Here is a 119180-nt window from a genome sequence, read left to right as displayed (position 1 = left end):
TGCTGTACTTTACTCCTTCCATGCCCAGAATTCTAAACCAGACTTGAAATCTCACTTCATATACCATTTTTAAACAGGAGTTACCCATTTCACAATGTTTATCTTGAACAGTTTTCATTCTTCCCATCATGATGTTCATGGTGATGTAATTTCTTTTACAATAAATATGGCCTCATGTAGTTCCTCCCCTCCCTGCTTTAAGGCACTTTGGTTGTTTACAGAGTTTTAATTTTACCATTGAGATGATACAAGACTGAAGAACAGGGTCCCCCAACTTCTCCACAAACCGATTCCCAGAAGCACAATTACTAGGTCCATGGGGATAACCCTCAAGGTCTGTGGCGGGATCAAATGACAGAGTCCCAAAATGATGACACGCATTTGTGTCCCAGATGCCTGTTTTCATATGCGTCAATCTTTTCATCACTTCAAAACAAACACAGCACCTTCCAGTCACATTTAGAATTTCCTAACTGGCCTGCTGCCCTGTATCTTCTTCAACCCATGGTTGCCATGGGAAGGGCCTGGGAATCAAGATAGAACATTGACACTTGCGTTTATGTTTCCTCACTTCCTGTCAGGGGCAACCTGGATGAATCACTTCGGCTGGAACCACATTTATTTTAATTTAATTTTTTAAACTTTTTAAAGAGCAGTTTAAATTCTCAGCAAAACTGAGCAGAATGCACAAAGGATTCCTGTGTTCCTCTGCTTCCCATGCCCCCAGCCTCTGCCACTATCAGCATCCCCACAGAATGGCTCATTTGTTACAATTGATGAGCCGACGTGGACACATCACCACCCAGCACATTAGGCTTCACTCTTGCTGTTGTACGTTCTGCGGGTTTGGGTGAATGTATAATTTCATGTATCTGCCATTTTAGTATGATCTAGAACAGTTTCACTACCCTAAAATTCTCTTGTGCTCTGCCTAGTCATTCCTCCCTGCCCCCAGCCCCAGCCCCTGGCAACCACTGATGTTTTTACTCTCACTGTAGTTTTACCTTTTCCAGAATGTTGCAGAATTGGGAATCAGACAACCCTGGTAGCCTTTTCAATTTGGCTTTTTTATTTTAGTAACATGGATTTAAATTTTCTCTGTGTCTTTTCATGGCTTGATAGCTTATTTCATGTGACAGTGAATAATACTCCATTGGCTGAATGTCTATTTTATCTATTCACCTACTGAAAGACATCTTGGTTGCTCCCAAGTTTTAGCAATTATGAACAAAGCTGCCATAAATATCGGTGTGCAGAATTTTGTGCAGACATGTTTTCAACTTATTTGAGTAAATACCTAAGACTGCAATTGCCATATCACATGATAAGAGTGTCTTAGTTGTGTAAGAAACTGTCAAACTGTCATCCAAAGTACCTGCACCATCTTGCATTTCCACTAGCAATAAATGAGTTTCTGTTGTTCCATATTCTTGCCAACATTTGGTACCATTAGGGTTCTGGATTTTAGCCATTCTAATGGGTGTGCAGAGGTATCTCACTGCTGTTTTAATTTGCATTTTCCTGATGGCATATGATGTGGAACAACTTTTCATATGCTTATTTGCCATTTGAATATATTCTTTATGAGGTATCTGTTTTGGTCTCTGGCCCATTTTTTAAAAATTGGGCTGTTTTCTTATTGTTGAGTTTTAAGAGCTCTTTGTTAAGTTCATTTTTCTCATCTCTTTAATAGGATTATGTTCCCTATCTTCCACACACAGTTTTTGTTTAGGTCAAATCATACAATTAACACTGAGTGCAGGTTACATATTGCTGGATTGTGACATAAATATGAGGACTTATCAATATTTTTTTCTACCATTTATATCCAAAACACATGTGCTGTGGTGCATTTTCAGATTAAACATTGTTGTATTTTAATCTGTCTATCTGTATTTTAATGTTACAGTATACATTGCATTGTAGCACAACTTCTGAATACTCTTTTTATGTTATGTGTTAGTCCATTCTCACATTGCTGTAAAGAAATACCTGAGGCTGGGTAATTTATAAAGAAAAGAGGTTTAATCGGCTCACGGTTCTGCAGGCTGTACAGGAAGCATAGCAGTATCTTCCTCTGGGAAGGCCTTGGGGGGAAGGTGGAAGGCAAAGAGGGAGCAGACATCTTACGTGCAGAAGCAGGAGTGAGAGAGAGCGGGGAGGTGTCACACACTGTTGAACAACCAGATCTCACAAGAACTCACTCACTCGCTCTTCAGTACCAAGGGAGGGTGGTGCTAAACTATTCATGAGAACTCCACCTCCATGGTCCAGTCACCTCCCACCAGGCCCTACCTTCGACATTGGGGATTACAATTTGACATGAGATTTGGGTGATGACACAGTTCCAGTCACCTTTTACAAAATATTTGTATTTGTGCTTTGCCCTTTCATATTCCTTTTGGAAATTTCTCAATTTTCCTTCCTCCTCTTTGCCCTCTTTTCTTAAAAAATATATATTTATTACTTTATATGTAAAATTTCTACAGTGAAATCCACTATGAGTTTGACAAATGTGTAGAATTGTGGAACTACCACCCCAATCAAAGTACAGAGGAGTTTCATCCCCACTACCTTCTGAAAAGAATAATTCCTCCATGTAACACGCCTCTGCAATTTTTTAAATCCAAGATTCATGTTCTTGCTCTTAGTCACCCGGAACAGCAAGAAATCCTCATTAGTCAGTGAGGAGCAACAGAGCAAGCTGTTCAATTACTTTGGACATGTAGTACGTGTTTCTTCCATTTCTTACAGTAATTTCTACTTTCTACATTTACTAAGTGCTTTGCACATAATAGGTCTTATATAAATATTCATTTACTAGATTTTACACATCTCTCTTTTTCACATCTCTCTCATACACAGATACTAAAAAAGAAATCATCTCTCCAAGGGCAACGATGGGCAAAGAATCTGGAATATATACAACGTATGAGATCTAACAAAATATAAACAGTGTATTTAGAGCTGTTTGAGAAAGGTATCTTAAATTGGAAAAAGATCAGGGGCTTTTGAAGAACCTTCTTTTGTTTGGTAGAAGCTATAAAATGTCTGTCTCAACCAATTTTGTCTCTTCACACTTGGCGAGCATTGACTTGCTTTCTTATGTCTGTTATTGATCCATAGTTAGCATGGCTGCTGTAGCACTGAGCGTGCTTTTCCCTTCCTTCATCTGCATTTTGCCTAATGACTTTACAGGAGTGAGGGGGACCTGCCAATTAACTCTCCAGCATAGCTCTTTACCTAAAAAGCATATTTCATTTCTAAACTGCAATTCATTTACTCTAAATTTTGATCTCCAACTTTACCTACAAGCTAGTGAAATTGAGATTTAAAATGGAATCGCGATAGTCACCAGTTTCATTAAGGCATTTGTATTTCTACTCTGTTGCTTGGATCTAAGGACCGTGCTGGCAAGTCACAATGTTTACTCTGTGTGGGATGGACCACGGAGAGCTAGAAGGCTTGGCTGTGCATATGGAATATATTTGCAGCAATCTCTGAAGCCAAGACAAAACTTTCTGGCATAATGCAAACAGTAAATTTTAGCAGTGCATTTTTAAATAATTTTGAAGTGTTTAGTGATGTTTTAGAAAGGTTGGAGAGCCTGCATGAGATGGGAAGTTTCTTTTCTCACGGCTTTGCTAGATACTGATTAGTGGGTTCCCTTTGTACCTTTGCTAAGGAGGTTCTGGAGGCTAGTTCCTTGGGTGCGTGAACTCAGCTGCCCCATCCTACACAGCATTAAGAGGTAAAGCCTGGGCCTCAGATGTAGGGCTTGATTTCTTTCTTTCTTTTTTTTTTCTTGACTTTTTTAAGAACAATTTTTGAGGAAAAAGAATTCTTGTATAATCTTTGCCCATTTAAGTTTCAGTCGTGCCCCTCGTGTACCTGAGAGCAGAAGGATCTGGTCCAGGGTCACAAGCTGCACTCAGTTGGATGTCTCTTTAGTCACTGTCGATCTGCAAGAATTCCTCAGTTTCCTTGACTTTCATGACCTCAGTATGAAGATTCCAGAGCATGTACTTTGCACAGTACGCCTCAATATGGGTTTGCCCTATTTTGCTGTGATTGGTCAGGTTACGCATTTTTAGCTGGCATATTCCAGGAGTGATGCTGTGTTCCACTGCTCCTACCAGCCTGCTATGAGAGGCTGATCTGTCCCATGGTTAGTGGGGAGATCTTTTATCCCAGGTAAAGTGGAAAGTGGTGTCTGCCAGGCTTAAGATTAACTTAATCTTAAATTAATTTCCTTTTCTCTGTTTTTTTTGAGGACATTTTGAGACTCTCTAAATTCCACTTTCCTCACCCACCTGTGTCAGCATCTTCTGATATTCCTTGCCAGAATTAAAAATTATTCCTATGGCATTTGCCAAGTGGTTTTTCTAATTCCATCATTCATTGTGTGTGTTTTAGTTGGCAATTGTCCAGACAGTAAAGAAGAACTGTCTCTTTGCCCCATTGACCTATTTATAGCAGAGCCACTCATAGCCTCCTCTTCTACTCAATGAGTTACAATTAATAGGGTCACTATTTACTTTGAGGCTCAAATCATACCAGGTTGAGTCAGTGGGAAGTTTGTCACAGTGATTTCTGTGCCTTTTAACTCATGCCTCCGTTCTTTGGGCATTTTCCTGCTTTCTGACAAACAAGATGTTCCAGGATTGCCATTCTTTCTCAGGCTTAGCTCCAGAATCAGCCATTTCTCCAAGAAGTCCTGGCTGCTCAATATGTTCATGGTGACCAGGATATTGCTGCTCTGAGGTTCCCTCATAGATAAGGCAAAAGATTCACCTCAACTTTTGCTTCTCTTTCTGCCCATAAATAGAAAACTAGGAGTTCAACTCCACATGGCATCTCTAATTCCAATCCAATGACACAGCATTCATTTAGTGTTTCCTCTTGCCTTATTTGCCCTCTTGTGGGAACCTGTCTCACGCCAGCTGCCACTTTGTGCTGGCCCCATACCCTAATCTGATATCTTCCTTACAAAAAAAAAAAAAAGAGAGAGAGGAAAGAAGGAAGAAAGAGAGAGAGGAAAAAAGAAACAGGTACTTGATTTGAGAACCCGTTTTCTTTTCCTTTCATGTGACATCCTGCTTTTTTTTCCCCTAAAGAACAATACATTCAATATTTTGAGGATTCTCCATTTGGGGGCTAAGGTCTTCGTAACTTAGAACAGCCTCAGGGTCTAAGCACTTATGCAGCCTGGTGTCTTCTAAACACTGAGTGTTCTATCAGTCCTTCAGCTGGAGTGCTGTGACCCATTCTTTGCATTCTGTTTATAACAAGGTGTTGTAGGATGTCACAGAGCCTGAGTGTGAACTAGAATTGACCTTTTATAACTTATATCTTTTAATCTTCCCCTTGTAGGAATAAGCAAACTGAGAGACCAAAAAGATAATGAGTTGACCAAAATCAGAAACTGGAATTTTTTTTCATTTTGTGTTGAGCTCCAAAATTTTCTACTCCACTTTCTGACTTTTACTGTTCTGTAGTGTCCAGGGACACCTCAGATCAACAGCCCTTGTTTCAAAGGTGTGCTGATGGTGGGATAGTTCTAGGATAGGCTGGATAATGGTCCCCCAATGATGTCCACTTCCTTATCTCTGAAGCCTGTAAATGTTACCCACATGGGACTGTGGCAGGAAGATACCCCAAATTACCTGGGTGGACTTGATATAATCAAAAGGATCCATCCATGAGGGATCCAGGAAGGTCAGAGGGGAAGAAGGTGATGTGATGATGAGGCAGCAGTTGGAGAGACAAACTTTGAAGATCGAGGCTGGGGTCACTAGCCAAACAATACTGGCAGCCACTAGAAGCTGGGAAAGTCTGGGGCATGTATTCTGCCTTAATTTTATCCCAGTAAGGCCCATGTTAGGCTTCTGACCTCCAGAATTGTAAGATACTAAATGCATTGTCTTAAGCTACAACATTTGTGGTAATTTGTTACAGCAGTGATAGGAAATTCATACAAGCTCCTGTAAAATAACAAATCTTGCTGCATGCATTGTGTTAGCATGTTAGGGGACAACCTTGCCCAAAGTCCCATATTTAGAGAGGAATTTCTAGTACCTCTAGTGTTTCTTATTATCTAAGTTGTTCATGTGTTTTCATCTGCTTCTTTAAAAAAAATCATGGCCAGGCATGGTGGCTCATGCCTGTAATCCCAGCACTTTGGGAGGCCAAGGCGGGAGGATCACAAGGTCAAGAGATTGAGACCATTCTGGGCAAGATGGTGAAACCCCGTCTCTACTAAAAATACAAAAATTAGCTGGGCATGGTGGCGCGCACTTGTATTCCTAGCTACTTGGGAGGCTGAGACAGGAGAAGCACTTAAACCTGGCAGGCAGAGTTTGCAGCAAGCTGAGATCATGCCACTGCACTCCAGCCTGGTGACCCAGTGAGACTCCATCTTAAAAAAAAATAATAATCATTTTTGGGAAACTGAAAGAATACATCTTATATTACATGTAGGTCAAGTTTAGAAATTCATCCTCTGTTCATGTCATCACTCAGCTGGATTCCATTGTCCTTGTCTTATAGAAATTTGGTCAGCTTCATAAATTTCTCTGCCTCTAAGCAAAAAGTACCTTGCACTGACCATCTCCAGAACACAGTCCATCAAACTGACAGTTTAAGTGTTGATCACATCTGGGGTCTCATGCTGCTTGATCCCTTTAAACAGAGAACTCAACAGCATGGACCATACGACACCAGGCTGAGGGACTGATAGTACAATCAGTGTAGAGATGACACTAAGCTGTCATAAATGCTTAGACCTTGAAGCTCTTTTGAATTAAGGAGACGTAGACCCCCAAATGAAGAATCCCAAAACTTTTGAATTTACTGTCCCTTGAAAAGAAAGGTTAGATACACCATAGGCATTGGTTTTAAAGCAATAATTTTGTTACATTTTAAATGACTTTCATGCTAGTTAGTGTCCTTGAGATTTAATTTCATCGTTTCTTATTTTCTTCTTATTTATTTTGTGTAATGAATTTACCTAAAAATTAATGAGTAGTTTGACCAACTTGATTGTCCTTTGACTTGAGAAGCTTGTCATTTCAGTGGGATTCAAAACATTAGATAAGATCAAAAAGCAATATTCTAGTCCTTTTGTCTGAAAGTGGGAAAGTGTAGGCCTTATTTGGTCCATTTGAATTGGCTTATGGCCTATATTCAGTTACAATGATAGAAATTACCACCAAAAAGAGGAGGAAGACCTATGTATAAATGCCATTCCATACCAATGCACAAACGCAGCATTCTTCTTAAACTGGAAAGTGTAGCCGGGACATTAGATGTTTAACCTGCATTCAGATAACTTCCTGTGCAGCTGCTTAACCCTTATTTCTGTCTCTTGAAGGATTGTTTACATGTTTTGATCAGGACTTTTATAATATTAATGAAAATCTTTTTGCAGTATTTTTTTAATCTCCTCATAATCGTTGAAATGAAACAGAGCTTACATTCCTTTATTTGAGTTACTTTTAAAAACCTGAAGAATGCCTTTCAGTACAAATATTGATTTAAATATTGCTGGAAAGCACATATCAGATTAAGAAGGAATACAGGGAGACCTCAGTTAACATTGTTGATGGGTTCTTGGAAAGCGAGACTTTAAGCAAAACAATTTTTTTCCCAATCAATGTTATAGCAAAATGGCATTGAATGAGACGACATTATTTGAGGACCTGCTGTATATCTTTTTGCTTAACATTTTGGTTGTGACCAAGAACTTACTGATGACACTAAGTGAGGACTTACTATAAAATGATATAATGTGGAAATTCTATTTCCAGAATTCAGTGAAATGTTAGGAGCCTTCTCATAAGTTTTCTTTCATTAAAGCACTGGGTAATGTTCCATTCTGGATGTTAGGGTTACTTGAGATACTTGCCCAGCAGAGTTTTACAATTGCTATCTGAGTGATTCAGTGTGAGAATTATAGTGCAAAATCACAAAGGCAAAGTCTGCCATCAATACTCTAAATCTTTGATCAATATCATATTGCTTTTGAAAACAGTAACCTTTTTTGGTCCTCTCTCTTACTGGGGCAACTTCAACATTTTCTCAAATTCTCAGAGCCTCCTGGACTGTGCCTGCAGTTAAGATGAGCTGCCACTTGATGGCGCTCATAACATTCTGATTGTCTTAGACTTGCCTTTCACCATTCACAGGCAAAGTTCCAGAATTCTCAGAGGCATTGTACCCAGATACCTAGTGCTGTAGCATAATTGAGTGTATCTCCTGCTGATCTGTGAGATTACTGGGGGCAAAAACTCTGTCCTTATTCTGTTTTCCCCTCCAACACACATATGCACACAAATGTGTGCATTCACACATGTACATACACATTCACACATGTTCACACACACCTACTCACACACACAGCCACTCACCCTGCCCCCCACCCCCACATATAACTACGGTCTTTTGTGAGGGAGGTTAGAAAAGGACAATTTAAAACGAGAGATGAATTTATTGTTATCAATAATGCCTTAGTGATTAAGATATGCTTTATATAGTCATAGTTAAGTGTGACCATTAAATGAAAATTCCATTTAGAATAAGATGCAAAGGAAAATCTTTAGTCAATGAACAATTCTCAATTCTCACTCTTTCTATGGTTTTCAATTTAATTCCCTATAAAGGCACTAAGTGAAGACTTACTGCACTAAGCCTCAGTGTTCACATCTTAAGCAGGGATAATAGTACTTATCACAGTGATCTGAGAATTACATGATAAAACAGCACACACACCCTATTACACTTATTCATCCTTATCTAGCTATTGTTAAGCCTAGACATTGCCAGTGTGCTGCATGCCAGGCATCGTTTTCATAACTTTATATATAAATGTCTTTGCTGCTTGCAACAATCCGATAATATGTCTTATTTATTACCATTTATCATGTGAGGAAACTAAGTTACAGAGTGGTAAAATAATTTTTCCGAGGTCACATGGCTGGCACACACTCAGAAATGTTATTAATCATTATTATTATTTGAAATACTAGTAAGGTTTGCAGCTTTTCCTTGGAGTCCTACTGAGAATCAGCAAAGGGTTATCTTTCACATGAAGGTAGCTGCATCTGACCCTTCACTAGCACTAAGCATGCAGATTTTGCTCAGTAGGATTCCATGCAAACTAATTAACCATGTGCAGAGAGATTGCATGCCTCTCCTGAAGGCTCGCTTGCTCATGGCTTCCTCTTTCTGGTGCCTTCCCCCATGTTTCCCTATGGCTGGAGGCTCCCCAGGAACATCTAGAGACAGTCAATACCTTTTTGTTTATTTAGAAAAATCAGAATGGTGAGATTGTGTTTACAGAAATCAGAAGTGAGGCAGGGTGCTCAGGGTGGGCTGAGCTCTGTACATGCAGGTATAGGACTTCACCACCCAGAGCATTGGGTAGGAGGTACCAGCTGGATGGACAGTGACACTGGCCCAGCAGGAGTCACTTGGAGAGGGGCCAGGGAAACATATCTCTACGGATGTGTGCAGAGGAAGGGGTGATGAATGCACATGCACGGATGATGTTAAGCAGAGAGAGTGGCAGTGCACAGTGCCTAGCTTGGTGCATGGCCTACAGAGGATGTTCAGAAAATCTCGGCTAACCACATGAATAATAGAAGACTTACTGTGTGCTTCCAGAGTCTGTGCCTGGCACTTTGCAGCCATCATCTGCTCAACTTTAGATACTGTGATCATCATCCCTGTTTTATTAATACAACGAGGCAGCCAGCACTCTGGGTGGTGCAGTCTTGTGCCTGCAGATACAGAGCCAGCCCACGTGTTGCCAAGAGTGGAGCTCCAGCAGTTAGGACCAGGCTGCTGCAGGGCTCTGTCTCCTTGACTTTTATGCTTCTTGTGCACTGCCCAATGTTTATTTTAGAGATTCTCTTTCCATCACTCCATAAATCCCTGCTAGCAATCCAGGTGCAGCTCAAGGGCCTGGAAGTCTCCGGCCCACCTCATTTCCTTTCATCTCTGCTTGCACTTCTGCTTTCTCATCTTATTTTTGCTACTTTGGTCATAGTCTTTTGCTTTGAATAAATTGAGGTTGGACTTCTGCCTCCACTGTTAACCAAGAAGTGACTTCAAGCAAGTTACTTAATTAACTGCCTTAGTGACATGATACATCATAACCCATGGAAAGCACACATTTAATGGGGATTTTCATGTTTGAGATCCCATCTACTGTAACGAAACTGAACTGAGCATTGCAATTTTATTGTCTGATTCACCTCTGAATTTCTAGGATGCTGATAGAGTGAGTCACAAACTTGAGTTGCATTGGATACACTGTGTTATTGTCTGTCCCCTCCCCGCCTACGGCTCCACTGTAGGCAGCCTCCACCAACCTGTAAGGGTCTGGGAGCTCACAATCAAGTTTCATTCATCTTTGCATCCTATGGGTAGCCTATCAACTGTTTTGCTGAGACTTAGATAACCTTGGAGTTATGCCAATTAATTAGATGGCTAAATGAAATATATGGGGTGTGTTTGGTGTATGTTGTCACAACTGGATTAGGCGATTGAGGCAGAAGAAAAAAATGCAGTGTGTATAGAAACATAAAATAATACATGGCTGATTTTTTTCCCTGAAAGGTGTTTTTGATGCTTTTGCAAGATTCCAACAAGAAATCTGACACTGCCTTGGGGACTGAGTCAGAGCTGCAGAACCACAGGCCTGCAGGACATCTGCCTGGCAACTGTAAGTACAGAGTGGCTTCCTGCATTTCTGCTGGAGGAACAATAACACCAGCCCTATTCAACATCCCTTGTTTTAAAAGTTGAATAGCAAGATTCTGAAGTTAGTGAGGAGATGTGAGTATATAGGGAGGGGGTGTAAGTAAACACAGGTCAGAAGCAGAACACTTTTGAGTTTTAGTCTGGCTTGAAGAAAACAACTGTTTGTTTATGAGACACATTTATCCTTTCTTCAGGACTTGACTTAGTATTAAAATTTCTCAGTGTATATAGTTAGAATAATGACCACCATTCATTTTGTTTTAACTTCATCAAACAAACTGATCCGGTCTACCTGTGTCGTTTGCATCTTATGTGCAGGCACCTGCCTGGTAATGGGTTTGCATGGCTGAACAAAGCCCTAGATGTGGGCTTTGCCTTCATGCAACCTCTGTCCATTTGGGACCAAATCATGGCTTCAGCCTTTGTATGCAGCCTCCTTTATAGGTTTTAATGATTAAATAGAATCCAGATTTGGTTTCTAGGTGTGTGACTGAAGCTCCAGTTCAATCCAATTCCTGGCATATTTATTAGCAGCAACTCAGCAAGGATCCCTGAGCTGAGCTCTAGGGAAGTGGAGGTAATAAATCTCAGAGCCTTCCTTTGGAGATTTCAGTCCGCCAGGCACATGAATAAGTAACTAGAATTAAAGATGTTATAACCTTTCGTGATGTTTGCCAAATTGCATCCTCACCAGCAACTGTAGAAATTGCTATTGCTCTACTTCCCTTTAGCTCTTAGCAGTATCAGATTTGAAAAACATGTAATTTAGCTATTAAAATAGATGTGTTGTTTCTCATTGTAGTTTTAATATGCATTTTCCTAATAATTATGTTAAGCATATCATTTTCTTTCCCACAGCTTTATTGAGATATAATTCACCTAACACACAATTCACTCATGTAAATGGGACCATTCCATGGCTTTTAGTTTCTTCAGAGTTCTGCATTCATCACCACAATCAACCTTAAACCATTTTCATTACTCTGAAAACTGGTGTCACTTAGCAGTCACTCCTCAAAATCCCCACGCCTTCAGTGGTAGGCAACTCCTGATGTACCTTCAATCTCTTATAGATGCGCCTATTTTGGACATTTTATTTACATGAAATCATAACACATGTGGCCCTCTGTGACTGGCTTCTTTCATTCAGCACAGCGTTTTTGAGATTCATCCATGTCACAGCAGGCCAGTACTCAATTTATTTTGATTACCAAATAGTCCATTGTATAAATACACCACATTTTTGTTTGTCCATTTACCAGTTGGTAGGAATTTGGTATTGTTTCCAGTTTTTTTGCTATTGCAAATATACTATTATGAACACTTATGCACACATTTTTTTGTGAATATGTTTTCTCTTACATATATACCTAGGAATGAAATTGCTGAATCATATGTTTCAATCATTTGAGAAATTGCTAGACTGTCATCTAAAGTGACCACACCTTACATTCCCACCAGTAGTATGTGAAGGTTCTAATTTCTCCACATTCTCAACACCAGTTATTATCTGCTGTTTTGATTACACCTTAGTGGATGTGACACACACCTTAGTATATATCTCATTGTAGGTTTTATTTGCATTTCACTGGTGGTTAATGATACTGAATATCTTTTCATAGGCTTAATGGCCATTTGTATATTTTTTTGGAGAAATCCATATTCAGATTTTATGTTCATTATTAAAATTGGGCGGATTTTATTTCTAGAGCTGGAAGAATTTCTAATTATGGAATTGTGGGAGTTAAAAGTGTAATGGTAACTAGGTTTTCATAAATGCCCTTCATGAAGTTGAAGAAGTTCTTATCTATTTCTAATTGTGGCATGTTTTTAATCATGAAAGGTGTTGGATATTGCCAAATGCTTTCTCTGCGTCTATTGAGATGATCATATGTTATTTATTTATTTACATGGCATATTATATTTTTGATTTTTGGAAGTTAAAACAACATTGCATTCCTGGAATAAATTCTACCTGTCATGTCATATATCGCTGGATTTTATCATGCTAGTATCCTATTGAGGATTTTTGGATCTTTGTAACAGGTATTGGTCTGCAGTTTTCCTTTCTTGCAATGTCTGTCTGGTGTTGGCATCATGGTACTCTTTACCTTATAGAATGTGTTGGGAGGTGTTCCCTTTTCTTCTTTTTTCTGAAAATGTTTGTGAATACTTGGTATTAGCTGTTCTTTCAATGTTTTATAGAATTCACCAGTGAAGGCATCTGGGCCTGGGCTTTTCTTTGTGGGTAGGTTTTTTATTGTTATTATTAATTCACTTATTTATTTGATGTAGGCTTATTAGATTGTCTATATTTTTCTCAAATCAGTTTCAGTGTTTTGTGTCTTTCTAAGAATCAGTCCATTTCATTTCATTCGTTATGCTATTTTATATTACGGGCATACAATTGTTCATCATAATCAGTTTTAATTCCTTTTATTTTTTAAAAGTCTGTAGTGATGTTTCACCTTTCATTTCCAGTTCTAACAATTTGAGTCTTCTCTGTTTTCTTGGTTAATCTAGCTGAAATGTTGTCAATTGTGGTAATGTTTTCACAGAATCAGCTTTTGGTTTTATTGATTTTCTGTTTTCAGTTTCATGAAATTCAGCTCTAATTTTTATTATTATTTATTTATTTTTTGCTTCCTTTAGATTTAATTTCCTTTGTTTTTCCAGTGTCTTCAGGTGGATGTTTACATCACTAATTTAAGATCTCTCATTATTTATAGTAATAAGCATTTACTGCTAAGTTTTTCTCTAAGCATTGCTTCAGCTGTATCCTGTATGTTTTGGTATGTTGTATCTTCATTTTTCACTCATCTTTAAGTATTTTTTAGCTTCTCTTTTATTTCTTTCATTGGTTATTTAGGTTGTGTTGTTTTGATTTCCACTTATTTGTGAGTTTCTAAATTCCTTTTTGCTATTAAAATCCCATTTCATTTCATTGTGACCTGAGAAAAAACAGAATGGGTTTGTATTTTTAGTAGAGGTGGGGTTTCACCATGTTGGCAAGGCTGGGCTCAAACTCCTGAACCTGGGAGGTGGAGGTTGCAGAGAGCTGAGATCGTGCCACCGCACTCCAGCCTGGGCAACAGAGGGAGACTCTGTCTCAAACAACAGCAACAACAACAAAAAACAGAATGGGTTTATGTCTTTTCAATTTATTTAGGCTTGTTTTATGGTCTAGGCTGGAGAAGGTTCCATGTACCCTTAGAAAGAATGTTCACCTGTTATGATAGGTGGTGTGTTCTGTAGATGTCTGTAATGTTTAGTTTGTGTGTAGTGGTTATTAAGTCTTTTGTTTTCTTGTTGATATTCTTGTAAATTATTTTATCTGTTAATAAAATTTGGGTATTGATATTTCTGATTATTATTGTAGAATTGCCTATTTCTCCCTTTAATTCTGTTGACTTCTGTTTTTATGTCTTTGAGTGTCTTGTTAGGTACATAAATCATCATAATTTCTTCCAGATGTAAGGCTTATTTCATATCTTTTACAGTCTTCTTTTCTTTTTGCATTTTTCCTGGTCTTTTTAGACAGCGCTGGCACTACACCTGATGAAGCAATTTTCTCAAGAACTTTGTGAACCTTTTTTGGATTTCAGTAATAGTCATCCATGAGACAAAAACCAAGGGTTTTTGAAATAACCTCTTCTCTATTTTTTGGCTTCTGCATAGATAGCAGAGGGAACCACCCCACAAATCTTCCTAGACGTCCTCTGATTTGGTTGAGTAGACCTCTGAGACACACTTGATCTTTAAAAAAATTTTTTTCATCTAGGAAATTTATTAGTAATATAAAATATCAAATGGAAAATTAATTAGCGAATGTGTTTATAATATATACAATAAATGTGTACTATATAGTACATATATTTATGTAAATATATAATATGTATTTATGTATTATATTTAAGATGTATATTTTTACCATGGTAAAATATACGTAATACAGATTTTACCATTTTAACCGTGTTTAAGTATACAGCTCATTGGCATTACACACATTCACATTGTTATGTAACCATCACCCTCATCCATCTCCAGAAATTTTTATCTTCTCAGATTGAAACTCTGTACCAATTAGACAACAGCTCCTCATTTCTCCCTCCCCTAGCTCCTGGAAACCGCCATTCTACCTCCCATCTCTATGAATTTAACTACCTCACATAAATGGTATCATACAGTATTTGTCCTTCTGTGACTGGCTTATTTCACTTGGAGTAAGAGTTTCAGGGTTTATCCATGTTGTAGCAAGTGACAGAACTTCATTCTTTTATAGGGCTGAATAATATTCTGTTACATATATGTATCACATTTTGTTTGTTAATTTCTCTGTTGATGGACATTTATGTTGCTTTCATCTTTAAGCTACGGTAATAACGCTGCTATGAAAATTGATGTACAAATATCTATTCAAGCACCCAGGTTTTGCTTCTTTTGAGCATATAAAAAGAAATGGAATTACTGGATCCTATGGGATGTTTAATTTTTTGAGAAATTGCTGAATCATTTTCCACAGTGGTTGCACCATTTTACATTTCCACCAGCCATGAACTAGGGCTCCAATTCCTCCGCATCTTTACCAATACTCATTATTCCACTTTTTAAATAATAATTATCTAATGGGCGTGAAGTGGTATCTCATTGTGGTTTTGATTTGCATTTCCCTAATGATTAGTAATGTTAACTTTTTTTTTTCTGACTTTACTATATCTTCTTTGGAGAATCCTCTAGTAAGGACTTTGTCCATTTTTGAATGGGGTTGGTTTTGGTTTGTTTTCGTTGTTGTGGTGAGTTGTAGAAGTTCTTATGTTTTCTGGATGTTAATTTCATGTTAGAGATATAATTTGCAATTTTTTCTCATTCCATTCATTCTCATTACCTTTTTACTCCATTAATTGTCCTTTTTCATGTACCAAAGTCTCACCTTTTTATCCCACTGCCTCAAACATTCCATTCTGGTGTGCTTGCTGAATCAGGTGAGACAGATACCAGTCCCTTAGGCACTCTACAGCCAGGCAAGGCAAGTATTTTGATTAGGAATTGGGCCATTTCTTTTTTTTTTTCTTTTTTTTTTTGAGACAGAGTCTCACTCCATCACCAGGTGCCAGGCTGGAGTGCAGTGATGCGACCTCAGCTCACTGCAACCTCCGCCTCCCGGGTTCAAGCAATTCTGCTGCCTCAGCCTCCCAAGTAGCTGGGACTACAGGCACGCACCACCATGCCCAGCCAATTTTTTTTTTTGTATTTTTAATAGAGATGGGGTTTCACCATGTTGGCCAGGATGGTCTCGATCTCTTGACCTCGTGATCCACCCGCCTCGGCCTCCCAAAGTGCTGGGATTACAGGCGTGAGCCACCGCGCCCGGCAGGCCATTTCTTTTACCCCACCAATATGGGAAGAGGTGAGCAAAGTCGAGTAAAACACCACAGAATTTATCCTACCATTTGAATGTGTTTTGTTTGTTTCTGACTGGGAGTTTGCTTGGTTGCTATAGATCTTAGACTAATTTCCAGAGCTCTTGTAAAGCTCTTGGTTTTAGTCAGTCTGTAGTTGTTTATTTAGTGTCTCCATGGGGGCAGAGGAGTTGTGGACTTCCTAATCTGCCATCTTGCTGATGTCATTCTATCCTCTTAATCCTTTTAGAGGGCCAATTTTGTGACTAAATACTGGCACCTTGTGAGTCTTTTGAAGTTTTAGCAGAAGGTTCTATAGTTACATATTCAGCCTTTTCTTTCTGCCATGTTATCAATAGCTTTCTTAACTTTTACTACCTTTCCTTTTTTTTAGTCTGCTGAGGCTGAGAGTTATCAAAATTATCAGTTTATTTACTTATTTTTTGATTGCTTGTTTAACAATCTTTCCTCATTTTATCTCTCTCCTCTCTCATTTTACTAGAAACCAGGCAGTACCCTCAATTTTTCTTTAGAAATCTCCTTAGCTAAATATCCAACTTTATTGCTAACAAATTCTGCTTTTCATGTAACTGCACAATTGCAGGAGACCATTTTGTTAAGTTTTTTTTTATTGTTGTTTTTTAAGTAATGATCTGACCAAGGAAATTTAGGTTTTTCTCTAACATTCTTCTGAAAACTCTTTTACTTGCTACCTATTCCATGATTTCAAGTTACTCTGACATTTTAAAGTATTTGTTATGCCACTTCTCCATTTCCAGTTCCCAAAATTTGTTTTAGTTTTCTATTACTATTAATAAATTACTATCAGCCAAACAGATTAAAACAATGCCTATTTATTATCTCACAGTTTCTTTTGGTCAGGGGGCTGGACACAGCCCAACATCCAATCTGTGCTTGGAATCTCACAAAGCTGAATAAAGGTGTTATTAGGACTGCATTTTTATCTAGAGCTTGGCGTTCTCTTCCAAGATTGTTTAGGTCCTTGGCAGAATCAGTTTCTTGAGGTGCTCGTTTTTTTTGGCAGGCTGTCAGCTGTGGACTGCTCTCAGCTCCTAGAAGTCACCCTCAGGTCTTAGATAAAATGTTTATGAGAATCTAATAATCACATTTCCTTTAAATTCTCTCTTACATGTAAAATTATTCAGAAATGTATCTTAAAGGAACTGAATGCTCAGAAATTAAACCTTTAGGCAAAATGCTAATAACTAAAAGAGAAAATAATGCATATGTCCGGTAAATTTTGACATAAACAGTATAATGTAGAGACCAATTATGATACTTGCAGGAGACTATTACTACATAGAAATTACATGTGAATTGTAAAGTAATTAACATTATTTTAAATTATTTCACCAATATTATTTGTGCATATACTTATATACACTACAGGTGTGAAACTATGACGATAATGTGTCAAAACAAAAAGGGAATCAATTCTAGACAACTTAGCTTCCAATGAGATGCCTAGAACACAGAGATAAGACTAATCAGTGAGATGCCTTTAAAGAAAAAGATGCAAAAACACAAGGAATTGGTCAAGAGGAAAATAAGGAACAAAGGAACAAATACTTGGCACATTTTTAAAGAAAATTAGGAATTCAAATCCATCTGCTCAATTTCCAATAATTTTATTTTTAATTCAACAGAAGGCTTGGTCACTCCAATAGCTGGATAAGAAGGAAATACAAACTGGAAATACCATTTGGCATTATATAGCAGGCTGCAGTGTCACCAAAGAAATCAACATGTCCCCGAAGAATGAGGGTAACTTGAGACAAATCCCAAGGAAATGCTGGATCGGGGGAACAATCTAGGCTATGGGAATGGGCTTTGCTATTTTCTTTTTAATACTGGACCCTACTTTTATAAAATGTTGAATGAGGACTGGACTCTACTCCATTCTGCCCTTTGATTTCCATATGCCTACTCACATGTCAGTTGCTTTAACTGCCAAGAACATAAGCCATCAATTGCCAGGGAGAAAAGTCACAGAAGAGCCTTTTTCCTCCTGTATCTTTCAGTTAAAGTTGGCATAAAGGAACTGACTGCTACAATTCACTTTTTTGTCTGACAGAGAAGAAGAATGCTTCTTTTCTCAATGCCTCTTAATCTTTCCTAGCTAGTAGAGAAAGAGTGGTGTACCATTCCTCAATAACATGTCAGAAAAAGTAGTTCCCCAGATTAAAAAAACCCCATTCTTCAATGTCTTGATGATTGACAGAGTTTTTAAAAAAATTAATACACAATTTTTAGGGCAGTTTTAGGTTTATGGAAAAATTGAGCAAAGTATAGAGTTACCATACACTCCATATATTCCCCCCTTCTCCCTGCCATAGTTTTCCTACTGTTCACATATTGCAGTAGTGTAACACACTTGTTCCAGTTGAACTGACAGATTACTAACTAAAGTCCGTAATTTACATTAAAGTTCACTCTCTGAATTTTATAGTTCTATGGGTTTGGACAAATATATATTGTCATGTCTCTACCATTACTGATTCAGACAGAATAATGTCACTGCCCTAAAACTTCTCTGTGCTCCACCTATTTACCCCCTTTCCCCCTCAATCCAATTCTCTTCAACCATCGCTGCAGTTTGCCTTTTCCAGAACATCATATATTTGAAATCATACAGTATGTAGCCATTTCAGATTGGCTTCTTTCACTTAGAAATACACATTTAATGTTTAATTTCATGCCTTTTCCAGAACATCAAACCCTGTCTCTACTAAAAATACGAAAAATTAGCTGGGCACGGTGGCGCATGTCTGTGATCCCAGCTACTCAGGAGGCTGCGGCAAGAGAATTGCCTGAACCCGGGAAGCGGAGGTTGCGGTGAGCCGAGATCGCGTCATTGCACTCCAGCCTGGGTAGCAACAGCGAAACAGGGTCTCAAAAAAAAAAAAAAAAAAAAAAAATTAGCTGGCCATGGTGCTGCAGGCCTGTGTTTCCAGCTACTCAGGAGGCCAAGGCAGGAGAATCGCTTGAAACTGGGAGGCGGGGGTTGCGGTGGGCCGAGATCGCGCCTTTGCACTCCAGCCTGGGTAACAAGAGCAAAACTCCGTCTCAAAAAAAAAAAAATTAGCTGGCCGTGGTGGTGCATGCCTGTGATTCCAGCTACTCAGGCGGCCAAGGCAGGAGAATTGCTTGAACCTGGCAGGCTGGGGTTGCAATGAGGTGATATCGCACCACAGCACTCCAGCCTGGGAGACAGAGAAAGACTCTGTCTAAAAAAAAAAAAAAGGCTGCGCGTGGTGGCTGACGCCTGTAATCCCAGCACCTTGGGAGGCCAAGGCGGGTGGATCACGAGGTCAAGAGATCGAGACCATCCTGGTCAACGTGGTGAAACCCCGTCTCTACAAAAAATTCAAAAAATTAGCTGGGCACGGTGGCACGTGCCTGTAATCCCAGCTACTAAGGAGGCTGAGGCAGGAGAATTGCCTGAACCCGGGAGGCGGAGGTTGCGGTGGGCCGAGATCGCGCCTTTGCACTCCAGCCTGGGTAACAAGAGCCAAACTCCGTCTCAAAAAAAAAAAAAAAATTAGCTGGCCGTGGTGGTGCATGCCTGTGGTTCCAGCTACTCAGGAGGCTAAGGCAGGAGAATGGCTTGACCTGGGAGGCGGGGGTGGCAATGAACTGAGATCGCATCACTGCACTCCAGCCTGAAAAAAAAAAAGAAAGAAGAAGAGCGGTGTTTTGCTCTTGTTACCCAGGGACGAGTCCAATGGCGCGATCTCGGCTCATCGCAACCTCCGCCTCCCGGGGTGAGGCAATTCTCCTGCCTCAGCCTCCTGAGTAGCTGGGATTACAGGCACTCGCCACCGTGCCCAGGTAATTTTTTGTATTTTTAGTAGAGACGGGGTTTCACCATGTTGACCAGGATGGTCTCGATCTCTTGACCTCGTGATCCACTGGACTCCGCTTCTCAAAGTGCTGGGATTCCAGGCGTGAGCGACGACCCTCGGCCTTTTTTTTTTTGAGACAGAGTCTTACTCTGTTCCCCAGGCTGGAGTGCAGTGGTGCGATCTCAGCTGAGTGCAACCGCCGCCTCCCAGGTTCAAGCGATTCTCCTGCCTTGGCCTCCTGAGTAGCTGGAACCACAGGCATGCAACACCATGGCCAGCCAATTTTTTTTTTTGTTTTCTTTTTGAGACGGAGTTTCGCTCTTGTTACCCAGGCTGCAGTGCAATGACGCGATCTGGGCCCACCGCAACCTCTGCCACCCGGGTTCACGCAATTGTCCTGCCTCAGCCTCCTGAGTAGCTGGGATTACAGGCACGTGCCACCGTACCTAGCCAATTTTTTGTAGTTTTAGTAGAGACGGGGTTTCACCATGTTGATCAGGATGGTCTCGATCTGTTGACCTCGTGATCCACCCGCCTCGGCCTTCGAAAGTGCTGGGATTACAGGCGTAAGCCAGCACGACTGGCCTTTTTTTTTTTTGTTTTTTGAGACAGTCTTACTCTGTCTCCCAGGCTGGAGTGCAGTGGTTCCATCTCAGCCCATTGCAACCCCGCCTCCCAGGTTCAAGCGATTCTCCCTCCTTGGTCTCCTGAGCAGCGGAACCACGGGCATGCACCACCACGGCCAGCAATTTTTTTTTTTTTTTTTTTTTTTTGAGACGGAGTCTTAAACTGTCTCCCAGGCTGGAGTGCAGTGGTGCGATCTAAGCTCATTGCAACCCTCGCCTCCCAGGTACAAGCGATTCTCCTGCCTTGGTCACCTGAGTAGCTGCAACCACAGGCATGCACCACCATGGCCACCTAATTTTTTTTTTGTTTTTTGAGACGGAGTTTTGCTCTTGTTACCCAGACTGGAGTGCAATGGCGCCATTTCGGCTCACGGCAAGCTCCGTCACCCGGGTTGAGGCAATTCTCCTGCCTCAGCCTCCTGAGGAGCTGGGATTACAGGCACGCGCCACCGTGCCCGGCTAATTTTTTGTATTTTTACTAGAGACAGGGTTTCATCATGTTGACCAGGATGGTCTCGATCTCTTCACCTCGTGATCCACCCGCCTCGGCCTACCAAAGTGCTGGGATTACAGGCGTGAGCCACCACGCCCGGCTTTTTTTTTTTTTTTTTTTTTAATTAGCTGGCCATGGCGGTGTATTCCTGTGTTTCCAGCTACTCGGGAGGCCAAGGCAGGAGAATCGCTTGTACCTGGGAGGCAGTGGTGGCAATGAGCTGAGATTGCACCACTGCACTCCAGCCTGAAAAAGAAAAAAAAAAAAAATTAGCTGGTCATGTTGGTGCATGCCTGTGGTTCCAGCTACTCGGGAGGCCAAGGCAGGAGAACCGCTTGAACCTGGGAGGCGGGGGTTGCAATGAGCTGAGATCGCAGCACTGCACTCTAGCCTGGGGAACAGAAGGCCGAGGGTCATGGCTCACGTCTGTGATCCCAGCACTTTGGGAGGCCGAGGTGGGTGGATAACGAGGTCAAGGGATTGAGACCAACCTGTTCAACGTGGTCAAACCGCGTCTCTACTGAAAATACAAAAAATTAGGTGGGCACGGTGGTGTGTGCCTGTAATCCCAGCTACTCAGGAGGCTGAGGCAGGACAATTGCCAGAACCCGGGAGGCGGAGGTTTCGGTGAGCCGACATCGCGCCATAGCAGTCCAGCCTAGGTAACAAGAGCGAAACTCCGTCTCGAAAAAAAAAAAAAACAAAAAATTAGCTGGCCGTGGTGGTGCATGCCTGTGGTTCCAGCTACTCAGGAGGCCAAGGCAGGAGAATCGCTTGAACCTGGGAGGCGGGGGTTGCAATGAGCTGAGATGGCACCATTGCACTCCAGCCTGGGAGACAGAGTAAGACTCTGTCTCAAAGAAAAAAAAGAAAAAGGCCGGGTGTGGTGGATTACGCCTGTAATCCCAGCACTTTGGGAGGCCGAGGCGGGTGGAGCACGAGGTGAAGAGATTGAGACCATCCTGGTCAACATGGTGAAACCCTGTCTCTACTAAAAATACGAAAAATTAGCTGGGCACGGTGGCGCATGCCTGTGATCCCAGCTACTCAGGAGGCTGCGGCAAGAGAATTGCCTGAACCCGGGAGGCGGAGGTTGCAGTGAGCCGAGATCGCGTCATTGCACTCCAGCCTGGGTAGCAACAGCGAAACAGGGTCTCAAAAAAAAAAAAAAAAATTAGCTGGCCATGGTGCTGCATGCCTGTGGTTCCAGCTACTCAGGCGGCCAAGGCAGGAGAATCGCTTGAAACTGGGAGGCGGGGGTTGCGGTGGGCCGAGATCGCGCCTTTGCACTCCAGCCTGGGTAACAAGAGCCAAACTCCGTCTCAAAAAAAAAAAAAATTAGCTGGCCGTGGTGGTGCATGCCTGTGTTTCCAGCTACTCAGGCGGCCAAGGCAGGAGAATCGCTTGACCCTGGCAGGCTGGGGTTGCAATGAGGTGATATCGCACCACGGCACTCCAGCCTGGGAGACAGAGAAAGACTCTGTCTAAAAAAAAAAAAAGGCTGCGCGTGGTGGCTGACGCCTGTAATCCCAGCACCTTGGGAGGCCAAGGCGGGTGGATCACGAGGTCAAGAGATCGAGACCATCCTGGTCAACGTGGTGAAACCCCGTCTCTACAAAAAATTCAAAAAATTAGCTGGGCACGGTGGCGCGTGCCTATAATCCCAGCTACTAAGGAGGCTGAGGCAGGAGAATTGCCTGAACCCGGGAGGCGGAGGTTGCGGTGGGCCGAGATCGCGCCTTTGCACTCCAGCCTGGGTAACAAGAGCCAAACTCCGTCTCAAAAAAAAAAAAAAAATTAGCTGGCCGTGGTGGTGCATGCCTGTGGTTCCAGCTACTCAGGAGGCTAAGGCAGGAGAATGGCTTGACCTGGGAGGCGGGGGTGGCAATGAACTGAGATCGCATCACTGCACTCCAGCCTGAAAAAAAAAAAAAAAGAAAAAGAGCGGTGTTTTGCTCTTGTTACCCAGGGACGAGTCCAATGGCGCGATCTCGGCTCATCGCAACCTCTGCCTCCCGGGGTGAGGCAATTCTCCTGCCTCAGCCTCCTGAGTAGCTGGGATTACAGGCACTCGCCACCGTGCCCAGGTAATTTTTTGTATTTTTAGTAGAGACGGGGTTTCACCATGTTGACCAGGATGGTCTCGATCTCTTGACCTCGTGATCCACCGGACTCCGCTTCTCAAAGTGCTGGGATTCCAGGTGTGAGCGACGACCCTCGGCCTTTTTTTTTTTTGAGACAGAGTCTTACTCTGTTCCCCAGGCTGGAGTGCAGTGGTGCGATCTCAGCTGAGTGCAACCGCCGCCTCCCAGGTTCAAGCGATTCTCCTGCCTTGGCCTCCTGAGTAGCTGGAACCACAGGCATGCAACACCATGGCCAGCCAATTTTTTTTTTTGTTTTCCTTTTGAGACGGAGATTCGCTCTTGTTACCCAGGCTGCAGTGCAATGACGCGATCTGGGCCCACCGCAACCTCTGCCACCCGGGTTCACGCAATTGTCCTGCCTCAGCCTCCTGAGTAGCTGGGATTACAGGCACGCGCCACCGTACCTAGCCAATTTTTTGTAGTTTTAGTAGAGACGGGGTTTCACCATGTTGATCAGGATGGTCTCGATCTGTTCACCTCGTGATCCACCCGCCTCGGCCTTCGAAAGTGCTGGGATTACAGGCGTAAGCCAGCAGGACTGGCCTTTTTTTTTTTGTTTTTTGAGACAGTCTTACTCTGTCTCCCAGGCTGGAGTGCAGTGGTTCCATCTCAGCCCATTGCAACCCCCGCCTCCCAGGTTCAAGCGATTCTCCCTCCTTGGTCTCCTGAGCAGCGGAACCACGGGCATGCACCACCACGGCCAGCAATTTTTTTTTTTTTTTTTGAGACGGAGTCTTAAACTGTCTCCCAGGCTGGAGTGCAGTGGTGCGATCTAAGCTCATTGCAACCCTCGCCTCCCAGGTACAAGCGATTCTCCTGCCTTGGTCACCTGAGTCGCTGCAACCACAGGCATGCACCACCATGGCCACCTAATTTTTTTTTTTTTTTTGAGACGGAGTTTTGCTCTTGTTGCCCAGACTGGAGTGCAATGGCGCCATTTCGGCTCACGGCAAGCTCCGTCTCCCGGGTTGAGGCAATTCTCCTGCCTCAGCCTCCTGAGGAGCTGCGATTACAGGCACGCGCCACCGTGCACGGCTAATTTTTTGTATTTTAACTAGAGACAGGGTTTCATCATGTTGACCAGGATCGTCTCGATCTCTTCACCTCGTGATCCACCCGCCTCGGTCTACCAAAGTGCTGGGATTAGAGGCGTGAGCCACCACGCCCGGCGTTTTTTGTTTTTGTTTTTTTTTAATCAGCTGGCCATGGTGGTGCATTCCTATGTTTCCAGCTACTCGGGAGGCCAAGGCAGGAGAACCGCTTGAACCTGGGAGGCGGGGGTTGCAATGAGCTGAGATCGCAGCACTGCACTCCAGCCTGGGGAACAGAAGGCCGAGGGTCATGGTTCACGCTTGTAATCCCAGCACTTTGGGAGGCCGAGGTGGGTGGATAACGAGGTCAAGAGATTGAGACCAACCTGTTCAACGTGGTCAAACCGCGTCTCTACTGAAAATACAAAAAATTAGCTGGGCACGGTGGTGCGTGCCTGTAATCCAAGCTACTCAGGAGGCTGAGGCAGGACAATTGCTAGAACCCGGGAGGCGGAGGTTTCGGTGAGCCGACATCGCGCCATAGCAGTCCAGCCTAGGTAACAAGAGCGAAACTCCGTCTCGAAAAAAAAAAAAAAAAAAAAAATTAGCTGGCCGTGGTGGTGCATGCCTGTGGTTCCAGCTACTCAGGAGGCCAAGGCAGGAGAATCGCTTGAACCTGGGAGGCGGGGGTTGCAATGAGCTGAGATGGCACCATTGCACTCCAGCCTGGGAGACAGAGTAAGAATCTGTCTCAAAGAAAAAAAAGAAAAAGGCCGGGTGTGGTGGATTACGCCTGTAATCCCAGCACTTTGGGAGGCCGAGGCGGGTGGAGCACAAGGTGAAGAGATTGAGACCATCCTGGTCAACATGGTGAAACCCTGTCTCTACTAAAAATACGAAAAATTAGCTGGGCACGGTGGCGCATGCCTGTGATCCCAGCTACTCAGGAGGCTGCGGAAAGAGAATTGCCTGAACCCGGGAAGCGGAGGTTGCGGTGACCCGAGATCGCGTCATTGCACTCCAGCCTGGGTAGCAACAGAGAAACAGGGTCTCACAAAAAAAAAAAAAAAAAAAAATTAGCTGACCATGGTGCTGCATGCCTGTGGTTCCAGCTACTCAGGCGGCCAAGGCAGGAGAATCGCTTGAAACTGGGAGGCGGGGGTTGCGGTGGGCCGAGATCGCGCCTTTGCACTCCAGCCTGGGTAACAAGAGCGAAACTCCGTCTCAAAAAAAAAAAAAAATTAGCTGGCCGTGGTGGTGCATGCCTGTGGTTCCAGCTACTCAGGCGGGCAAGGCAGGAGAATCGCTTGAACCTGGCAGGCTGGGGTTGCAATGAAGTGATATCGCACCACGGCACTCCAGCCTGGGAGACAGAGAAAGACTCTGTCTAAAAAAAAAAAAAGGCTGCGCGTGGTGGCTGACGCCTGTAATCCCAGCACCTTGGGAGGCCAAGGCGGGTGGATCACGAGGTCAAGAGATCGAGACCATCCTGGTCAACGTGGTGAAACCCCGTCTCTACAAAAAATTCAAAAAATTAGCTGGGCACGGTGGCGCGTGCCTGTAATCCCAGCTGCTAAGGAGGCTGAGGCAGGAGAATTGCCTGAACCCTGGAGGCGGAGTTTGCGGTGGGCCGAGATCGCGCCTTTGCACTCCAGCCTGGGTAACAAGAGTCAAACTCCGTCTCAAAAAAAAAAAAAAAATTAGCTGGCCGTGGTGGTGCATGCCTGTGGTTCCAGCTACTCAGGAGGCTAAGGCAGGAGAATGGCTTGATCTGGGAGGCGGGGGTGGCAATGAACTGAGATCGCATCACTGCACTCCAGCCTGAAAAAAAAAAAAAAAAGAAAAAGAGCGGTGTTTTGCTCTTGTTACCCAGGGACGAGTCCAATGGCGCGATCTCGGCTCATCGCAACCTCCGCCTCCCGGGGTGAGGCAATTCTCCTGCCTCAGCCTCCTGAGTAGCTGGGATTACAGGCACTCGCCACCGTGCCCAGGTAATTTTTTGTATTTTTAGTAGAGACGGGGTTTCACCATGTTGACCAGGATGGTCTCGATCTCTTGACCTCGTGATCCACCGGACTGCGCTTCTCAAAGTGCTGGGATTCCAGGCGTGAGCGACGACCCTCGGCCTTTTTTTTTTGAGACAGAGTCTTACTCTGTTCCCCAGGCTGGAGTGCAGTGGTGCGATCTCAGCTCAGTGCATCCGCCGCCTCCCAGGTTCAAGCGATTCTCCTGCCTTGGCCTCCTGAGTAGCTGGAAACACAGGCATGCAACACCATGGCCAGCCAATTTTTTTTTTTGTTTTCTTTTTGAGATGGAGTTTCGCTCTCGTTACCCAGGCTGCAGTGCAATGACGCGATCTGGGCCCACCGCAACCTCTGCCACCCGGGTTCACGCAATTGTCCTGCCTCAGCCTCCTGAGTAGCTGGGATTACAGGCACGCGCCACCGTACCTAGCCAATTTTTTGTAGTTTTAGTAGAGATGGGGTTTCACCATGTTGATCAGGATGGTCTTGATCTGTTGACCTCGTGATCCACCCGCCTCGGCCTTCGAAAGTGCTGGGATTACAGGCGTAAGCCAGCACGACTGGCCTTTTTTTTTGTTTGTTTTTTGAGACAGTCTTACTCTGTCTCCCAGGCTGGAGTGCAGTGGTTCCATCTCAGCCCATTGCAACCCCCGCCTCCCAGGTTCAGGCGATTCTCCCTCCTTGGTCTCCTGAGCAGCGGAACCACGGGCATGCACCACCACGGCCAGCAATTTTTTTTTTTTTTTTTTTTTTTTTGAGACGGAGTCTTAAACTGTCTCCCAGGCTGGAGTGCAGTGGTGCGATCTAAGCTCATTGCAACCCTCGCCTCCCAGGTACAAGCGATTCTCCTGTCTTGGCCACCTGAGTAGCTGCAACCACAGGCATGCACCACCATGGCCACCTAATTTTTTTTTTTTTTTTGAGACGGAGTTTTGCTCTTGTTGCCCAGACTGGAGTGCAATGGCGCCATTTCGGCTCACGGCAAGCTCCGTCTCCCGGGTTGAGGCAATTCTCCGGCCTCAGCCTCCTTAGTAGCTGGGATTACAGGCACGCGCCACCGTGCCCGGCTAATTTTTTGTATTTTTACTAGAGACAGGGTTTCATCATGTTGACCAGGATGGTCTCAATCTCTTCACCTCGTGATCCACCCGCCTCGGCCTACCAAAGTGCTGGGATTACAGGCGTGAGCCACCACGCCCGGCGTTTTTTGTTTTTGTTTTTTTTTTTAATTAGCTGGCCATGGCGGTGTATTCCTGTGTTTCCAGCTACTCGGGAGGCCAAGGCAGGAGAATCGCTTGTACCTGGGAGGCAGGGGTGGCAATGAGCTGAGATTGCACCACTGCACTCCAGCCTCAAAAAGAAAAAAAAAAAAAAATTAGCTGGCCATGTTGGTGCATGCCTGTGGTTCCAGCTACTCAGGAGGCCAAGGCAGGAGAACAGCTTGAACCTGGGAGGCGGGGGTTGCAATGAGCTGAGATCGCAGCACTGCACTCCAGCCTGGGGAACAGAAGGCCGAGGGTCATGGCTCACGCCTGTAATCCCAGCACTTTGGGAGGCCGAGGCGGGTGGAGCACGAGGTGAAGAGATTGAGACCATCCTGGTCAACATGGTGAAACCCTGTCTCTACTAAAAATACGAAAAATTAGCTGGGCACGGTGGCGCATGCCTGTAATCCCAGCTACTCAGGGGGCTGAGGCAAGAGAATTGCCTGAACCCGGGAGGCGGAGGTTGCGGTGAGCCGAGATCGCGTCATTGCACTCCAGCCTGGGTAGCAACAGCGAAACAGGGTCTCAAAAAAAAAAAAAAAAAAAAATTAGCTGACCATGGTGCTGCATGCCTGTGGTTCCAGCTACTCAGGCGGCCAAGGCAGGAGAATCGCTTGAAACTGGGAGGCGGGGGTTGCGGTGGGCCGAGATCGCGCCTTTGCACTCCAGCCTGGGTAACAAGAGCGAAACTCCGTCTCAAAAAAAAAAAAAAATTAGCTGGCCGTGGTGGTGCATGCCTGTGGTTCCAGCTACTCAGGCGGGCAAGGCAGGAGAATCGCTTGAACCTGGCAGGCTGGGGTTGCAATGAAGTGATATCGCACCACGGCACTCCAGCCTGGGAGACAGAGAAAGACTCTGTCTAAAAAAAAAAAAAGGCTGCGCGTGGTGGCTGACGCCTGTAATCCCAGCACCTTGGGAGGCCAAGGCGGGTGGATCACGAGGTCAAGAGATCGAGACCATCCTGGTCAACGTGGTGAAACCCCGTCTCTACAAAAAATTCAAAAAATTAGCTGGGCACGGTGGCGTGTGTCTGTAATCCCAGCTACTAAGGAGGCTGAGGCAGGAGAATTGCCTGAACCCGGGAGGCGGAGGTTGCGGTGGGCCGAGATCGCGCCTTTGCACTCCAGCCTGGGTAACAAGAGCCAAACTCCGTCTCAAAAAAAAAAAAAAAAATTAGCTGGCCGTGGTGGTGCATGCCTGTGGTTCCAGCTACTCAGGAGGCTAAGGCAGGAGAATGGCTTGACCTGGGAGGCGGGGGTGGCAATGAACTGAGATCGCATTACTGCACTCCAGCCTGAAAAAAAAAAAAAAGAAAAAGAGCGGTGTTTTGCTCTTGTTACCCAGGGACGAGTCCAATGGCGCGATCTCGGCTCATCGCAACCTCCGCCTCCCGGGGTGAGGCAATTCTCCTGCCTCAGCCTCCTGAGTAGCTGGGATTACAGGCACTCGCCACCGTGCCCAGGTAATTTTTTGTATTTTTAGTAGAGACGGGGTTTCACCATGTTGACCAGGATGGTCTCGATCTCTTGAACTTGTGATCCACCGGACTCCGCTTCTCAAAGTGCTGGGATTCCAGGCGTGAGCGACGACCCTCGGCCTTTTTTTTTTTGAGACAGAGTCTTACTCTGTTCCCCAGGCTGGAGTGCAGTGGTGCGATCTCAGCTCAGTGCAACCGCCGCCTCCCAGGTTCAAGTGATTCTCCTGCCTTGGCCTCCTGAGTAGCTGGAAACACAGGCATGCAACACCATGGCCAGCCAATTTTTTTTTTTTTGTTTTCCTTTTGAGACGGAGTTTCGCTCTCGTTACCCAGGCTGCAGTGCAATGACGCGATCTGGGCCCACCGCAACCTCTGCCACCCGGGTTCACGCAATTGTCCTGCCTCAGCCTCCTGAGTAGCTGGGATTACAGGCACGCGCCACCGTACCTAGCCAATTTTTTGTAGTTTTAGTAGAGACGGGGTTTCACCATGTTGATCAGGATGGTCTCGATCTGTTGACCTCGTGATCCACCCGCCTCGGCCTTCGAAAGTGCTGGGATTACAGGCGTAAGCCAGCAGGACTGGCCTTTTTTTTTTTGTTTTTTGAGACAGTCTTACTCTGTCTCCCAGGCTGGAGTGCAGTGGTTCCATCTCAGCCCATTGCAACCCTCGCCTCCCAGGTACAAGCGATTCTCCTGCCTTGGCCACCTGAGTAGCTGCAACCACAGGCATGCACCACCATGGCCACCTAACCCAGGCTGGAGTGCAATAGCGAGGTCTCGGCTCACCGCAACCTCCGCTTCCCGGGTTCAGGCAATTCTCCTGCCTCAGCCTCCTGAGTAGCTAGGATTACAGGTACGGGCCACCGTGCCCATCTAATTTTTTGTCTTTTTACTAGAGGCAGGGTATCACCATGTTGACCAGGAAGGTCTTGATCTCTTGACCTCGTGATTCACCTGCCTCGGACTCCCAAAGCGCTGGGATTACAGGCGTGAGTTACCAAGCCCGGCCTTTTTTTTTTTTTTTTTTTTTTAAATTAGATGGCCATGATGGTGTTCGCCTGTGTTTTCAGCTACTCGGGAGTTCAAGGCAAGAGAATTGCTTGAACCTGGGAGGCCGGGGTTTCAATGAGCTGAGATCGCACCACTGCACTCTTGCCTGTGAGACAGAGTACAACTCTGTCTCAAAAAAAAAAAAAATGCCGAGGGTCGTGGCTCACGCCTTTAATCCCAGCACTTTGGGGGGCCGAGGCGGGTGGATCACAAGGTCAAGATATCGAGACCATCCTGGTCAACGCGGTGAAACCGCGTGTCTACTAAAAATACAAAAAATTAGCTGGGCACGGTGGCACGTGCCTGTAATCCCAGCTACTCAGGAGGCTGAGGCAGGAGAATTGCCTGAACCCGGGAGGCGGAGGTTGCGGTGAGCCGAGATCGCGCCATTGCACTCCCGCGTGAGTAACAAGAGCGAAATTCCGTCTCCAAAAAAAAAAAAAAAGAAAAGAAAAGAAAGTCCTACTGCGTAAAAACGAAGCCCTTCTCTGGCTGCCTGCCGTCGGAGAAAAGCTGCGCTCCCCCAAGCTCCAGGGCTCCGGGGGCCTGCCGCCGCCGTTTCCGGGCGCGCACCTGGAAGTCCCGAGCTGGGGCCCCCGCCTTAGTCGCCTACTCCAAAGCCCCGCCCCGCCGCGCTTCACCGCGCCTGCGCCCCACTCCATCGCCCGCTCCCGCTCCACCGCGCCTGCGCGTCGCTCCACAGCCCCGCCCCGCTGCGCGGCGCCTGCGTCCTGCTCCACTGCGTCTGCGTAGCGAGCGCCAGTGTTGCAGTTGCAGTCCGTCGGGGGCAGTGAGCGGGTCGTCTGGCGGTTGCGGAGTCGTTGGCGTCCGCCGCGAGGGAGCGTCGGTGTGGAGGCGCCTTCTGGCTCGGGCTGGGACCGGCTGGAGCGCGAACGAGTAACGGCGGCAACTGCGGGCATGTGGACGGCGGCCTCAGCGGCCAGCAGGTAAGGTCCGCGCGGGGGAGGGTGGGTCTTGCAGGCCCCTGACGGGGTGCGGGTTGCGGGCGTGCCAGGGTTGCGGCGGCCTGGCCGAGGGTGTAGGCGAGCGCGGCCCGCGCGGATTCCGTTCGGGAATTGTCCTTCCGGCGGCGCCCGCACCGCGCCCACTGCCGGCCGGCCCTCGACGGGGACCCGGGCGGGGCGGGCCTCGGTCTCGGGGCGGGCGCGCGCTCCTTCTTCGCCGGCCCGTACTCCTCCGTCTTCCCATTTCTTCCGCACCCAGCCAACGTGGCCGCCACTCTCCTGTCTCCACTTACTGGCCGTTGCCGGCCTCTTTGCGCGCGCTTTGTTTGAAGCAGGCCGGCGGGCTCGGGGGTGGCGGCGCTGTGCAGGCGGACGGGGGGACCGGGTAGGGGCGGGTTGGGTCACCCCGCGGACGCGGACCTGCCCTCGGGCCACCCTTCCTAGGCCCGGGGGATGGCCGTGGTCCTTGCAAGCTGTAGGTTGCCGGAACGCCCATCGGCCAGTCCTCGCGCCGGCGCAGCCCCCTTCCTGATGCGCGCGGCGAAACTTGCGTGCTCTGGAGAGCCACGCACTTTTCTTCTCCTTAGTGAGTGGCCTTGGATGTATTCGTGTAGGAGTGAGTGTGTTGAAATTTGCAATGCGGTACCGCGCAGCCCCTCTGGTTTGGCTTTCTCCGGCGTCGATTGTGCGTTCTTGGTTTTACAGAGGTTTCTTTTGAGTAATGGCTTCAGTATTGTCAACCCCATACGCATTTGGAAGTTTGTGTATGCAATTGTTTTTACATTTCTCTTGTTATTTATAATGTTTGAATTAGATTTTGTGTTTTTGGAGAGATTTTCCTTACGTGGTGGAAGCGTTTTTAATCTTGGCAAATATGGATTGTCTATTTTATCATGTTGATCGGAAAGCAATACCAGGAACGTTGAAACGTTTTAAAGGCTTTCACTCTCCACTGACTTGTGCGAAAGACGACGTACATACTAAAACGGAAACACCTGTCTTTTTTTCTATTGGAGTTTTCTGGAAGAAATTCTGTGCAATCTGAAAAGATTGATGGAGGATACAGTAATTGCTGTCTACATCGCCAGGGTCTCTGGACAGGGTAGGTGCCAGGGGCCTGGGTCTCTGGACAGGCGTAGGTGTCAAGAGTCCTGGGTCTCTGTACGGGAGTAGGTGCCAGGGGGCCTGGGCCTGGGTAGGTGCCGGGCTCCAGGGTGTCTGGACAGGGTCAGGTGCCGGTGGGCCTTGATCTCTGGACGGGGCCAGGTGCCGGGGTCCTGGGCCTCTGAACGGGGGTATCTGCCGGAGTCCAGGGCCTCTAGACGTGGTAGGTCCCGGGGAACTGGGTTTCTGGACAGGGGTAGGTGCCAGGGGTCTTGGTCCTCTAGACGGGGTAGGTGCCGGGGGCCTGGGTCTCTCGACAAGGGTAAGTGCCTGGGGGCCTGGGCCTCTGGACAGGGGTAGGTGCCGGGGGGCCTGGGCCTGGGTAGGTGCCGGGGTCCAGGGCCTCTGGACAGGGGCAGGGGCCGGGGGCCCTGGGTCTCCGGACAGGGGCAGGTGCGGGGGGCCTGGGTTTCTGAACGGCGGGGGTAGGTGCCGGGGTGCCTGGGTCTCTGGACAGGGATAGGTGCCGGGCTCCATGGCCTCTGGATGGGGTAGGTGCAGGGGGCCTGGGTGTCTGTACAGGTGTAGGTGCCGGGGGGCCTTGGCCTGGGTAATTGCTGGGGTCCAGGGTGTCTGGACGGGGCAGCTGTCGGGGGCCAGGGTCTCTGAACGCGGGTAGCTGCCGGGGTCCAGGGCCTCTGCACAGGGGTAGGTGCCTGGGGGCCTGGGTCTCTGGACAGGGGTATGTGCCGGGGTCCAGGGCCTCTGGGCAGGGGTAGGTGCCCTCGGGGGCCTGGGTCCCTGGACGGGGTAGGTGCTGGGGGCCTGGTTCTCTGGACAGGGGTAGGTGCTGGGGGGCCTTGGTCTCTGGACAGGGATAGGTGCGCGGTCCTGGAAAGGGGTAGGTGTTGGGGGTCCTCGGCCTCTGGACAGGGGCAGGTGCAGGGGTCCAGGGCCTCTGGACAGGGGCAGGTGCCGAGGGTCTGGGCCTCTGGACAGGCGCAGGTGCCGGGGCGCATGGGTCTTTGGACAGGGGTAGGTGCCGGGGGGCCTGAGTCTCTAGAAACTGGTAGGTGCCGGGGTCTGGGTCTCTGAACAGGGGTAGGTGCCAGGGGCCTGGGTCTCTGGACAGGGGCTGGTGCCGAGGAGCCTGGGTCTCTGGACAGGGGCAGGTGCCGAGGTCCAGGGCCTCTGGACAGGGCTAGGTGCCGGAGGCCCTGGGTCTCTGACCCGGGGTAGGTGCCGAGGGGCCTGGGACTTAGTAGGTGCTGGGCTCTAGGGCCTCTGGACAGAGGCAGTTGCCGGGGGGCCTGTGTCTCTAGACAGGGGTAGGTGCTGGGGTCCTGGGTCTCTGGACAGGGGTAGCTGCCAGGGTCCTGGGTCTCTGGACATGGGTAGGTGCCAGGGGCCTGGGTGTCTGGACAGGGTTAGGTGCCGGGGTCCTGCGTCTCTGGACGGGATAGGTGCCGGGGGCCTGTGTCTGTGGACAGGGTTAGGTGCCGGGGGTTCTGGGTTTCTTGACAGGGGTAGGTCCCGGGGGGCCTGCGTCTCTGGACAGGGGTAGGTACCGGGGGCCTGTGTCTCTGGAAAGGGGGAGGTGCCGGGGTCCAGGGCCTCTGGACAGGGCTAGGTGCCGGGGGACCTGATGTCTCTGGACAGGGCTTGGTGCCGGGGGGCCTGGATCTCTGGATAGTTGTCGGTGCCAAGGGGCCTGGGACTGGGTAGGTGCCGGGGTCCAGTGCCTCTGGACAGGGGTATGTGCCGGGGTCCAGGGCCTCTGGGCAGGGGTAGGTGCCCTCGGGGGCCTGGGTCCCTGGACGGGGTAGGTGCTGGGGGCCTGGTTCTCTGGACAGGGGTAGGTGCTGGGGGGCCTTGGTCTCTGGACAGGGATAGGTGCGTGGTCCTGGAAGGGGGTAGGTGTTAGGGGTCCTCGGCCTCTGGACAGGGGCAGGTGCAGGGGTCCAGGGCCTCTGGACAGGGGCAGGTGCCGAGGGTCTGGGTCTCTGGACAGGCGCAGGTGCCGGGGCGCATGGGTCTTTGGACAGGGGTAGGTGCCGGGGGGCCTGAGTCTCTAGAAACTGGTAGGTGCCGGGGTCTGTGTCTCTGAACAGGGCTAGGTGCCAGGGGCCTGGGTCTCTGGACAGGGGCTGGTGCCGAGGAGCCTGGGTCTCTGGACAGGGGCAGGTGCCGAGGTCCAGGGCCTCTGGACAGGGCTAGGTGCCGGAGGCCCTGGGTCTCTGAACCGGGGTAGGTGCCGAGGGGCCTGGGACTTAGTAGGTGCTGGGCTCTAGGGCCTCCGGACAGAGGCAGTTGCCGGGGGGCCTGGGTCTCTAGACAGGGGTAGGTGCCGGGGTCCTGGGTCTCTGGACAGGGGTAGCTGCCAGGGTCCTGGGTCTCTGGACATGGGTAGGTGCCGGGGGCCTGGGTGTCTGGACAGGGTTAGGTGCCGGGGTCCTGCGTCTCTGGACGGGATAGGTGCCGGGGGCCTGTGTCTGTGGATAGGGTTAGGTGCCGGGGGTTCTGGGTTTCTTGACAGGGGTAGGTCCCGGGGGCCCTGCGTATCTGGACAGGGGTTGGTACCGGGGGCCTGTGTCTCTGGATAGGGGTAGGTGCCGGGGTCCAGGGCCTCTGGACAGGGCTAGGTGCCGGGGGACCTGATGTCTCTGGACAGGGCTTGGTGCCGGGGGGCCTGGATCTCTGGATAGTTGTCGGTGCCGAGGGGCCTGGGACTGGGTAGGTGCCGGGGTCCAGTGCCTCTGGACAGGGGTATGTGCCGGGGTCCAGGGCCTCTGGGCAGGGGTAGGTGCCCAGGGGCCTGGGTCCCTGGACAGGGTAGGTGCTGGGGGCCTGGTTCTCTGGACAGGGGTAGGTGCTAGGGGGCCTTGGTGTCTGGACAGGGATAGGTGCGTGGTCCTGGAAAGGGGTAGGTGTTAGGGGTCCTCGGCCTCTGGACAGGGGCAGGTGCAGGGGTCCAGGGCCTCTGGAAAGGGGCAGGTGCCGAGGGTCTGGGCCTCTGCACAGGCGCAGGTGCCGGGGCGCATGGGTCTTTAGACAGGGGTAGGTGCCGGGGTCCTGAGTCTCTAGAAACTGGTAGGTGTCGAGGTCTGGGTCTCTGAACAGGGGTAGGTGCCAGGGGCCTGGGTCTCTGGACAGGGGCTGGTGCCGAGGAGCCTGGGTCTCTGGACAGGGGCAGGTGCCGAGGTCCGGGGCCTCTGGACAGGGCTAGGTGCCGGGGGCCCTGGGTCTCTGACCCGGGGTAGGTGCCGAGGGCCCTGGGACTTAGTAGGTGCTGGGCTCTAGGGCCTCTGGACAGAGGCAGTTGCCGGGGGGGCCTGTGTCTCTAGACAGGGGTAGGTGCCGGGGTCCTGGGTCTCTGGACAGGGGTAGCTGCCAGGGTCCTGGGTCTCTGGACAGGGGTAGGTGCCGGGGCCTGGGTGTCTGGACAGGGTTAGGTGCCGGGGTCCTGCGTCTCTGGACGGGATAGGTGCCGGGGGCCTGTGTCTGTGGACAGGGTTAGGTGCCGGGGGTTCTGGGTTTCTTGACAGGGGTAGGTCCCGGGGGGCCTGCGTCTCTGGACAGGGGTAGGTACCGGGGGCCTGTGTCTCTGGACAGGGGTAGGTGCCGGGGTACAGGGCCTCTGGACAGGGCTAGGTGCCGGGGGACCTGATGTCTCTGGACAGGGCTTGGTGCCGGGGGGCCTGGATCTCTGGATAGTTGTCGGTGCCGAGGGGCCTGGGACTGGGTAGGTGCCGGGGTCCAGTGCCTCTGGACAGGGGTATGTGCCGGGGTCCAGAGCCTCTGGGCAGGGGTAGGTGCCCAGGGGCCTGGGTCCCTGGACGGGGTAGGTGCTGGGGGCCTGGTTCTCTGGACAGGGGTAGGTGCTGGGGGGCCTTGGTGTCTGGACAGGGATAGGTGCGTGGTCCTGGAAAGGGGTAGGTGTTAGGGGTCCTCGGCCTCTGGACAGGGGCAGGTGCAGGGGTCCAGGGCCTCTGGACAGGGGCAGGTGCCGAGGGTCTGGGCCTCTGGACAGGCGCAGGTGCCGGGGCGCATGGGTCTTTGGACAGGGGTAGGTGCCGGGGGGCCTGAGTCTCTAGAAACTGGTAGGTGCCGGGGTCTGGGTCTCTGAACAGGGGTAGGTGCCAGGGGCCTGGGTCTCTGGACAGGGGCTGGTGCCGAGGAGCCTGGGTCTCTGGACAGGGGCAGGTGCCGAGGTCCAGGGCCTCTGGACAGGGCTAGGTGCCGGAGGCCCTGGGTCTCTGACCCGGGGTAGGTGCCGAGGGGCCTGGGACTTAGTAGGTGCTGGGCTCTAGGGCCTCTGGACAGAGGCAGTTGCCGGGGGGCCTGGGTCTCTAGACAGGGGTACGTGCCGGGGTCCTGGGTCTCTGGACAGGGGTAGGCGCCGGTATCCTGGGTCTCTGGATAGGGTAGGTGCTGGGGGTTGGGTCTCTGGACAGGGGTAGGTGTTTGGGGATTTTGGTCTCTGGACAGGGGAAGGTGCGGGGTCCTGGGTCTCTCGAAAGAGGCAGGTGCCAGGTGTTTGGGTCTCTGGACAGGGTCAGGTGCCGAGGGGCCTTGGCCTGGGTAGGTGCCGGGGTCCAGGGCCTCCGAACAGGGGCAGGTGCCGGGGGTTTAGGTCTCTGGAGAGGGGCAGGTGCCAGGGGCCTGGGTCTCCGGACAGGGGTAGGTGCTGGGGGGCCTGGGTCGCTACACAGGGGTAGGTGCCTAGGTGCTTGGGTCTCTGGACAGGTGCAGGGACCGGGGGGCCTGGGTATCTGGACAGGGGCAGGTGCCGGGCTTCAGGGCATCTGGACATGTTCAGGTGCTGGGGTCCTGAGTCTCTGGACAGCTGTAGGTGCCGGGGGGCCTTGGTCTCTGGACAGGGTCAGGTGCCGAGGGGCCTTGGCCTGGGTAGGTGCCCGGGTCCAGGGCCTCTGAACAGGGGCAGGTGCCGGGGGTTTAGGTCTCTGGAGAGGGGCAGGTGCCAGGGGCCTGGGTCTCCGGACAGGGGTAGGTGCTGGGGGGCCTGGGTCGCTACACAGGGGTAGGTGCCTAGGTGCTTGGGTCTCTGGGCAGGTGCAGGGACCGGGGGGCGTGGGTATCTCGACATGTTCAGGTGCCAGGGTCCTGAGTCTCTGGACAGCTGTAGGTGCCGGGGGGCCTTGGTCTCTGGACAGGGGTACGTGCCGGGGAGCCTGGGTCCCTTGACAGGGGCAGGTGCCGGGGTCCAGGGCCTCTGGACAGGGCTAGGTGCCGGGGTGCCTGAGTCTCTGGACAGGGGTAGGTGCCGGGGGGCATGGGTCTCTGGACAGGGGTAGGTGCCGGGGGGCCTGGGTCTCTGGACAGGGGTAGGTGCCGGGGGTCTTCGGTCTCTGGACGTGGTAAGTGCCATGGGCCTGGGTCTCTGGACAGGGGTAGGTGTCAGGAGTCTTCGGTCTCTGGACGGGCTAAGTGTCGTGGGCCTGGGTCCCTGTATAGGGGTAGGTGCCAGGGAGCCTGGTTCTCTGGACAGGGATAGGTGCCGGGGGGCCTGGTCCTGTGTAGGTGCCGGCGTCCAGGGCCTCTGGATAGGGGCAGGTGCCAGGGGGCCTTGGTCTCTGGACAGCGGTAGGTGCCGGGGGGCCTGGGCCTGGGTACCTGTCGCGGTCCAGGGTCTCTGGACAGGGGCATGTGCTGGGGGGCCTGGGTCTGTGGACAGGGGTAGGTTCCGGGGGACCTGGGTCTCTGGACAGAGGCAGGTGCCGGGGGGCCTGAGTCTCTTGACACGGGTACGTGCCGGGGGTCTTTGGTCTCTGGACATGGGTAGGTGCCGGGGGGCCTGGGTCTCCGTACAGGGGTAGGTGCCGGGGGGGCCTGGGTCTGTGGACAGGGGAAGGTGCCGGGGGGGCTGGGTGTCTGGACAGTAGTAGGTGTCGGAGGGGCTGGGTGTCTGGATAGTGGTAGGTGCCGGGGGGCCCGGGTCTCTGGACAGGGGTAGGTGCCGGGGGGCCCGGGTCTCTGCACAGGGTTAGGTGCCGGGGGGCCCGGGTCTCTGCACAGGGGTAGGTGCCGGGGGGCCCGGGTCTCTGCACAGGGGTAGGTGCCGGGGCACCCGGGTCTCTTGACAGGTACAGGGGCCGGGGGGCCTGGGTATCCGGACAGGGGTACCCTGGCCAGGGTCCAGGGCATCTGGACATGTTCAGGTGCCGCGGGCATGGGTCTTTTCACACGGGCAGATGCGGGGGCGCCTATGTCTCTGGACAGAGGTAGGTGCCCGAGGGCCTGGGTCTCTGGACAGGGGTAGATGCCGGCGGGCCTGGGTCTCTGGACAGGTGTAGGTGCCGGGGGTCCTGAATCTCTGGACAGGGGTAGGTGCCCGGAGCCTGGGTCTCTGGACAGGGGTAGGTGCCGGGGGGCCTGGGTCTGTGGACAGGGGTAGATGCCGGGGTCCAGGGCCTCTGGACAGGGCTAGGTGCCGGGGTGCCTGAGTCTCTGGACAGGGGTAGCTGCTGGGGGCGGGTGTCTCTGGGCAGGTGTAGGTGCCAGGGGTCCTGAGTCTCTGGACAGGGGAGGTGCCGGGGGCCCGGGTCTCAGGACAGGGGTAGGTGCCGGGATCCAGGGCCTCTGGACAGAGGTAGGTGACGGGGGCCTGGGTCTCCGGACAGGGTAGGGGCTGGGGGCCTGGTTCTCTGGAATGGGTTAGGTGTCGGGGTCCTGGGTCGCTGAACAGGGGTAGGTGTTGCGGTCCTGTGCCTCTGGACAGGGGTAGGTATTGGGGGACCTGGGTCATTAGACAAGGGTAGGTGTGGGGTCCTGGGCCTCTGGACAGGGGCAGGTGCCGGGGTCCAGGGCCTCTCGACAGGGGCACGTGCCGTGGGCCCTGGGTCTCTGAACAGGGGTAGGTGCCGGGGGCCTGGGTCTCTGGACAGGGGCTGGTGCCGGGGGCCTGGGTCTCTCAACGGGGGTAGGTGCCTGGGGCCTGGGTCTCTGGACAGGGACAGGTGCCTGGGGGCCTGGGACTCGACATGGGTAGGTCCCGGGATCCAGGGCCTCTGGATACGGGCAGGTTCCGGGGGGCCTGGGTCTCTTGACAGGGGCAAATGCAGGGGCGCCTGGGTCTCTGGACAGGGATAAGTGCTGGCTGGCCTGGGTCTGGGGACAGGGGTAGGTTCCCGGGGGGCCCGGGTCTCTGGACAGGGGTACGTGCCGGGGTCCAGGGCCTCTGCACAGGGCTAGGTGCCGGGGGCCCTGGGTCTCTGGACAGGGGTAGGTGCCTGGGGGCCTGGGTCTCTGGACATGGGTAGGTGCGGGGTGCTGGACAGGGGTTGGTGTTGGGGAACCTCGGCCTCTGTACAGGGGTAGGTGTTGGGGGACCTTGGTCTCTGGACAGGGGTAGGTGCGTGGTCCTGGGTTTCTGGAAAGAGGCAGCTTCCGGGGGTTGGGGTTTTTGGACAGGGGCAGATGCCGAGGGGCCTAGGCCTTGGTAGGTGCCGGAGTCCAGGGCCTCTGAACAGGGGCAGGTGCCGGGGCTTAGGTCTCTGTACAGGGGCAGGTGCCGGGGGGGCCTGGGTCTGTGGACAGGGGAAGGTGCCGGGGGGGCTGGGTGTCTGGACAGTGGTAGGTGTCGGAGGGGCTGGGTGTCTGGATAGTGGTAGGTGCCGGGGGGCCTGGGTCTCTGGACAGGGGTAGGTGCCGGGGGGCCCGGGTCTCTGCACAGGGGTAGGTGCCGGGGGGCCCGGGTCTCTGCACAGGGGTAGGTGCCGGGGGGCCCGGGTCTCTTGACAGGTACAGGGGCCGGGGGGCCTGGGTATCCGGACAGGGGTACCCTGGCCAGGGTCCAGGGCATCTGCACATGTTCAGGTGCCGCGGGCATGGGTCTTTTCACAAGGGCAGATGCGGGGGCGCCTGTGTCTCTGGACAGAGGTAGGTGCCGGAGGGCCTGGGTCTCTGGACAGGGGTAGATGCCGGCGGGCCTCGGTCTCTGGACAGGTGTAGGTGCCGGGGGTCCTGAATCTCTGGACAGGGGTAGGTGCCCGGAGCCTGGGTCTCTGGACAGGGGTAGGTGCCGGGGGCCCTGGGTCTGTGGACAGGGTAGATGCCGGGGTCCAGGGCCTCTGGACAGGGCTAGGTGCCGGTGTGCCTGAGTCTCTGGACAGGGGTAGCTGCTGGGGGCGGGTGTCTCTGGGCAGGTGTAGGTGCCAGGGGTCCTGAGTCTCTGGATAGGGGAGGTGCCGGGGACCCGGGTCTCAGGACAGGGGTAGGTGCCGGGGTCCTGAGTCTCTGGACAGGGGTTAGTGCCGGAGGCCTGGGTCTCTGGACAGGTGTAGGTGCCGGGACGCCTTGGTCTTTGGATAGGGGTAGGTGCTGCGGGGCCTGGGTCTCTGGAAGGGGCAGGTGCCTTGGTCTCTGTATAGGGGTAGGTGCTGGGGGGCCTGGGTCTCTGGAAGGGGCAGGTGCCGGGGGCCTAGGTCTCTGAACGGTGGTTGGTGCCAGGGGGCCTGGGTCTCTGGACGGGTAGGTGCCAGGGGTCCTTGGTCTCTGGACGGGGGCAGGTGCCAGGGGGCCTGGGCCTCGGTAGGTGCCGGGTTCCAGGGCCTCTGGACAGGGAAAGGTGCTGGGGGGACTGGGTCTCTGGACAGGGGCTGGTGCCGGGGGCCTGGGTCTCTGAACGGGGATAGGTGCCGGGATCCAGGGCCTCTGGACAGAGGTAGGTGACGGGGGCCTGGGTCTCCGGACAGGGTAGGGGCTGGGGGCCTGGTTCTCTGGAAAGGGTTAGGTGTCGGGGTCCTGGGTCGCTGAACAGGGGTAGGTGTTGCGGTCCTGTGCCTCTGGACAGGGGTAGGTATTGGGGGACCTGGGTCTTTAGACAAGGGTAGGTGTGGGGTCCTGGGCCTCTGGACGGGGCAGGTGCCGGGGTCCAGGGCCTTTCGACAGGGGCACGTGCCGTGGGGCCTGGGTCTCTGAACAGGGGTAGGTGCCGGGGGCCTGGGTCTCTGGACAGGGGCTGGTGCCGGGGGCCTGGGTCTCTCAACGGGGGTAGGTGCCTGGGGCCTGGGTCTCTGGACAGGGACAGGTGCCTGGGGGCCTGGGACTCGACATGGGTAGGTCCCGGGATCCAGGGCCTCTGGATACGGGCAGGTTCCGGGGGGCCTGGGTCTCTTGACAGGGGCAAATGCAGGGGCGCCTGGGTCTCTGGACAGGGATAAGTGCTGGCTGGCCTGGGTCTGGGGACAGGGGTAGGTTCCCGGGGGGCCCGGGTCTCTGGACAGGGGTACGTGCCGGGGTCCAGGGCCTCTGCACAGGGCTAGGTGCCGGGGGCCCTGGGTCTCTGGACAGGGGTAGGTGCCGGGGTCCTGGGTCTCTGGACAGGGGTAGGTGCCTGGGGGCCTGGGTCTCTGGACATGGGTAGGTGCGGGGTGCTGGACAGGGGTTGGTGTTGGGGGACCTCGGCCTCTGTACAGGGGTAGGTGTTGGGGGACCTTGGTCTCTGGACAGGGGTAGGTGCGGGGTTCTGGGCTTCTGGACAGAGGCAGCTGCCGGGGGTTGGGGCCTTTCGACAGGGGCAGATGCCGAGGGGCCTAGGCCTTGGTAGGTGCCGGAGTCCAGGGCCTCTGAACAGGGGCAGGTGCCGGGGCTTAGGTCTCTGTACAGGGGCAGGTGCCGGGGGGGCCTGGGTCTGTGGACAGGGGAAGGTGCCGGGGGGGCTGGGTGTCTGGACAGTGGTAGGTGTCGGAGGGGCTGGGTGTCTGGATAGTGGTAGGTGCCGGGGGGCCCGGGTCTCTGGACAGGGGTAGGTGCCGGGGGGCCCGGGTCTCTGCACAGGGGTAGGTGCCGGGGGGCCCGGGTCTCTGCACAGGGGTAGGTGCCGGGGGGCCCGGGTCTCTGCACAGGGGTAAGTGCCGGGGGGCCCGGGTCTCTTGACAGGTACAGGGGCCGGGGGGCCTGGGTATCCGGACAGGGGTACCCTGGCCAGGGTCCAGGGCATCTGGACATGTTCAGGTGCCGCGGGCATGGGTCTTTTCACACGGGCAGATGCGGGGGCGCCTATGTCTCTGGACAGAGGTAGGTGCCCGAGGGCCTGGGTCTCTGGACAGGGGTAGATGCCGGCGGGCCTGGGTCTCTGGACAGGTGTAGGTGCCGGGGGTCCTGAATCTCTGGACAGGGGTAGGTGCCCGGAGCCTGGGTCTCTGGACAGGGGCAGGTGCCGGGGGGCCTGGGTCTGTGGACAGGGGTAGATGCCGGGTTCCAGGGCCTCTGGACAGGGCTAGGTGCCGGGGTGCCTGAGTCTCTGGACAGGGGTAACTGCTGGGGGCGGGTGTCTCTGGGCAGGTATAGGTGCCAGGGGTCCTGAGTCTCTGGACAGGGGAGGTGCCGGGGGCCCGGGTCTCAGGACAGGGGTAGGTGCCGGCGTCCTGAGTCTCTGGACAGGGGTAAGTGCCGGAGGCCTGGGTCTCTGGACAGGTGTAGGTGCTGGGACGCCTTGGTCTTTGGATAGGGGTAGGTGCTGCGGGGCCTGGGTCTCTGGAAGGGGCAGGTGCCTTGGTCTCTGTATAGGGGTAGGTGCTGGGGGGCCTGGGTCTCTGGAAGGGGCAGGTCCCGGGGGCCTAGGTCTCTGAACGGTGGTTGGTGCCAGGGGGCCTTTGTCTCTGGATGGGTAGGTGCCAGGGGTTCTTGGTCTCTGGACGGGGGCAGGTGCCAGGGGGCCTGGGCCTCGGTAGGTGCCGGGTTCCAGGGCCTCTGGACAGGGAAAGGTGCTGGGGGGACTGGGTCTCTGGACAGGGGCTGGTGCCGGGGGCCTGGGTCTCTGAACGGGGATAGGTGCCGGGATCCAGGGCCTCTGGACAGAGGTAGGTGACGGGGGCCTGGGTCTCCGGACAGGGTAGGGGCTGGGGGCCTGGTTCTCTGGAAAGGGTTAGGTGTCGGGGTCCTGGGTCGCTGAACAGGGGTAGGTGTTGCGGTCCTGTGCCTCTGGACAGGGGTAGGTATTGGGGGACCTGGGTCTTTAGACAAGGGTAGGTGTGGGGTCCTGGGCCTCTGGACAGGGGCAGGTGCCGGGTTCCAGGGCCTCTCGACAGGGGCACGTGCCGTGGGGCCTGGGTCTCTGAACAGGGGTAGGTGCCGGGGGCCTGGGTCTCTGGACAGGGGCTGGTGCCGGGGGCTTGGGTCTCTCAACGGGGTAGGTGCCTGGGGCCTGGGTCTCTGGACAGGGACAGGTGCCTGGGGGCCTGGGACTCGACATGGGTAGGTCCCGGGATCCAGGGCCTCTGGATACGGGCAGGTTCCGGGGGGCCTGGGTCTCTTGACAGGGGCAATTACAGGGGCGCCTGGGTCTCTGGACAGGGATAAGTGCTGGCTGGCCTGGGTCTGGGGACAGGGGTAGGTTCCCGGGGGGCCCGGGTCTCTGGACAGGGGTACGTGCCGGGGTCCAGGGCCTCTGCACAGGGCTAGGTGCCGGGGGCCCTGGGTCTCTGGACAGGGGTAGGTGCCGGGGTCCTGGGTCTCTGGACAGGGGTAGGTGCCTGGGGGCCTGGGTCTCTGGACATGGGTAGGTGCGGGGTGCTGGACAGGGGTTGGTGTTGGGGGACCTCGGCCTCTGTACAGGGGTAGGTGTTGGGGGACCTTGGTCTCTGGACAGGGGTAGGTGCGGGTTCCTGGGCTTCTGGACAGAGGCAGCTGCCGGGGGTTGGGGTTTTTGGACAGGGGCAGATGCCGAGGGGCCTAGGCCTTGGTAGGTGCCGGAGTCCAGGGCCTCTGAACAGGGGCAGGTGCCGGGGCTTAGGTCTCTGTACAGGGGCAGGTGCCGGGGGGGCCTGGGTCTGTGGACAGGGGAAGGTGCCGGGGGTCTGGGTGTCTGGACAGTGGTAGGTGTCAGAGGGGCTGGGTGTTTGGATAGTGGTAGGTGCCGGGGGGCCTGGGTCCCTGGACAGGAGTAGGTGTCGGGGGGCCGGGGTCTCTGCACAGGGGTAGGTGCCGGGGGGCCCGGGTCTCTGCACAGGGGTAGGTGCCGGGGGGCCCGGGTCTCTGCACAGGGGTAGGTGCCGGGGGGCCCAGGTCTCTTGACAGGTACAGGGGCCGGGGGGCCTGGGTATCCGGACAGGGGTACCCTGGCCAGGGTCCAGGGCATCTGGACATGTTCAGGTGCCGCGGGTATGGGTCTTTTCACACGGGCAGATGCGGGGGCGCCTATGTCTCTGGACAGAGGTAGGTGCCAGGGGCCCTCGGTCTGTGGACAGGGGTTGATGCCGGTGTCCAGGGCCTCTGGACAGGGCTAGGTGCCGGGGTGCCTGAGTCTCTGGACACAGTATGTGCCGGGAGCCTGGGTCTCTGGACAGGGTTAGGTGCCGGGGGGCCTGGGTTTCCGGACAGGGTTATGTGCTCGGGGGCCTGGGTCTCTTGACAGGGGCAGATGCGGGGGGCGCCTAGGTCTCTGGACAGGGATAGGTGCCGAGGGCCTGGGTCTCTGGACAGGGGTAGGTGCCAGGGGTCCTGAGTCTCTGGACATGAGTAAGTGTCGGGGGTCTGGGTGCCGGGGTGTCTTGAGTCTCTAGAAGGGGCAGGTGCCAGGGCATGGTTCTCTGAACGGGGGTAGGTGCCATGGGTCTTGGGTCTCTGGATGGGGTAGGTGTCGAGGGGCCTGTGTCCCTGGACAGGGTAACTGCCGGGGGCCTGTGTCTATGGAGAGGGGTAGGTGCCGGGGGTGCTGTGTCTATGGAGAGGGGTAGGTGCCGGGGGCCTGGGTCTGTGGACAGGGGTAGGTGCCGGGGGGCCTGGGTCTCTGGAAAGGGACAGGTGCTCGGGGGCCTGGGTCTCTTGACAGGGGCAGATGCGGGGGGCGCCTAGGTCTCTGGACAGGGATAGGTGCCGAGGGCCTGGGTCTCTGGACAGGGGTAGGTGCCAGGGGTCCTGAGTCTCTGGACATGAGTAAGTGTCGGGGGTCTGGGTCTCTGTACAGGGGTAGGTGCCAGGGGGCCTGGGTCTGTGGACCGGGCTAGGTGCCGGGGGGCCTGGGTGTCTGAACAGGGGTAGGTGCCGGGGGCCTGGGTCTGTGGTCAGGGGTAGGTGCCAGGGTCCAGGGCCTTTGGACAGGGCTAGGTGCCGGGGGGCCTGGGTCTCTGGACAGAGGTAGGTTCCAGGGGCCTGTGCCTGGGTAGGTGCTGGGGTCCAGGGCCTCTGGACAGGGTAGGTGCCAGTGGCCTGGGTCTCTGGACAGGGGTAGGTGCCACGGGTCTTGGGTCTCTGGACAGGGTAGGTTCCGGGGGGACCTGGGTCTCTGGAAGATGCAGGTGCCGTGGGTCTGAGTGCCTGGACAGGGGTAGGTGCCAGGGGTCCTGGGTCTCTGGACGGGGTAGGTGCTGGGGGCCTGGGTCTCGACAGCGGTAGGTATTGGCGGACCTGGGTCTCTGGACAGGGGTAGGTGCGAGGTCTTCGGCCTCTGGACAGGGGCAGGTCCTGGGGGGCCTGGGTTTATTGATAGGGGCGGATGCGGGGGCGCCTAGGTCTCTGCACAGGATTAGGTGCCCGGGGGCCTGGGTCTCTGGACAAGGGTAGGTCCCGGGGGGGCTGGGTCTCTGGAAGGGGCAGGTGCCGGTACATGGGTCTCTGAACGGGGGTAGATGCCACGGGTCTTGGGTCTCTAGACGGGGTAGGTGCTGGGGGCCTGGGTCTCTGGACGGGGTAGGTGCCGGGGACCTCTGTCTCTGGACAGAGGTAGGTGCCAGTGGGCTGTGTCTCTGGACAGGGGTAGGTGCCGGGGGGCCTGGTTCTCTGGATCGGGGTAGCTGTCGGGGGGCCTGGGTGTCTGGACAGGGGCAGGTGTCAGGGGGCCTGGGTCTCTGGACAGGGACAGGTCACGGGGGCTTGGGTCTCTGAATGGGCGTAGGTGCCGGGTGGCCTGGGTCTCTGGACGGGTCTGTGCCGGGGGCCTGGGTCTCTGGACAGGTTAGGTGCCGGGGACCTGGGTCTCTGGACAGGGCTAGGCAAAAACCCAGGCCCCCGGGACCTACCCTGTCCAGAGGCCCTGGACCCCATCAGCTACCCCCGTTCAGAGACCCATGCCCCCGGCACCTGGCCCTGTCCAGAGATCCAGGCCCCCCGGCACCTCACCCTGTCCAGACACCCTGGACCCCGCCACCTACCCAGGCCCAGGCCCCCCAGCACCTACCCGCGTCAGAGACCCAGGACCCTTCACACCTACGCCTGTCCAGAGACCGAGGCCCCCGGCACCAACCCCTGTCCAGATACCCAGGCTCCCGGGCACCTACCCCTGTCCAGAGACCCAGGGCCCCCGGCACCTAGTCCTGTCCAGAGGCCCCGGACCCCAGCACCTACCCCTGTTCTGAGACCCAGGCCAGCCGGCACCTACCCCTGTCCAGAGACCCTGGACCCTGGCACCTACCCCTGTCCAGAGACCAAGGCCCCCCGGCACCTACCCCTGTCCAGAGACCCAGGCCTTCCGGCACCTACCCCTGTCCAGAGACACTGGACCCCGGCACCTACCCCTGTGCAGAGACCCAGGCCAGCCGGCACCTACCCCTGTCCAGAGACACTGGACCCCGGCACCTACCCCTATCCAGAGACCCAGGCGCCCCGGCACCTACCCCTGACCAGAGACTCAGGCGGCCCCCCGGCACCTACCCCTGTGCAGAGACCCAGGCCAGCCGGCACCTACCCCTGTCCAGAGACACTGGACCCCGGCACCTACCCCTATCCAGAGACCCAGGCGCCCCGGCACCTACCCCTGACCAGAGACTCAGGCGGCCCCCCGGCACCTACCCCTGTCCAGAGACCCAGGCCCCCCGGCACCTACCCTGTCCAGAGACCCAGGCGCCCCGGCACCTACCCCTGTCCAGAGACTCAGGCCCCCCAGCACCTACCCCTGTCCAGACACCCAGGCCCCCCGGCACCTACCCTGTCCAGAGACCCAGGCCCCCCGGCACCAGCAGAGCAGTCAGTGGAAACCTGGAGCATGGCAGCATCGCACTCCAGGGAGCCTGCTTACTCGCCCGAGGGCCTTCCCGGCCTCCAGGCGGCGCTCGCAAGAGCGGGGCTCAGAGCCCTTTCTCCGCGGTGCGGGTAGGGGTACGGTGGGGGGGGAGGGGGTTCTCTCCGTCATTGGCTGTCAGCGCGCGCATGCGCCAGCCGGCTGGCTGTTAACGGGCGCGCGCGCGCATGCGCCAGCCGGCTGGCTGTTAACGGGCGCATGCGCGCGCAGGTGCCTACCGGCTCTGCTCGGCTAGACGCTGCTTTCAGAGGCTGGAGACTCGAGTGTCCCTGGCGGCGTTTGTGGCTGGAGCTGATTACCTCCGGGTGCTTTGGTCCAGAGCGGCGGAAAGCCAGTAGAAATTGAATTATCTTGAAGCCAGTCCCTTAGCCTGGGAGATCTTTGGCTTCAGGATGAGCGTCGGGGAGTGGTTCCTGAGGGCCTGGAGGAGACACGTGGCTAGATGGAGGAAGAATCATCACAAGGATGGCGATGGTTTCTCGAACACCCGGTACCGCATCCGGCCGAAGGATCTAGGCATGATCCACAGAGCTGCCATCGCAGGTGATGTCAACAAGGTGGACCAGATCCTCTTACTCCGGGTCAATGAGATAAACGACGGAGACAAGAAGAAGAGGTAATGGCCGGGGTCGGGGGCTGCTAAGGGAGGCCTGGGGAGAGGGGAGAAGCCCCCATTCCTGGTTTTGGGGTAGAGGAGATATGGTGCGGGGTGAAGGCATGGGTGGGGTGGAAGTCAGGCTGGGGGTGGAGTTGGGTGGGCGATGGGGGGACTGTGGTGGGGGTAGAGTTGGGTGAGGGACTGTGGTAGGAAGTGGAGTTGGGTGGCGTTGGATGTGGGGGACTATGGGTCTCTTAACGGGGGTAGGTGCTGGGGGGCCTGGGTCTCTTGACTGGGATAGGTGCCAGGGTCCAGGGCGTCTGGACAGGGGTGGGTACCGGGGTCCTGGGTGTCTGGACAGGTGTAGGTGCCAGAGGTCCTGGGTCTCTGGACGAGGTAGGTGTCGGGTGCCTGCATCTCTGGACAGGGGTAGGTGCCGGGGGGGCTGGGTCTCTGGATGGGGGTAGGTGCCGGGGGGCCTGGGCCTGGGTAGGTGCCGGCGTCCAGGACCTCTGGACAGGGGCAGGTGCCGGTAGGCCTGAGTCACTGGACAGCGGCAGGTGCCGGGGGCCTGGGTCTGTGAACGGGGTAGGTGCCGGGGTCCAGGGCCTCTGCACGGGGTAGGTGCCAGAGTCCTGAGTCTCTGGACAGGGGTAGGTGCTGGGGGGCCTGAGCCAGGGTAGGTGCCGGTGTCCTGGGTCTCTGGACAGGGGTAGGTGCTGGGGGGCCTGGGTCTCTGGACAGGGGTAGGTGCCGGGGGTCTGCGTCTCTGGACAGGAATAGATGCCGGGGGGCTGAGCCTGGGTAGGTGCCGTGGTCCAGGGCCTCCGGACAGGGACAGGTGCCAGGGTGCCTGGGTCTCCGAATAGGGGTAGGCGTCGGGGGTACTGTGTCTCTGGACAGGCGTAGGTGTTGGGCTCCAGGGCGCATGTACGGGATAGGTGCCTGGGGCCTGGATGTCTGGACAGGGGGGAGGTGCCAGTGGTCCTGGGTCGCTGGACAGAGTAGGTGCCGGGGGCCTGCGTCTCTGGATAGGGGTATGTGGTGGGGGACCTGAGCCTGGGTAGGTGCCAGGGTCCAGGACCTCTGGACAGGGGCATGTGCACGGGGTCCTGGGTCTCTGGATACGGGCAGGTGCCGGGGGCCTTGTTCTCTGAACGGAGGTAGGTGCCGGGGGAACTGGGTCTCTGGACAGGGGTAGGTGCCGGGGTCCAGTGCCACTGGACAGGGGCAGGTGCCGGGGGCCTGGGTCTCTGGATATGGGCAGGTGCCGGGGGCCTTGTTCTCTGAACGGAGTTAGGTGCTGGGGGGCCTGGGTTTCTGGACGGGTCTAGATGCCGGGTTCCATGGCCTCTGGACGGGCGTAAGTGCCGGGGTCCTGGGTCTTTTGACGGGAGTAGGTGACAGGGGTTCTTGGTCTCTGGACGAGGGTAGGTGCGGGGGGCCTGGGTCTCTGGACGGTGGTAGGTGCCGGGGTCCACGGCCTCTGGATGGGCGCAAGGTGCCGGGGGGCCTGCATCTCTGGACAGGGGTAGGTGCTGGGGGGCTGGGCCTGGGTAGGTGCCGGTGTCCAGGACCTCTGGACAGGGGCAGGTGTCGGGGGGCCTGGGTCTCTGGACAGGGGTAGCTGCTGCGTGCATGGGTCTCTGGACAGGAGTAGGTGCCGGAGTCCTGAGTCTCTGGACAGGGGTAGGTGCCGGGGGCCTGGGTCTCTTGACAGGTGTAGGTGTCAGGGGGCCTTGGTCTATGGACATTGGTAGATGCCAAGGGGCCTGGGTCTCTGGACAGGGGTAGGTGCCGGGGGTCCTGGGTCTCTGGAGACGGGTAGGTGCCGGGGTCCAGGGCCTCTGGACAGGGCTAGGTGCCGGGGGCCCTGGGTCCCTGGACAGAGGTAGGTGCTGGGGAGCTTGTGGCTGTGTAGGTGTTAGGGTCCAGGGCCTCTCGACAGGGGCAGGTGCCGGGAGGCCTGGGTCTCTGGACAGGGATAGGTGCCGGGGGGCCTGTGGCTGTGTAGGTGTTAGGGTCCAGGGCCTCTCGACAGGGGCAGGTGCTGGGAGGCCTGGGTCTCTGAACAAGGGTAGGAGCCGAGGGGCCTGGGTCTCTGGACAGGGGTGGGTGCTGGAGTCCAGTGTCTCTGGACAGGGTAGGTGCCAGGGGCCTGGGTCTCTGGACAGGCGTAGGTGATAGGGTTCCTGGGTCTCTGGATGGGAGTAGGTGCCGGGAGGCCTGGGCCTGGGTACGTACCGGGGTTCAGGGCGTCTGGACAGAGGCAGGTGCCTGGGGGCCTGGATCTCTGGACATGGGCATATGCCGGGGGCCTGGGTCTCTGAACGTTGCTAGGTGCCGGGGTCCAGAGCCTCTGAACAGTGGTAGGTGCCAGGGGCCTGAGACTCTGGACAGCGGTAGGAGCCGGGGTCATGGGTCTCTGGAAAGTGTAGGTGCCGGGGGCTTGGGTCTCTGGACAGGGGTAGGTTCCGGGGGGCCTGAGTCTCTGGACAGGAGTAGGTGCCGGGGCCCGTGGGTCTCTGGACAGGGGTCGGTGCTGGGGGGCCTGGGCCTGGGTAGGTGGCAGGGTTGAGGGCCTCTGGACAGGGGCAGGTGCCGGGGTCCACGGCCTCTGGACAGGGGCAGTTGCCAGGGGGCCTGGTTCTCTGGGCAGGAGCAGGTGCCGGGGGCTTGGGTCTCGGAATGGGGGTAAGTGCCGGTATCCAGAGACTCTGGACGGGGTAGGTGCTGGGGACCTGGGTCTCTGGACAGGGTTAGGTGCCGGGAGTCCTGGGTCTCTGGACAGGGACAGGTGCCGGGGGGCCTGGGTCTTTGGACAGGGGCAGTTGACGGGGGCCTGGGTCTCTGAACAGGGGTAGGTGCCAGGTGGCCTGGGTTTCTGGACAGGGGTAGGTGCCGGGGTCCAGGGCCTCTGGAAAGCGGCAGGTGCCGGGGGGCCTGGGTGTGTGGACAGGGGTAGGGGCCGAGGGGCCTGGGTCTCTAGAGAGGGTAGGTGCTGGGGGCCTGGGCCTGGGTAGGTGCCGGGGTCCAGGGCCTCTGGACAGGGGTAGGTGCCGGTGGCCTGGGTCTCTGGACAAGGTTAGGTGCCAGGGGTCTTGGATCTCTGGACAAGGTAGGTACCAGGGCCCTGGGTCTCTGGACAGGGGTAGGTGCCAGGGTCTAGGGCCTCTGGAAAGCGGCAGGTGCCGGGGGGCCTGGGTGTTTGGACAGGGGTAGGGGCCGAGGGGCCTGGGTCTCTAGAAAGGGGTAGGTGCTGGGGGGCCTGGGCCTGGGTACGTGCCGGGGTCCAGGGCCTCTGGACAGGGGCAGATGCTGGGGGCCTGAGTCTCTGGATGGGGGTCGGTGCCGGTGTCCAGGGCCTCTGGACAGAGTAGCCGCCGGGGGCCTGGGTCTCTGGACAGGGGTAGGTGCCGGGGGACCCGGGTCTCTGGAAGGGGCAGGTGCCGAGGGCCTGGGCCTCTGAACGGGGGTACGTGCTGGGGGCCTGAGTCTCTCGACGGGGGTCGGTGCCGGGGTCCAGGGCCTCTGGACAGAGTAGCCGCCGGGGGCTTGGGTCTCTGGACAGGGTTAGGTGCCAGGGGTCCTGGGTCTCTGGACGGGGTAGGTGATGGTGTACTGGGTCTCTGGACAGGGGTAGGTGGCGGGGGTCCTGGGTCTCTGGACGGGGTAGGTGATGGTGTACTGGGTCTCTGGACAGGGGTAGGTGCCGGGGGGCCTGAGTCTCTTGACAGGTGTAGGTGCCGGGGGGCCTGGGTCTCTAGACAGGGGTAGGTGCCAGGGGGCCTGGGTCTGTGGACAGGGGTAGGTGCAGGGATCCTGGGTCTCTGGACAGGACTAGGTGCCGGGGGTCCTGAGTCTGTGGACAGGGGTAGGTGCCGGGGTCCTGGGTCTCTGGACAGGGGTAGGTGCTGGGGGGCCTGGGCCTGGGTAGTTGCCGGGGTCCAGGGCCTCTGGACAAGGGCAGGTGCCGAGGGGCCTGGGTCTCTGGACAAGGTTAGGTGCCGGGGGCCTGGGCCTGGGTAGGTGCCGGGGGGCCTGGGTTTCTGGACAGTGATACGTGCCGGCGTCCAGGGCCTCTGGACAGGGGTAGGTGCCTAGGACCTGGGTCTCCGGACAGGGATAGGTACAAGGGGTCCTGGGTCTCTGGATGGGGTAAGTGCCGGGGGCCTGTGTCTCTGGACAGGGGTAGGTGCCGGGGGGCCTGGGTCTGTGGACAGGGGTAGGTACTGGGGTCCAGGGTTTCTGGACAGGGCTAGTTGCTGGGCGGCCTGGGTCTCTGGACAGGGGTAGGTCCCGGGGAGATTGTGCCTGGGTAGGTGCTGGGGTCCAGGGCCTCTGGACAGAGGCAGGTGGCGGGGCACCTAGGTCTCTTGACAGGAGTAGGTGCCCGGGGGCCTGGGTCTCTGGACAGGGGTAGGTGCCGGTGTCCTGGGTCTCTGGACAGGGGAAGGTGCCGGCGGGGCTGGGTGTCTGGACAGGGGTAGGTGCCGGGGGGCCTAGGTCTCTGGACAGGGGTAGGTGCCGAGGGGCCTGGGTCTCTGGACAGGTGCAGGGACCGGGGGGCCTGGGTATCTGGACAGGGGCAGGTGCCAGGGTCCAGGGCATCTGAACATGTTCAGGTGCCGAGGGCATGTGTCTCTTGACAGGGGCAGATGCGGGAGCACCTATATCTCTGGACAGATGTAGGTGCCTTGGGCCTGGGTCTCTGGACTACTGTAGGTGCCGGGGGGCCTTGGTCTCTGGACAGGGGTAGGTGCTGGGGGGCCTGGGTCTCTGGACAGGGGTAGGTGCCGGAGTCCAGGGCCTCTGGACAGGGGTAGGTGCCGGGGGGCCTGGGTCTCTTGTCAGGGGCAGATCCCAGGTCCAGGGCCCCTGGACAGGGGTAGGTGCCGGGGTCCAGGACAGGGCTAGGTGCCGGGGGGCCTGGGTCTCTGGACAAGGGTAGATGCCAGGGGGCCTGGGTCTCTGGACAAGGGTCGGTGCTGGGGTCCAGGGCCCCTGAACAGGGCTAAGTACCGGGGGTCCTGGGTCTCTGGACAGGGGTAGGTGCCGGGTGTCCTGGGTCTCTGGACGGGCGTAGGTGCCAGGGTTACTGGGCCTGGGTAGGTGCCGAGGTCCAGGGCCTCTGGACAGGGGCAGGTGCGGGGGAGGCTGAGTCTCTGGACAAGGGCAGGTGCCGGTGTCCTGGGTCTCTGAACAGGTGTAGGTGCCGGAGTCCTGGGTCTCTGGACAGGGGTAGGTGCTGGGGGGCCTGCATCTCTGGACAGGGATAGGTGCTGGGGGGCTCAGCCTGGGTAGATGCCGGGATCTGGGGCCTCCGGACAGGGGCAGGTGCCGGGGGTCCTGGGTCTCCGGACATGGGTAGGTGCCGGGGGGCTTTGGTCTCTGGATGGTGTAGGTGCCAGGGGGCCTGGGTCTCTCGACAGGGGCAGGTGCCGGGGGGCCTGGGTCTCTGGACAGGGGCAGGTGCCGGGGGGCCTTGGTCTCTGGACAGGGGAAGGTTCCGGGGTCCAGGGCCTCCTCACAGGGGCAGGTGCCGGAGGGCCTGGGTCTCTGGACAGGGATAGGTGCCGGGGTCCAGGGCCTCTGGACAGGGCAAGGTGCCAGAGGGCCTGTGTCTCTGGACAAGGGTACGTGCGAGGGAGCCTGGGTCTCTGGACAGGGGCAGGTGCCGGGGTCCTGGGTCTCTCGACAGGTGTAGGTGCCGGGGTCCTGGGTCTCTGGACAGGGGTAGGTGCCGGGGGTCTGCGTCTCTGGACAGGAATAGATGCCGGGGGGCTGAGCCTGGGTAGGTGCCGTGGTCCAGGGCCTCCGGACAGGGACAGGTGCCAGGGTGCCTGGGTCTCCGGATAGGGGTAGGCGTCGGGGGTACTGTGTCTCTGGACAGGCGTAGGTGTTGGGCTCCAGGGCGCATGTACGGGATAGGTGCCTGGGGCCTGGATGTCTGGACAGGGGGGAGGTGCCAGTGGTCCTGGGTCGCTGGACAGAGTAGGTGCCGGGGGCCTGCGTCTCTGGATAGGGGTATGTGGTGGGGGACCTGAGCCTGGGTAGGTGCCAGGGTCCAGGACCTCTGGACAGGGGCATGTGCACGGGGTCCTGGGTCTCTGGATACGGGCAGGTGCCGGGGGCCTTGTTCTCTGAACGGAGGTAGGTGCCGGGGGAACTGGGTCTCTGGACAGGGGTAGGTGCCGGGGTCCAGTGCCACTGGACAGGGGCAGGTGCCGGGGGCCTGGGTCTCTGGATATGGGCAGGTGCCGGGGGCCTTGTTCTCTGAACGGAGTTAGGTGCTGGGGGGCCTGGGTTTCTGGACGGGTCTAGATGCCGGGTTCCATGGCCTCTGGACGGGCGTAAGTGCCGGGGTCCTGGGTCTTTTGACGGGAGTAGGTGACAGGGGTTCTTGGTCTCTGGACGAGGGTAGGTGCGGGGGGCCTGGGTCTCTGGACGGTGGTAGGTGCCGGGGTCCACGGCCTCTGGATGGGCGCAAGGTGCCGGGGGGCCTGCATCTCTGGACAGGGGTAGGTGCTGGGGGGCTGGGCCTGGGTAGGTGCCGGTGTCCAGGACCTCTGGACAGGGGCAGGTGTCGGGGGGCCTGGGTCTCTGGACAGGGGTAGCTGCTGCGTGCATGGGTCTCTGGACAGGAGTAGGTGCCGGAGTCCTGAGTCTCTGGACAGGGGTAGGTGCCGGGGGCCTGGGTCTCTTGACAGGTGTAGGTGTCAGGGGGCCTTGGTCTATGGACATTGGTAGATGCCAAGGGGCCTGGGTCTCTGGACAGGGGTAGGTGCCGGGGGTCCTGGGTCTCTGGAGACGGGTAGGTGCCGGGGTCCAGGGCCTCTGGACAGGGCTAGGTGCCGGGGGCCCTGGGTCCCTGGACAGAGGTAGGTGCTGGGGAGCTTGTGGCTGTGTAGGTGTTAGGGTCCAGGGCCTCTCGACAGGGGCAGGTGCCGGGAGGCCTGGGTCTCTGGACAGGGATAGGTGCCGGGGGGCCTGTGGCTGTGTAGGTGTTAGGGTCCAGGGCCTCTCGACAGGGGCAGGTGCTGGGAGGCCTGGGTCTCTGAACAAGGGTAGGAGCAGAGGGGCCTGGGTCTCTGGACAGGGGTGGGTGCTGGAGTCCAGTGTCTCTGGACAGGGTAGGTGCCAGGGGCCTGGGTCTCTGGACAGGCGTAGGTGATAGGGTTCCTGGGTCTCTGGATGGGAGTAGGTGCCGGGAGGCCTGGGCCTGGGTACGTACCGGGGTTCAGGGCGTCTGGACAGAGGCAGGTGCCTGGGGGCCTGGATCTCTGGACATGGGCATATGCCGGGGGCCTGGGTCTCTGAACGTTGCTAGGTGCCGGGGTCCAGAGCCTCTGAACAGTGGTAGGTGCCAGGGGCCTGAGACTCTGGACAGCGGTAGGAGCCGGGGTCATGGGTCTCTGGAAAGTGTAGGTGCCGGGGGCTTGGGTCTCTGGACAGGGGTAGGTTCCGGGGGGCCTGAGTCTCTGGACAGGAGTAGGTGCCGGGGCCCGTGGGTCTCTGGACAGGGGTCGGTGCTGGGGGGCCTGGGCCTGGGTAGGTGGCAGGGTTGAGGGCCTCTGGACAGGGGCAGGTGCCGGGGTCCACGGCCTCTGGACAGGGGCAGTTGCCAGGGGGCCTGGTTCTCTGGGCAGGAGCAGGTGCCGGGGGCTTGGGTCTCGGAATGGGGGTAAGTGCCGGTATCCAGAGACTCTGGACGGGGTAGGTGCTGGGGACCTGGGTCTCTGGACAGGGTTAGGTGCCGGGAGTCCTGGGTCTCTGGACAGGGACAGGTGCCGGGGGGCCTGGGTCTTTGGACAGGGGCAGTTGACGGGGGCCTGGGTCTCTGAACAGGGGTAGGTGCCAGGTGGCCTGGGTTTCTGGACAGGGGTAGGTGCCGGGGTCCAGGGCCTCTGGAAAGCGGCAGGTGCCGGGGGGCCTGGGTGTGTGGACAGGGGTAGGGGCCGAGGGGCCTGGGTCTCTAGAGAGGGTAGGTGCTGGGGGCCTGGGCCTGGGTAGGTGCCGGGGTCCAGGGCCTCTGGACAGGGGTAGGTGCCGGTGGCCTGGGTCTCTGGACAAGGTTAGGTGCCAGGGGTCTTGGATCTCTGGACAAGGTAGGTACCAGGGCCCTGGGTCTCTGGACAGGGGTAGGTGCCAGGGTCTAGGGCCTCTGGAAAGCGGCAGGTGCCGGGGGGCCTGGGTGTTTGGACAGGGGTAGGGGCCGAGGGGCCTGGGTCTCTAGAAAGGGGTAGGTGCTGGGGGGCCTGGGCCTGGGTACGTGCCGGGGTCCAGGGCCTCTGGACAGGGGCAGATGCTGGGGGCCTGAGTCTCTGGATGGGGGTCGGTGCCGGTGTCCAGGGCCTCTGGACAGAGTAGCCGCCGGGGGCCTGGGTCTCTGGACAGGGGTAGGTGCCGGGGGACCCGGGTCTCTGGAAGGGGCAGGTGCCGAGGGCCTGGGCCTCTGAACGGGGGTACGTGCTGGGGGCCTGAGTCTCTCGACGGGGGTCGGTGCCGGGGTCCAGGGCCTCTGGACAGAGTAGCCGCCGGGGGCTTGGGTCTCTGGACAGGGTTAGGTGCCAGGGGTCCTGGGTCTCTGGACGGGGTAGGTGATGGTGTACTGGGTCTCTGGACAGGGGTAGGTGGCGGGGGTCCTGGGTCTCTGGACGGGGTAGGTGATGGTGTACTGGGTCTCTGGACAGGGGTAGGTGCCGGGGGGCCTGAGTCTCTTGACAGGTGTAGGTGCCGGGGGGCCTGGGTCTCTAGACAGGGGTAGGTGCCAGGGGGCCTGGGTCTGTGGACAGGGGTAGGTGCAGGGATCCTGGGTCTCTGGACAGGACTAGGTGCCGGGGGTCCTGAGTCTGTGGACAGGGGTAGGTGCCGGGGTCCTGGGTCTCTGGACAGGGGTAGGTGCTGGGGGGCCTGGGCCTGGGTAGTTGCCGGGGTCCAGGGCCTCTGGACAAGGGCAGGTGCCGAGGGGCCTGGGTCTCTGGACAAGGTTAGGTGCCGGGGGCCTGGGCCTGGGTAGGTGCCGGGGGGCCTGGGTTTCTGGACAGTGATACGTGCCGGCGTCCAGGGCCTCTGGACAGGGGTAGGTGCCTAGGACCTGGGTCTCCGGACAGGGATAGGTACAAGGGGTCCTGGGTCTCTGGATGGGGTAAGTGCCGGGGGCCTGTGTCTCTGGACAGGGGTAGGTGCCGGGGGGCCTGGGTCTGTGGACAGGGGTAGGTACTGGGGTCCAGGGTTTCTGGACAGGGCTAGTTGCTGGGCGGCCTGGGTCTCTGGACAGGGGTAGGTCCCGGGGAGATTGTGCCTGGGTAGGTGCTGGGGTCCAGGGCCTCTGGACAGAGGCAGGTGGCGGGGCACCTAGGTCTCTTGACAGGAGTAGGTGCCCGGGGGCCTGGGTCTCTGGACAGGGGTAGGTGCCGGTGTCCTGGGTCTCTGGACAGGGGAAGGTGCCGGCGGGGCTGGGTGTCTGGACAGGGGTAGGTGCCGGGGGGGCCTAGGTCTCTGGACAGGGGTAGGTGCCGAGGGGCCTGGGTCTCTGGACAGGTGCAGGGACCGGGGGGCCTGGGTATCTGGACAGGGGCAGGTGCCAGGGTCCAGGGCATCTGAACATGTTCAGGTGCCGAGGGCATGTGTCTCTTGACAGGGGCAGATGCGGGAGCACCTATATCTCTGGACAGATGTAGGTGCCTTGGGCCTGGGTCTCTGGACTACTGTAGGTGCCGGGGGGCCTTGGTCTCTGGACAGGGGTAGGTGCTGGGGGGCCTGGGTCTCTGGACAGGGGTAGGTGCCGGAGTCCAGGGCCTCTGGACAGGGGTAGGTGCCGGGGGGCCTGGGTCTCTTGTCAGGGGCAGATCCCAGGTCCAGGGCCCCTGGACAGGGGTAGGTGCCGGGGTCCAGGACAGGGCTAGGTGCCGGGGGGCCTGGGTCTCTGGACAAGGGTAGATGCCAGGGGGCCTGGGTCTCTGGACAAGGGTCGGTGCTGGGGTCCAGGGCCCCTGAACAGGGCTAAGTACCGGGGGTCCTGGGTCTCTGGACAGGGGTAGGTGCCGGGTGTCCTGGGTCTCTGGACGGGCGTAGGTGCCAGGGTTACTGGGCCTGGGTAGGTGCCGAGGTCCAGGGCCTCTGGACAGGGGCAGGTGCGGGGGAGGCTGAGTCTCTGGACAAGGGCAGGTGCCGGTGTCCTGGGTCTCTGAACAGGTGTAGGTGCCGGAGTCCTGGGTCTCTGGACAGGGGTAGGTGCTGGGGGGCCTGCATCTCTGGACAGGGATAGGTGCTGGGGGGCTCAGCCTGGGTAGATGCCGGGATCTGGGGCCTCCGGACAGGGGCAGGTGCCGGGGGTCCTGGGTCTCCGGACATGGGTAGGTGCCGGGGGGCTTTGGTCTCTGGATGGTGTAGGTGCCAGGGGGCCTGGGTCTCTCGACAGGGGCAGGTGCCGGGGGGCCTGGGTCTCTGGACAGGGGCAGGTGCCGGGGGGCCTTGGTCTCTGGACAGGGGAAGGTTCCGGGGTCCAGGGCCTCCTCACAGGGGCAGGTGCCGGAGGGCCTGGGTCTCTGGACAGGGATAGGTGCCGGGGTCCAGGGCCTCTGGACAGGGCAAGGTGCCAGAGGGCCTGTGTCTCTGGACAAGGGTACGTGCGAGGGAGCCTGGGTCTCTGGACAGGGGCAGGTGCCGGGGTCCTGGGTCTCTCGACAGGTGTAGGTGCCGGGGTCCTGGGTCTCTGGACAGGGGTAGGTGCCGGGGGTCTGCGTCTCTGGACAGGAATAGATGCCGGGGGGCTGAGCCTGGGTAGGTGCCGTGGTCCAGGGCCTCCGGACAGGGACAGGTGCCAGGGTGCCTGGGTCTCCGGATAGGGGTAGGCGTCGGGGGTACTGTGTCTCTGGACAGGCGTAGGTGTTGGGCTCCAGGGCGCATGTACGGGATAGGTGCCTGGGGCCTGGATGTCTGGACAGGGGGGAGGTGCCAGTGGTCCTGGGTCGCTGGACAGAGTAGGTGCCGGGGGCCTGCGTCTCTGGATAGGGGTATGTGGTGGGGGACCTGAGCCTGGGTAGGTGCCAGGGTCCAGGACCTCTGGACAGGGGCATGTGCACGGGGTCCTGGGTCTCTGGATACGGGCAGGTGCCGGGGGCCTTGTTCTCTGAACGGAGGTAGGTGCCGGGGGAACTGGGTCTCTGGACAGGGGTAGGTGCCGGGGTCCAGTGCCACTGGACAGGGGCAGGTGCCGGGGGCCTGGGTCTCTGGATATGGGCAGGTGCCGGGGGCCTTGTTCTCTGAACGGAGTTAGGTGCTGGGGGGCCTGGGTTTCTGGACGGGTCTAGATGCCGGGTTCCATGGCCTCTGGACGGGCGTAAGTGCCGGGGTCCTGGGTCTTTTGACGGGAGTAGGTGACAGGGGTTCTTGGTCTCTGGACGAGGGTAGGTGCGGGGGGCCTGGGTCTCTGGACGGTGGTAGGTGCCGGGGTCCACGGCCTCTGGATGGGCGCAAGGTGCCGGGGGGCCTGCATCTCTGGACAGGGGTAGGTGCTGGGGGGCTGGGCCTGGGTAGGTGCCGGTGTCCAGGACCTCTGGACAGGGGCAGGTGTCGGGGGGCCTGGGTCTCTGGACAGGGGTAGCTGCTGCGTGCATGGGTCTCTGGACAGGAGTAGGGTGCCGGAGTCCTGAGTCTCTGGACAGGGGTAGGTGCCGGGGGCCTGGGTCTCTTGACAGGTGTAGGTGTCAGGGGGCCTTGGTCTATGGACATTGGTAGATGCCAAGGGGCCTGGGTCTCTGGACAGGGGTAGGTGCTGGGGGTCCTGGGTCTCTGGAGACGGGTAGGTGCCGGGGTCCAGGGCCTCTGGACAGGGCTAGGTGCCGGGGGCCCTGGGTCCCTGGACAGAGGTAGGTGCTGGGGAGCTTGTGGCTGTGTAGGTGTTAGGGTCCAGGGCCTCTCGACAGGGGCAGGTGCCGGGAGGCCTGGGTCTCTGGACAGGGATAGGTGCCGGGGGGCCTGTGGCTGTGTAGGTGTTAGGGTCCAGGGCCTCTCGACAGGGGCAGGTGCTGGGAGGCCTGGGTCTCTGAACAAGGGTAGGAGCCGAGGGGCCTGGGTCTCTGGACAGGGGTGGGTGCTGGAGTCCAGTGTCTCTGGACAGGGTAGGTGCCAGGGGCCTGGGTCTCTGGACAGGCGTAGGTGATAGGGTTCCTGGGTCTCTGGATGGGAGTAGGTGCCGGGAGGCCTGGGCCTGGGTACGTACCGGGGTTCAGGGCGTCTGGACAGAGGCAGGTGCCTGGGGGCCTGGATCTCTGGACATGGGCATATGCCGGGGGCCTGGGTCTCTGAACGTTGCTAGGTGCCGGGGTCCAGAGCCTCTGAACAGTGGTAGGTGCCAGGGGCCTGAGACTCTGGACAGCGGTAGGAGCCGGGGTCATGGGTCTCTGGAAAGTGTAGGTGCCGGGGGCTTGGGTCTCTGGACAGGGGTAGGTTCCGGGGGGCCTGAGTCTCTGGACAGGAGTAGGTGCCGGGGCCCGTGGGTCTCTGGACAGGGGTCGGTGCTGGGGGGCCTGGGCCTGGGTAGGTGGCAGGGTTGAGGGCCTCTGGACAGGGGCAGGTGCCGGGGTCCACGGCCTCTGGACAGGGGCAGTTGCCAGGGGGCCTGGTTCTCTGGGCAGGAGCAGGTGCCGGGGCTTGGGTCTCGGAATGGGGGGTAAGTGCCGGTATCCAGAGACTCTGGACGGGGTAGGTGCTGGGGACCTGGGTCTCTGGACAGGGTTAGGTGCCGGGAGTCCTGGGTCTCTGGACAGGGACAGGTGCCGGGGGGCCTGGGTCTTTGGACAGGGGCAGTTGACGGGGGCCTGGGTCTCTGAACAGGGGTAGGTGCCAGGTGGCCTGGGTTTCTGGACAGGGGTAGGTGCCGGGGTCCAGGGCCTCTGGAAAGCGGCAGGTGCCGGGGGGCCTGGGTGTGTGGACAGGGGTAGGGGCCGAGGGGCCTGGGTCTCTAGAGAGGGTAGGTGCTGGGGGCCTGGGCCTGGGTAGGTGCCGGGGTCCAGGGCCTCTGGACAGGGGTAGGTGCCGGTGGCCTGGGTCTCTGGACAAGGTTAGGTGCCAGGGGTCTTGGATCTCTGGACAAGGTAGGTACCAGGGCCCTGGGTCTCTGGACAGGGGTAGGTGCCAGGGTCTAGGGCCTCTGGAAAGCGGCAGGTGCCGGGGGGCCTGGGTGTTTGGACAGGGGTAGGGGCCGAGGGGCCTGGGTCTCTAGAAAGGGGTAGGTGCTGGGGGGCCTGGGCCTGGGTACGTGCCGGGGTCCAGGGCCTCTGGACAGGGGCAGATGCTGGGGGCCTGAGTCTCTGGATGGGGGTCGGTGCCGGTGTCCAGGGCCTCTGGACAGAGTAGCCGCCGGGGGCCTGGGTCTCTGGACAGGGGTAGGTGCCGGGGGACCCGGGTCTCTGGAAGGGGCAGGTGCCGAGGGCCTGGGCCTCTGAACGGGGGTACGTGCTGGGGGCCTGAGTCTCTCGACGGGGGTCGGTGCCGGGGTCCAGGGCCTCTGGACAGAGTAGCCGCCGGGGGCTTGGGTCTCTGGACAGGGTTAGGTGCCAGGGGTCCTGGGTCTCTGGACGGGGTAGGTGATGGTGTACTGGGTCTCTGGACAGGGGTAGGTGGCGGGGGTCCTGGGTCTCTGGACGGGGTAGGTGATGGTGTACTGGGTCTCTGGACAGGGGTAGGTGCCGGGGGGCCTGAGTCTCTTGACAGGTGTAGGTGCCGGGGGGCCTGGGTCTCTAGACAGGGGTAGGTGCCAGGGGGCCTGGGTCTGTGGACAGGGGTAGGTGCAGGGATCCTGGGTCTCTGGACAGGACTAGGTGCCGGGGGTCCTGAGTCTGTGGACAGGGGTAGGTGCCGGGGTCCTGGGTCTCTGGACAGGGGTAGGTGCTGGGGGGCCTGGGCCTGGGTAGTTGCCGGGGTCCAGGGCCTCTGGACAAGGGCAGGTGCCGAGGGGCCTGGGTCTCTGGACAAGGTTAGGTGCCGGGGGCCTGGGCCTGGGTAGGTGCCGGGGGGCCTGGGTTTCTGGACAGTGATACGTGCCGGCGTCCAGGGCCTCTGGACAGGGGTAGGTGCCTAGGACCTGGGTCTCCGGACAGGGATAGGTACAAGGGGTCCTGGGTCTCTGGATGTGTCGGGGGCCTGTGTCTCTGGACAGGGGTAGGTGCCGGGGGGCCTGGGTCTGTGGACAGGGGTAGGTACTGGGGTCCAGGGTTTCTGGACAGGGCTAGTTGCTGGGCGGCCTGGGTCTCTGGACAGGGGTAGGTCCCGGGGAGATTGTGCCTGGGTAGGTGCTGGGGTCCAGGGCCTCTGGACAGAGGCAGGTGGCGGGGCACCTAGGTCTCTTGACAGGAGTAGGTGCCCGGGGGCCTGGGTCTCTGGACAGGGGTAGGTGCCGGTGTCCTGGGTCTCTGGACAGGGGAAGGTGCCGGCGGGGCTGGGTGTCTGGACAGGGGTAGGTGCCGGGGGGCCTAGGTCTCTGGACAGGGGTAGGTGCCGAGGGGCCTGGGTCTCTGGACAGGTGCAGGGACCGGGGGGCCTGGGTATCTGGACAGGGGCAGGTGCCAGGGTCCAGGGCATCTGAACATGTTCAGGTGCCGAGGGCATGTGTCTCTTGACAGGGGCAGATGCGGGAGCACCTATATCTCTGGACAGATGTAGGTGCCTTGGGCCTGGGTCTCTGGACTACTGTAGGTGCCGGGGGGCCTTGGTCTCTGGACAGGGGTAGGTGCTGGGGGGCCTGGGTCTCTGGACAGGGGTAGGTGCCGGAGTCCAGGGCCTCTGGACAGGGGTAGGTGCCGGGGGGCCTGGGTCTCTTGTCAGGGGCAGATCCCAGGTCCAGGGCCCCTGGACAGGGGTAGGTGCCGGGGTCCAGGACAGGGCTAGGTGCCGGGGGGCCTGGGTCTCTGGACAAGGGTAGATGCCAGGGGGCCTGGGTCTCTGGACAAGGGTCGGTGCTGGGGTCCAGGGCCCCTGAACAGGGCTAAGTACCGGGGGTCCTGGGTCTCTGGACAGGGGTAGGTGCCGGGTGTCCTGGGTCTCTGGACGGGCGTAGGTGCCAGGGTTACTGGGCCTGGGTAGGTGCCGAGGTCCAGGGCCTCTGGACAGGGGCAGGTGCGGGGGAGGCTGAGTCTCTGGACAAGGGCAGGTGCCGGTGTCCTGGGTCTCTGAACAGGTGTAGGTGCCGGAGTCCTGGGTCTCTGGACAGGGGTAGGTGCTGGGGGGCCTGCATCTCTGGACAGGGATAGGTGCTGGGGGGCTCAGCCTGGGTAGATGCCGGGATCTGGGGCCTCCGGACAGGGGCAGGTGCCGGGGGTCCTGGGTCTCCGGACATGGGTAGGTGCCGGGGGGCTTTGGTCTCTGGATGGTGTAGGTGCCAGGGGGCCTGGGTCTCTCGACAGGGGCAGGTGCCGGGGGGCCTGGGTCTCTGGACAGGGGCAGGTGCCGGGGGGCCTTGGTCTCTGGACAGGGGAAGGTTCCGGGGTCCAGGGCCTCCTCACAGGGGCAGGTGCCGGAGGGCCTGGGTCTCTGGACAGGGATAGGTGCCGGGGTCCAGGGCCTCTGGACAGGGCAAGGTGCCAGAGGGCCTGTGTCTCTGGACAAGGGTACGTGCGAGGGAGCCTGGGTCTCTGGACAGGGGCAGGTGCCGGGGTCCTGGGTCTCTCGACAGGTGTAGGTGCCGGGGTCCTGGGTCTCTGGACAGGGGTAGGTGCCGGGGGTCTGCGTCTCTGGACAGGAATAGATGCCGGGGGGCTGAGCCTGGGTAGGTGCCGTGGTCCAGGGCCTCCGGACAGGGACAGGTGCCAGGGTGCCTGGGTCTCCGGATAGGGGTAGGCGTCGGGGGTACTGTGTCTCTGGACAGGCGTAGGTGTTGGGCTCCAGGGCGCATGTACGGGATAGGTGCCTGGGGCCTGGATGTCTGGACAGGGGGGAGGTGCCAGTGGTCCTGGGTCGCTGGACAGAGTAGGTGCCGGGGGCCTGCGTCTCTGGATAGGGGTATGTGGTGGGGGACCTGAGCCTGGGTAGGTGCCAGGGTCCAGGACCTCTGGACAGGGGCATGTGCACGGGGTCCTGGGTCTCTGGATACGGGCAGGTGCCGGGGGCCTTGTTCTCTGAACGGAGGTAGGTGCCGGGGGAACTGGGTCTCTGGACAGGGGTAGGTGCCGGGGTCCAGTGCCACTGGACAGGGGCAGGTGCCGGGGGCCTGGGTCTCTGGATATGGGCAGGTGCCGGGGGCCTTGTTCTCTGAACGGAGTTAGGTGCTGGGGGGCCTGGGTTTCTGGACGGGTCTAGATGCCGGGTTCCATGGCCTCTGGACGGGCGTAAGTGCCGGGGTCCTGGGTCTTTTGACGGGAGTAGGTGACAGGGGTTCTTGGTCTCTGGACGAGGGTAGGTGCGGGGGGCCTGGGTCTCTGGACGGTGGTAGGTGCCGGGGTCCACGGCCTCTGGATGGGCGCAAGGTGCCGGGGGGCCTGCATCTCTGGACAGGGGTAGGTGCTGGGGGGCTGGGCCTGGGTAGGTGCCGGTGTCCAGGACCTCTGGACAGGGGCAGGTGTCGGGGGGCCTGGGTCTCTGGACAGGGGTAGCTGCTGCGTGCATGGGTCTCTGGACAGGAGTAGGTGCCGGAGTCCTGAGTCTCTGGACAGGGGTAGGTGCCGGGGGCCTGGGTCTCTTGACAGGTGTAGGTGTCAGGGGGCCTTGGTCTATGGACATTGGTAGATGCCAAGGGGCCTGGGTCTCTGGACAGGGGTAGGTGCCGGGGGTCCTGGGTCTCTGGAGACGGGTAGGTGCCGGGGTCCAGGGCCTCTGGACAGGGCTAGGTGCCGGGGGCCCTGGGTCCCTGGACAGAGGTAGGTGCTGGGGAGCTTGTGGCTGTGTAGGTGTTAGGGTCCAGGGCCTCTCGACAGGGGCAGGTGCCGGGAGGCCTGGGTCTCTGGACAGGGATAGGTGCCGGGGGGCCTGTGGCTGTGTAGGTGTTAGGGTCCAGGGCCTCTCGACAGGGGCAGGTGCTGGGAGGCCTGGGTCTCTGAACAAGGGTAGGAGCCGAGGGGCCTGGGTCTCTGGACAGGGGTGGGTGCTGGAGTCCAGTGTCTCTGGACAGGGTAGGTGCCAGGGGCCTGGGTCTCTGGACAGGCGTAGGTGATAGGGTTCCTGGGTCTCTGGATGGGAGTAGGTGCCGGGAGGCCTGGGCCTGGGTACGTACCGGGGTTCAGGGCGTCTGGACAGAGGCAGGTGCCTGGGGGCCTGGATCTCTGGACATGGGCATATGCCGGGGGCCTGGGTCTCTGAACGTTGCTAGGTGCCGGGGTCCAGAGCCTCTGAACAGTGGTAGGTGCCAGGGGCCTGAGACTCTGGACAGCGGTAGGAGCCGGGGTCATGGGTCTCTGGAAAGTGTAGGTGCCGGGGGCTTGGGTCTCTGGACAGGGGTAGGTTCCGGGGGGCCTGAGTCTCTGGACAGGAGTAGGTGCCGGGGCCCGTGGGTCTCTGGACAGGGGTCGGTGCTGGGGGGCCTGGGCCTGGGTAGGTGGCAGGGTTGAGGGCCTCTGGACAGGGGCAGGTGCCGGGGTCCACGGCCTCTGGACAGGGGCAGTTGCCAGGGGGCCTGGTTCTCTGGGCAGGAGCAGGTGCCGGGGGCTTGGGTCTCGGAATGGGGGTAAGTGCCGGTATCCAGAGACTCTGGACGGGGTAGGTGCTGGGGACCTGGGTCTCTGGACAGGGTTAGGTGCCGGGAGTCCTGGGTCTCTGGACAGGGACAGGTGCCGGGGGGCCTGGGTCTTTGGACAGGGGCAGTTGACGGGGGCCTGGGTCTCTGAACAGGGGTAGGTGCCAGGTGGCCTGGGTTTCTGGACAGGGGTAGGTGCCGGGGTCCAGGGCCTCTGGAAAGCGGCAGGTGCCGGGGGGCCTGGGTGTGTGGACAGGGGTAGGGGCCGAGGGGCCTGGGTCTCTAGAGAGGGTAGGTGCTGGGGGCCTGGGCCTGGGTAGGTGCCGGGGTCCAGGGCCTCTGGACAGGGGTAGGTGCCGGTGGCCTGGGTCTCTGGACAAGGTTAGGTGCCAGGGGTCTTGGATCTCTGGACAAGGTAGGTACCAGGGCCCTGGGTCTCTGGACAGGGGTAGGTGCCAGGGTCTAGGGCCTCTGGAAAGCGGCAGGTGCCGGGGGGCCTGGGTGTTTGGACAGGGGTAGGGGCCGAGGGGCCTGGGTCTCTAGAAAGGGGTAGGTGCTGGGGGGCCTGGGCCTGGGTACGTGCCGGGGTCCAGGGCCTCTGGACAGGGGCAGATGCTGGGGGCCTGAGTCTCTGGATGGGGGTCGGTGCCGGTGTCCAGGGCCTCTGGACAGAGTAGCCGCCGGGGGCCTGGGTCTCTGGACAGGGGTAGGTGCCGGGGGACCCGGGTCTCTGGAAGGGGCAGGTGCCGAGGGCCTGGGCCTCTGAACGGGGGTACGTGCTGGGGGCCTGAGTCTCTCGACGGGGGTCGGTGCCGGGGTCCAGGGCCTCTGGACAGAGTAGCCGCCGGGGGCTTGGGTCTCTGGACAGGGTTAGGTGCCAGGGGTCCTGGGTCTCTGGACAGGGTAGGTGATGGTGTACTGGGTCTCTGGACAGGGGTAGGTGGCGGGGGTCCTGGGTCTCTGGACGGGGTAGGTGATGGTGTACTGGGTCTCTGGACAGGGGTAGGTGCCGGGGGGCCTGAGTCTCTTGACAGGTGTAGGTGCCGGGGGGCCTGGGTCTCTAGACAGGGGTAGGTGCCAGGGGGCCTGGGTCTGTGGACAGGGGTAGGTGCAGGGATCCTGGGTCTCTGGACAGGACTAGGTGCCGGGGGTCCTGAGTCTGTGGACAGGGGTAGGTGCCGGGGTCCTGGGTCTCTGGACAGGGGTAGGTGCTGGGGGGCCTGGGCCTGGGTAGTTGCCGGGGTCCAGGGCCTCTGGACAAGGGCAGGTGCCGAGGCGCCTGGGTCTCTGGACAAGGTTAGGTGCCGGGGGCCTGGGCCTGGGTAGGTGCCGGGGGGCCTGGGTTTCTGGACAGTGATACGTGCCGGCGTCCAGGGCCTCTGGACAGGGGTAGGTGCCTAGGACCTGGGTCTCCGGACAGGGATAGGTACAAGGGGTCCTGGGTCTCTGGATGGGGTAAGTGCCGGGGGCCTGTGTCTCTGGACAGGGGTAGGTGCCGGGGGGCCTGGGTCTGTGGACAGGGGTAGGTACTGGGGTCCAGGGTTTCTGGACAGGGCTAGTTGCTGGGCGGCCTGGGTCTCTGGACAGGGGTAGGTCCCGGGGAGATTGTGCCTGGGTAGGTGCTGGGGTCCAGGGCCTCTGGACAGAGGCAGGTGGCGGGGCACCTAGGTCTCTTGACAGGAGTAGGTGCCCGGGGGCCTGGGTCTCTGGACAGGGGTAGGTGCCGGTGTCCTGGGTCTCTGGACAGGGGAAGGTGCCGGCGGGGCTGGGTGTCTGGACAGGGGTAGGTGCCGGGGGGCCTAGGTCTCTGGACAGGGGTAGGTGCCGAGGGGCCTGGGTCTCTGGACAGGTGCAGGGACCGGGGGGCCTGGGTATCTGGACAGGGGCAGGTGCCAGGGTCCAGGGCATCTGAACATGTTCAGGTGCCGAGGGCATGTGTCTCTTGACAGGGGCAGATGCGGGAGCACCTATATCTCTGGACAGATGTAGGTGCCTTGGGCCTGGGTCTCTGGACTACTGTAGGTGCCGGGGGGCCTTGGTCTCTGGACAGGGGTAGGTGCTGGGGGGCCTGGGTCTCTGGACAGGGGTAGGTGCCGGAGTCCAGGGCCTCTGGACAGGGGTAGGTGCCGGGGGGCCTGGGTCTCTTGTCAGGGGCAGATCCCAGGTCCAGGGCCCCTGGACAGGGGTAGGTGCCGGGGTCCAGGACAGGGCTAGGTGCCGGGGGGCCTGGGTCTCTGGACAAGGGTAGATGCCAGGGGGCCTGGGTCTCTGGACAAGGGTCGGTGCTGGGGTCCAGGGCCCCTGAACAGGGCTAAGTACCGGGGGTCCTGGGTCTCTGGACAGGGGTAGGTGCCGGGTGTCCTGGGTCTCTGGACGGGCGTAGGTGCCAGGGTTACTGGGCCTGGGTAGGTGCCGAGGTCCAGGGCCTCTGGACAGGGGCAGGTGCGGGGGAGGCTGAGTCTCTGGACAAGGGCAGGTGCCGGTGTCCTGGGTCTCTGAACAGGTGTAGGTGCCGGAGTCCTGGGTCTCTGGACAGGGGTAGGTGCTGGGGGGCCTGCATCTCTGGACAGGGATAGGTGCTGGGGGGCTCAGCCTGGGTAGATGCCGGGATCTGGGGCCTCCGGACAGGGGCAGGTGCTGGGGGTCCTGGGTCTCCGGACATGGGTAGGTGCCGGGGGGCTTTGGTCTCTGGATGGTGTAGGTGCCAGGGGGCCTGGGTCTCTCGACAGGGGCAGGTGCCGGGGGGCCTGGGTCTCTGGACAGGGGCAGGTGCCGGGGGGCCTTGGTCTCTGGACAGGGGAAGGTTCCGGGGTCCAGGGCCTCCTCACAGGGGCAGGTGCCGGAGGGCCTGGGTCTCTGGACAGGGATAGGTGCCGGGGTCCAGGGCCTCTGGACAGGGCAAGGTGCCAGAGGGCCTGTGTCTCTGGACAAGGGTACGTGCGAGGGAGCCTGGGTCTCTGGACAGGGGCAGGTGCCGGGGTCCTGGGTCTCTCGACAGGTGTAGGTGCCGGGGTCCTGGGTCTCTGGACAGGGGTAGGTGCCGGGGGTCTGCGTCTCTGGACAGGAATAGATGCCGGGGGGCTGAGCCTGGGTAGGTGCCGTGGTCCAGGGCCTCCGGACAGGGACAGGTGCCAGGGTGCCTGGGTCTCCGGATAGGGGTAGGCGTCGGGGGTACTGTGTCTCTGGACAGGCGTAGGTGTTGGGCTCCAGGGCGCATGTACGGGATAGGTGCCTGGGGCCTGGATGTCTGGACAGGGGGGAGGTGCCAGTGGTCCTGGGTCGCTGGACAGAGTAGGTGCCGGGGGCCTGCGTCTCTGGATAGGGGTATGTGGTGGGGGACCTGAGCCTGGGTAGGTGCCAGGGTCCAGGACCTCTGGACAGGGGCATGTGCACGGGGTCCTGGGTCTCTGGATACGGGCAGGTGCCGGGGGCCTTGTTCTCTGAACGGAGGTAGGTGCCGGGGGAACTGGGTCTCTGGACAGGGGTAGGTGCCGGGGTCCAGTGCCACTGGACAGGGGCAGGTGCCGGGGGCCTGGGTCTCTGGATATGGGCAGGTGCCGGGGGCCTTGTTCTCTGAACGGAGTTAGGTGCTGGGGGGCCTGGGTTTCTGGACGGGTCTAGATGCCGGGTTCCATGGCCTCTGGACGGGCGTAAGTGCCGGGGTCCTGGGTCTTTTGACGGGAGTAGGTGACAGGGGTTCTTGGTCTCTGGACGAGGGTAGGTGCGGGGGGCCTGGGTCTCTGGACAGGGGAAGTGCCGGGGTCCAGGGTCTGTGGACAGGGATATGTGCCAGGGGTCCTGTGTCTCTGGACGGGGGTAGGATTATAAGCAGGATTCCAGAGTCAGAAATGTTAAAATGTGACAAAATGAGCTTCTTAGTTGAAATACAGTGATACCTCTAATCCTTAAAACATATTTCAAAGTAGGTATAATTGTAATATTTTACTTAATTAAAATGGTTTTGTAAGTAGTAATGCTTTACGATTATTGAGCGGTTATTTGTGCTGAGAACTGTTGTAAATGCTTTGTATAGATTCTCATGTAAGCATCACACTGGGAGATAGCTACTATTCTCATCTGTATTTTACTAATGAGAAAATTGAGGCTCATAAGGGCTCACTAGCAGTGAATGAGTGACAGAGCTTAAAGTAGGAATCAAGCCCAAATTGAACTGAATCCAAAGGCTAAGCCCTTTCTATGAAGCAACCTGCTCTTTCATTAATGTGGTGGGTAATAATTGCTAACAAAGATTGAACTTTCTTCACAGCAAAGTAACTATTAGTTTTTAAGGCAGAGGGATAACATACTATTTGATGTTTACAGTTAAATGCATCATTGTTTGTTTTGGGATAGTGCACTACAATTGCCTAAAATGTCCTCTCACTCTAATAGGACTGCTCTACATTGGGCATGTGCCCATGGCCATCCAGGAGTGGTAACTCACTTGGTGGCCAGAAAATGCCAGCTTGACCTCACTGACAGTGAAAACAGGACAGCTCTGATCAAGGTATATGGTGTCAACTTTTTCAGCATGGAATGGATTTAATTTAAAATCACAGAATAAAATGAATTAATCTCATTGGAATATAACTAGTTGTTGAATCAGGTGGAAAATTTCCTAGAATTTACAATCTATTTCTTGGTCTAATACTGACAGGCTGTACAATGTCAGAAAGAGGTTTGTGCATCCATCCTCCTGGAACATGGCGCCAATCCAAATATTACAGATATGTACGGCAACACTGCCCTGCACTATGCCATTGACAATGAGAATATATCAATGGCAGGAAAACTGCTTGCATATGGTGCAGATATCGAAGCAAGAAGCCAGGTATAGATCAACCGGTGTTCTTTTCAAAGTATTTCAAGTGTATTTGTTTTACCATTGACGTATGTAAGGGTCAGTTTTCTATATTTGGAAGCTCAAGTACTCCCTAAGTGAAGATATTTTTAAATAATGTAATTATCTAAGATTTTCCTATAAATATGGAAGCTTTTAAAGCACTAGAGGATGCAGCATATGCACTTACAAATATTTGTGAAAACAGAATTTGTGAAAGGTAATACTTTAAAACATTTTTCCACCCAAGTTTTTTTTCCCCTCTGATTAGCATAAGGTGACCCAGAAAAGCAAAATTTGCCCTTAAATCTCAAAGAAAATTAAAGTATTTTACAATCAATATAATCCTTGCTGCTGTTGACAGTTTTTCCCCCAAAAAATAATTTATGTGAGAGCAATTGATTGCTCTTGGTCAAGGGCACAAGAAGGAAAGGTTGGACAGGGTAAAGAACAGCCATCAGAAATATGCATGCTGATTTGGACATTAGGCAATGAGGACAAATACTGAGAAGAGGGTTTTGTCTTTTTTGTTTGTTTCCAGTGTATGTGTCTAGACAAGGTTCTCTTCAGTTTGGGGAATAATAAGTCTTAGTTTGGGAGAGTGAGTTGTAAAATTGCCTCAAGATCAATTTTGGTAGGACTCTGAGGAAACCAGATTGGCATGAATGGGTGCTGATGAAGTAGGAAGCAGTTCAGCAGAGGGAAGAACACATAATTAATGGATATTATTCTATTCTGGCCGAAAGAGTCACTTAGATAAGCATCTAAATTGCCCTCTCAAATCTAGAATATCTTGATGGAAGATGGGAGATGAGGAGTTACAAATAGCAAAATCAAGTTGGATTTTGAGTTTACTAGTCCGTTTCACCCTAGACAGGAAAATTGAATGGTGTGTATAGTGAATGACTCTGTCTCTTACTCTTTCTTCTTTTTGGCCAAATCCCTAAATGATAAAGGGAATTAGTCATTTGGGTGAGAGATGAGACTGAAGTGATTGTCTACTGCACTGGTTCTCAGCTAGAATTGTGCATCACTGTAACCTGGGGACAGTAAAACGAAATCTACAAGTCTCAGCTCTCTCCTGAAGATTTTGATATAGTAAATCTATTAAAGCCTGGAAATGGATGTTTAAGAATATTTCCTTGAAGCTAGGCCTTGTGGTGCATGGCTGTAGTCCCACCTACTTGGGAGGCTGAAGTGGGAGGATTGCTTAAGCCCAGAAGTTGGAGTCTAGCCAGGTTAATAGAGTGAGACTCTGTCTTTAGCAACAGCAGCAGCAGCGGCTACAACCACAAAATTCCTTGATGTTCTGATACACTTCTGGGTAAGAACCAACTGAACAGATAAGTGTAATAGAAATTTCCCTATCTCAAAAACCTAAGAAATTTCTAAAGAGTTCGGAGTTTCATAGGCACTGTAAATACTTCCTTTAAATTCCTTCTTTGAATATTAGCTTGACTTTTATCTTTCTCTACCTCTGTGGGTGGGAAGTTCAAACGAATATTATTTGCAACATCTTAATAGCTTACGGAATAATACCTTTTCCTTGACACCATTGAATGTTCACCGCCATTCAGAAGGTCTTTAGAAATTGCTTTGAGATAGTTTTTAATAAGCAGAGGCTGACCCTTTCAGGGTTTTTTGTCTCTTAGTTGTCATTCAGGCGAGTGGGTCAAGAAATCATTGTTATAAGCAGGTTCTCCCATTAGAATAGTAGGAAATTTTTCACCTTTTTTAAAAGTTGAAGCTGTATTATGGACTATCTCAGTAAGTAATTAGATTTGTAGAGTTTTGGCATGGTTAGGATGGCAGTTTTAAACACTGAAAACCATGAAGTTAGTAAGAATACAGATAGGTATTCTTTCAGTAACTTAGTTACAGCAGTCCTGTGAACTAATTATCTATTTTTTAAATGAGTTGGGAAAGTTAAATACAAATAGAATGTAAATGAATGAATGCTGGAAAAGTTCTTGAAGTGGCAATTATGAATCTTAATGGCAATTTTTATTGCATTTTTGGGCTTGAGGTTTTTGGTAAAACATCTGAAACTAAAAGGAAATATTTTACATGCAAGTATTTGCTTTACATACAACTATTTAAAAATACATTCATAGCAAAGATGAAAACACAAGGTCTGAAGTCTAAATGTGCCCCATAGATTTAGTTTAGTTTACTTCCATAAGATGTGTCAGCATGTAAAATTCAGATGACTCATACACAGATCTGGATTTCAGGCTTCTCTTAAAGGATCACATCTGAATTCCCTTGAGCTCATATCACTGTTCAGTATGCTGTGCAGAGGTTACCCCTTTATGTGAGGCATATGTGCTCCAGTCTGCTACTGTGCCTTCCAGGCACCCTAGGAGGGGTATCTGAGAGGGAAGGAACAGCATGTGGGGAAGCACAGTGGAGTGAGAAGGAAGTGATTGCTTTTTATTTACTTTCTACTTCAGACATTTAAGTTCATAGGATCTTACATAAGGTTTTCAGTTCAGTTGAGAAATATGTAATTTTGTGAATTATAAATTGTTTTTGCTGCTTTACAGGGTGAACTTACGTCACTTTTACTTGCCATAAATAGGAAAAAAGAGCGAATGGTGGCATTTTTGTTGAAGAAAAAACCAGATTTAACTGCAATAGATAATTTTCAAAGGTACGATAGTTTTTTTTGTTGTTCATTTTTAAACCTGAGTGTTGTTCTAGAGTGGTAACAGTCACTCATCAGAAATATTAAATTGATAAGATTAACTTATTATTATTGATATAGAGAGAGAAATATCAACACAAATCATCAGGTAAACAATTATTTACACTGGGCAACATAAAAAGTCTGTATTGTAGGATTCATCTTCTCTTATTATGTTGACTGTTGACAGATGAGCTGATATTTTGAGTCATATGATCTTACATTAACTAAAGGGATTTCATATTGGTTTTATTTGTTTTAAAAGTGTGGACTTCAACTTGTAGTTTACTTTGACTCAATATTGAAATTTCTTAACTCTCTTATAGTAGTTTTAACCTCTGCTTCTTACATACTTTTCCTTTAAAAATACTATGTTAAAGATAAATTAGAGTTGAAAATCATTTTGTCTTTTGCATGACTTCGCTTTAGCTTGCTTTCTCTCAAGAATCTTAATGTTAGATTATTCCTGAGTGACTGTTAATTGCTGTTGCAAGATACTGTGGGTTCATTGGGTTTTTTTCTTCTTTTTACTTCTAGCGTATTTTTATGTTATTTTTAATTAGTATGGGCAGAGGGAAAAAAGATAGCTTTAAATGGATAAACTTTTATTTTCATGAATACAAGCCATGGGTGGCTGACAATGAGAAAAAAAAAGGATAAGCTTTAGATTCACCCAAGACTGGGTTTAATTTGTCGCTTTTCTACTTGCTAGATGTGTGACCTTGGGAACATTGCTTATCACTAAGTATGTTTTTCTATGTGAAAAAGAGAAAATAATATCTCTTTCAATGGTGGTTGTTTATGAGTAATGTGTATATTTAATTTAGTGCCTCGCACATGATTATGAGTAGTATTAACTGAAACTATTGTGGCTATTATTAGCATTATTTTTATTGTTTTAAACCTACAGATAGCTCTTACTTACCCCAAGCTGATTTTGAATTACTATATATCAGACTAGGGAAGAAATGGATAATTCATCACTTAAATGTTTAGCTACTTTAGATAAGTGACCTGAGCATAGTATCCTGCTCATCAAAGGACTTTATTTTAGCAACTTCTTCTGTGTCATATCCCAGTGGGACAAGAGGCTTTCTTGTCCCTTCCTTTTGGCTTTGGTTGCAATTTACAAACATGAACCCTTGAGCACCCAAGATGCTTCTGTTTATTAGTATATATAATTGGTTAATTCTACATGGTCAGACAAGATATTAAATTGGTAAAGTATATAAATATAGTTTTTAATGTAACTTTGCTAAAGTTCCTAAACATGAAATTATCTCTCTGTTATTTTAGAACAGCCCTCATACTTGCTGCTCGTAATGGATCAACAAGTATAGTCAACCAGCTTCTTCAGCACAATATTGATGTCGTTTTCCAAGATATATCTGGATGGGCAGCGGAAGACTATGCTGTTGCTTATAACTTTCAAGAGTAAGTGTTTAAAAGGCCACTGAACAGTAAATTGAGGCTTAAAATAATTGTAACCATTACATCTTATCCATCAGGTGAGATTTCATAGTTTGGTTCAGATAGGTTTGGAGTGGCCGTGAGTTAGTCCACTTCATCAGCCGGAAATCAAGCATAAGACTAGACTAGTTAGAAGTAGCAATGAGTGCAGGATTCCTTAACTCAAGACTCTTAAAGACTTTTATGCTTAAGGATCCTAATGTTTTCCATTTCATTCCAAGTATAACCCCTGTGCATGGGATAAAATAGTTTCACATCTTTGATTTTTATAATTAGTTATTTGAGTCTTGAAATGTCCAGTTTATCAGAAAATGTTGGACTATCTCCTGGGAGCTGTCTTCTATACCCTCTACCTTGAATTTTTCAAGAACCTAAGAGGTCCCCTAAGTTCAAAGAAGACAATCATGTTTTACAAGTCAGTAGGAGTGGAAAGGGGAGGATATTCTAATTATTCTGTTGTTCCCATGGATTCTGTTAACTGGTTTTTGTCATTGAAACTACTCCTGCAGTCCAGTAAAGATTGACCTTTGCCACAAGAATGCCCCTTCTGATTTAGATCCCTCATTCTTTATAGTAATCTATACATAGGCTTCCAAGTCACAACTTGTAGTTCACATAAATATGCTTATATGCTCGGCCATTGTTTCCAAAGCACCAGTACCCTGCTCTGGCTTCTAGACATCCTAGCTTTACCCACACACATAGTGAGCAAATTGACCCTTCCTCCCATACTCAAAATCTCATGTGGAGCCCACATCCTAGCCTGGAATCCTAGATATTGATGGTAAGTTATTCTTTGAGTCCCTTGTTTGTCTTCTTTCCAGCAAATATTAGTTGGGATAGTTCTAAGCTATTAGAGATGTTCAGATAGTGTTGCAGAAAGATATCAAAGTTTTTTCTTCTTTGCTACCAGATTTTTACCCCAAGCCCCTTTATATCTTATGTAGCAGCTTTTCTTAGATAGCGGAAGGTCCCATGTTATCCTTTCCCAGAGCAGTGGGCACCAACTTGTGGCTGGCCCCTCAAAGAATCTGTTTTCGATAATAAAAATCTCCCAAGCTACTTGCTTCTCTACCTCAAGTTTTTAAAATATCTTCAAATTCTACCTCATAGGAAGCCATTATCAGAATGACTTGAGTCTTAGGTAGGTGAGTTGGACTGAACAGAGCCAAGCTTCATCCATGATTCATCAGCACCCATTTATAAAAGTAGGGCTTTGTGCTTGCTTCAGCAGCACATATACTAAATCTGGAACAATACAGAGAAAGTTAGCATGGCCCCTACATAAGCATGTCACACTAATCTGTGAAACATTCCATATTTCACACAGTTACAAAAAAGGTAATCTGACTAGTTTTCTGGCAAGTTCCCAGAAAACAGTGTGAGTCAGAGCAAAACAGGTGCTAGCCAATAGTGAAATTATGCATTTTCATTACAAAAACATTGTTATAAGGTAATTTATGAAATGAGAATGGAGCTGAGTAACCCATGGTGTGTTGTGTGCGAATATATTGGTAGTATGTATCTCAGAAATGAGAAAATACTCACTTACATTTCCTTCATGAAACTTGAAAAAATTAGAGTTTTTGTCTTCCATGTCAGTTTTAGATGACCATGGAGAGAAAGCATCATCCTAACAAAGATCTGCTGGCTCAGAGTTAAAGTCATGTTATCTATTCTAATGAGACAATCTATTTATTAATAAATTTAGTTACAAACACAAACTATGAAATAATTGAGATGTCCTGAATCATAAGCCACAGATAATAGAACAACTAATAAGCAAAATTAAGGCTTAACAACATTTTCAGAAGATCACAACATTTTAATGTTAAGACATATGGGAAACTACACATTGGGTTTCATTTGTAATTCCAAAATAATTTCAACAATAAAGTTCAAGAATAAATTATTCCTTTGCTTTACTATTTCTCTGAGCACATTAAAATGTTATTTTATTAAACATTTATAACAACCTAGTGAATAAGGTAGCAAAACCTTCATTCTTTAGAAGAAGACATTGAGCCTAAGAGAAGGAACTTGTCCAAGAACAAATACATGTTGGTTACAGAGCTAGGACTTACAAGTCAGATCGTTTTCCATTATGTCAACCTTACATGTTAATTTACTGAGTTTTACTGTCCTCACTTCATGAGTACTTTACTTTTTTCTTCGTTAATTAGAAACTTAATAAGAATTTTGTAGAGCTTAAAAACTAAAAGTATGTGGGATAAAGTTCTGATATTGTTTGATATACTCTAAGAATTTAATGTATTTGGTAAATGTTTTTCATATCAGCATTAAAATACTAATTGTATTTACTACATTTTTATACATAGCATTCGCAGACTAATTTCTGAATATAAAGCAAACAAGAAATGGAAAAGTCTTCAAAATAGCAATCCAGGTAAGACTTCTGACAGTGCATTCCTCTCGATGGTCCTATCATAGATAAAAATGTAAGAGGAAGGAAGTGATCACAAAACAGCAGTTTAAAAAAACCACTGTGTAAATTGAATGTATGTTTTTAAATTACTTTCTTGGTAATCTAGATTTCAGAATTATTTAAAAGGTTACTTGTAGGCGATTTTATAATCTCAAGCCATATTATCTGAAAAAACAATTCATTATCTTATTTTCTAAAATTCTAGATGATATTTTTGTGTAAATAAGAAAAAAGATTTTTAAGTTAGTATGTAGTATGTTTTCTTTATAGTCACTTTGATGAATTGGACTTGTAAAATTGGATATTCTAATCTGTAAAATAAATGCTTTGTATTTAGTAAATACATATTACAGCTGATCTTTGAGCAGTGTGGGATTTAGGGGTGTCAGTCACCTATTCACTTTGAAATCTGTGTATAACTTTAAACTCCCCCGTAACTTAATTACTAATGGCTTATCGTTGACTGGAAGCCTTATTGATTATAAAGTCAATTAAGACATATTTGTTGTATCTTAATTATTGTTATATGTGTTATATGCTGTATTGTTAATACAATAAACTAGAGCAAAAGAAACATAAAGAAAATCATAATGAAGAAAGAATATATTTTCATTCAGTGGAAAGTGGATCATCATAAAGCTTTTCATCCTGAGAGTCTTCAAGTTGGCTAGACTGAGGAGGAGGGGGAAGTAGATGGAGATTGATCTTGCTGTCTTAGGTGGCAGAGGCAGAAGGAAATCTGCAGATAATTGGCCCCTGCAGTTCAAACCTTTGTTGTTCAGAGGTCAACTCTGACAGAGTGATTTGTGTCACTGAAAAGGTAACTCTCTTCAAAACCAGAATTTCAATGAGACTTTTCTGGTACCATGAAGAAACATCCATAAGAACTGTACCAATACCAATAGGATATTATTTTTTAAAGATACCTACTATGTGAAGTCAGAAAATAAATTCCTTATTGTGAAGCACAGGTCATGTTACATATTCTTATACCAACAAGGTCTCGCTAGTATTGACTTAATTCCCCGCAAGTGGAAATCAAATGAGATATATATACTTTGTTACCATGAGATTTGTTCCATCTGCTAGTTAATTGTCATAACATCAATTTTGTTAGAAGAAGACACTCTGTTACCATTAGCTAAAATGTTATTATAATAAAACATGGGTAGGATTAAGGTAAGCATGCAGAGTGAGTAGACATTTGCCAGGTAAAGAAGCCGAAGAATGATGGTTGACAAAAGGAATATCTAACAAGATTGTATTTTTGGCAGAAGGAACAGCTAACAAGATTGCACATTTCCCAAAAGGAAAAGCAAGTGCAAAAGGTAAGATGCTTGAGGGAACTTCACAGAGTTTATGAGCAGTTAGTACAGTTTTGCTAGTGCAAAAAAAAGTATAATATGAGAGTGGTTGGGATTGATTTGAATATCTAGCTAAGTTAAGCTTAGGAAAGACTTTTTAAACATATTGAAATGAATAGATCTTATCCGTAGGCCATGGAAAAATTCTTAGAGTGCTTGTGACTGCAAACATTAGATGATCTAACTAACAATAGCTGAAACAATGGGAGCCAAAGCTGTTTTGGTGGTTCAGCAATACCATCCTATCTCACTTGTCCCTCTTTCAGCTGTGCTGTTGGCAGTGTTTTGTTGATATCTCCTTTCATGGTTGGCTACTTAGCAACAGCTTCAAACATCACGTTCTCACAAGAGAGTATTAAAGGCTGGAAGGGTTACTTTTTTTCAAGTGTTCCTTTTAGAAAAGGAAGAAAAGTCAGAAACTTGCATTGGACTTCCTGTGACATTTTATTGGCTTGATTACACCAGCTGCTCATTCCTAAACCTGGCACTGGAAAAGCAAATGTAATTACTGTGATTCGCTTAGAATAATTATTTCTCTTTTTGGAGCTTGGAGGGATATTGGATAATGAATATCCAGGTAAACTTGCATTTCTCCAGCAAGAAAGAATAAGGAATGACTACTTGATAGGGAACCAGCAATGTTTGCTGCAGGGATTCACTAGAAATTTTTCAGAAGGGAAGTCACAAGATTTGAGGATTAGGGCATTCTGGTTATTGTATAAAGCAAGGATTGATAAGCTTTTTCTGTAAAGGGCCAGATAGGTAATATTTTAGGCCGTTTAGTCTCTGTCATAGCTACTAAACACTGCCACTGAAGTGTGAAAGCAGGCATAGATAGACTGTGCTCCAAAAAACGTTTATGTACAAAAGCATATGGCAGGCTGGATTTGGCCTATGACCTGTAGTTTGCTGACCCCTCACTTAGAAGGTAGATGAAAGGTAACCACATAGACTGGGAGACAAAGAAAACTTTGGCCATGGTCAAAACTATAGTTTCCTTATCACCAGTCGTTGCACTAGTCTTAATCTACTATGAGATTTTCACCCACCCCAGGTGAAATAATTATAAGAAGCTCAGTTTATTCACTTTAAAATATCTATTTTTTTCTTGCCCTTATTCTCTTTTCATTTTTTTCTTAGTTTTTATTTAGAAAATATTAATAATTGGTAGGGGTTTTTTTCCCTTGTGAAAGACATCAATTTAGAGGCCATGTTTAACTAGAAAATATAAACATTTCTGTTGTGGCAATGAAAATATAAATTCAAGGCAGAAAAGAGGCGGAGTTAATATGGTTTAGTGATTGTTGAAAGTAAAATGTTAGATGGCAGAGAGAAATCTTAGATTATAAGTTTTGAAGTTGTGCACTAACATTTATACTATACTAGAGGAACAGGGAATTTCAGGTAAATAGAGAAGTGTAGGGAAGAAGGAAGACAAATGTGAGTTTAATGGAACAATCATAGAGGATACTTTTTGTAGGTAATTGTATAATAGGTATTTCTAGCTGGAGATGAAATTCTGAGGTAGGAGTTGCCAACATCGAATGATCCTGTTATAATTATTAAGCAAACTCATAGATCTCAATGAGCTGAAGTTGTATAATGACAAGAAAGCCAGTGACAGGACCCTAGGCATAGCAACATTTTCCAAAGGAAAAGGGCGTGGGTAAGGGAGAATGAGCAGTAGCTAGAGAAATGTAGGAGAGGAGTCAGAGGAAGTGGTGTTGCAGAAATTTAAAACGTGAGAATTTCAAGAAGGTAATATCAATTCTAACAATTAAGATTACTAAAAAATAAAATGGATGTAACTTTGAAAAGCTTTTTGGTGGTATCCTTTCCAAAAGAATCATTTTAGAGTTGTAAGGTTTATTATTGATGTGATTCATACTTCTGGTGTTCAAATATGAAAGAACAAATCTACCAAGATCCTACCTAACTTTTTGGTAACTACAGCAGCTATGTACAAGGGGTCAGGGAAAATAATCTAGACTGATGAGTACACGTGCCAACATTTTTCCACAGTTGTCAAAACCTAAAGATCATGTGTGAGGAAAAGTATTGTCTTTCTTATCTGCTTGTGGAAAAACTTGATTTATATTCAAGTCCTTGATAAGTTCCTCTGGATATGTTTTGAAGCTTAAATATAGTAGCAGCAACTAAAACCTGCTGTCAGACACATACCCTCTCTTTGTCGTGGAATTATAACACAGCCATGTGTTGACAGTTTCAAGTTTTGAACACAAGTGTAGTTTGCAGACCAGGAATTTGGAGAAACTGACATCTTTTGTATAATATCATGGAGAAAAATATAAGGTGATATGCTGAATATACTATTTCTCAGCATTCTGGTGACATCGGTAAAAAAGCCAGTATTTGGTTCTTTTTCTTAGTGCAATTCCCTCTTCATTTGCGTCTTCTGGTATCTGCACTTCTACTGCTTCCTTTTGAATTTCATCTGTAAAGAAAACACTTTTAGAATACATTTCTAGTGACCATTGATTATGAGCATTTTTTCATGTGTTTGTTGGCCTCATATATGTATTCTTTTGAAAAGTGTTTGTTTATATCCTTTGCCCACTTTTGAATGGGTTTGTTTTTTACTTCTAAATCTGTTTTAGTTCTCTGTGGATTTTGGATATAAGTCCTTTGTCAGATGGGTAGATTGCAAAAATTTTTTCCCATTCTGTTGGTTGCCAGTTCACTCTAATGATTGTTGCTTTTGCTGTGCAGAAGCTCTGGAGTTTACTTAGATACCATTTGTCAATTTTGGCTTTTGTTGCCAATGATTTTGGTGTTTTGGTCATGAAGTCATTGCCTACGCCTATGTCCTGAATGGTTTTGCCTAGGTTTTCTTCTAAGGTTTTTATGGTGTTAGGTCTTATGTTTAAGTATTTAATCCATCTGGAGTTAATTTTAGTGTAAGGTGTCAGAAAGGGGTCCAGTTTCTGCTTTCTGCACATGGCTAGCCAGTTTTCCGAACACCATTTATTAAATAGAGAATCCTTTCCCCATTGCTTGTTTTTCCCCAACAAGCTACCACTGACTTTTTTCACTGAATTGGAAAAAAACCACCTTAAATCAAAGCAGCATGGTACTGCTACCAGGACAGAGATGTAGACCAATGGAACAAAACAGAGGCCTCAGAAATAAAGCCACACATCTATAGCCATCTGATTTTTGACAAGCCTGACAAAAACAATGGGGAAACGATTCCCCATTTAATAAATAGTGTTGGGAAAACTGACTACCCATAGACAGAGAGCTGAAAGTAGATCTGTTCCATACAACTTATACAAAAATTAGGTCCAGATGGGTTAAAAATGTAAACATAGGACCTAACACCATAAAATCCCTCAAAAAAACCTAAGCAATACCATTCAGGACATAGGCATGGGCAAGGGCTTCATTACTAAAACACCAAAAGCAAGGGCAACTAAAGCCAAAATTGACAAATGGGATCTAATTAAACTTAAGAGCTTCTGCACAGCAAAACAACAACAACAACAAAAAAAAAACTATGATTAGCGTGAACTCGCAACCAACAGAATGGGAAAAAATTTTTGCAATCTACCAATCTGACAAAGGGCTAATATCCAGAATCTACAAAGAACTTAAACCAATTTACAAGGAAAAAAAAAAAAATCAAAAAGTGGGCAAAGGATATGAACAGACAGTTTTCAAAAGAAGACATTTATGCAGCCAACAAACATGAAAAAAGGCTCATCATCACTGGTCAGTAGAGAAATACAAATCAAAACCATAATGAGATACCATCTCACACCAGTTAGAATGGCAATCATTAAAAAGTCAGGAGACAACAGATGCTGGAGAGGAAGTGAAGAAATAGGAATGCTTTTACACTGCTGTTGGGAGTGTAAATTAGTTCAACCATTGTGGAAGACAGTGTGGTGATTCCTCAAGGATCTAGAAATAGAAATTCCATTTGACCCAGCAATCCCATTACTGGGTACATACCCAAAGGATTATAAATCGTAGTATTATAAAGACAAATGCACGCTATATTCATTGCAGCACTGTTTACAATAGCAACAACTTGGAACCAACCGAAATGCGCATCTATGATAGACTGAGTAAAGAAAATGTGGCACATATACACCATGAAATACTATGCAGCCATAAAAAATGATGAGTTCATGTCCTTTGCAGGGACATGGATGAAGCTGGAAACTATCATTCTTAGCAAACTTACACAAGAACTAAACAACACTGCATGTTCTCCTAAGTGGCTGTTGAACAATGAGAACACATGGACACAGGGAGGGGAACATCACACACTGGGGCCTGTTGGGGGGTTGGGGGCTAGGGGAGGGATAGCAGGGGGTGGAGAAATTGGGGAGGGATAGCATTGGGAGAAATAACTGTAGATGACAGGGTGATGGATGCAGCAAACCACCATGGCACATGTACACCTATGTAACAAACCTGCAGGTTCTGCACATGTACCCCACAACTTAAAGTATAATAAATAAAAAAAGAAGCAAATATTCCACCACAGATTAAGCTTTATTTAAACTCTGATTTTATAAAAGAAAAATAAATGTTTAAGTTTATGTTTATAAAGACTATAGCTTTTATCCAGCTATTCTAAGTAGTTCATTTTAATGAAATACATGGATTTTTTTTGACCAGAACAAGACTTAAAAATGACATCAGAGGGAGAACAAGAAAAGCTTCAAGGATGTGAAAATAACCAGCAACAGGTATGTAAAACTTTAATTTCAAATTTCTGGTTTTCTTTGCTTTCATAACATAGCATATTTCAAATGAAATTACCTTTGAACTGTCCTTTTAGAATCAGTTGATTATAATATTTAATTTTAAACCATTTTACCTGGTTATAAATCTTAAAATATTCTCAGAATGCATAGTGATTTACAGCTAATCTTTTCCCTTCAAAGTAAAGCCCAAAGTTCCTGAATATTGTTTACTTTTCCTTTTTTATAACCTCCTAACTAATAAAGAAACATCAAATATTGAATTATAATTTCAAGCAATCAAAATTATGAACAATAGGGATGGCTGCCAACTTGGGTTCATGTTAAATGAGTAATCTTTGCTGATGGTTCAAAATTTGCAACTTTATATTACTAGTCACTAATACCATGATTAAAAATGTATTCTCCATTGTGATTTTTTTTTTTTTTTTTTTTTTTTTTTTCTTTCTGAGACGGAGTTTTGCTCTTGTTACCCAGGCTGGAGCGCAATGGTGCGATCTCAGCTCACCGCAACCTCCGCCTCCTGGGTTCAGGCAATTCTCCTGCCTCAGCCTCCTGAGTAGCTGGGATTACAGGCACGCGCCATCATGCCCAGCTAATTTTTTTTTTTTGTATTTTTAGTAGAGACGGGGTTTCACCATGTTGACCAGGATGGTCTCGATCTCTTGACCTCGTGCTCCACCCGCCTCGGCCTCCCAAAGTGCTGGGATTACAGGCGTGAGCCACCGCGCCCGGCCGGGCATGACTTTAATGTGCATTCTTTTTAAACAACGAATTACTCCATCATAAAACTGAACTGTAAATGTTCCTTCTTTGTTAATTGCTTCGATCTTGGCAGGGTAATAGTTACAGTCTGTCCAAGGAGTCAGAACTTCTCCTGCTTTAAAATCAAAGAAATCTTCCTCATCTTTTAGCCCTTCTTTTCTTAGTGCCGGTCTCTCAAGGGGTCGTAATCTATTGCTATCCCAGTAAATCCACTCATCATAATGATGACTCCAGCGCTTAAAATAGACCAACATCTTGCCCTCCTCATAGTCGATTTTTTCAATTCGTGATGGATACTGAGTGCTGACTGTTTTTCTCTATGTTTTCTCATTTGATTTTGGTAATCGTCAAAGGCATAGAAGACATAGTGTACATTTAACAGATGAAAACCATTTTTTTTAAGTAGTGCAGTGCCTCCAAATGAGCACCAATCTCAAAAGTGATTCCAGGGTGATTTGGGGGCTTTTTACTCATCTTGAGATCCTGTTCTTCAGTATTTTCTTTTCACGACTCGCCTTCTCTCTGCACAGCAGCAAGCATCTCATTTTCCAGAACTCTATCCAGCATCTCAGTGGTTTCACTCTGCTTCTTCTGTTGTTTCAAATTTTGGTTCCTGTTTTTCAGCAAGCACCTTCACATTTTTGATATCCTAGCATCCAAATGAAAAAAGAAAAATGAAAGACAGTGGGGAAAGCTTATTGCAGAAAGGGGAAATTTTCCTTTCTGTTCCTGAAGCCCCACAATGCCACATTCTCTAAATCTGGCCATTAAGTGTAAACTCCAGGAGGTAAAGATAGAAAGGGACAGATTTCATGGCTTTGTCCTTTTATTTCTCTATTTCTGCTCATCACAAGGGGGTGAAAATTTATATTAGACAGCAAAGAGTGGAGGGAATAAAAGCACAAATTTCAAATGAGACCTTTTTTAAAGTGTGGAAATTTTTGTTTTATTCACTCAGACAGAAATGATTCAGACTTTATATGAATATTGATGAAAAAATCATAACGTAATTTATGCTAATAATTATATAGTGATAAAATTAAATACAAAATATTTTAATGACCATTATCATGACAGAGTCAAGTGATAAAATGAATGAAAACAAAAAAGTTCTTTCTATTAGATAAAATAATGGCAATTGTTATCAGTGTTAAACTTTCATTGAAGGTTGCAGAAAAAATGAAAACATGCAGAAATAAGAAAATGGAAGTGTCAAGAAACCTACATGCCGATTACAGTGACAGTGATGATGATGAATTAATCCAAGAAAGAAGGAGCAGAAAACCTGATAATCATCAATTTCCCAGGCAGAAGAGTGAAGAGTATAATAGGTAAGCCTATAGCAATATTTAATAGTAGCAATATTTAATAATATAAAACATCTTAAGTATAATAAATCTGTGTTAAGGATTTTATATATGTTACATGCTTATATATGTTAAGAATTTTCATTATAGCATCATCATATCACAAAGCTGGAGATAGTCTAAAATCCCATTAATAAGGAAATAGGTAAATCGTCATACCCATTAAATAACGTAGTATGCAACCCTGTTTTTAAAATTAGTTTGGATCTATAGTATACTGATTACTTCATCAGTAATGTATATTTAAAACATTTAGTTTGATAACACATCTTAAGTAAATTTTGTCAGAATATGATATTGTAGTATCTTGATACTTGTAATATCTACTGAGTTGCAAAAGGAAACTACATACTACCTTGGCACTTTGCATTACCAACAAAATTGCTAGTTATGGCATTTGTTTCTTGTTCTCAATGCATGAGTGCTCAAATATTGATTCTCACGATAATCTGAATATTGTCAAGGGATTTCACATGGGGATCTATATTCCATGTAAATATTCAGTGTATTGGTAAAACTTGTTAAAATATATCAAAGGATCTTTGATCTACCAAGTCAGTAGTTCACCCAATTTTTTCCTGTAAAGAGTAACTACTTTAGGCTTCGTGAACCAGAAGGTCTCTGACATCTTTCATAGACAATAGATAAATAGGTAGCACTGTGTTCCAAGAAAACTTTACTTACAAAAACAGGCAGTGGGCTGAATTTGGCCCACAAGTACTGATTTGCTGACTCCTATGCTAAAACCAAGGTGCTGCTAATGCAGTGAACCTCCTCTTTTGAGGCACTTTGAATGCATCCCATTATCCTTTCAAAAGATATTTCAGTATGCACAACACCGTATTTTACAACAATGACTTCCTATTATATAATTTATAAAATTCAGTAGACAAAATAAGATTTGAATTTTTACCTTTTTTCATCTTATAGAATTTATTATTTTAATATGTCAGATATTATTAAAATATCTCAGAGTTGAGTGATTTTTCTCAAGTAAGAAATACTGCCCTTTAGTCTTTCTGTGGTCTTTATAAGCATGACCAAAATGATAACCAGCTTTATAATCTAGAAATGTTCAAGGGGTGTTTTAGTTCTATAATTTTATGATGTTATTTAGTACTTTGGTCTGACTTGCCATATATGTCTGGCTTGACATATATATATGTGTGTATGTGTGTGCATGTGTGTGTGTGTGTGTGTGTGTATAATTTTTAAAAGCTTTTAAGATATTAAAACATACTATGTAACTAATCATTAATCATTATTAATCATTATGAAATGATTGAAAATATCCTTAAAATTAACCTGTCTGTACTCATGGACTCAAATTTCCTTTCCATTCACTCTTTAACTCACTGCCATAATTTTCACTCTCACCACTCCTCCAAAATTGTTATTCTCAAGGTTGTCACTGATTTTTCACTGTAATACATCTAGCCATAATTCCTTTAGATCTCGCTTTATGTAACTTATCAGCAATACTTGACCCAATGGAAAACTCTCTCCTCTATAACACTTTCTTCACTGGCCCTCAGAATCTCACTCACTCACCTAGATTTTCCTCCTGACTTTCTAGTCCATCGATCTTAGCCTGTTTTGCTTACGTCTCCTCATCTTCTACCTTTTACAGATTGAAGTGACCCAGGGCTCAGTTCTTGAGGTTTTTTCTTGTGACTTTTACTAGCTCGTATATGCTAATGATTTTTAAATTTATACCTCCAGTCCATTTCAGGCCTATTTATCAACCTGTCTACTTGACATCTCTCCTTGATTAACTATTGGGTACAGCAAATTTATCAGGTCCAAAATCTAGCTACAGATGGTCTTCCTCCTACCTGCCCCTCATGTAGTCTTTTGTTGTTCCATTAATCATAACTCTTGTAAATGCTCTGCCCAAAACCCTGCTGTCATCCTTGACTCACACATGCTTTCTCTGTCTCCCTCCCCCAACCCCCACCTCTGACACTCCACAGCTAAGATGTTAGCAGATCTCGTCAGGTCTAACTTCACAATATATCCAAAAACCAGTCACATCTTTCATGTCTAAGCAACTCCACTATCATCTGATCGGCCATCTAGATTAGCATAATAGACTGCTAATTGGTCTTCTGTTTCTCCATGTTTAATCCTGTTTTCATCAATTCTTAACCAGTGAACCTATTAAAACATGTCAGATTATGTCACTCTTTTGGTTAAAAACTTCTAATTGCTTCTCATTTCACTCAAAATACATGCCGAATTTTCTCCTAATACTCAAAAGCCAGCACAGGATCTGACCTCTTATTTTCCTGATTTAAGCTTTTGCCTTTCTAGTCTGGTTTATCCTGGTGTACAGTTTTAAACATTAATACTCACTTAAAGTACATTTGATATGGGTTCATTCTGACAATTTTACCTGGCAATTATATGCTCTTTATGCTCTTTATGGACTCTTTTGGCTCTTTTTAATGAGCTATACTCTCTATATTAATAGTTTTCTAATTAGGGAGAAAAGTCTAGTATTGTGGTCATTCACCATTCTATTACTGGTAATTATGATCATTTCAATCATGGTACAAGGAATCATAGGAGTTGCAAACTTCACTGGTATTTTATCAGGAATAATAAAATATTCGTGTGGTGAATGCAATGGATGTAAAAATTCTTTTCAAAGGATTATGAGCCTTTAGCTTCTGAAATAAACAGATAAAAGTTGGATTTGGCCAGGTGCGGTGGCTCACTCCTGTAATCCTAGCATTTTGGGAGGCCAGGGCAGGTGGATCATTTGAGGTCAGAAGTTCAAGACCAGTCTGGCCAACATGGTGAAATCCCATCTATACCAAAAATACAAAAATTAGCTGTCAGTAGTGGTGCGCCTGTAATCCCAGCTTCTTGGGAGGCTGAGGCAGAAGGATTGCTTGAGCCTGGAAGGCAGAGTTCGCAGTGAGACGAGATCTTGCCACCGCACTCCAGTCTGGGCAACAGAGCGAGACCCTGTCTCAAAAAAAAAAAAGTTTGATTTATTGCTTTCTCTAGTAAGTCTGTGCTGGTCAGGCACAGTCTCTTTTTTTTTAATTTTTAAATTTTTTTTTTATTTTTTATTGCATTTTAGGTTTTGGGGTACATGTGAAGAACATGCAAGATTGTTGCATAGGTACACACATGGCAGTGTGATTTGCTGCCTTCCTCCCCTTCACCTATATCTGGCATTTCTCCCCATGCTATCTCTCCCCAACTCCCCACCCCACACTGTCCCTCCCCTGTTCCCCCCCAACAGACCCCAGTGTGTAGTGCTCCCCTCCCTGTGTCCATGTGTTCTCATTGTTGAACACCCGCCTATGAGTGAGAGCATGCGGTGTTTGATTTTGTGTTCTTGTGTCAGTTTGCTGAGAATGATGGTTTCCAGATTCATCCATGTCCCTACAAAGGACGGGAACTCATCATTTTTGATGGCTGCATAATATTCCATGGTGTATATAGGCACAGTCTCTTGTAATGGAGCAGCTACTAAGCCTTATAAAAGGTTTGTGGAATAGTGAAGTTGAAGGCTTGGCTGACTCTCATAGGCATAACTGGGTTGACATCATCTGGAGTAATGTGGTTATCTGTGTAAGACTGTTGTGGATTAGTTGGCACTTCCAGGCATGCTGATTGGAATGAGTTTGTCTCTGGATGTCTTCAGAGGCAAGTGGCTGACATTCGTTGGTTGGTGTTAATGAGGCCAGTGGTCATTGATTGACTAGATTAAAAATTGGTTCTGGGTGGCTACCTGTTACCATGGCTACAGGTCAGTTTTCCTTAGTTTGTGGCAATGTTAATCAGATGTTTTCTGTTTGAAAGTTGCCTTCTATCAACTATGCTCAAATGAACACTATTTTATATTCCAGAATTATATACTTATTTTTTAAGTTTGAGTCAAGAGAAATTGTTTGTTATCTGAGAAAGATAGTTTTTAGAAGCTTAGTCTTAAACAGAAGACTCATCTACATATATTTTTGGTAAAATTGATGGATTTATTTTTGTTTTTTGTGTTTTTAGGGGCTCAGGCTGAACTCCTACATAATAATCTCCAATGGGAAATTTCAGCCTTTTTTTAAATTTATGTAGGTACATGATAGTGATATTCTTATTCACGTTTACAATTTTCTGCTGATAAATCCAGCTTTTCATATTAGGAATAGATACCACACTGTAAGTATACAAAAGTTTCTAAATCATTTCAAACAAAATTCAAACTAATCAGAATAGTGCTATTTTTGAACTACATATAAAGACACATAGGTATTTTAAAAGCAAGTGTTTTTTCCCTTTAAGGTAATTTTACAGTTTCTTTCAGGCTATATGTGCCTCATAGTATTCTGAAAACTTAATTTAAATGAAACATGTTAAAACAGTAACTATGGCACAAATCCAACTATGACCCCATGTCTAAGAGTCATTGCCTTGCAGGCAGCGAGCTCCAGCCTTTTAGCGTAGCATTCAAGTTTACTGTAGCATTCTTCTTTCAGTGTTTGCTTTCATGTATTTTTTTTACCTTTCAACTTCCCAGGAAACAACTGGATGCCATGTGCCTAATCCCTGTGCTCACATTCTGTTCTCTATATAAAATGGATTTCTCCTACTGTTTTTGTTTTTGTTTTGGCCTGGTGAGCTCCTCTTGTCTTTTACCTCTTCCATAATGTCTTTCTCATGTTCATATATAATTTTTCCTGGTAGTCTTCCAGAAAAATAATGGTATCAGTTTTAGTGAAATGGTTAAGGATGAAGAAGGATAAAATCACTAATTTTCTTACCTCCTTGTAAAGGAATATTAGCAGTGATTACTTTCTCCAGAAAGAAAATAGTGTAGACAGACTAATCTAGAGAATACTCGACTGTGTCAATGCTGCTGGAAGACTGATTAAAACGATGTGTTTCAACTGGTTGCCATGGAACCCTTACTGTAGTGGCTAAGCACAGACAAATCTTGAGAGAACTTTGACTGCAAAAGGGAGTAGAGAAATGGGTAACAAGTAAAAGAAGAAGAATGCGAGATTCAAATGACTCTTGTTTCTTTTTCAATTTTAAAATGGAAGCTGTTAGAGTATTCTTGTTTGGTGTTCAGAATGAGCCGGTAGAGAAGAAATGTGTTTTTGGAATTTGGTTTTGTTTGCATGTCTGAGGATTGGAAAGTTATCTTTTAAATATCTATAGTAAATCAATTATTCATACAATTTCTATTCATGTTTAGTTTTATCAGAAGTGGTCTTTTTTCAGAATCGGTTCAGGAATGGACTATTTTAATGTAATGGTACATGAAGATCATGACTTAAACTCACATGCATATATTTTTAGAAATTCTGTAACAATAAACATACAAACACTAGGTCATATTGGATAGAATTTAAATTTGCCTTGATGATGTATGTATCACAGTACCTTTGAAAGTAGCATCACAAATCGCTGTGCCAAGGTAGTCTAAAATAACAGGTATGTTTCCTTTACGGTTGTTCAGATGCTGGGAAGGGGAAGCTTTCTAATTAATAATAGAAAAGCAAACTACTGAAAAAATAATTGCAGACTGTTACTTTTGGACTGTATTGTTCAAATGTAAAAATTAAATGTTTCTGTGGACCAACAGTGTCTTTGACATGTCTTGTACACTCAGCAAGTTTCGGTTGAATGCATAAATAAATAGTTGAATGGATGAATGAATTTTTTTTGTGAATTTCTTTAGAGAAACCAAATTTTCAGTTTATTAAAAGCAGGTTTCCAAAGCTGCATAGGTATAAAATCTAATTTTTAAAAAATTTCAAGATTCAGAGATTATTATTTGTAATCATAGAAAGAAATGGAAAGATAATATGAATTCATCTGCTATTATATTACTTGTAAACACTTGAAAATAAATATTACTTTTATAGTGTATTATGGAGTATCCTGAAACACATATTTTGGAGCCAGAGTTCATGGGTTTGAATGCTTAATCTGCTACTAACAAGTTTTATGAGGTTGGGCAAGTTATATGGCCTTTCCATGCCTACTTTCTTACTTTATAAAATGCCTAGTATGTTATCTACCTCACAGAATTGTTGGGAGGATTCAAGTGACTTAAACACTTGTACAGTGTTTAGAATAGTACATAGTATCTGCACAGTATGTCCTGAAAAGCTCACTAATGTCATAATTTTAAAAAGCGTTTCTGTTACATAAGTAATATTTATCAAATAAGTCTTAGTACCAATTAAATCTTGTTTGTATAGAAAACGACAATAAGGTCAGGTGCGGTGGCTCACACCTATAATTCTAACACTTTGGGAGGCCAAGGCAGGTGGATCACCTCAGTTCCGGAGCTCAAGACCAGCCCGGCCAACATGGTGAAACCCCATCTCTACTAAAAATACAAAAAAATGAAAAATGAAAAATAAGTAGGTGTGGTGGCAGGCACTTGTAATCCCAGCTACTCAGGAGGCTGAGGTAGGAGAATCACCAGGACCCTATAAGTAGAAGTTGCAGTGAACCGAGATCATGCCATTGCACTCTGCCCAGGCAACAGAGCAAGACTCTCTCAAAAAATAAATAATAAATAAATAAATAAGTAAATAGGGGCAACAAGAGGAAAACCTAGTGTGTGTGTGTGTGTGTGTATATATATATATATATTTTTTTTTTCTATCAAATAATGCAAGTAATATGTTTTTTCTTTTTCTTTGGCTGTCAGAAAACTAATGCTACCCTTTCCATTTACTTTATCCCCTTGTAGAAAATGATTGTATTTTACATCACCTGTGAAATATTACCTGTAAACTTTATGAATAGGAGAGAGAAATGATAAATATAGAGCTTTTATATAGAAAATAGTTATAGTCTTTGTATTTTACATATTTACTATTTGCCTGATTGTAATTTTTTCTTTTAGGCTTGCAAAGAAAACATCTAATAAAAAGAACAAGGTATTGTAAAAGTAAATTGTCAAGAATGTTGTTGAAAATCCCTTATTAAAGGTCACTTAAAAAAACAGAAAATCTTTTGTAGTAAAGATATTGGCTTTGAAAAAGCAGCAGTAACCATTTATAAAGGTACCCTTTTAACCACAGTCTATTAACTATTTTAAGAAGTACTTTGGTTTTGCTCATAAAAAAAGATGAATAATTCCCACTGGTGTACATTTAATATATGCTGTAAATATTTGGGGGACATTTTGAAACAGTGTTATTTATTTTATAGGTTAAAAGACATGTACATTTCAAGGATGACCTCGATGACATAATTCAGTCATCTGAAACAACCTCAGAGGATGATGAGTTGCCTTACTCTGATGATAAGAATTTTATGTTACTCATTGAACAACAGAGAGTGGAGTGTAAAGGTAGGACCAATGCATAAATATAAGGCTTTTTCCCTAGCCTACAGTAATGTTTGCACACATTGCACACACTGTACCATAGATCACTGATGTGTTATAGGGATGTTCATCTCAGAAACATGCTTTTTGTGAATATGGAATGAGAACTGCTCTATCTTGTATACTCTTAACCAAAGAGCTGTGATCGTTCCACTGTACTTTCCTCAGTGTGAATGACACTCCCAATCTTTTTGCTGACTCTGCTTCTCTCCTGTGCCTTTACCCAGGGTCAGGTCATTATCTCGTATGTTGAATAATGTGATAACTCTTTTTCAACTCTTTTCCCTACTGTTCCACCTTCCAAAACCATGGTCTATTCTGCAACCATAATTATATACATTTAAAAAATTTACATCTGATCATGTTACCTGCTTGCTTAACACCCAACTGCCACTTGTCATTGCTATAAGGTAGACATGTCAGCACTCTAGCTTTATACTGCATCATTTCATATCCTTTTTTCTCTCCATGTCACAGCCAGTGCCCCAGGTGTTTGCTCATACAATCTTTAGCTTTAGTGGGGTATAGTTGATATATGTTAAAGTGCACATATGTAAGATGTACAACTTAATAAGTTTTTTGATAGGTGTATACACCTGTGAAACTGTCACCATAATGAACATAGTTATCTTATCCATCACCCATGAAAGTGTCCTGTGCTGCTTTATGTTCCCTTTTTAGAAAAACTGCTAAATTGTTTTCCGAAACGTGTACCATTTTCCATTGCCATCAACAGAATAGGACAGTTTCAGTTGCTGTGTTGTCACACTAAGTATTGCAGTATTTATCTGTAGCATTCTCATGGGTGTGGATTTTGTGCATGATCCTAATGACTAATAAACATATTGAACATCTTTCCATGTTTTATTTGCCATCTGTACATCCTCTTTGGTGAACTGTGTTTTCATATCTTTTTCCATTTACAATATTAGGTGGATGTTTTCTTGCTTGTTGAATTTTAAGAGTTCTGGACACTATTACTTTACAAGAACATTTTTTCCAGTTTGTGGCTTCACTTCATTTTCTTAATAGTGTCTTTTCTAAAGAGCAGAAGTTTTTACTTTTGATGAACTCTGTTTAGTTACAGAGTTTGCATTTTATGTCATATCTAAGAAATCTTTGCCTAGCACAAGTAATTTTCTCAAAATTTTTACAAAAATTTTATTCTATGCTTCATTCTAGAAGTTTTATAGTTCTAGATCTTACATTTAAATGTACGCTTCATTTTGAGTTCATTTTTATATATAGAATGAGGTATATGGATTCAAGTTAACTTTTTGGATATGAACAGCCAGTTATTTGAGCACCATGTATGGAAATGGCTATCCTTTCTCTACTACATTGCTGTCCTGCCTTTGTCAGAAACAAACTGGTTGCCTGTATGTCATCTATTTGCCTGTGGACTCTATTGAATTCTATTAATTTACAGATGCTCCTCAAATTATGGTAGGGTTACTTCTGATTTCAGTCAAAAGCTAAGTGGTACTTCATTAAACCCATTGTAAAGTTACTAAGTTAAAACACCTTAAGTTCGAAACTGTCTGTATTTGACTTTCTTTATATAGGTTGAGCATCCCTAATTCAAAAATCCCAAATCTGAAATGCTGTAAAATCCAGTGTTTTTATTGTCAACCTGATCTCACAAGTGGAAAGTCCCATATCTGAGCAGCTCATGTACACAAACTTTGTTTCATGCAAAAAATTATAAAATATTTAAAATTACCTTCAGAGGCTAGGCACGGTGGCTCATGCATATAATCCCAGAACTTTGGGAGGCCGAGGCGGGAGGATTACTTTGTGTCAGGAGCTTGAGATCATTCTGGCCAACATGGCAAAACTGCATCTCTACTAAAAATACAAAAATTAGTTAAGCGTGTTGATGCACACCTATGATCCCAGCTACTCAGGTAGCTGAGGCAAGAAATCGCTTGAACTTGGGAAGTGAAAGTTGCAATGAGCTGTGATCTCACCACTGCACTCCAGCTCGAGTGACAGAGCAAGACTATCTCAAAAATTAAAATAAAATAAAATTACCTTCAGGCTTTGTGTATAAGGTGTGTTTGAAAAATAAGCACATTTTATGTTTAGACCTGGGTCCTATCTCCTAGAGGTATCATTTTATATATTTGCAAATATTCCAAAATCCAAAATCTGCAATACTTCTGGTGCCAAGCATTTTGAATAAGGGATGTTCATCCTGTACCAGTGACACATTGTTTTGATTACTATTGATTTATAATAATTCTCAAAATCAGTTTTCCAATTTTGTTATTTGTTCTGCTTTGGCTGTACTAGAACCTTTGCATTTCCACACGAACTTTAGAATTGACTTGTCAACTTAAAAAAAAAGCCTCCTGGCTTTTTGGACATTAGGTTGGGATTGTGTTGTATTTATAGATTAATTTATGGAGAATGAACATCTTAACAATAATGAATCTTTCTACTCCTGAAGAAGTGTATGTCTGCATTTATATAGGTCATAGTTAATTTTCTCAGTAATATTTTGTAGTTTTTAGTATATAGGTCTTCTTGTGTTTTATCAGATGTTTCTGTATTTCACATTTTGATATAGTCATAAATGATATTTTAAAATTTTTACTCCGATTGTTTTTCACTAATATATAGAAATACAATTGGCTTTTCTATGTTGATTTTACATAGTCCAATCTTACTGAACTCACTGAGTAGTTCTGGTACATTCTTGGAAGATTTGATGAGATTTTCTATATACACCAAAGACTGTCAAACTTTTTCTTAAAGTAGTTTCTTATTAAAGACTTGTGGAAAAAGGGGTCTCTGTTTTAGCTGTTTGACTCTGCTATTGTAGTATGAGAGCATCCATAGACAACCTGTACATTAATGAACACAGCTGTGATCATTGACAAAGACAAGAAGCTGGCCCATAGGTTAGAATTTACCCAAACCTATTGTGTGATCATGGTTGTGTATAAAGACAGATTTATTTATTTTTTCAACTGGGATGACTTTTCTTTTTCTTGCCTAACTAAACTAGCCAGAATCTTCAGAACAATGCAACATAAAAGCAGTGAAAGCAAACATAATAGTGTCCAGAACTCTTCATCTTCTGGGGAACATATTCAGTTTTTCACCATGACGCATGTTAGCTGTGGGTTCATCATAGATGCTCTTTATCATGCTGATGAAGGTCCCTGGATTCTTACTTTCCTGAGAGTTTTTCCTTTTTAAAAAATCAGATTCATCCATGTCCCGTCAAAGGACATGAACTCATCATTTTTTATGGCTGCATAGTATTCCATGGTGTATTCCATAGTATTCCATGGTCCTGGACATTTTCCCTGTCCAGTCTATCATCGATGGGCATTTGGGTTGGTTCCAAGTCTTTGCTATTGTAAACAGTGCTGCAATGAACATTTGTGTGCATGTGTCCTTATAATAGAATGATTTATAATCGTTTGGATATATACTCAGTAATGGGATTGCTGGGTAAAATGGAATTTCTATTTCTAGGTCCTTGAGGAATCGCCACATTGTCTTCCACAATGGTTGAACTAATTTACACTTCCACCAACAGTGTAAAAGTGTTCCTATTTCTCCACATCCTCTCCAGCGTCTGTCTCCAGATTTTTAAATGATTGCCATTCTAACTGGCATGAGATGGTATCTCAATGTAGTTTTGATTTGCATTTCTCTAATGACCAGTGATGATTAGCATGTTTTCATATGTTTGTTGGCCTCACATATGTCTTCTTTTGAACAGTGTCTGTTCATATCCTTTGCCCATTATTGAATAGGTTTGTTTGTTTTCTTGTAAATCTGTTTTAGTTCTTTGTAGATTTTGGATATAAGTCCTTTGTCAGATGGGTAGATTGCAAAAATTTTTTCCCATTCTGTTGGTTGCCAGTTCACTCTAATGATTGTTTCTTTTACTGTGCAGAAACTCTGGAGTTTAATTAGATCCATTTGTCTATTTTTGGCTTTTGTTGCCAATGCTTTTGGTGTTTTAGTCATGACGTCCTTGCCTATGCCTATGTCCTGAATGGTTTTGCCTTGGTTTTCTTCTAGCGTTTTTATGGTGTTAGGTCTTATGTTTAAGTCTTTAATCCATCTGGAGTTAATTTTAGTATAAGGTGTCAGGAAGGGGTCCAGTTTCTGCCTTCTGCATGTAGCTACCCAATTTTCCCAATACCATTTATTAAACAGGGAATCCTTTCTCCATTGCTTGTTTTTCTCAGGTCTGTGAAAGATTGGATGGTTGTAGATGTGTGGCGTTGCCACTGAGGCCTCTGTTCTGTTCCATTGGTCTATATCTCTGTTTTGATACCAGTACCATGCTGTTTTGATTACTGTAGCCTTTTAGTATAGTTTCAAGTCAGGTAGCATGATGCCTCTGGCTTTGTTCTTTTTGCTTAGAATTGACTTGGCTATGCGGGCTCTCTTTTGGTTCCGTATGAAGGTTAAGGTGGTTTTTTTCAGTTCTGTGAAGAAGGTCATTGGTAGCTTGATGGGGATAGTATTGAATCTATAAATTACTTTGGGCAGTATGGCCATTTTCATGATATTGATTTTTCCTAACCATGAGCATGGAATTTTTCTCCATCTGTTTGTGTCCTCTCTTATTTCGTTGAGCAGTGGTTTGTAGTTCTCCTTGAGGAGGTCCTTCAAGGAGATTGTAGCAATTGTGAATGGCAGTTTGCTCTTGATTTGACTCTCTTTAAGTCTGTTATTGGTGTATAGGAATGCTTGTGATTTTTGCATATTGATTTTGCATCCTGAGACTTTACTGAAGTTGCTTATCAGTTTCAGGAGATTTTGGGCTGAGATGATAGAGTCTTCTAAATATACAATCATATCATCTGCAAATAGAGTCAGTTTGATTTCCTCCTTTCCTAATTGAATACACTTTCTTTTTCTTGCCTGTTTCCTCTGGCTAGAACTTCCAATACTATATTGCATAGGAGTGGAGAGAGAAGGCATCCTTGTCTAGTGCCAGATTTCAAAGGGAATGCTTCTAGTTTTGCCCATTCAGTATGATATTGGCTGTGAGTTTGTCATAAACAGCTTCTATTATTTTGAGGTACGTTCCGTCCATACCTAGTTTATTGAGAGTTTTTAGCATAAAGGGCTGTTGAATTTTGTCGAAAGCCTTCTCTGCCTCTATTGCAATAATCATGTGGTTTTTGTCTTTGGTTCTGTTTATGTGGTGAATTATGTTTATAGACTTGTATATGTTGAACCAGGCTTGCATCCCCAGAATGAAGCCTACTCGATCGTGATGGATAAGCTTTTGGATGTGCTGTTGCAATCAGTTTGCCAGTATTTTATTGAAGATTTTTGCATCTATGTTCATCCTGGATAGTGGCCTGAAGTTTTCTTTTCCTGTCGAGTCTCTGCCAGATTTTGGTATCAGGATATTGGTGTCATAAAAAGATTTGGGGAGGATTCCCTCTTTTTGGATTTTTTGGATTTTTTGGATTAGCTTCAGGAGTGATACCAGTTCCTCTTTTCATGTCTGGTAGAATTTGGCTGTGAACCCATCTGTACTTGGGCTTTTTTTGGTTGGTAGGCTATTAATTGCTGCCTCAACTTCAGGCCTTGTTATTGGTCTATTCAGGGTTTCAACTTCTTCCTGGTTTAGGCTTCGAAGGGTGTAAGTGTCCACGAATTTATCCATTTCTTCCAGGTTACTGGTTTATGTGCATAGAGTTGTATATAGTAATCTCTGATGGTGGTTTGTATTTCTGTTTAATCTTCGGTGATATCCCCTTTATCATTTTTATTGCATCTATTTGATTATTCTCTCTTCTTTTTTATTAATCTGACTAGTGGTCTGTCTATTTTTTTGATCTTTTCAAAAAAACAGCCTCTGGATTTATTGATTTTTTTGAAGGGTTTTTTGTGTCTCTATGTCCTTCAGTTTTGCTCTGATCTTAGTTATTTCTTGTCTTCTGCTAGCTTTTGAGTTTTTTTGATACTGCTCCTCGAGGTCTTTCAATTTTGATGATAGAGTGTCGATTTTATATCTTTCCTTGCTTTTCTTGTGGACATTTATTGGTACAAAATTTCCTCTAGACACAGCTTTAAATGTGCCCCAGAGATTCTGGTACATTGTGTCTTCGTTCTCATTTGGTTTCAAAAAACATCTTTATTTCTGCCTTCATTTCATTATTTATCCAGTCAACATTCAAGAGCCAGTTGTTCAGCTTCCAGGAAGTTGTGTGGTTCTGAGTTAGTATCTGAATTCTGACTTCTAATTTGATTTTGCTGTGGTCTGAGAGACTGTTTGTTATGATTTCCATTCTTTTGCATTTGCTGAGGAGTGATTTACTTCCAATTATGTGGTCAGTTTTATGTGTGATGTGGTGCTGAGAAGAATGTATGTTCTTTGAATTTGGGGTGGAGAGTTCTGTAAATGTCTATTAGGTTTGCTTGGTCCAGGTCTGAGTTCAAGTCCTGGATATCCTTGTTAATTTTCTGTCTCGTCGATCTGTTTAATATTGACAGTGGAGTGTTTAAGTCTCCTACTATTATTGTGTGGGAGTCTAAGTGTCTTTGTAGGTCATTAAGAACTTGCTTTATGTATCTGGGTGCTCCTGTATTGGGCACTTATATATTTAGGATCGTTAGCTATTCTTGTTTTATTGATCCTTTTACCATTATGTAATGCCCTTCTTTGTCTCTTTTGATCTTTGCTGGTTTAAAGTCTATTTTATTAGAGACTAGGATTGGAACTCCTGCTTTTTTTGCTCTCCATTTTCTCAGTAGATCTTCCTCCATCCCTTTATTTTGAGCCTATGTGTATCCTTGCATGTGAGATGGGTTTCCTGGATACAGCACACTGATAGGTTTTGACTTTTTGTCCAATTTGCCAGTCTGTGTCTTTTGATTTGGGCATTTAACCATTTACATTTAAGGTTAATATTGTTATGTTTCAATTTGATCCTGCCATTTTGATGCTAGCTGGTTGTTTTGTCCATTAGTTGATGCAGTTTCTTCATTGTGTCGATGCTCCTTCCATTTGGTATGTTTTTGGAGTGGCTGGTACTGGTTGTTCCTTTCTAAGTTTAGTGCTTCTTTCAGGAGCTCTTGTAAAGCAGGCCTGGTGCTGATGAAATCTCTGAGCAATTGCTTGTTTATAAAGGATTTTCTTTCTCCTTTGCTTATGAAGCTTAGTTTGGCTGATATGAAATTCTAAGTTGAATGTTCCTTTCTTTAAGGATGTTGAATATTGGCCCCCACTCTCTTCTGGCTTGTAGGGTTTCTATGGAGAGATCTACTGTGAGTCTAATGGGCTTCCCTTTGTGTGTAACCCATCCTTTATCTCTGGCTGCCCTTAGCACTTTTTCCTTCATTTCAGCCCTGGTGAATCTGATGATTATGTGCCTTGGGGTTGCTCTTCTTGTGGAATATCTTTGTGGTGTTTTCTGTATTTCCTGGACTTGAATGTTGGCCTGCCTTGCTAGGTTGGGGAAGTTCTCCTGGATAATATGCTGAAGAGTGTTTTCCAGTTTGGATTCATTCTCCCCATCACATTCAGGTACACCTGTCAAACGTAGATTAGGTCTTTTCACATAATCCCATATTTCTTGGAGGCTTTGTTCATTTCTTTTTACTCTTTTTTTCTCTAATCTTTCCTTCTTGTTTTATTTCATTGAGTTGATCTTCAATCTCTGATATCCTTTCTTCTGCTTGGTCGATTCGACTATTGAAACTTGTGTATGCTTCGCGAAGTTCTCGTGCTGTGTTTTTCAGCTCCATTAAGTTGTTTATATTCTTCTCTAAGCTGTTTATTCTCATTAGCATTTCTTCAAACCTTGTTTCAACTTTCTTAGTTTCTTTGCTCTGGGTTAGAACATGACTTTTTAGCTCATTTATGTTTGTTATTACCCACCTTCTGAAGCCTCTTTCTGTCAATTCATCAGACTCATTCTCTATCCAGACTTGTTCCCTTGATGGTGAGAAGTTTCGATCTCTTGGAGGAGGAGTGGCATTCTTGTTTGGGGTATTTTCATCCTTTTTGTACTGGTTTCTTCCCATCTTTGTGCATTTATCTATCTGTGGTCTTTGTGGTTGTTGACTTTCAGATGGGGTCTCTGAGTGGATGTCATTTTTGTTGCTGATGAAGTTGTTTCTTTCTGTTTCTTAGTTTTCCTTCTAACAGTCAGGCTCCCCTGCTGTAGGACTGTTGGAGGTCCACTTCAGACCCTACTTGCTTGGGGACCACCTGCAGTGGCTTCAGAACAGTGAGGGTTGCTGCTAGTTTTTTTTTTTTTTTTTTTTTGAGACGGAGTTTTGCTCTTGTTACCCAGGCTGGAGTGCAATGGCACAATCTCGGCTCACCGCAACCTCCGCCTCCTGGGTTCAGGCAATTCTCCTGCCTCAGCCTCCTGAGTAGCTGGGATTACAGGCACACGCCACCATGCTCAGCTAATTTTTTGTATTTTTAGTAGAGAGGGGGTTTCACCATGTTGACCAGGATGGTCTCGATCTCTTGACCTCATGATCCCCCCACCTCGGCCTCCCAAAGTGCTGGGATTACAGGCGTGAGCCACCGCGCCCGGCCCCTATTCTTCTTTTATCTTTGTCCCAGAAGGATACCCGCCAGATATCAGCCTGAGCTCTCCTTTATGAGGTGTCTCTTTGGTTATACAGGGATCGGGGAGCTGCTTGAGGAGACAGTCTATCCCTTATAGGAGCTCAAGTGCTGAGCTGTGAGCTCTGTTGTTCTGGTTAGAGTTGCTGGGCAGTTACATTTAAGTCTGCTGCAGCAGAACTCATAACCACCTTTTTTCCCAGGTGCTCTGTCCCAGGAAGGTGGGGCTTTATTTATAAGTTCCTGACATTCTTCTGTCTTTTTTCAGAGATGACCTGGCCAGCGAGGAGGTAGCCTAGTCACAGTCTGCCGGCATCGGCGTTGCTGAGCTGCCATGGCCCTGCCCAGCTGCTGTGTGAACTTCCTTGCAGTTTTTTTTATAGGAGTATAGTTAGAACTGTCTCAGTAATGGTGGTCTGCCTCAGTAATGGCAGACTGTCTCTGTAATGGCTGATTTAATGGATTTAATTCTTGGTAATGTAGGATTTTCTCGGTAATGGCGGACGCCCTTCCCCCCGCAGAGCTGGACCATCCCCAGTCCAGCTGTGCTTGCTGTGAAACACTGAATCCAGAGCGTTTCAGATTGCTGGTCTTTGTGGGCATGGGACCAGCTGAGCCAGATCAACTGGCTCTCTGTTTCAGCCCCCTTTTTTTCAGTTGAACGGGTGACTCTGTGTCTCAGGCGTTCTAGTCACCAGTTGAAATAGCACCCGAATTTCTTTGAGTTTCTGTGCAGCAACTCACTGCACCAGCTGAAACAACTGCGCTAGAGACTCGTGGTGATTTTCGGCCCAGGAATCTCCAGGTCTGTGGGCATTCAAAATTCATTTGGAAATGCAGTGATCACTCACCCTCTGCGTTTTCACTGGGAACTGCAATCTGGAGCTGTTCCTATTTGGCCTTCTTCTACTGAAATCTTTTTAATGAGATTTATTATATGGCCTAAAATATTGTCTATTTTAATAAGTGTTCCATAGGTACTTGAAAAGCATGGTGATAAGTCTGCTCTGTTCTTCCTAATTTTCTGTCTCCTTGTTCTATCACTTCTTGAGTAAAAGGTATTGAAACCTCAGATTACTTAGAAATTGGCTATTTCTTTTTGTAGTTCTATCCACTTTGGCCTTCTGCATTTTGAATTTCTTATGACATTAGGGGCATAAACATTTTGGATTATTATGTCTTCTTGATTAAATGAAACTTTTATCATTATGACATGACCTTATTTATTGCTGGAAATGTTTTTGCTGTGAAATCGACTTTAATGTTAATACAACCATTTCTTCTCAGTAGTCTTCTGAAAAGTGTTAGCATGTATTGTTTTCCTATTCTTGTAGCCAATTTATGTCTTTACGATTAAAGTGCACTTCGTATAGACAGCATGTAGTTAGGTATTGCTTTCTTATTGAGTCTGTCAGTCTGCTTTTTAATTGAGGCTTATAAACCAGTTTCATTTATATTGTGATTATCAATATAGTTACGTTTTTTGTCATTATGCTGTTCGATTGCTGTTAGTCTCGCTGTTATTTGTTCCTCTTTTCTTCTTTTTCTGCTTTCCTTTAGATTAGTCAGCTATTTTCTATAGTTTAATTTCACATTTCTTTTTTGGTTGATTGTATGTAACTGTTTGCTATCTTAGTGGCTTATTTCAGATTTATGGTATATAATTTTAACCTATCACAGTCTGCCTTCAAGTGATGTTATACCACATCATAGATGGCATAAGAAAATGACAATGGTACCCTTTTATTTTTTTTCCCAGACAGTTCCTTCCTGGATCTGTGGGATTATGGATTTTGCCAAGTTTAGAATGTTTTTGGCCATTTTTTTTTTTCAGTTTTCTTTTCTGTCTTTCTTCCTATTTGGGGACATATATTAGTTGCTTGAAGGTTTCTCATAGTTCATCATGTCAAATTTATGATTGTGATGTTTAATCTGTGTTTATTTTCAGCCTCTGTCATTTTTACCTCTGACATTGCAATTGGCATTTCTGCAAGTATGGTTTGATTTTTAAAGAAATATCTTACATGCCTCCACTTATTGTCGCAGGTTTTTTGGGGGTACAGTCATTTACTTATAAACAGAATTCTTTTTTTTCTTGCTTTTAGATTTTGGGTAATTTGCCACTCCTGAGGCAAGAGTTTCCTGATTATTTCTTGTCCTGTGAAGTATGAGTTTTTGGACCTGGCTCCTGGGAATGGACCCTCTTCTGGGCGCTTCGAGAACAGCAGACATTGTTTCTTCTAATCTTGTTCTATTGTTTTCCCTGCCGCCTTGGTCTTAGGAAGTTTCCTAGCACATGTGGATTTTTTTCATTATTCTATTAAATACTTTAGAGTGGACCTCTGCAGATGTCCAGGGTTTGTTTCCTCTGCTGCTTTCTCCTCTCAAGTGTTCTGTCCTGTGATTTCTCTCTGCTTTCATTTTACCAGACTCTTAGCGTCACCACCACAGCTCAGGGAATCTTGTGTCAGATTTTCTCCCTTTGTCATGGCCTGGGAGCTCTGTCCACACAAAAAGCTGGGACTTTTGTAAGGCCTACATTTGTTTCTTGTCTTTCAGTGATTACCATCCTCATTACCAAAGTCCACTGTGTTGAAAGGCATTGTTTCATTATTTTGCCTGGTTGTTTTTGGCTTCAGGTAAGAAAGAAAATCAGCACCCGTTGCTCCCTCTTGGCTGGAAGCAGATTGCAGCAGAGCTCCAGAACATGCATCAGACTAGCCAGAGTGCTCTGCTTCCTCCTTTGCTCAAGTGCTTCCTTCTCATTTTTCATTTCTCAGTGTAGCCTTCTCTTCCTCAGGGAAATCTTCCCTTGGGCAATTATAGGTCAAATTCTCTTATGTGATTATAAAACTATGTATTCTTAAAGCAGCTATCTGAATTTATATTTGTCACCTTTGTCTTTGTTCTTCACTATGCTTTAAGCTAAACAAGGTCGGACGTGTTGTCTGTTTTATCTGAAGCTCTTTCTATAATTTCCACATTGCAGGCAGTCAATATATACATACTCATTCAGTGTATGAATGATTGCCATGTTGATATCCACAGTCCTTTATATCTAAAACCCTACTCATGTATTTTATCTCTATTTTGTTTTCCCTTGGTTACAGATTTTGTTAGCCTATTGAAAATCAAGAATGCAGTATCTGCACATGAAATATTAGTAGAACATAAAATATATTACTGTGAACAACTTACAGTGAAATTTCAAAAAATGAAAAATAAGATTAGTACACTACAAAAGGAACTGTCTGAAACAGACAAAACCGAATCACAGTCAGAGCATCAGAAACTTGAATGGAAACAAGAGCTCCATAATTTAAGGTAAAACATTCTAGTTTTAAAGAAATATTTGAGCTGTTTATACTAAAGATATGTAGGATAATTTTTATAATAGTTGACTTACCTTCTAGGGTTTAATAGAGAAAAAAACTTCTTAAAATTGTGGAATGTGAAATTCTTGGGTATAATATCACAAGCTCTTAATTGTGAATATTTCTCTAATAATTAATTGCATATTCCTTTAAATCATTGTTTAAATGATTATATAGATTTCTACTCTATGGCAATCTCATTATTTAATAAATTGAAATTGGGGTCTTAATTTATTGTATTAATGCTGTAAGGAACATCCTACATAGCCATAATTTTCTCCATTTCTATTCATTTACTTTGGAAAAATGTTTCAAAATAGAGCTATCTGGTTAGAGTATAGGAGCTTTTAAAAAAGATTTTTGATGAATATTTCTAAGTTGTTCTTAAGAAAGTTTATATTAATTTATAATTCAACAGAGTATGACATGGATATTTTTCTCCACCCAGAGTAATTATTTCTAAAATTATTCAGTTTTATTTATTTTTATTTATTTATTTATTTTTTTGAGACAGAGTTTTGCTCTGTCACCCAGGTTGCAGTGCAGTGGTGGAATCTCAGCTCACTGCAACCTCTGCTCCTGTGTTCAAGTGATTCTTGTGCCTCAGCCTCCCAAGTAGTTGGGATTACAGGCATGCATCACCATGCCTGGCTAATTTTTTTTTTAAGCAGAGATAGGGTTTTGCTGTGTTGGCCAGATTGTTCTCAAACTCCTGACTGCAAGTTATCCACTGGCCTTGGCCAGACTGGTCTCAAACTCCTGACTGCAAATTATCCACTGATGACAGCATGAGCAACCATGCCTGGCCTAGTTTTACTTTTAGTATGCAAGGAATTAAAAGTAAAATGGAATTTTACTTTTAGTGATTACTGATTAGCTTAGTCAACATCTGTCTCTGCTACAGAGATTAAATTAAATCAAGATTCTATGCTGAAAGCACATATTACTCTTTACTGTTTAAATATTAAATTTTGTCTTGTTTGAGAATGGATTTTAACATTGTTTGTAAAATACATAATAATCAATAGGGTAAGTTAAAAGTGTTATTAAAAAAAGAAACATAAAAGGTATGGGGTAACATCTTAGATTCCTTAGCCGAGGCTTGGATGATAGTTATCTGCAGATAAATGTTGCAAGAAGACACCTGAAGGTGCTATCTTACAATGTAAATCATGTTTAGGGATACCTGCAATATTTCATGAATATGAAAATTTATTTCTGCTGAAGGTATCAACTTATTTATAAAAAATAACTTCTTTTTAATTAGCTTACTCTAAATGATTCATTCTGACTGAGGAGTAATTATTAATGTGTGAAGAAAAGGTAATTTTTAGCTTGCAACTTTACCTAAGAATTTTCAATGTCCTTTTCAATAATATTTACTAGAGTTATTAGTAACAGAAGCTAATCAATTAGCAGAATGTTTATTCCTTACTACTTTTCAATTTATATATGTCCTTTGGAAGACATTGAAGTGAGAAATTAACATGAAAACCAGAAAGAAAAAATATTCAAGAGCATGAGCACTTTATTAGGAAAATAAACCAGCATACGAGTGCTTTGTTTTTAAAGGATTTTAAGATAAGTATATTTAACCACAGATTAATCTTACAACAAGAAGAAAAAAGAAGAAAGCCTGAAAAGTATGAAAAAGGTACAGAAGAGTTCGAAATAATGGAAAAGCAATATTGGACACAAGCTGGAGCGAAAAAACAACTTCAACTGATTCTCAAATCATTGGAAATGAAATTGAAGACTGTAAGAAATAATTTATATCAGGTACATTAACATTTGGTAAAATTTTATATTTCTAATATTATTTTGTTAATATTATAATATCCCTTTGACTTAATATATATTTAGTTCTAAAACCACAAATTTTGTTTCATCTTAAAAATGAATGACACTTATAGCTACAATTATTTATTGTAAATCTTGGCATCAAAGTAGTATTTTATTTCAGTTCAAAGACCTTTGGAAAACAATGATATTCCATGATATATACTTAGTGATATTTTATAGATAAGTAATTTGTTCCTAGTGATATAGTTCAATATAGTTTTTTCTATTTCACATTAATTATGGTTTCAAGCATTGTGAAAATGAAATAAAAGTTATCATAATAGTACATAATCTCATGATGTCCTAAGAAGAGCTTTATAAATGTTATCTTCTTTACTTTTGGTGTTTTGAAAGAAAAGATTTTTATTGTATTTGCATATCTACTTCATGGAAGTAACCATGATCTGGTGGAGGAGCACTAGGAGTCAGAAGACCTGGGGAAAATCCAGCAGCTTCTTGTATTTTTAAACTTTCCCTTCAGAATTGTGATAACTAAATGACTGAATTGATGTATGCATATAAAAGTGCTTAGTACAATGCCTAGATTTATCATTTATCAATACCTGTCATTCTTAAAACTGACTCTAAAAATGTAAGAAAAGTAGAATTATCTATAAAATATTTGCAGGAAAAAGGAAAGGAATTTGGAAAATTTCATCTGTCCAAATATCTGCAGAGCTAAGGCTCTTACACTATAGGGAAAAGTATAGGTTAGATGTTAGTGTGTAAACCCAATTTCTAAATGTACTCATAGTTACTAATCATTTATGCCTTTGGGTTTGTTGAAATTCAGTAAAAGCCTTTTTTAAAATTAATTGTCTTGAAATACATTTTTGAACTTTTGAGAATTTATGCTCTAAAATGTTTGAAGTTTTGATTCAACTTCTCTTTTCCAGTTGGATATCCAGATGACAATTCTTTCATTGTATAAATGTATGGGTTATTACTTATTTAGTTTCAGAAGAAGTCATAATGTGTCATTTTTTTGGGTACTAATTGAAAGTTTTCTTTGTTTTAGAGTTCTCGTACTCATGAAAAAGAAAGAGACCTGCGGCAGAAAAATCACTTGATGCAGGATGAAATGGCCAGACTCTGGCTAGAAATAGACACAATAAAACATCAGAACCAGGAAAATGAAAATACGTATTTCAAGGATATTGAAATTATAAAGAAAAAGAGTGAAGACCTTGAAAAGACTCTAAAGCTGAATGAGGAAACATTGACAAAAACGATAAACTGGTATAGTGAAAAGCTTAATGCTCTGACATTGGATAAGAATACAGTGCTCAATTCTGAGCTAGAGAAGGAAAAACAAAGAAAGCAAAGACTGGAAACAGAGGTGGAATTATACAGTTGTAGACTGACTGCTGTTCTATGTGATCGTGATCAAAGTCAGTCATCAAAAAGAGACCTACAGCTTGCTTTCCAGAACACAGTAAATCAGTGGTGTCCTTTACAAGAAAATATGAATTCTCATATTCAGATTCTTTGTCAGCAACTTTCTAAAGCTGAGAGTAAATCCAGTGGCCTGGAAACTGAGCTCCATTGTGAAAGTGAGGCTCTCAAGAAAAAGACGTTGGCTATAGAACACAGGCAAAGAGTCATAAGCCAAACACAGCGTCGATTGAAGGCCATTGAACACATGTACCAAAATGCCCAACATATAGTGGAAAAATATGTGAGAAAGCAACCATCTGTAGAGGATGAACTATTTCAGATACAAAGCCAAAATGCATTGCATCAACAGCAACTTAATGATGCTCACAAGCAAGCTGACAATCAGGAAAAATTAATAATTAATATCCAAGCCAAATGTGAAGATACTGTAGAGAAACTTCAAGCTGAGTGTCGAAAGCACTGTATTCTGCTAGAAGAGAACAACAAGGGGTTGATAGAGGAATATGCTCTTTTAAAAGAAAGGCAATGTCAGTATGAAAAAGAGAAAGAAGAAGAAGAAGTAAGTATCAAGAAAAATACTTATTTTTCAAACTTCCTGAAGTAAAATTTAAAGTAATATTTGGTTATGGCTAAACAGTGAATCTAGTTGAATATGAAAGTATATACATGATAAACAGATCTGCTGTATCACCTTAAAAAACGTAACTTGTTTCCAGCAAATAAAAGTTAGAGCTAAGAGATGTGACAATGTGACACTCAGGAAATTTTAAGCATTTCAGTTACAAAATGTTAATATAGACTAATATTTATAATGTAGTCTTAACACTGCTGAAATAATTTTAATGTCTGTATGTTGCCACATTTTAGGATTATGATAAAACAGATATAAAGAAATATTCATACCTAAAGTGTTATTTTGAAATTGATTCAATTAATTGGTTTACTTTGACCATTAATTCCAGATTTCCCAGATGAACAAAAGTGTAATCCTTATTTTAAAATTATTTTTCTTCAATAGCTTTTAATGTATCTTAGTTGGTATAATTTTATTTATTATTTTATAAATAATATAATATTATTTATAATATCTCTCTGTTGCCCAGAATGGAGTGCAATGGTGCGATCTTCGTTCACTGCAACCTCTGTCTTCCAGGTTCAAGTGATTCTCCTGCCTGAGCCTCCCGAGTAGATGGGATTATAGGCACCTGCCACTATGCTGAGCTAATTTTTGTATTTTTAGTAGAGACTGGGTTTCACCATGTTGGTCAGGCTGGTCTTGAACTCCCGGCCTCAAGTGATCCGCCCACCTGGGCCTCCCAAAGTGCTGGGATTACAGGCATGAGCTACCGTGCCTGGTCAATTTTATTTTTTTTCATGTCAATTTCACTTAAATCTGAAAATAATTCAATCTTAAATTATACATTGATGTGACCTTTCCATTCTTCAAAGACATTAGTTTTTCTTACATTATAATATGGGGAAAATGTGGTAAATGTTACCAAACTAGATTTGATTTAATCTTCCCACTAGCATTTATAAGTTACTTTCGATTTTTTAATGAAAAATGTGGTCATAATTTTTATTTCAAGGCTCAGTGACTCTCATTTGGATATAATGTCCTGTACAAAGATAAGCTTAGCTGTCTGTGATTTATTAGTTTCACGTTGGATCCCCATTTTCAGATTAATGAGGGGTGGTAGGAATGGAGGGAGTAGGGAAGAGAGACATAGCAGCCAAGATCAGGGAGGGAGGTAGAAGCCAGGTTACCTAGAGCATTGAAGGCCATTGGAATGTAACTTTTCTTCTGAGATGGAAATCTGTTGGAAGGATATGAGCAGGTGACTGAATATGTGAGGAACTCTGAGGTTGATTTGAGCTTCTTCTTATAAAAAAGAGAGAAAACATTGCACAGTGTAAAATTCACTACCACCAGTCCCACCCACATACCTGTTTCTTTTTGAGGTTTAAAAACCTCAGTGCATATTCATCAGTGGACTGAATCTGTTGTATGAGTAACACAGCAGCAGTTTGGCATGAAGATAACACCTTCTTTATCCTTAACTGGATTCATTAATAAACAGGAGTGTATACACATGAGGGGGAAAAAGAAAGAATCTGTGTGTGTGGTGATACTTTTCTAAGTGTATACATTAGAGTTAAATATTACTAACACAACTTAATAATAAGGTGATATGTAAAATCCGTAACAAAAATAACATCTTATCAGGTAGTTGTGAGAAAACTCAAACGAGAACTGGGTGATGCCCTGAACAAACAATTACTGTCAGAAGGTATGCTAGAGATTTCATCACAACGTCAAAATACTTTAGAAGATGAGACACGAGATACAAAAAAGAAATTCGGACTGATGAGAAGTCAGGTATGTATGAAACTTAGCATGTCAACAGTTACTCTGTAGCTGGTTAATATCAACTGTTGTAGGATACTAGTTTTAGTGGACAGCTTTTTTCATATTTTAATTATAATTAATTTTATTATCTTTGTAATGCACTCATTTCTCAATCTCTGCTATGTTTTATAATAATAAATATTTTTCTTATAATATTTCCAGTTAAGAAAGTTGAGAATTACACATCATTTCTCATAGATTAGATAATTTTTTTTTCTGCTTACAGTATATTTTTAGTGATTTTTGTATTGCCATGGGGATACAAGCCAGATTAATTCAGAGGATAATTCCTAATGGAATGTTTCAGAAATTTTTCTTTTTTTAATCTCTACTTTTCTGTGTGAATAAAGAACTTGTGCTTACTTATTTCATGGGTTTCAGTTTAACTTGTACAGAAAGGCCATTCTACAGAATAAATTTTTGTTTTGATAAAAATCCTTGCTCTGACTTTATATTGGGCTATAGTCAGAGTCATATGACTATGAGCAGTTAGCATTTGCCAACATGTGTCTGTCTACTTTCTCTAGTTTAAAAAAAAAAAACAACTTTAAAAATGGAGTTATAGAAGGTCAGCAAAGGGTAGGTTTGAGATGTTTGCGTGGGTCAAGTGGGCATTTTGATAACATGGCTTATCCTTTGGCATGTTTAATGGACATCCCTACCGTTTAAGATGACACTTGTAAATAAATTCTCTCCTAATGATGATGTGAGCCCTGCTACTCAATCAACAGAACCTGTAGGATCTTATTTGAAATTGATCTTGTCTATTTTAATTATGTTCCCATTTATTTTTTAATTTTCTTGTGGTTTGCCTGGAGAGGAAAGATGATGCTTAGTTTTAAATATTAAAAATGTATAAGTTGCCTTGCTACAACAAAATTAAATGCATACACACAAAAAAGAAACAAAATTATAGCTGATGTGGTAGTGGTGTTTGGAATTCAAAAATATAAATGCTTACCATAAAGTAATTTTCTCTTTCCCCGTTTAACCAAATTTATCAATTTGAGTATCTGATAAAATATAAAGTAAAAGCAAGAAAAATATTGTATTTTAATCCTACAGCATAGGTCAGTAAATTTTTCTGTAAAGGACCAGGTAGTATTATTGGAGACTTTGTGAGCCATAAGATCCCTGTTGGAACAACTCAACACTGCACTTACAGCACAAATGTAGCCACAAACAATATGCAGATTGCAGGAGTGTGGCTGCATTCCAATAAAATTTAGTTAAAAACAGGTAATAGATTGATTTGTCCTAGATTATTATCATTTTTTAATAAAATACATTTTGATAGTTTAAAAACAGTATTTTATATATACCATCTTTTGTTCATTCATTTACCTATTGATAGGCATTTGGTTTCCACACCTAAAGGTTGTTTTCAATTCTTTGTTTTAGATATAGGAAATCCAGGATCAACTCACAGAGACTCTAAGATATAATGAGGAGATGCCAGACCACGTGCAAAAGTACAATTTAAAGCAGCACACATAATATCTTGAGTATTTATAAAGCAAATGAGTAGTGTAGTATGAGAACTATATCAGTTAAGATAATAAGTATGTCTATGTGAAGCCAAGAAAAAATTTCAGCTGTAAGCTATTTTGAAATGCATAATTTTTCTACTTTACTTTTAATTTTACACATCATCCACAAAACAAAGGTAGAAAAATGGCAGTTGCTCAATTTTCTAATTTTCAAATGTCTCAGAATTTATGTAATTATTTCTTCAGATATTTTTTCAGAATTTATATGTTGTTTTTAAAAATTATGTCTGTAAATAATTATTTTAAAATATATGTATTTTAGGCTTACACTGGAAAATGTCATGTTAAAAATTAGAATGAAAGAGCAAGCGAACAAAATTGAGCAGCTTCCGAAAATTCTGGTAAGTTGAAGTTCAATAAGACAATCTCTTAATTTCTGTCACATTGAAAAGGAATTTTATTTTTCTAGTAGGACAGATTGAATATCCCTTGCCTGAAATTATTGGGAAGACCAAAAGTGGATTTTTTCCAGATTTTGGAATATTTGTATACACCTAGTGAAATACCTTGGGAATGGTACCAAGTGTAAACATGAAATACGTTTATGTTTCATATATACCTTATGCACACAGCCTGAAGATAATTCTATACGATATTTTTCTTTTTCTTTTTTCTTTCATTTTCTTTTTTTTCTTTGCAAGAGAGGAGTGGGTGCGGTGGGGCACAGAGTCTTGCTTTGTCACCCAGGCTGGAGTGCAGTGGTGTGTTCTCAGCTCACTGCAACCTCTGCCTCCCAGGTTCAAGCAATTGTCCTGCCTCAGCCTCCCAAGTAGCTGGGACTATAGGTATGTGCTGCCACACCAGGCTAATTTTTGTATTTTTAGTAGAGATGGTTTCACCATGTTGGCCAGGCTGGTTGACTTCAGGTGATCCACCTGCCTTGGCCTCCCAAAGTGCTGAGATTATAGGCATGAGCCATCACACCCAGCCTGTACAATGTTTTACAAAAACGTTTTGCATGTAACAAAGTTTTAACTATGTTTTCATCACAGCCTGTCACATGAGGTCAGGTGTGGACCTTTCCAGTTGTGATAACATGCCTGTGCTCAAAAAGTTTCAGATTGTAGAGCATTTTGGATTTCAGATTTTCAGGTTAGGGATGATCAACCCAGAGTAGAGATACTCCTTGACTTACAATGGAGCTACATGAGAATGTCTCTTGTTTAATTTAAACATTATTAATAATATTTGACTTTTTCAAATACAGCAGGTGTGCAAGAGAACATAACTGCAGAAGTACATGAGGGTATGTTGCCAAAAATTATGAATTAAATTTAAATCATTGATTTCTGAAATGAACTGTAAATAGTGAATGTCATCCCTCTCCATTGCTTTGTTAATAAATACTGCATTAAATACTTTTTCTTATACACATTACTGAAAGATGTGAAAACATAAACATTCATAATGAAAAGTATACTTATGCCTCATTAGTTTATCATGTTTTATAACTTTAAAAAAAATCTCAAGAAGTCTGTGGGTATCCCTTTTTTTCTGGCTCTACACTTTGTTCTGCCATCTCTATGGAACCATCAGCTTGCACACTGAAACTGTTCTCAGAAAACAAAGACATCATCAACTCCTCAAGGTTATGGTAGTGATTTAAGGCCAACAGATCCTAGATTAATGTATCAAGCAATTACTGTTCATAAGCAGTCACTTCACCAGTGACATTTTAAGTGTGTGTGTGTGTGTGTGTGTGTGAGTGTGATGTATACCTGGTTTCTGGACACTGTTCTGTTCCATTGATCTATCTATATGTCAAAATCACACTGTTATGATTATTGTAGCTTTGTAATAATTCTTCAAACTGCATTGTATTTGCTCTCTAAATCTATTCCTTTGTTTTTTCCGAGTTACTGTGCATTTCTGTGTTATCTATATGCCATGGAAGTCTTAAAATCAGTTGTCAGTTTCTACAAAATACCTGCTTGGATTTGGACTGGGATTGCATTATGTCATGGGAAAGAATTAACATCTTAATAATGTTGAGTCTCTCAACCTATGAATAAGGTATTTTCTTAGATCTTCTTTGATTTTTCTCCACAGTACTTTTTGGTTATCATTGTACAGATATTTTGCATAGTATGTCAGATATATTCCCAAGAATTTTATATTTTAATGCTATTAGAAATAGTATTATTTTTAAAATTTCAATTCCTAACAGTTTATTTGTAACATATAGAATTACAGTTGATTTTTGTATATCAATCATGTGTCCTGCAATGTGGCAAAACTCACTTACTGATGTCAGTAATATTGCAATGGATTTCACTTGATTTTCTACACAGATGATTATGTCTGTGAACAAAGACAGTTTTACTCATTTCTTTTCAGTCTAAATTCCTTTTATTTTATTTTCCTCCCTCCCTTCCTCTCTTCCACTCTTCCTTTCTTCCTTCTCCTGACTCTCTTTTAAAAGTGGTTACAGTGGCTCGAATTTCCAGTACAGCGTTGAACAGAAGTGGTAAGAGCTGACATGCCAGTCTTATTCTTGGTCTTAGGGGAAAACATTCAGTCTTTCATCATTACGTAGGATGTTAGCATTAGGTATTTTAAAGAAGCCCTTTGACATGTTCAGGAAATTCTCCTGTATTCACAGTTTGCTGAGATTTTTTTTTTTTTTTTTTTTTTTTAGATGGAGTTTCACTCTTGTTGCCCAGGCTAGAGTGTAGTGGCCCGCTCTCAGCTCACCGCAACCTCCGCCTCCCAGGTTCAAGCAATTCTCCTGCCTTAGCCTCGTGAATAGATTGGATTACAGGCAAGCACCACCATGCCCAGCTAATTTTGTATATTTTTTAGTAGAGACAGGGTTTCTCCATGTTGGTCAGGATGGTCTCAAAATCCCAACCTCAGGTGATTTACCTGCCTCAACCTCCCAAACTCTTGGGATTACATGTGTGATCCACCACACCTGGCCCCACCGAGATTATTTTTTTAATGAAAAATGTTCAATTTTCTCATGTTTTTTCTGCATCTAATACATATGTGGGGTTTTTTTTTAATATTGTTAATATAAGATTGATTTGGGGGAGAAGGTTAAGTTCATATTTTTAATTCAAAATAATGTTTAAACAGTTTTTTCTTGAAATTTTTTATTCTAAATCTTCTGTTTAAAAGATGCTAAGCATTGTCAATTATTTTTTAAAGTTCTGGTGAAGTATATATAATATAAAATTTCACATTTTAACAGTTTTTAACTCCATACTTCAATGGAATTAAATACATTTACAATGTCATACAACAATCAACATTATTAATTTCTAGAACTTTTCATAATCCCTAACAGAAACTCTGTATGCATTAAATAATGTCTTCCCATAATCCCTCTCCTTATCCCTAGTAACCTCTATTATACTTTCTGTCTCTATGAATTTACCTATGCCAGGTATAGTATATAAGTAAAATCATGAAATAGTGGCTTTTTGTGTCTAGGTTATTTCACTTAGCATAATGTTTTCAAGGCTCATCTGTATTGTACAGCATGTATCAGTAGATTGTTTCCTCTTATTTGTGATTAATATTCTATTGCAGAGAAATCTCACATTTTATTTAACAGTTGATGGACATTTGGACTGTTTCCAGGTTTTTACTATTATGAATAATGCACTGGACATGCATGCAGACACATGTTTCTCTTGGGTAACTACTCAAGTGGGAATCTAAGTCAAATGGTAACTATGTTTAATCTCAAGGAACTGTCAGGCTGTTATTCAACACAGCTGTATAATTTTACATTTCCACGAGCAGGGTTTAGGGTTCCAATTTCTCCACATCTTTTCCAGTATTTTTTTTTCATCTTTTTATTATAGGCATTCTAGTGGTAAGTGGTACCTCATTGTTGTTTTGATTTGCATTTCCCTTTGATGTTGAGCATATCTTCTTGTGGTTACTGGCCAGTTGTCATTTCTTAGATGAAATACCTGGTTGTTATCTTTTGACCATGTTTTAATTGATTGCCTTTTTCTTATTGATTGGTAAGAGTTCTTTATGTATCCTGAACAAGAATGTATTTTTTTTACACTTTCTTATAAACTTTGTTCTAAATCTAATATTATTGTTTCTGTGTTTTAAAATTTTGTTTTATCAGCCTGTTTTCTCAAGAACTTACCATATATGTTAGTATCATATTTCTGTATTCCAATCTTGTTTCAATGATTTCCTTCCTTGACCAAAGGAAAAAATATATTCTCATTACCCAAATAATTTCCCACTTTACTCACACCCACTATTTTTCTATAATCCACATTCTCTCCTGAGGCAAAAGATTGGGAAGATTTATGTTACTCAAGGAACTTCCTTCATATTGTTCAGGAATAGCTTTAATGAAGTTTTACATAGTTGGAGAAATCAGGAGAAAGCATGTATGTCACTGCTTTCTCAGAAGCACTGGCTTACATGCCTTGAAATGATTTAATAGGCCTTCAGTAAATGGCCTAAGATACTAAAAGCTGCCATGTCATTAAGCATCACAGTTACTTATAAAGCAACAAAATTAGAATTTACATGTCAAAATCTTCTACTACAAAGATAGCAAATATTTGACTGAAACTGCAGTGTTTGTCCCTGTTGACATAACTACAAGCTAGTCCCTGCCTTACTCATCTGTTTTCCATTTTTAACATTTGTTTATATTTTTATTTGACATATGTATATTTTTATACCATGCTTCCAAGTGTCACTGTGATCTATGCCTAAATGATCATACACAGAATTGTGGAATTTATTGAGGAGACTCATCCTATGAATGGGAAAACTCAGATAATCTGAGCAGATGTCTCTGGAAATATTGAGGAGGAAAGAAAAACTTTGTTTTCCTTTCATACAGAGATTCCCCCCATTATTTCAATGCACACTATATGAAACACAAATCAAAATCAGTTTTTCAGCACAAAAATAACACAATTGTGAGGGGAATCATCTTTCTAAAGGTCAATTATTCTAGGGGAAACACTCAGCATATACTAGATGAATGAAAAAAGTCAGTCAGTAATGAGAAACACATACCAACCTCCATTCCCAATTGCATTTCTGTCTTCCCACTGACAAGACTTTCTGTCTTCTCCCAAGTGTTGAATAGAAACACTATCAACTCTCCACATTGATCTGGCTCATTCCCAGAACCAGGAGATGTCACTTCCTTGGTGGATAGGAAATTTTACATCCATTGTTCCATGTTTGCATGTCAGTAAGGTTAATATGTCAGTGATCAGTGAGCTCATCTGATCTCTCCTCTGGACTCTGCACAAGAGAGATGGAAGGCAAGTGAAGACCTTCCCTGAATTAAGTGGGTAAGGGTCTGTTCTTCAGGTGAAACTTTTCTTTGTTCAGGTTCCAAAGTCAAGACTGGGGGAAATATTTGAAAAGTTTTTTTTTTTTGGTCAAGGCATTAATCCATATTTTCCAAATCAGCTTTCCAGAAATGACATCTTTGGATATTGATATAATCATATATATGTGTGTGTGTGTATATATATATATATATATATATATATGAGATTATATCAATATATATGAGATATATGTACATGAGATTATATCAATATCCAAATATATTGATATATGTGTGTATATATATATATAAATTTTTATTTCTATATATATATTTTGTACTTTAGGTTCTGGGGTACATGTGCAGATCATGCAGGATTGTTGCATAGGTACATTCATGGCAATGTGGTTTGCTGCCTCCATCCCCCGCCACCTCTGTCTGGCATTTCTCCCCATGTTATCCCTCCCCAACCTCCCTAACCCCACTGTCCCTCCCCTAGTCCCCCCCAACAGACCCCATTGTGTGATGCTCCCCTCCCTGTGTCCATGTGTTCTCATTGTTCAACACCCCCTATGAGTGAGAAAATGCGGTGTTTGATTTTCTGTTCTTTTGTCAGTTTGCTGAGAATGATGGTTTCCAGATTCATCCATGTCCCTACAAAGGACATGAACTCATCATTTTTTATGGCTGCAAAGTATTCCATGGGGTATATGTGCCACATATTCCTTGTCCAGTCTATTATCAATGGGCATTTGGGTTGGTTCCGGGTCTTTGCTATTGTAAACAGTGCCACAATGAACATACTTGTGCATGTGTCTTTATAATAGAACAATTTATAATCCTTTGGATATATACCCAGTAATGAGATGGCTGGGTCAAATGGAAATTCTATTTCTAGATCCTTGAGGAATTGAGACTCTGTCTTCCATAATGGTTGAACTAATTTACACTCCCACCAACAGTGTAAAAGTGTTCCTATTTCTCCACATCCTCTCCAGCATCTGTTGTCTCCAGATTTTTTAATGATTGCCATTCTAATTGGCATGAGATGGTAGCTCAATGTAGTTTTGATTTGCATTTATCTAATGACCAGTGATGAAGAGCATTTTCTTTCTCATATGTTTGTTGGCCTCATATATATCTTCTTTTGAAAAGTGTCTGTTCATGTCCTTCACCCACTTTTAAATGGGTTTGTTTGTTTTCTTCTTGTAAATCTGTTTTAGTTCTTTGCAGATTCTGAGTATTCGCTCTTTGTCAGATGGGTAGATTGCAAAATTTTTTTCCCATTCTGTTGGTTGTCAGTTCACTCTAATGATTATTTATTTTGCTGTGCAGAAGCTCTGGAGATTACTTAGATCCCATTTGTCTATTTTGGCTTTTGTCGCCAATACTTTTGGTGTTTTAGTCATGAAGTCCTTGCCTGTGCCCATGTCCTGAATGTTTTTACCTAGGTTTCCTTCTAGGGTTTTTATGGTATTAGGTCTTACGTTTAAGTCTTTAATCCATCTGGAGTCGATTTTAGTGTAAGGTGTCAGGAAGGGGTCACATTTCTGCACACAGCTAGCCAGTTTTCCCAACACCATTTATTAAACAGGGAATCCTTTCCCCATTGCTTGTTTTTGTCAGGTTTGTCAACGATCAGATGGTTGTAGATGTGCAGCATTGCCTCCAAGGCCTTGGTTCTGTTCCATCGTTCTATATCTCTGTTTTGGTACTAGTACCATGCTGTTCTGATTACTGTAGCCTTGTAGTATAGTTTGAAGTCAGGAAGCGTGACGTATCCAGCTTTGTTCTTTTTGCTTAGTATTGTCTTGGCTATACAGGCTTTCTTTTGGTTCCATATGAAGTTTAGGGTGGTTTTCTCCAGTTCTGTGAAGAGAGTCATAGGTAGCTTGATGAGGATAGCATTGAATCTATAAATTACTTTGGGCAGTATGGACATTTTCACTATATTGATTCTTTCTAACCATGAGCATAGAATGTTTTTTCATGTTTGTGTCCTCTTTTATTTCCTTGAGCAATGGTTCGTAGTTCTTGAAGAGGTCATTTCCATCATTTGTTAGTTGTATTCCTAGATATTTTATTCTCTTTGTAGCAACTGTGAATGGCAGTTCATTCTTGATTTGGCACTCTTTTAGTCTGTTATTGGTGTATAGGAATGCTTGTGATTTTTGCACATTGATTTTGTATTCTGAGACTTTACTGAAGTTGCTTATCAGTTTAAGGAGATTTGGGGCTGAGACAATAGGATCTTCTAAATATACAATCATGT

The 119180-nt window shown here is 48.1% G+C and overlaps 1 protein-coding gene and 1 non-coding gene across 2 annotated transcripts; both read left to right on the top strand.

Moving 5' to 3' along the window:
- Positions 1-32159: 32159 nt before the first annotated feature.
- LOC110569126 (ankyrin repeat domain-containing protein 62-like) lies at positions 32160-110834 on the top strand. The gene is made up of 17 exons (XM_064371595.1): positions 32160-32208; positions 47309-47492; positions 47579-47803; positions 69846-69960; positions 70111-70284; positions 72840-72946; positions 74276-74413; positions 76789-76856; positions 78170-78223; positions 82910-82980; positions 84928-85091; positions 92005-92038; positions 92313-92454; positions 104173-104386; positions 106038-106215; positions 107297-108235; positions 109904-110834. The coding sequence occupies exons 1-17, from the start codon at positions 32160-32162 to the stop codon at positions 110093-110095; spliced, it is 3048 nt and encodes a 1015-aa protein (XP_064227665.1). The 3' UTR covers positions 110096-110834.
- Positions 75668-75774, top strand: LOC135272905 (U6 spliceosomal RNA). The gene has a single exon (XR_010340833.1). It is a non-coding gene; the product is annotated as a U6 spliceosomal RNA (small nuclear RNA).
- Positions 110835-119180: the final 8346 nt, after the last annotated feature.

Source organism: Aotus nancymaae, unplaced genomic scaffold (genome assembly GCF_030222135.1).
Source record: "Aotus nancymaae isolate 86718 unplaced genomic scaffold, 86718_ANA_hifiasm-v0.15.2.pri h1tg000141l, whole genome shotgun sequence".
Classification (NCBI taxonomy): domain Eukaryota; kingdom Metazoa; phylum Chordata; class Mammalia; order Primates; family Aotidae; genus Aotus; species Aotus nancymaae.
This window is presented reverse-complemented; position numbering and strand designations above follow the sequence as displayed.

Bases quoted from the DNA above. Each gene is read 5' to 3' on its own strand.
- LOC110569126 (XM_064371595.1), top strand. From the start codon at position 32,160: ATGGAGGATACAGTAATTGCTGTCTACATCGCCAGGGTCTCTGGACAG. The intron at 72,947-74,275 runs GTACGATAGTTT...CTGTTATTTTAG, and splicing joins GCAATAGATAATTTTCAAAG to AACAGCCCTCATACTTGCTG. The intron at 85,092-92,004 runs GTAAGCCTATAG...TTTTTCTTTTAG, and splicing joins AAGAGTGAAGAGTATAATAG to GCTTGCAAAGAAAACATCTA.